Source organism: Cornus florida, unplaced genomic scaffold (assembly GCF_030987335.1).
Source record: "Cornus florida cultivar Cherokee Brave unplaced genomic scaffold, ASM3098733v1 CherokeeBrave_3.0.0_Hap2_Chr09, whole genome shotgun sequence".
Lineage (NCBI taxonomy): Eukaryota > Viridiplantae > Streptophyta > Magnoliopsida > Cornales > Cornaceae > Cornus > Cornus florida.
Window position 1 is genome coordinate 15262979 of NW_026775579.1, and position 110260 is coordinate 15373238.

A 110260-nucleotide genomic window follows, 5' to 3' on the forward strand; every position below is an offset into this window, starting at 1 on the left:
TCTTTAGGCTTTGAGGTATTCTTGCTTTCTTTCTTTCTTTCAGTTATGGTGTGGCTCGGGGCGTCAACCCAAACCCACAGTTTGTGCACCAAAAGATAATGGTGTAGAGCTATGATGAATGTGGCCAAGTTTTACATTTAGAAATTGCCACTACTACCTTTCACTAAAAATATAGTTAGGGCAAGTAGGGAAAATCCCAAGGGATTGGTGGGTAGTACAAGGTTGTGGAATCGAGATTAGAATTAGTAGGTCGAGTGATCAAAAGATTGGTTAGTGGTTGAATTACAGTAAGATGCTATGTAAACTAAAGTAGGCAATTAAATATAATGGAGAGAAAATAAGAGAGAGAGATCTTGGGGTTTAGAGATCACCTCTAAGAATAGCTTTTATACACCCTTAATGAATGACTAATGAGGGGAAAACATGTATTGCAATATAGTGTGTGTGTGTGTGGTTGTTTCAACAAGCATGGATGACAAATTAAGCATATATTGTCTAAGCAACATGGTGGATAACACAATATATCAAACTAAGCCATTAATCCTTTCTTTAAGCTCACAATCCAAACACATCACAAGGTTAGAGATATGTGCTACTTGCTTTCAGAAGTATGGAACATCAAACAACAAGCATGGATTGTCCACCCATTTAACATCTAAACTACAACTAAACTACAATTAAACTAATGACATGAAATTAAACTAATTAAACTAAGGGAGAGGCACAATCCATCAAGAAATGAGTATGAACCATCAAATAAATCACAAGAGCATTCCATTAAGCACTATGTCTTGACAATCTCTAGATCTATAGCATTAATATACATAGACATGCATCAATAACACAAGAAATAGAGATAAACACATGAACATCTATTCTAGCATACATAGACATATGGATAGAATGAAATGATCAATTGGAAGCATTAAACCACACAAATCATTGAATAAACAAGATCTATATACATAAAAGCGTCAAAACATGTATCACAATACAACTCCCCTCAAAAATACATAAATCAAGATGTAGAAAGCATGCTTAGGGCTAACTCTAGCCCCAAGAGGATGTCTAGCCACTCATGGATGGTGTCCTCCAACCCTCAAGGGCTAACTCCATGGTAGAGATTGCTCTTCTTCTTAGTTGATGGAAGAACTTCAAGCTTGTATCTCTAACCTCCTCCTTTCTTTTCTTCTTCACTGAGAAAATCAAAATTATGCCTCCATCTATTCTCAAGCATATCAAGTATATCCTCTCAAAAAGTGGCTCATATTCCTTATATAGGTAGGTTAAATATCACCCCAAAATGAGCTAGGCTCGTACACTAATATTCCTCCCAATGATTGGATATGAGACAATTTTTAATAAGCTGGAATTTGGATTTTCTCGGGATTTGGGGAGTTCGATTGATCGAACTTATGGTGAGATCGATCGAACATGGCTGAGATCTATCGAATTTAAGCTAGATCGATCCTCTATGGCGATGCCCTTTTGGATAAAAATAAATCTAAGATATTTTGAACATATTTTTGGGAAAGAGACAAATGTGGTAGGTAGGGTGGTACAAGTGAATAAGATGGAATCTTTTCGATCGATCAGAAGAAAGTTGGATCGATTGAACTTTGTGGGATCTTTAGATAAAAACAAAAGAGCTTGGATCCATCTTGGAATGCTGAGATCGATAAACTTTCGATCGATCAAATATTTGCTGAGATTGATCGAACTTGCTGAATTTCCACCACTTGCTTCCTTTTGCTCCCACTTTACTCCTTTCTTTAATTCATCTCAAGATTGCTTCAATTATTTTCTTATTTAGCTGAGTTAGCTTATTTTGGAGATAAGTACCTGAAAATGGAAATAATATAAAATTAATCTAAAGTGGGAAAAAAAGAAAGATAAAGGTTCTATAATACCTAAGCTTAAGGGGTTTAAATGCGCACTTTTCAGCGCTCAGCAAGTTACTTTCTTACTCATTGTAGTCCAGACTATCTTTGGATGGATATTGCATTTTGTTCCTTACAACATCAACTCTTCTTTATATCCATTTCTTTCATTGATATGATCTTAAATAATGGAATACTTGGAATGATCTTTATAGCTTCACTGAGGTCATTCTTTGAATGTGAATAATCTATATAACACTCAATGTAAACATTAGTCCTTAAACACCATTAATGGTTTGTTATCATCAAAACGCTTAGATTGTCATTAGATGAAATCCTTAAAGCCAACAATCTCCTATTTTTTTATGATAACAAAACATTGATGTCTTCATAAGCAAGTGGAGTGGCATTTGAAAAATGCTCACTCTATCAAAGTGCATTCATTGAACATAATGTTATAAAACAACATACTTTCTATATCATAAATCATTTAAGACATAAACATGTATTTAAGATCATTTCACACGTCACATATCTCTCCCCCTTTGTCATCTCAAAAAGGTGGGAGGTTGAGACAACTTCATTAAGCATTTATCGTTTAGCATAGTGAAGTAATTAAAATGAAGAATTGGCAATAGTATTAATGACTATAATATGCTTTGGAATTAAACATGTAAGCAATTATATCATAAGAAACCAATTCCATTGATAGTAAGAGTTCAATAGATCATTAAGATTCATGGCATGTACAAAAGTATACATAAGACATAAACCAAGAATGAAATATAAACTCAAAAGAAAGAAGTATACAAAAGTATACATAATAAAGCATAAAAGAAAATAAACATGAAGTATGGATTAGAGTAAGCCAAAAGGCAACAACCTTTGTAGAGACAAATTTAAGAAATTAAGTGGGCTTCAATCCTAATATTGTTTTCCTATTTGAAATTATCATGAAGGAAGGGAAAAATCATCAAAATCATGAGGGGTAGAAAGAATGAATGTAATGACCAACAAGTCATTTTGTAGCATGCATGACAATTTTCAAAATAAATCAATTAGGCATAACTAGTCATGCAATAAACATTCATAAGAGATTGTCAATAATCTTCCCCTATCAACATGCTTCCATTTACATCATATATCCAACTAATGGAATGTTGTTGGTTTCCTTGATGGAGTCGCCACAACCAACAAAGCTTGAGAGTTGTGTGTGTTTAGGAGGTGGCCAAGTTTTACAATAATAAAAAGCCACTACTACCTTTCTCTATATAAAATATAGATAGGGCGAGTAGGGATCGTCCCAAGGGATTTGATGGTGTATCGAATTGTGAACTATGGTAATTAGGGTTAGTAGGTCGAGTGATCACACAATTGGTTGGTTGGTTGATTAAGCTAAATTGAATTCAACTAAATAAAATAATATGAGGTAAACAAGAGAGAGAGAGGTCTTGGGGTGTAGAGATCACCACCAAGCAATACTTTTCTGTACTACTAACAAGTGATCAATTGAGGATAATGGATGTGTTGCAATATGATAAGGGTGTGTGTGTGCATTAGGTTGATTCAATTGGCAAGGATGACAAATCAAGCAAGTATTGTCTAAACATCATGTGAAGAGCACAATATATCTAAATAATAGAGCATATATTGTCTAGACAACATGGGGATAACACAATAGATCAAAACAAGTCATTAATCCTTCATTAAGCTCACAATCTACATACAACACAATATTAGAGGAATATGCCATTTGGACTCACAAACATGGAACATCAAACATCAAGAGTAGATTGTCCTCCCATCTAACATTATACTACCACTACACTAAATCTACACTACTAGCATGAAAATAAAGCTATCTAAACTAGGGGAGAGGCACAAACCATCAAGAATAGGCATAAACCATCAAATGAACCAAAATAGCATTCATTAAGCATATCATCTTGATAATCTCTAGATCTATAGCATCAATACACATAGACATGCATCAAAAACACTAAATCTAGATATAAGCACATGAATATCCTACTTTAGCATACATAGACATATGGGTAGCATAGAATAGTCAATTGGAAGCATTAAACCATACAAACCATGAAATAATCAAGATTTATATATACATGAATATCAAGATGTATCATACAACACTAATCCCTCAATAATACACAAGATTAGAGTATAGAAAGCATGCTTGGGGCTAACTCTAGCCCCAAGAAGATGTCTAGCCACTCATGGTAGTGATGATCCAACCCTCAAGGGCTAACTCCATGGCTGCTCCTTGTAGATGAAGATCTCCTCCAATGGTTGCTCTAGCTTCCTCCCTTCTTCCTCTCCAAGAATAGCCTCCAAGGTGATTTTCAATGTGTGACAAGAGACTCTAGACCCCCCTCCAAAAAGTGTATCATATTCCTTATATAGGTAGGTCAAATATACCCTATGATGAGCTGTGGTCGTGCAAGGCATATTCTCTAATGATTGGGTGAAGGACGGAATAAATGAGCTGGACTTTAACTTTTTCTCGCTGGAGGAAGTTCGATCGATCGAACCTTAACTTGGATCGATCGAAGATGGGTTCGATCGATCGAACTGCATCTTGGATCGATCGAAGTGGTCTGACTCCTCCGGATAAGGACAAGGCTGAGATATTTCGAAGATATTTATGGGGAAAAGGACAAAAGTGGTTGGTAGGCGTATAGCTGTGGATAAGATCAATCATTTGAATAGGACAAAACAGGGTTCGATCGATCGAAGGTGATGTTGGATCGATCGAACTTGGAATTTCAGCAAAGGCCAAGGTTGGATCTATCGAGAAGTACTGTGATCGATCATAGATGTTCGATCGATCGAACTCTAAGTTGGATCGATCGAACTTTTCAGCTGCACAACTTTGATTCCTTTTTGCTCCTTTCTTTCTCCACTTTGCTCCCTCCTTTGGTTTATCTCAGGATTGCTTCAATTAAGCTCTTATTTGGCTGAGTTAGCTCAATTTTGGAATTAGTGCCTGAAAATATAAATAACACGTAATAAGTCTAAAACGGCAAAGTAAGATAGATAAAGGTACTAGAATGCTTAAGCTTAACGGGTTTAAATGCGCACTTTTCAGTGCTCATCATGGAACAATGAAGCAATGATAGGTAAAGTATGGTTTAATATATATCATGAAGTAAGTCATACTTAAAAACCCTTAATTCATTAATGGAAATGATAAGATAGATCATTTGAAGTTCATGGGTTTTCCAAAGCTAACAAATCATGGAAACAAGTGGGACATGTTACAACCAAGATTTGCAAATGCAAGTATGTGCATAATATATCTCATGATACTAACATATCTCATTTTTCTCAGAAGACCTTTTAGATATAAAGTCAATAAGTTATACATTTGATAAAAATCATTTCATATAAAACATGTAGCATTCTTATTGCTTTGATTCAAAGTTATATTCACAAAGATATATATTCAATTTCTTCTTCTTAGTGTAACCTTTGGGAGTAGTCTATCTTAGTTACCAATGATAACCCAAGATACGTATCATAATGAGATTACACGGTAAAGGAACATGGTTAAAAGTATATAAACTTTTTAAGAAAGAATTAGTTCCTTTAATTAGCACAACAGAGTGTTCACCATTGAATGATCAAATGGATAGTTGTGAACATTATTCAACTCTCGGGAAGGCAATATCAATTCTTATTCTTCATTGTGAAGTCCCAGAATTAATTAGAATAGTTCAAACCCTCAAACAGTGTCAAACAGTGCGTCAAAACAATTCTAGAAAGTGTGAACTTGAGAGAGCCTGCTCCATAAACTTAGGAGCAGGCTCTTTTGTGCATGGAGCCGGCTCTATGCATCTTGGAGCCGGCTCTAAGGGTGTCGGAGCCAGCTCCCACTTCCATGGAGCCGGCTCTCTCCCCCCTCTAAGAGCCTCCAGTCCAGTTTCGCTCCGTTCCAGCTCATCTGCTTCGTCTCCAGCCTTTCCAACCCCTCTGTTCCTCTTTAATACTAAACCTAAGAGTCTTATATAATCCCAGTAGCATTCTAATGGTTTGTTTACAATAGTTGAAAGCAATTACAGTGATTACAACCATACTGATTTAACATGTTTAAAGAACAAAATTGAAACTCAGACATGCAAGAATTGTAACAGAATTGATTGAACCCATACAGATCATCAATATAACATATAATAAACATGTAAGTTTCAGCTAATGATCAATTAAACCCTAGAGACTATCTAGGTGCATAGAACACAGGCCAACGGGAGAGAGGAAGAAAAGAACTTGCCTGTGATTTCAGTTATGAAATCTCGGCGTCGTCTCTAAGTTTCCGGCAGTACTGATTACCGTCGAGCCTCTTACTACTTCGGCATTTAACCCACAATCAACCTCCTCGGTCCTCTCTGTTTTCCTCCTTGACAGCCCTTATGATGCCTCTGTTATCTCAACCCTCTCTTACGTGAACGCAGTCATGTTTATGTTTTAAAACCCTAAATCACCGTAATGATATATTTATAGGCTTCGAACAATAAAACCCTAGGCCATGTATAATTAGAGACAGAACCCTAATTTAAATCCTAGTCGGCCACAACGTGAATTCTAAGAATTAAACTATAACTTAAAACAGTAAAAGGAACCCAATAATTAGACTAAAATAGTTAATTCAAATAAATAAACAAATAAGACATTTAATTCAATTAAAACACCCAGTTAAACCAATTAAGCAAACAATTAAATTAAATAGCATTTAATCCATTAATTAAAACAACAGTTAAATACCAAATAAAAATAAACCATTCAAAACGCAATAAAATACATATTAAAAATGCCGAGACTATCCTTTTAAAATTAGGGGTATTACAACTACCAATGTCGGTTTTAAATCCCCTAAGCCCAATTGAACATACACTGAATATGGAAAAAGGTTCACACTTGCCCCTAAATCAAGAAGAGCCCAGTTAATGACATGATCACCAACGATGCAAGAAGTAGTAGGTGAATTGGGTCTTTGAATTTTGGGAGAGTGTTGTGTTGCAAAATGGAGTTTGCTTGCTCGGTCAAAACAACTCTTTTTGGTGCTTGACTCTTGTTTTTCCTCTTAAGGATGTAGAGATCTTTCAAAAATTTGGCATAAGCCATAATTTGTCTAATTGCATCCAAGAGAGGAAGATTAATCTTCACTTGCCTAAACACTTCAATTATCTCATTGGCTTTGCTTTGTTGTTTTTCAAGAGAATTAGATCCTTTCAAGGCATCCGAAAATGGAGCCTTGGGCTCAAAAACTTTTGCAAAGTCCTTTATAGACACATTTTCAACACAAGAATTTTTCAAATCTTTCTCAACAAAAGGGTCTTTCACGTGCAATGAAGGAGGAATAGGATTTGAGACGGGATGGGTGTCAACTTTTGGTTACACCAGTTCACTCTCTTCAGTTTGAACACCAACTTGATTGTCCACAATTCTTTCACTTCTCAAGGTTGTCACCGCATTGACATGTTCAATTGTGTGACCTTCCAAAGAAGAATTGGTCTCCACAACGAATTGTTGCTTGGGTGGTGGATTCAAAGGCAACTTCCCTTTTTCCCGAGCATTCAAGGTACTAGCTATTTGCCCGACTTGGGTTTCTAGCTTTGTAATGGATTGGAAATGAGAATAAAGTAATTGGGCATTTGTCTCCAAAGTACCCAAAGCTGTCAAGACTTTCTCTTCAAATGCGGGACTCCTTGAATTCCCTTGAGAGTATGAGATTGATTTGGAAAGTGAGTGTTTGAAAATTGGTTTCCATGTGGTGCTTGATATAATGATCTATAACCTTGGGAACCTTAGCTTTGCATTGGGGGCGGAACATACTTGCCTTAAAAACCACTTTGGGGAGGGTTTGACCCTTCCCCTTGGCTTTTCCAAGAGAAATTTGGATGGTTTCTCCACCCGGCATTGTAATGAGTGCCATAGGGATTATTCCCTTGGTTAACAAATACGGCATTCACTTGTTCATGATGCTCACTTTGCACATGTTTATGGGGACAATTGAAAGTAGAATGTAAAACACTAGAACAATTCATGCAAGATTCATTTGAATTATGGTGAGTATGACTAGGGGAGGAAGACACTTGATTCGCAGAATTTTGGTTGATCAAAAATTGATCAAACCTTTGGGATAAAGATTTCACTTCGGCGGCAATGTCATTGGAATGGTCAACTTAATACAAGCCGACATTCTTCCGTCCACCTAGATTTCTATCATTTTTGGAAGACAATGATCGATGCATTGAATTCTCACTCATGCTCTCATATAGACGCCATACATCGTCCTTATGCCTATCAAGATATGAACCACCCATGGAAGTATCTACCATTCCTTTATGATTATCCAACAAACTATCAAAGAAAATTGCACCAATTGCCATTTAGGAATGTCGTGGTGTGGACACTTCCTAAACAAGTCATTTAGGTACTCTCATTCCTCATGAAACATTTCCCCTTCCCTTTGAGAAAACTCTCGAATTAAGGTTCTCATTGCATTGGTCTTTGAAACCGAATAATACTTTTTCAAGAACTCTTGTTGCATTTCTGTCCAAAAAGTTATCGAGAAAGGCCTTAGATTGTTGAACCAATATTTTCCCTTATCTTTAAGGGTAAAAGGGAAGAGTTTTAATCGTAAAACCTCTTCCGGCATGTCCATGTATTTCACGGTGGAACACATTTCAAGAAACTCATTTAAATACTTGCAAGGTTCTTCACTTAGAAGTCAATGATAATTGGGAAGCATTTGGATAGTTTACGATTTGATTTCATAATGGTGTGCTCTAAATGGAGGTAATTGTATGCATGTCGGTGCATTGTACTCATTTGGCACATAGTGATCTCTCAAAGCAAGGGGAGAATTCACAACCGATGGTACTACATGAGCACCATGATTTTTTTGAACTATGGGAGGTTGAGGTGGAACAAAAACTGGCCGAGACATTCCCAATGGAACGTGGCCTTGTTGTTGTGGAATGAAAGGCTTTGGCATGCCTATGGTACTTGAATGTTGTCATGATGCACATTAGGATGAAGGATGCCTTGTGGGTTTATGTAACCAAGGTTCTCCTCATGGTCCTCATTATGTTCCTCCATTGACGAAATTGAGTCACTAGATTTGCCTCTTCCCCTAGGATTACAAACAATGGATTCAAGATTCAAATTAAGTGGGACAAGAGTTGCATTCAATGATATACGACCAGGTATGCACTATCAAAACAATCAACAAGTTAACAACAAGAATGTAACAAACACTTCCCCTCCGCAACAAATCAATCAATAAACCTCCACAAATATTAATCCCATAATCCCATGCTTTGAACAATATGCAAGAAAAGTAAATTGTCTCCACGCGGGCTCACGATTTATGAACATGCACGCAAGTGCAAAATGGTATTCTAAGCATGTTATAATGGCCTATGGCCTTATTACAATTCATTTACAACATTTGACATGTCAAACCTCCAAGTTAGAAAAATGACATTTCATAGGCAAAATTTAGACATGCTAACACTTGCATATGAACAACAATGTTTTTAAAGAAACTTTCATTCTGCAATTCACCCAAAGTAAGTGCAAATCTCCAATCTTATATCATGTACCTAAAATATGCCCTAATAACTTTGGGGTGAGCAACATAAAGCTACTCGTAGGAAATAAGCATGCATCGACCTAACGTTTTACAACTTTATCACCTTAAGGTGAAACATGTTAAAGACTCATGCCACATAACGTCTATGTCAAGGGTGAGACTCAAGGAGCATCCTAAGCTACCCTAAATCATTTTTAGTATAACTCACATCATTCATGCAATTCAGACGACATAGAAGCAAGCTATATACAAGGCAACAAGATATAGATTCTCAAAGTAATCAACTTGAAATCTGAAAGTGTGTAAACGACTAAAGTGGGTCATGCCACCTAACGTTTATGTTCCAAATGAATCTATAGGATCATTCCTAAGTCACATTTGAACAATATAGCATATGTACTTAGCAACATCAAAATTTATAATGATTCATTAAAAATCATAAAACATGAATGTACTTAACAATATTAAAGCATGCTATGATTCATTCAAGATCATAATGCATAAATATACTTAACAACATTAAATCGCCAATAACCAAAACCACAAGTCACAATTAAGCATTGGTTGTCAACTTGAAATTGAATGCGAAAACAATAGTGGAAGACTTGGACATCACGTCTCGGACTAAACCAAGAACAAAATGGTTATTCTGGGTATTAACCCGCTGGGAAGACCACCCTAGTGCGCACTATCTCAATGGGGAGAACTCATACCTCCCGCACTAGAACCAAACTCTAGCCATATCACAGTAACAATGTCCCAAGACTCCAAAATAAATAAGTTAATAACTTATATACGAAAAATATATATACAGCACAAAACTACATTCCATGCACAAGTAGGTTGAAACCACACAATACATGCTCTAAATCTACAACTACTATAGGGTGACAATGTCGAATCTTCAGAGCGCGATTTGTTACGCGCTATAATAACATCACATGTCGAATCTTCAGTGTGCGATTCGTTACACGCTATAACAATATAATTCAATATTGAAACATAATCGCATAAATCCATTACAAGTCTAAAATCATGCTTCAAACATAATATCAATGTTAAACACATGATTTAATCAATAATGCAATAAAAATAAAAATTAATTATATAACCTAATTAATTTTTCTAAGTTTCATATCTCAATCAAATGAACCCTAATTAATACATGTTAAACAAAATAACTTATTCATTACATGAATCAAATCAAAGCTTATTTAGGTCATTGGATCAATATGATAGAATTTAATTAAAACATGATAATTAAATCCCTAAATTCTAAAACAATATCGAATGGTCCCAAATTAATATATGCTAGTATACAAGTCTAGTCCTCACAATTATCAAGTCGAAAACTTAATTAAACCAATGGAACTTTTAAATAGATTTTAATTAATCATTTTAATTAAAATCTCTAGATTTTCATACTTATCCAAATGCTCTCAAATTAAAGTATGTTAAGGAACATGCCAAGACATAATTTAAAAGTATATTACAAGTTCATTTCATGCAAGGTACGACCATGGAAATTAATCTTTCACAAAAGAAAAATATTAAATAAAAAGTGCAATTCTTATTCAAATAATCCCAATTTAATATATGTTAACAAACATATTAAAGCCTAATTTATCATCATGCCATAATTCAATCTAAACTATATACATCTTTGTAATTTAAATCTCATACAAAGAAATAAATATTACTAATTTTCTAGATTTGATATAAGGCATGCAACCAAGTTGTATAATCATGGGAAACACTCAATACAATACATACATAATCCTAAAACATCTCCTATCTCAATTTAAGATGAAAATCTCAATTCCCCACCGAAAGAAAAGTGCTCCGAATCCGACGATACCGCGGGGTTTTGTCGGGGACAACACGATGAACAAAAAGCCCCATGAAAATCATAACTTGACTTCTAACCCAAACTCGAAAAATGGTCAGAAATGAGTTCTAATGAGGGTGAAAGACAGAGCACGACGAAGGAAATAATAAATGTTAAGGCCGAAGACTTTTCACTTAGGAAAAGTGGATCAAAGGAGGAGAGAGAAAGTGGAAGCTCCAGGGGCATCCATGGCTGCCGGCCAAGACAGGTTAAAGAAGAGAAAAATCTGATTTTTCTTCTTTAAGTTCCCTATTTATAGAAAATCTCAAAAAGTGCCCCGAAAGTGCCCCACCGGGTCTGGAAAAGTGAAATTTGAGCAGACGCGCTCAAACGACAAAACTTTGTGAACGAAAAAGATTCAAAATGAGAAAACATTAACAACGGAAGAAATGGCGTCAAAAACTGAGTCCCGAGTAGAGAGATATGTCCCGAACAAGTTTGGCGCAAACCGGGTTCAGAAATTCTGAAACTGGAGAAAAATGACCAGAAGGAAATTCTAAGAGTGCACGACTCGACGAAATGTGAAAATGAATCCCGTATGAGGATCCAAACCCCAGACGAGTTATTTTTGTAATAACTTTCTTTAATTGCACAATGGCCCCTCCAAAAAGTGAAAACTACACTAATAGCCCAGAATGAAAATATCTTCCAAAAATATTTTCTTAAAACCCTCTAAAATAAAATATCTTCAAAAGATATTTACGAAAAACACCCCAAGAAAAGAAAAAGTTCTGAAAAACTATGCATCCATGCCCCTATGGACACTAAGAGCAACCAGAGTACTTCCTTACAAAAGTAAAGATACGTATTTCGTGGAAACCACTTAGAATAAAGATATGCGAAGTCAAAAACCAACTTCGAACACAAGAAGTGAGGTTATGCCAACAAAGTGACAAACGGGGAAAAGACAAAATAAGGAAAAGGACGAAATAGTGAAAAAGACGAAAAGTGAATAGTGTCCAAAAAGTGAAAAATATGGAAATGAATCAGTCCTCAAAGGAAGTTGTCAATCCAAAGAAAAGAGTCTCATAAACCATTTTCGAGCACTCAAGATGACACTAAGTGACGAGGAACTGACCTCAGAAAGGAAAAGATCAACGGAAAAAAAAAAAATATCCGCGAAAATCTGAGAAAAAAAAAAAAGAAAGGAAGGAAAAAGATCGGATCATAACAACCTTCCCACCTTAAAGGGATTTCGTCCTCGAAATCCTACCCCAACAAAACAAAAGGCGAAACCGGGATAACTACGGAGTACATCTCCGAGTATCCCACACAACATGCTACACCAGCGATCTCAAAACTGAAAGGAAATCCACAAGCCGGTGTCATTTGCACCCACGTGCTCATGACAAGACAACCTCTCAGAGGAAAAGTGACCACATGGCCACACGACAAGTCAGAACTCACACACAGAACCCAAGGTCAGACAAAAGAACGGAAAATAATAACCGTAAGCATCCCTCCAGATGAACCATCATACCGATCCAAAAATAATAACCAAAAGAACTCCAAGATAACCACGTATCAAATCAAGGTACCGAACAAAGACGACATGGCAGTACGAATAGCGACCAGGACCCACCCACGACGTACTCAAATGTGTGGTAGCAATGACAATACCTAGTGCCCGCCCACACTTACTCGTCAGTAAGGTAACATCGACGGCAACTAGCACTCGCCCACAACACACAACTTTATACGATAGCATGACAGTATAAGGCACTAATTCATAACCTGCCCCTCACCAAGTCTACCCATGAAACTCTCGATACAACTGACATCAATGTCACAAACGATCATAGCCAAAAACAATGTGGAAACCAGGCATCTATGAGAGTTGGAATATGGTATAAAGACGTTCTAGACCATCCTGGCCAATCCCAAGCTCTGACAACAATGTCATAGACACCATTATGCTTAAGGCCTCAAATCCTCAATACAACAAAACCAACAACTCTAATGTCTCAAAATACTCCTATTAACAATATCAATCAAGAATCCAAAGCCCGATAAGCAAATCAACACCTACAAAAATCAAAACGAACCTCACAACAAAACATTTCATCGAAAGTCCTTCATTTCTCCTTGAAACAGATCAACTACAAGACTACACTATAATCAGACATCAGATCCACATCTCTATCATGGATAACTAAATCCTCGAAATACAAGTCCACCAAGTGGCACACATATCATGATCTCGACGAACGAGGTCGCAAAACGAGTCTCTCAAAATCGTGCTTAGCAACACCAAGCTAAATCAAAATTCCTCAATTTCGATCCACAACCAATCATCGGAACTATGATTCTTCAAAACTACGCCTAGCCATAGCTAGGATGAGAAAACTCCTCAAACAAGCCATATCTAACAGCGATCCTCCAAAACTTCTCCTAAGAGTCAACCACATCTAGATCTCCAAAACCAAAGCAAGTCTCCAAAAGACATCCTCAAAAGAGCATCGAGCTCACCTCACGAATCAAACAATTCAATGATATGGACATAAGTCCCCGTACAAATGATCTCACACCAATCAACTCACTCTAAGCACCACAACTCAGTCAACAACCACGGCAAAACTCCCCAAGGGAAGACACGAAAGAAAAGGAACCGTCAGTCTTAAGAAGGACAATAACTCGACTCTATCTCTGAAACGAAAGACAATAAGGTCAAAGACTTTGCCCCCTACATGGAAGTAAGTCGGCCAAAATCAACCAAATCATCACCAACGACTCAAGACAACAATGGTGATCCTCATGGACCAGCCACCCCAAAACCGTGCACAACGCAACGAAGATAAAAGACTTACTCCTTGTGAAGTCCCTAACACGAATCAAGAAGAAGAGGAGAAACCCTATTCCCCCCACAATTGTCACCACAACAAACGAGAAAAGGGAGCATTCTTCCCACCTTAAAGAAGTGGATAGCTCAAGACAAAACAAATTTGACAACTCCTCTACAAGGAATTTCACAACGAAACCATCGTGGAAACCCGCATGCACACTACGTGCGACTAAAGGAAACAAAAGGGAAAACTGGACATGGAAGTCATGCATATGACAAGGAATGCAACTACCAAGAAGGTAAATCTACTCATATAGACAAAATCAAGGGTACATGCAGCACGTCTCCACGTAAGCACAAAATCATGTCACTAAATTACAGTAACAACATGGCATCTCTAAGCATATAAAGAAGGCATGCTAATGCCACACAACAAGAAGGCAAATGTGGACATACCTCCACCTACTCATGCATCGCAATATCATAAATCAAACTACTAACATGGTAGTAAATGAGACTGCAGAAGATAAAAATGATGCAACAATGAACCCTATGGACATCGTGTCCTAGAGTGTCTAGGTGCAAGGAAAGACCAGTTCTAGCCATAAACTGACTCCAAAAACCAACGCGACAATAACTTGTCTCAAAGCAAATGTGAGCCCTTACCACAATGGTAAGACTCTAACAATCCATCTTCGAATCTAAAGGTGACACTACAAGTGACACTAATAGTGCAATGCTTACTCTACCCGAATCACCAATCAATCGACTTGATCCCAAAAGCGTCATCACGCAAGAGAACTCCAGGAAAATGGCAACTATAACCATATCAACAACACCCAAATCAATCACTATGACTGATCCCCAAAACAACCATCACCATCATCGATCAAAAGGACAATGCCTATCAAAACAAGACCAACATCGATTCCATCCGAACTGCACTTGTAGCTAGCCAATACGGTAGCATGACAGTGCCATATACCCGCCCACAACATACCCGCCCACGAAAATTACAATTCCAGAGGAATCATCCCGATCAACTAAGGATCCTAAGAGATCCATAACCTCATCATGGCTCAAAACCAACAAATCCAGCACTACGGCAGCGCTAAATGACTCACCTCACGAGAGCCGAAACAAAAAGTGTCTCACCACCTACCTCAAAACCAATGCTAAGTCGACAACAATTTACACGACCACAAAACTGTGACTACAATCACTATCAACCTCAACTCATGCTTTAATAACCAATCCTGTGTCATGCCAAATATGCAACTCAGCCATGCATATACAAATCAAATCTATCATACATCATATGTCATGCTCTTTACATTAGAATAAAGCCATGCTAAATAAATGACATGCTACATATAGCACATAAGCACATAAACATGTTATCAGGCCAAAACATGTTATCATGAAACATATAAATACATAGAGCATGGCAACACAAGCATGATATGCACCAAAAACCCATCGTCCTAAGGTTTTCGAACCTAGGGGCTCTGATATCACTTGTGACAGCCCAAGTTTTTCAACCCCGATGTATCAGTGATGAACCAAAAGTTGATCCGATAACGGATCTGAATTGCAGAAGCGAAAGATAAACCAAAGTCTCTAGAAATACAGATCATCTCTAAGACACAAGAGTGACCTTCCATGAAGTCATGGAACTCAAGGAATAACCGAAAGCAAAAACTAACATGAAAATGGTCAAATGGTACCCTATGGCACCAATGACAACCAAAGGAACAAGATCTAGTTCAAACTAGACCAGGTACACCACTAAATGGTTTAAACAAGATCAACAAGGTTAAATGGGAATGAACGAAGCAAGGTTAACTTGTCTAGGCGACAACCCAACCAAAACTCGCAAGGCAGCTCCATTTCAGTCAACCGAAATGGAGCATCGGTCTGCCGAAATGAGCCTGGAAAAGAAGAGAAAAGAGCTCTCAGTTCGGTCGACCGAAGTGACAAACGGTCAACCGATTTAAGGCTCGAGATAAAAAAATGAGTTTTCGGTCGACCGATGTAGAGAACCGGTCGACCAAAATAAGCCTCGATGGTGAAAATGGCTACTGAAGTTGGGATTTTTGCTGAACAATGAAATCCAAGAGAGGTTCGGTCGACCGAAACAGGCCACCGGTCGACCAAAACTGGTCAAAAACGTGAAAATGAACCTGCTATGCACCAAAACTGAAAAAGAGACTTTAAGCCTCACTTGAATCCCCCATTACATGATCAAACTTAATTATATGCTAACGTGTGATGATGTGAACATGCACGCAAGTGCAAAATGGTATTCTAAGCATGTTATAATGGCCTATGGCCTTATTATAATTCATTCACAACATTTGACAAGTCAAATCTCTAAGTTAGAAAAATGACATTTCATAGGCAAAATTCAGACATGCTAACACTTGTATGTGAACAAGAATGTTTCTAAAGAAACTTCCATTCTGCAATTCATCCAAAGCAAGTGCAAATCTCCAATCTTGTATCCTGTACCTAAAATATGCCCCAGTAACTTTGGGGTGAGCAACATAAAGCTACTCGTAGGAAATGAGCATGCATCGACCTAATGTTTTATAACTTTATCACCTTAAGGTGAAACACGTTAAAGGCTTATGCCACCTAACGTCTATGTCAAGGGTGAGACTCAAGAAGCATCCTAAGCTACCCTAGATCATTTTTAGCATAAATCACGTCATTCATGCAATTCAGACGGCATAGAAGCATGCCATATACAAGGCAACAAGATATAGATTCTAATCAACTTGAAATCTGAAAGTGTGTAAACGACTAAAGTGGGTCATGCCACCTAACGTTTATGTTCCAAATGAATCTATAGGATCACTCCTAAGTCACATTTGAACAATATAGCATAGATGTACTTAGCAACATCAAAATTTATAATGATTCATTAAAAATCATAAAACATGAATGTACTTAACAACATTAAAGCATGCTATGATTCATTCAAGATCATAATGCATAAATATACGTAACAACATTAAATCGCCAATAACCAAAATCACAAGTCACAATTAAGCATTGGTTGTCAACTTGGAATTGAAGGCGAAAACAATAGTGAAAGACTTGGACATCACGTCTCGGACTAAACCAATAACAAAATGGTTATTCCGGGCATTAACCCGTTGGAAGACCACCCTAGTGCGCACTATCTCAATGGGAAGAACTCATACCTCCCGCACTAGAACCAAACTCTAGCCATATCACAGTAACAATGTCCTAAGACTCCAAAATAAATAAGTTAACAACTTATAAACGAAAAATATATATATAGCACGAAACTACATTCCATGCACAAGTAGGTTGAAACCACACAATACATGCTCTAAATCTACAACTACTATAGGGTGACAATGTCGAATCTTCAGAGCGCGATTCGTTACGCGCTATATTAACATCACATGTCGAATCTTCAGTGTGCGATTCGTTACACGCTATAACAATATAATTCAATATTGAAACATAATCGCATAAATCCATTACAAGTCTAAAATCATGCTTCAAACATAATATCAATATTAAACATATGAGTTAATTAATAATGCAATAGAAACGAAAATTAATTATATAACATAATTAATTTCTCTGTGTTTCATATCTCAATCAAATGAACCCTAATTAATACATGTTAAACAAAATAACTTATTCATTACATGAATCAAATCAAAGCTTATTTAGGTCATTGGATCAATATGATAGAATTTAATTAAAACATGATAATTAAATCCCTAAATTCTAAAACAACATCGAATGGTCCTAAATTAATATATGCTAGTATACAAGTCATAGTCCTCACAATTATCAAGTCGAAAACTTAATTAAACCAATGGAACCTTTAAATAGATTTTAATTAATCATTTTAATTAAAATCTCTAGATTTTCATACTTATCCAAATGCTCTCAAATTAAAGTATGTTAAGGAATATGTCAAGACTTAATTTAAAAGCATATTACAAGTTCATTTCATGCAAGGTACGACCATGAAAATTAATCTTTCACAAAAGAAAAATATTAAATAAAAAGTGCAATTCTTATTCAAATAATCCCTATTTAATATATGTTAACAAACATATTAAAGCCTAATTTATCATCATGCCACAATTTAATCTAAACTATATACATCCTTGTAATTTAAATCTCATACAAAGAACTAAATATTACTAACTTTCTAGATTTGCATAAACAATAATTTTTACTTATCGAAAAAAACTTTCTAGATTTGATATCAGGCATGCAACCAAGTTGTATAATCATGGGAAATACTCAATACAACACATACATAATCATAAAACATCTCCTACCTCAATTTGAGATGAAAATCTCAATTCCCCACCAAAAGAAAAGTGCTCCGAATCCAACGATATCGCGGGGTTTTGTCGGGGACAACACGATGAACAAGAATCCCTAAGAAGCCCCATGAAAATCACTACTTGACTTCAAACCTAATCGAAAAATGGTCAGAAATGATTTATAATAAGGGTGAAAGATAGAGCACGACGAGGGAAACAATAAATATTAAGGCCGAAGACTTTTCACTTAGGAAAAGTGGATCAAAGGAGGAAAGAGAAAGTGGCAGCTCCATGGGCATCCATGGCTGCCGGCCAAGAGAGGAAGAAGAAGAGAAAAATCTGAGTTTTTCTTCTTTAAGTTCCCTATTTATAGAAAATCTCAAAAAGTGCCCCGAAAGGGCCCCGCCGGGTCTGAAAAAGTGGAATTTGAGCAAACGCGCTCAAACGGCAAAACTCCGTGAACGAAAAAGATTCAAAATGAGAAAACATGAACAACGAAAAAAACGATGTCAAAAACTGAGTCTCGAGCAGAGATATATGCCCCGAACAAGTTTGGCGCAAACCGGGTTCAAAAACTCTAAAACTAGAGAAAAATGACCAGAAGGAAATTCTAAGAGTGCACGACTTGACAAAATGTGAAAATGAATCCCATACGAGGATCCAAGCCCCAGACGAGGTATTTTTGCAATAACTTTCGTTAATTGCACAATGGCCCTTCCAAAAAGTGAAAACTGCACTAATGGCTCAGAATGAAAATATCTTCCAAAAATATTTTCTTAAAAACCCCTGAAATAAAATATCTTCAAAAAATATTTATGGAAAACACCCCAAGAAAAGAAAAAGATTTTGAAAAACTATGCATCCATGCCCTTATGGACACTAGGAGCAACCAGAGTACTTCCTTACAAAAGTAAAGATACGTATTTCGTGGAAACTACTTAGAATGAAGATATGTGAAGTCAAAAACCAACTCCGAACACAAGGATTGAGGTTATGCCAACAAAGTGACAAACAGGAAAAAAGACAAAATAGGGAAAATGACGAAATAGGGAAAAAGACGACAAGTGAATAGTGTCCAAAAAGTGAAAAATATGAAAATGACTCGGTCCTCAAAGGAAATTGTCAATTCAACGAAAAGAGTCTCAGAAACCATTTCCGAGCACTCAAGACGACACTAAGTGATGAGAAACTGAACTCAGAAAGGAAAAGATCAACGGAAAAAAAAAAAATATCCGTGAAAATTTGAGAAAAAAAAGAAAGGAAGGAAAAAGACCGAGTCATTACAGTACTAATTCCTAATTGATTTCCAAAATAAGACGGTGCAAAAATCCCCTGCAACGGCACCAAAAACTTGGTGTGGTGTCACGGGTGCACCAAATTTACGAAAAGTGTGTAGTGTGGCCAAGTTTTAAATTTAGAGAATGCCATTGCGACTACTAACTATTAATGTAGCTAGAGTAAGTAGGGATCGTCCCAAGGGATATGAAGTGTATTTTTGCTTAGAAATCAATATTGGATTAGTAGGTCGAATGATCAAAAGATGGTTGGTGGTTGAATTATACTATAATTTAAACTAAACAATTGCAATATAAACAACTAAAGTAAATATGAGGTGTAGAGAATATGAGAGAGGGGTCTTGGGATATAGAGTTCACCACTAAGCATCACCTTTCTAAATATATAATATTTGATAGATTAGGGGGATTATATGTTGTAATGAAAGTGTGTACCATTAATTGAATTATCAATCATAGATGGCCAAGTAAGCATACATTGTCTAGCCAAACTAGTGAATAACACAACATATCAAATTAAGCAATTATTCATTCATTTAAGTCCACAATTAATGCACACTCATTAAATTAGAGAAATATACTACTTGTATTCATAAGCATGGAACATCAAACAACAAGCATGGATTGTCCATCGATCTAAGAAAGTAAGGCAATTACACTACAACTGAGCTAGTAACATGAAAATTAAACTAAGGAGGTGGCACAATCCATTAAGAAATAAGCATGAACTATCAAACAAACCACAAGAGTAATCTATTTAAGCACCATGGCTTGACCATCACTAGATTCATAATATCAACACACATAGACATGCATCAATGTCACAAAATCTAGAAATAAACACATGAACATTCATCCTAGTATACATAGATATATGGATAGAATTAAATGATCAATTGGAAGTATTAAACTACATAAATCATTGTAGAAACAAGATTTATATAAACAAGATGTCAAGACAATAATTACAACACAAATCTTCTTTAATTACAAAACATCAAAGTCTAGGAGGCATGCTTAGGGCTATCTCTAGCCCCAAAAGAATGGTTTAGCCACTTATTGATGTTGTTATCTAACCCTCAAGGGCTATCTCCATGGTAGAAATCATCTTCCTCTTCTTGATAGAAACCCTAGATGAGTGGAAGAACTTTCCCAAAATATGTATTTCTCCCTCTAATCTCTAGCCTCCTCAATGTTGTATATTGTATCTTTACTAAAAAAAATAGCCAAAATCTTTATATAGGTAGCTCAAATGTCACACCGAATGGTCAAATCTTGTGCACTAGGACCTTAAAATGATTGCACCATGAGCACACCTTCAAGTTGACTGGAATTATGTTTTTCACGCACTTGAGGCAGTTCGATCAATTACAAGGGTGTTTGGATCGATCGAACTATGGCGATGCCTTTTTAAATAATGACAAATTGAGATATTTTTGTGATATTTTTTGGGAAAGGACAAAAGTGGTAGGTGAGGATAAAATCAAAAACGTTCGATCGATCGAAGGAGAGGTTGGATCGATCGAAAGGGAATTTTTCCTGTAGATAAGGACAAAGGGCTTAATCCATCATGGCATGGTTGGAACAATCACAGTGTGATCGATTGGGGATTGGTTCGATCGATCGAAGAGGTCTTCTTTTCACTACTTTGCTTCCACTTTGCTCCTTTTTTTCATTAAGCTTGAGATTGCTTCTTTTATGCTCTAATTCAGCTGAATTGACTTATTTTGGGGATAAGTGCCTGAAAAGGGACATACACATGAAATAAAGTGGGAAAATAAGATAGAATAAGATCCTAGAACACTCAAGTTTAAGGGGTTTAAATGCGCACTTTTCAGCGCTTATAAAAAATTTACTGCAACAATCTTATTTTATTTTATTTTTTATGAAATATTTGGGTTATTTGTAAGAAAAATTTAAGAATTATTCATTTTAATATGGAACATAGTATATAAAAAAATTAGCCCCAATAGAGACCTAATATTCATTTTTACTTTCTTTTTTTTAAAAAAAAAAAAAATTTGCGAGTCTATAAAAGAATGAAAATATTTTGATGCAAAGTATGATATTTGATAAAATCGATCTCTGTTAGGGCTAATTTTTTTTTATTTTTATTTTTTATTATATATATATATATATATATATATATATATATATATATTTGGCTCTATATGTAAATGAATAATTCTGAAAAATTGTCTTGCAAATATCTATAGTATTTTTTAAAAATAAAATAAGATTGTTGGAGTAAATTTTTAGATTGTCCATTTCTCTCCGATTATGAAGGTTTGTTGTACAAATCTTATATTTTTGGAATCCTTATTTTATAAGCTTTCTTTGCATATATCATTTATAATTTTTAAATGTACAGTTTGTGAGATATGAATTTTTGAAATTCGGAAGAATTAAGATAGTTGAGGGGTTCTTTGGTAAAAAATTAGACAAAGGAGATTTATTATAAAAAGGTTACAAGTCGAGAGGGGTTCTCTAGTAAAAAAAATAGATAAGGGGTTTATTCAAAAAGGCTACGAGTTTAGGGGGTTTTTGGTACTTTGCCCAAATTAAAATGATATATTTAAGTTAATTTAGGTTAATATTTGTGTCCAAATTAAAATGACTTAAATCAGGGAAAGGTAGTTTTGGCATTATATTTTTGTAATTAATTGACTTTTTGACTTTTCTAAAGAACAACTAACGAAGAAGGTGTTGGACAAAGTTAACCAATAACAAAGATAAACCTGACGAGTGGCTTTATTTTAAAAGTAATAATAGGCAACGCGAAAGAGAAAATACGAAAACTCCCCATTTAGCCGAGCCACAAAAAAAAAAAAATGGTGCTTTCTCTTTCCCTCAAAAACATAAAACTAAAAACTCTCTAAATTTGGATATATACAATACTTCTCCTCAAACGTCATCTCTTATAAAATTACACTCGACCCCTACTTTCAAATACATTTTGTAAAACTTTAATAAGATGAATAAATTATAGATTAAAAATTCATTAATATAAATTTTAAAACAAAACAATAAATATTTGGTTATATAAATTTTAAAATAATAAATATTTAATTTATACAGAGTATAAATAATACTGTATTTGTATACTTTTATTAATTTTTACTTTGTAAATTTAAATTTATGGAATAGGGAACAAGTAATATCAGGTTTATGATTATTTTCTTTTGCTCCCTCCATGGAGAGTTTTTGTGAGAAAGTACCATATATATATATATATATTTTTTTTTAACATTTTTTTCTTTCCTTTTTCCCATTTTCATTTATACCATATCAAAGATACTCTTTCTTTTTTTTAATTCTAACGGAATTAGCCGAATCAGATTTGGAAGTTTCGGCCTTTTTCTTTTTCGGGTTGCCTATCATTATTGATATTTTATTTTAATTGATATTTTATTTATAAATTAATAATTTGAAACACCTTAAAACAATATAAATATAATTTAATATAAGCCGATGAACTCCGACAACCTCCTACCACCGGATTGTAAATTAAAATACCATTTTTACCCTTACTATAAAATGCCCTAATCGAGTAATTCACTTCAACCGTCTCACTCTATCGACACTTCAAAGCCAGTACCTGCGCCTCTACCCCTCATCATCGTCGCCGGCCACCGTTGCGTCCTTCTTCAGCCTCACCATCACCGGCCGATCTGTGCTAGCCGACAGGTGCGTCTCTCTCTCAACAGTATCTCTTTCTCTCTCTACGACATCTGTCCCTCTTTTCTCTTTGTATACTGGGTATAGATTTACATGGATAGGACTTTCAGTTTACTTTTGTGATCGTTCGAGTCTAGATGTAAGTACATATTTATGTTTTAGTTGAATAAAATCGATGATACACTTGTATCCTATTGGGCTGCGGTGGTTGAACCTCCTCAGTGAACTTTGAACAATTAATCAAAATTGAAAAATAAGAGAGACCCATTTCAGAACTCGAAATATTAATCAAAATTGAAAAATAAGAGAGACCCTTTTAGTGTGGGAGAAATCGTTACGTGGGTTTGGAACAAGAGCGGTATAAATCTGTCTGTCGCTGAGAGAGAGAGAAAAAGTGGGGGTGGTCGTCGTTAATACATCTGTTATGGCACTCCAGGCAAAGGAAATTTGGTTTCGTCTCTGAGTCGATGACTATTGGTATAAGTGTTAGTTGCATGAGTTTGTGTAACATTTAAGAAATGCATAAATTTTGTTTCTGCAAACTTTGAATAATTGTACAGGATAATGAGATTACTTCCTGTTGCAGCTTACATATTTTCCATCGAATCTTGGTTCACAATTGGGACTGATCCTGGTAAGTTTTTGTCACTGTTCTCTATATCTTTTATCCTTTTAGTATTTGTTGTAAATTATCTCTGATCCAGAGTGTTTATTTTCTATTTGGATATCAGCACACCTTTTTTTTTTTTGGCAAGTAAAATCTATACTATCTACTAAAAGTGTAAGCAACTTTTATTTTTTATATACATATTTTACTAGTTTGATTATTAACACCTTGGTCAAAAATAATAATAATAATTGTTAACTCCTATTCAATTTGGGATTTTAAGAGACAAAATTAATCACACCAAAAGTCACCTACAACAAGTACAAATAATTTCTATTTTTTATATACATTTTTATTTAATTATTTTTTTGAAACCCTTTTCTTTTTCAGTTGGTTTGTTATGCAAACACGTTATGTGGTGTGGAGATATGTTCCAAGGCTTTCGATGTAAGTTCCCCAGCAAAAGGTTTGTAGGTTGACAAGCTTTTATTGCAGCCGGGGCTTCAGAGTTATTAGTAATGTGGACGAATGTTTTCAAAATTGTATGTATCTGCCCTTTGCCCAAATTATGTAGATTTCTTTTTTGTTTTTCTGAAGCATCAATTTTGAACTTATTGCTTCTTATTACTTGTGGTTTTTCATATGCTTACTTGTTGAATTTCCAAGTACTGTTATGAAATGATTTACTTTTAAGTTGTTCTAGTTTTGTTTGTGGTCACTTTATCTGGTTATTATTGAGATGTTTGGCTTATGTTTGGAGCCTTAGACAATAATTCCTCTCCACTGCATGGTGAGGGATATTATAGCTGGAAATGTGAATTCAGGAATTTCATACAATCCTCGAGCTTCATAAGTTGATGCAACCAATATTTCAAGTGAGTATGAATAACACTTTCTGATTAACAATGGTTACATGAAAAAAATGTACATCTCAATGAGAGATTCAGCAGAAGAGCCTGATGGCGTCCTTGAGAGGCTACCTTCACATTGATTTATAAACCTAGAAAACCATTTCTAAAACTCTAATGTTGCTTTGAATGCGAGGGTTATTTAACGATGACGTGCAGTTGTATATGGGATGCACTCCCCTTTTAGCGCTAATGATAATGTACTTGTAAAAAAGAGGTCTGTTGATGGCTGAAATTCTTAAAGGCACCGTGAATATTATACAAATTACTAGTACTGTTTTTGTTTTAATCAACATGTAGATATTAAAACAATGTCAGATCGGGTGTGACCAAGTACACGCAAAATATACGAGACTGCATATGCTTTGCATATAAAAAAAAAGAAGCAGCAGCTAAAAACATAGTCATCTGTAGTAAATTTTATCTCTTGCAAGAAAACAAAAATGCTTAGGATTCCTCCCATTGCTTCAAATTTGGAACCCAAAACTCCTCTTCAAACGAGTTCCTTTCTTCTTACCACCAGGTGCAGCAAAATAGTCCAGGAGGAACCCTATTCCATATTGTGGAAACTCTTGTGGACCAACAAGCAAGGGGTTCCTAACTTAATCTAGACCCACGAGATCCCTAACAGTGCAAAAACTAGAGTCAGTGAATCCATTGCGACATAGACAATTGATCATCTCTTCAGTTCTGCTGCACATGCAAGTTCCAGTTAAATCAGAAATTTCCCCACTTAACTAGATTATCAATTTCTAGGATTATATTCTATGAGGCCATTAAGCAAAGATGGCGATGTAGATGGCCCTTTGGATCTTATAATTCCTCTCTACGAACCGAGGAGGCAGTCCGTTTTGAATGCAACTTTCTCAGGAAGACCTGCCTATCCTTGGTCAAAGAGACTACATTGGGAGTATCAAAAAGATTATCTGCAGAGACTAACTTCTAGCCCTGCACTGCCTGACAAAGCTGGGATCCCGTGGTATCCCACTCCCTGTCCTTGCAGATAGTCTGCCAGAAGAGCATCCTTCTTCACACTACCATCAATTCTTTGCCCATTACGACCCCATGCCCACGATTTTTGGAGGTTGGCACCCTTTTGTGTTTGGTGGTGCATTTGGAAGGAGCGGAATAAAAGATTGTTTGATGGAGATGAATCTTTTGTTGGGGCCTTAAAGTTTCTTATTGTTAGGTCTCTCTTTGTTGGGTTATGGGGAGAAATTGTAAATCTTTAGAGCAGAATGGAGATAGTTGATTTTTTGGGTTCTTTGAGCTCTTACGCCTTTTTTTTGGCTTCGGCCGCTATGTAGTTTTGGGGATGCATTCCACTTTTGAACACTTTCTAATACATTTTTACTTACCAAAAAAAAAAAAAAAAGAATAAGTAAAAGAAAAAAAAAAAAAGAAATCAGAAAGCTTTTAGTACTTGAAAATGGTGAATGCTTGAAAATAGTGAATACCTGGTACTGCCACTCAAAGTTCATGGATTTAATATCAGGCTACACTTTCATTTTAGATCTAGGTTTAAAATATGTTGAGAACTTACCAATTAGTTGAAAGCTTGGAGTTGTTTGATCCAAGATCTAAGCCAAGATTCGAAATGGGGTTTTGGAATCAGAAGAATGGGGCCTTTTAATGAGGCTCTTTTGGGTAAGTGGCTTTGGATATTTGGGGTGGAGAGGCATTGGCTTTGGGGAGGCTAGAGGAGGTTGGTGCTCGTCGGAGGTGAGATTACCTTGCGGAGTTGGGGGCCTGGGCTTGGAAATTCATTCGGAAGGGGTGGGATGAATTCTCCAAACATATTAGATTTCGAGTTAGAGATGGTAGGAGAATCTAATTTTGGGAGGATGTCTGTTGTGGTGACCATTCTCTTGCTCTCACGTTTCCTAGACTTTTCCGCATTGCTATAGATAGACATGCCTTGGTGGTTGACTGCTATTGCCTCGAAAGTGTAAATACGGTCTGGGATGTACGCTTTTCTAGACACTTTTAGGATTGGGAAATTGAGGATGCTATTGGCTTTTTGGAGTTGCTGTATAGTCGGGAGATTAAGGGAGACATTTCTAACCTTTGGGTGTGGGCTCCATCCTCCCAAGGTCGCTTCGATGTAAGATCTTATTATAGGTGTCTTTTGGATGCCCTAGGGTCGCCCTTCCCTTGGAGGGCTATTTGGCAATCGAAGGCTCCTCTCAAAGTGGCTTTTTTTTGCTTGGACGTCCATTTTGGGGAAGATCTTGACACAAGATAAACTTAGAAGGAGGAGACAGATTGTGGTCAATTGGTGTTGCATATGCAAGAATGAGGAGGAAACGGTTGATCATTTCCTTATGCATTGTTAAGTGGCTCGGGATTGCTGGACTTTGTTGTTGGGTTTGTTTGGGGTTCAGTGGGTTATCCCAAGTCTTCAAGAGGCTTGGTTGAGGCTTGGAGAGGTTGTATAGTGGGGCCCAAGTTCGCTACTTCTGGAGGGTTACGCTTTTGTGCGTCTGGTGGTGTCTTTGGCTTGAAAGAAATGGGAGATCCTTTGAAGGAAAGGTGAATCCTATTGGGTTTTGTTAGGTTCTAGGGAGAGGAGGAACTTGTTGATTTTTTGGGACTCTTTGAGGGTCTAAGGGCCCTATTTGACCTTGTATAGCTTTTGAGGGACATGTTCCCCTTTTGAACGCTTTCAATACAATATTTAATTATCAAAAAAAAAAAAAAATAATAATAGCTAAAGTTCTAACACTAAGGTTGAGGGGTGTTCTGGATGATATCATTTTGGAGTCTTAGAACGCCTTTATAGGTGGGCGTCAGATTCTTGACTCAGCTCTTATCGCTAGTGAATGTGTGGACGCGAGGTTGAGGAGTGGTGTCCCAGGGGTCTTTGTAAACTTGATGTTGAGAAAGCTTATGATCATGTGAGTTGGAAGTTCTTGCTGTGCTTGATGGAGAGAATGGGTTTTGGGGATAAGTGGAGGAGTTGGATTGAGGCCTGCATATCTTCAGCCAGATTTTCGGTGATGGTTAATGGGTCTTTGATTGGTTTTTTTGGTAGCTCGCGAGGTTTGCGCCAGGGGGATCCTTTGTCTCCTTTCTTGTTCATTATTGTTATGGAGGCTCTTAGTAGGTTGATGGGGAGGGCGGTGGAGTTGGGTTTTATTAAGGGGCTCATGGTGGGTAGGGGTGATGCTCATCATATGGATATATCTCATTTATTGTTTGCGGATGACACATTGGTATTTTGTGAGGCTGAGGTGTCCTAGATGAGGTACCTAAGATCAGGGCTGATTTGTTTTTAGGCGGTTTCAGGCTTGAAAGTGAATGTAGGGAAGAGTGCCTTGATTCCAGTGGCGGAAGTGCAGAATATTGGTGAGTTAGCCTCTGTGCTTGGATGTGGAATTAGTAGCTTTCCGATTACATACTTGGGGTTACCTTTGGGAGTTTCTTCGAGGACTGTGGGTGTTTGGGATTCGGTGGTTGAGAGGGTTCAAAGGAGACTTGTAGGATGGAAGAAGCAGTACTTATCGAAAGGTGGGAAGGTCACTCTTTTGAAAAGCACGCTATCAAGTCTCCCTACTTATTTTTTATCTCTATTCCAGATTCCATATGTGGTTGCTAGTTCAATTGAGAGGCTTCAGAGGAATTTTCTATGGGGTAGATTACAAGGAGAATTTAAGTATTATCTTGTTCGTTGGGAGCAAGTTTGTAGGCCGATTCAGGCCGGAGGTCTAGGGATAAGGAGGTTGGTGCCATTTAACAGGGCTCTCCTTGGTAAGTGGTTGTGGAGATTTGGAGTGGAATGTCAGAGATTGTGGAGGAGGGTTATTTTGTGCCGGTTTGGGGAAGAAACGTGAGAGGGGGGGGGGGGGGGGGGGGGGGGGGGCTCGTGTTTGGTAAGGATTCCTGCTGGTGTTGGAGTTTGGAAATCCATTAGGAAAGGATGGAATGAGTTTTCCAAACACATCAGATTCAGTGAGAAGAGAAGGGGGGGGGGGGGGGGGGGGCTCGTGTTTGGTAAGGATTCCTGCTGGTGTTGGAGTTTGGAAATCCATTAGGAAAGGATGGAATGAGTTTTCCAAACACATCAGATTCAGAGTTCAGGATGGTAGGGACGTGAGGTTTTGGGAGGACCTTTGGTGTGGTGATTGTACCCTTGCTTGTTCATTTCCCAGATTGTTTAGGATTGTTGCTGATAGATATGCCTCGGTTGCTGATTGCTATCGGCTTGATAGCGGGAGGTTGACTTGGGATGTGCAGTTTGTGCGAGCATTTCAGGATTGGGAGTTGGACGACATTTGCGGGTTGTTAGATTGTTTATATCGGCATGAGATTCATGGCGGAGATAGAGATTCGCTTGTTTGGGTGCCTGTTTCTTGGGGATGTTTGAAGTGAGATCATTTTTCCGATGCTTCTTAGATACTACAGGGATTACGTTTCCGTGGAAAACAGTGTGGAGATCTAAGGTGCCACTCAAAGTGGCGTTCTTTACTTGGATAGTGGTGTGGGGCAAGATCTTGACGCATAATAATTTGATAAGGTGAAGACAAATCACAGTTAACTGGTGTTGTATGTGTAAGTGCAATGGGGAATCGGTGGATCATCTTCTTATGCATTGTCCAGTGGCTTTGGATTGTTGGTGTCTTTTGCTAGGACTGTTTGGGGTTTCGTGGGTTATGCCTCGATCTACGAGAGGATTGATGGAGGCTTGGAGAGGGTGCTATGTGGGAGGCCATGCTCGTGGGTTTTGGAGGATGGTGCCCTTGTGTTTATGGTGGTGTTTGTGAAGGGAGCGGAATAATAGATCCTTTGAAGGAAAAGAATCCTCAATTGCTGTTCTTAAGTCAGCTTTTTTTACATCTTTATGTTTTTGGCGTTCGGGTAGGCTTTGTTCCTCCCCGGAGGAGATGATTGATTTTATTTCTTCTCTGGGACCATAGGATCCCATTGTTGTTTTTGGGACACGTTCCCCTTTTGAATGTTTTTTTGAATGAATTTGCTTAATTATCAAAAAAAAAAAAAAAAAAAAAAAAGAAGAAGAAGAAGAAAAGATCTAAGCCAAGATATTATGTTTTATGAGGTTTAATTCATATAGATTTAGGGTTTAGGATAAGTTTAGAGATGAAATAGGCTGTTAAGGGAGAGAGAATGAGAAAAATAGGCAAAATTGAGTTTGTTAGTTTAAAAAAGCCAACTCAGCCAATTCTCTCGAGTCAGCCCAATCCCATACCAAGTCCCTTATGATTTTCATTCCAACGATATATTGAGCAGTAAGGGGGACAATTTCGGCTGAGTTAACCCGTCTCAGCTGATATATCAAACCATGATTAAAGTACATATTTACAAATTAGCTTGCCAATATTCAGGTTGCTGAAGTTTGGTTAGAAGTTGGTAAAACAGTTTTTTTATCGGTGATTGTTTTACATGGTTGACAAATTTGGTTGTTTGAGTGTTGAAATTCTCATTGCATTGGTTAATTTTGTTTTTGTGGTCTAATTTTGTATTCCTTAATGAATGTTGCGACATATTGTTGATTTACCCACTGGGACATACATTTTTTTTTAATATCTATAATGTATACATCATTCTCTCACTTTTGCATCATCTACCATTCCTGCAGGGAGGGCTTCATCAGATATCATGGTTTCAGTTCCTCCCTCATGAATCTGATCTGAATCCCATGCCTGATAAAAGGTATTTTTGGATAATTTGATACCTTAATTCTTATTAGCAGAAAGTATTTCTGTTACATGTTTTGAATCAATAATGAAATTATGTTTTTGTTGATATTTGGGCAGTGTGAAAGTGGAGCAGAAAGATGCTGCTACATTGCTGGTGCTTTCATCCCATCTGCAGTTGCAGAAGGGAGGATTTCTCAGCACATGGACCAATTCTTTTGTTGGACCCTGGGACCCATCTCAGGGCTTACACAACCCTGGTAAAGATTGTATGCAGTAGTTAATTACACATTCTACCATAATTAGTTATCTAACTACTATCTGCCTGTGCAGATGAGAAGATCAAGCTCTGGCTTTTTCTCCCTGGGCGTCATTCTACTGTTACTGAGGGCGCTCAGCATGCAGTTTCTAAATTACGAAGTATATTTAATTTGTCCTCTAGTTGAATTCTGGATTGCTGTTAATTTTTCTGGTTTACAATGAACTAGTTTTACTGTTCCAATCCTGTCATCTCTGCATAGGGGTTGAAGGTATTCAATTTTACTGGATCTCCTTTCATTAAAAAGAGCGCGCCCAAAAGAACAACTGCACAAAAGGCCTACAACGGTTGTCCTAAACTCTCAAACTATCCAAATATCTACAAAGTTCTCCAAAGATCTACAATGCCACTCCTTGACCCAACAAGATAGAGAACTTAAAATTAGCATGTTTTAACACACAAATAGAGGCTCTTCCTTCATCAAAGGACCTTCTATATTGCTCCTGCAACAGACCCCACCACAAGCAAATGGAAACTACTTTCTAAACCTCTAGGACTTGACTACTTACTATACAACATCTCCAAGCCTCAAGCATGATCAATGTGGAACCCAGCTCAGAATTATTTCATGTCATCTGTCCACTCTTGGAAACAAGGGGCTGCTTTCGGATTGAAACAAATTTGTCTTCCCCATATTACTGAATCTCTGGAGTTGATAATTTTATACTAGGAACTACTGAACTCAAATCACTTGCTGCTGTTACTCTCTAGTTTTATGCTGAGATCTATCTTGTAGATAGCCACTCAAATTCGATTAGTGGGTTTTGTCATAAGCGTAATTTTTTTTTTTTTTTAAAATAAATTTTTTATTTAATTTTATAAATTTTTTATTTTATCCAGTTATGTAAATCAATTGGTCAAACTGCACTCAAAGGTAGGACATGTTCCATTTTTATAGGAACTTCTGTTCCAAGAACAGTGGTATTTCCAATAGTCCAATTGTAGCCCCCTGGGATATAAAAAATCTCTCTCCTCACCATCCCCGTATTAGCTTCATGTTATTTAGTTACAAGGTTTTACTGTTCAACTCAACTAGAAAATCTTTATGTCTCTTGAAAAATCCTTTTCCACATTCAGAGCTATCCACCCCCCCTCCCTAATGAATATCATCTAAAGCATATAACTAATGGTTTTATTTGTTTGTTTGTTTGTATGTTTGTTTTTTTTTTTTTTTTTTTTTTAATTGGTGTTGGAAGTTCTTGCATCTGGGCTCTGGTTGGCTCCTGGGGATTCAGAAGAGATAGCAACTGCTCTATCTCAGGCCTTAAGGAATCGTATAGAAAGGTTAACTTTGTGCTGCCCTAATTTTTGTAAATTTACTATCCCTTAACTTTAGTGAACATAACTTGACCTAGACTTTGTTGGAATTGACAGAGCACTCACAGGACTTTCCTATGTTAGATTTGGAGACGTGTTTTCAAGATACCATCCATTTTCACAAAGTGAAGAACTTTTCAGGTTTATTGCAGTTAATATCTTATGGTTTGTAGTAAGAGTTGTGGTAGCAATGTTGATGATGTTTTTAAATGTTAAGATTTTTTTTTTTTTTTTACTTTTCATATTGTTTTTCTATGTTACGTGCTTGCAACATGCCAACATCTGTATTGATATAAATATACATGTCGTCTTGAAAAACTTTCGAGGTTTGAAATTCATATGCATAACCTACGTGATTCAAATATGGAGGTGAATAGTGACACTTTTCTAGATCATAATCCGAGAATAATAATGTCGATTTGCCATTTAAGGCTGACTTCTTTGTCCTTTACTTGAAATTTTTTAAAAAGTTTTTTTTTTTTTTAATAAGCAAGATAAGATTAGAAAGCTAGTGAAACCTCCTAGAAAGACAGGGAGTATGAGATGTTATTAGAATTGCAATTACAAAAAAAATTGACCTCTCTGCTCGATCAAATCAATAGGGGGGAAGACTGAAAGTCATCCTGCATAACATGTAAAGCAAAAGTTTCCACTTTACAAGGCAGTATACCTTTTGGTTCACATAAAATATATTTTTTTGATAAGTAAATATGTATTAAAAAACTTTCAAAAGGAGAACGCATCACATGGAAACAACAAGACCTAATAGGGCCATTAAACTCTCAAAGAGTCCAAAAAATCAACAATCTCATCCATGGAATTACAATTTCTCCCAAGAACCGAACAAAAAAAAGTACTAATAATGGAGAATTTTAGCGCACCAATAGGGGTCTCCTTTCCTTCAAAAAATTGCCTATTTCTTTCAAGTCATAAGTGACGAGCTTGCGCCCTCACCATACAACATGTCCAAGCCTCGACCAAACCTTTGGAAGAATTGGGCATAACCCATTGAACGGCGAACAAAGTTAACATCAAAGCCCAACAGTCCCAAACAACTGGGCAATGCAAAAGAAGATGATCAACTGATTCCTCATTTCTCAACCACATGCAACAACAATTGACCACAACCTATCTCCTCCTCTTAAGATTATCTTGGGCCGAGATCTTCCCCAAAACTGATGTCCAAGCAAAGAAGGCAACTTTGAGAGGAGCCTTAGAACGCCAAAAAGCCTTCCACAGGAATACTTCCCCTGGAGCCTCTGTAAGACACCAAAAGAAAGATCAAACCTCAAAGCGACCCTGGGGAGATGGAATCCACACCACAGAATCAGGAACTCCGTCCACAATCCCCTGGTGATAGCCTCAATCTCCGAATCTTGAAAGTTCCTCACAAAATGCACATCCTAGGATGTTCTCCCACTATCAAGGTGATAGCAGTTAAACACCAAAGCATGTTTGTCCGTGGCAATCTTGAAGAGTGGGAAATAACAAGGCAAGAGGACGCTCACCACATCAAATATCCTCCAAAAAATGAATCCTGCTGCCATCCCTAACTCGAAATCTGATTTGTTTAGAAATTTTTTTTTTTTGATAAATAAGCAATTCATTAAAAGCGTTCAAAAGGGGAACGCGTCCCTACAAAACAGCAAGAAACTTGGGTACCCTAAGGCCCTAGGGAAGACAGAAACTCAATCCCAACCCTTCCGAATGAATTTCTAAACCCCAACACCACTAAGATTCTCACCTTAAGAGAACACCATCCGTCAAAATCCTCCCCAAATCTACTTGCTATCACCCTTCTCCATAAACAATGTCTCTCCACCCTAAATATCCATAGCCTTTTCTCCAAGAGAGCCTTATTGAAAGGCACTAGTCTTCTGATACCCAATCCACCCTTTCGAATCGGACTACACACCTGCTCCCAGACCAAATGATATTTAAACTCCTCCCCGTTCCCTCCCCATAGAAAGTTCCACTGCAACTTATCAATCCTCTTAACCACAATAGAAGGAATCTGAAAAAGGGTGAGGAAATAAGTAGGGAGACTCGATAATGTGCTCTTCATCAAAGTAACCCTTCCCCCCTTCGAAAGATACTGTTTTTCCAGCCTGCCAGCCTCCTCTTGAACCTCTCCTCCACGGGATCCTAATTTCCCACTCTCCTTGATGGCACCCCAAGAGGCAGGCCGAGATAAGAAATGGGAAATGAACCAGTGCAATAGCCCAAATTGTTGGCAAGAGTTTCAATCTTGAGAACCTCCCTAACTGGAACCAAAACACTCCTTCCCAAATTCACCATTAACCCGGAAACAAGTTGAAACCATATTAGAACGCATCTCAAAAATCTCATATGAGACACATCAGCATTACAAAAAATCAACGTGTCATCGGCAAACATCAAATGGGAGATCTCAAGCTGAGAAGGATCATCTCTCCCCACCCAGAAGCCACGCAAAAAACCTAGATCCACCGCCCTCTTCATCATCTGACTAAGAACCTCCATAACAATGAGAGAGGGGAAAGGGGATCTCCCTGTGTCAAACCCCTTGAGCTACAAAAGAAACCCATTGGAGCTCCGTTCATGAGGATCGAGAATCTAACATTTGAAATACATAACTCAATCCATCTCCTCCATTTCTATCCAAAGTCCATCCGCTCCACCAAATAAAGAAGGAAACTCTAACTGACATGATCATAGGCCTTCTCAATGTTCAACTTGCATAAAACCCCAGGAACCCCACTGCACACTGATTACAAGGTTGAATTGATGTCTCTAGAATACATACACTAATTAGGACTTGGCTTTTTGTTAAATACCTTTCCTTTATTGGCATCTTGTTTTTTGCACCTCGAGAAATTAATTCTTTGTTAGAGATTTGGTTGTTGAATCAAGGTGTGGGAACTAAAATCCTTGGCGTGTTGTGTTGGCTTGGCTAATTTGGTCAGATATGAATGTCTGGAATTTTGATAATGAAGAATCTTCAGAATAAAAGCTTTGTGGTATGATCCTTTTGTGATCTTTTTGATAATGAAGAACCCTCGGCGTGTTGGCTTGGCTATACTTTTTAACTGTTACCGTTCCTTTTGACTTGAAGGATTTCAAATTATTCTGTCTCGTACCATTGTGTCCATCCTTCGTAGTTATCTTACAAAAAGTCCTTGTTGAAAGAGAGAGAGAGAAAGAGAATATATGAAAACGTATAAGTTATTGAGTGAGTAATATAATGGTGTTTATATAGAAGAAGCTACAAGAGTATGTGAGTGGAGAACAAGTAAACCCTATACATGGTAATTCTATATATGGTAATGAGGGGTAGGTGACAACTCATACAATACTAACTGTATACGTGTGACAACTCATACAATACTAACTGTACACGTGTGACAACTCATACTATACTGTACAACACTCCACCTCAAGCTGGAGAGTAAATGTCAGTAACTCCCAGTTTGCTACATATGGAATCAGTAGAGTTCTTGGGAAGTGCCTTAGTAAAGATGTCTGCTAGCTGTCTACCAGAACGAACAAAAGGCGTAACAATCTTATTTGATTCAACTTTAGATCGAATGAAATGGCAATCTACTTCAATGTGTTTAGTCCTCTCATGGTAGACTAGATTGCTAGCAATATGAATAGCTGCCTAATTGTCACAATGGAGAGGAATTGGGTACTGGACTGAAATCCCAAGTTCCTGTAAAAGAGTTTTCAACCAAGTAAGTTCACAGGCAATGTGTGCCATGGCACGGTACTCTGCTTCAGTACTGGAACGAGCCACAACTTACTGTTTCTTACTCCTCCAAGTTTCTGGATTTCCTCCTATGAAGGTGTAGTAACCCGTGGTGGACCATCGATCAGAAGGAGAACCGCCCAATATGCATCTGTGTATCCATTAATCCGAAGAAGTCTAAAAGATCGATAAAGCAGACCATGTCCCGGAGCACCCTTAAGATACTTCAAGATGCGTACAACTGCTTCTATGTGAGGTACCCGAGGATTGGTCATGAACTGGCTCACAACACTGATTGCATAGGAGATGTCTGGACGAGTGATTGTGAGGTAAATAAGTTTACCTACAAGTCTCTTATACATCTTTGGATCATTGAGTGGGTCACCATTATCCACCTTAAGTTTTACATTAGTCTCCATGGGTGTAGCTACAGGTTTCGAACCAATGTAAGAGATCAAGAGTATATTTCCGTTGAGAAAGACTGATGCCTTGCTTTAACCGAGCCACCTCAATTCCTAGAAAATACCGAAGTTTACCCAAATCCTTAGTAAGGAAGCTAGAACTCAAGTAATGGATTAGAACTTGTATCCCATCTTTGTCACTGCCGGTGATAACGATGTCATCTACATACACCACAAGAATCACAATACCACGTTTCGTTTTCTTAAAAAAGAGAGAATGGTCAGCCTGGCTTCTGGTCATTCCATGTGCTACCACTGCTTTACTCAACTTATCAAACCATGCACGAGGGGATTCTTTAAGGCCATAGATAGACTTTTTGAGATGACACACACACTCCCCCTTATACTCAAACCTAGGTGGTTGAGTCATATAGACTGTCTCAGTAAGGTCACCGTGTAGAAAGATATTTTTAACATCAAGTTGTTGAATTGACCAGTTTAGATTAGCTGCAAGAGAGATTATCACACGAACATAATTCAGTTTGGCCACAGGAGAGAATGTCTTAGTATAATCAAGGCCATAAGTCTAAGTGTAGCCTTTAGCAACAAGGTGAGCTTTGAGACGGTCAACAGTACCATCAGGCTTATGTTTCATAGTAAAAACCCAACGACAACCAACAACCTAAGTATTAGCAGGCTTAGGAACAAGGTCCCAAGTATGATTCAATTTTAAAGCATTTATTTCTTCTTCTATAGTTTTCCTCCACCCTGGATGAGAAAATGCCTCCCTGTAGGACTTAGGAAGAGCAATAGAAGATACTGACAAACTTGAAAGGAGGAGGATGATTTGTTATACGATATAAAAGTAGAGATAGGGTGATTGTTACATGACCGTTTACCTTTCCGAACATCAATAGGTTGATTAAGATCAGAGTCGGCAGAGGTGGAAGAATCTCCAGGCGGTGAAGCGACTGGTGGAACTGGCAAGACTGGGTTTACTACTTCAGTTGTTGGAACATGATTAACTACTCCTTTTCGGCGACGAGCATAGACACGAAGAGCTGGTGGGATGTCAGAATAACAAATTGGAGTTGGAAGAACAGACTCTTGAAGAACAGAGTCCTCCAGATGACTGCCTTCCTGGGAATAATAAGGATCATCCTCAAAGAAAGTTACATTTGCACAAAAAAATTGTTTACGAAGAGTTGGACTGTAACATTTATATCCCTTTTGAGTGCGAGAATAACCTAAGAAAATGCATTTGTGAGCACGAGGATCAAGTTTGTCTTGTCCCGGACTTTTTATGAACTAAACAGACACACCCAAACACCTTTGGAGGAATGGAAAAAGAGTTTTTGTCAGAAAACATCATTTGGAAGGGTGATTTTCCTTGAAGGACCTAGAAGGCATGTGGTTTAAAAGATAAGCAGCATCCAGAACTGCATCTGCCCAAAAATGTTTTGGAACATGCATTTGAATTATTAAGGCACAAGCGATAGCTAGGAGTGGGTCATTCTTCCATTCAACAACTCCATTTTGTTGTGGGGTATCAACACAAGATGTTTGATGGATAATGCCCCTCGACTCAAGAAATTTTTGAAAAACATTTAAGTTTATATTCAAGGGCATTGTCAGTTCTAAGAACAAGTAATTTTGCATCAAACTGATTTTGAATTTCAGCATAAAAGGATTGAAAAACAGAGAATACTTGAGATCTATCTTTAAGAATATAAACCCAAGTTAATTTATATAAAAATAAAAAAAAAGGAATATAAAAGTTAAACGTGAATAATCATCAATAAATGACACAAAATAACGAGCACCAAATAAACCAGTAGTATGAGCTGGTCCCCAAACATCTGAATGTACTAACTCAAAAGGTTTTAAACTTTTATTATCAAAACGAGACTTAAAAGTAGCCCGATGATGTTTACTAAGTTCGCAAGTAGTACAATTAAACTTAGAAAAATCAACTAAAGAAGGACCAAGGCTCGAAGACTATTTCAAGAGGGATGTCCAAGGCGGCAATGCCATTGGTAAGCCTAAGAGGAGGTGGAATGTATAGCTGTCGGAGTAGTAGTTGGCTGGAAGTAGTAAAGGCCATCCTTCTCAAACCCCCCACCAATCGTCTTCTTCGTCTTGAGATCCTGAAAGACAACGGGAAGGGGAAAAAATAATTAAGCAATTTAAATCTGATATGATTTTGCGAACTGGCAATAAATTGAATGAAAATTGAGGGATATATAAAACTGATGAAAAAGTGAGACCTGAAGTGCAGAAGGTACCAATTCCATGAACAGGTGATTTGACACCATTCGCTATAGTAACAACCGATGGTGAGAAAAAATGAGAAATACCAGAAAGAAGAGATGGGTTACCTGTCATGTGATCGGATACCCCTGAATCAATGATCCAAGTTGTAGAAGCTAAAGCATGGAGATACGTATTACCTTAAGTAACGATAGTAAGCTGATTTGCACGCTCACGCTTTACTAGAGAATCATATTCGGCTTTGGAAAGAACGACTTAATCATCCGCAGGAGTGGGAGTAGTCTCCTCCGAAACCGAAGCTTGATTAGCCCAAGCTGGCTTGCCATGAAGAGCCCAGCAGAAGTCAACAGAGTGATTGTTTCGGCCACAATGAGTACACTTCTTGCTGCCGCGACCCCCTGTGCCGCCACGAGTACCATAGTCTGGGTTGGAAGGACCTCTACCCCCTCGTCCTCTAGGGAAAGTATCATGTCGCTCAGTAGGAACAACAAGAGCCGTGTGGTTGTCCTTCTTAATCACAGGTCATGAATAGATGCTCTTCGAACTCGAGCAAAAGTCTCACTTGCTGTGGGTGTCTCCTTGGCAGGCAAAATCTGCGAATTGATCGGAGCGAGTTCGGGTTTAAGTCCAGATAAAAATTTTGCCACCCGAAACTCCTCCCTGTGCTATTTTTGTTGTTCTATGTCTGTAGTCAATGGTTGGTATACATTCAATTCTTCCCACAAGCCCTTCAGTTCTAAGTAATAATCTTCAACAGAATGATCTTCCCTGCTGGAGATTAAAAATATCCTAATACAATTGATAAATACGAAAAATATTCTTCTCTGAAGAATACACGACCCTGAGATTTTCCCAAATATCTTTGGCAGATTCTAGGAATGATACGTTGTTGAAGATCTCAGGCTCGAAGCTATTCCATAACAAAGTCATAATCTGAGCATCTTCTTTTGCCAAAGCCTTAATAATCTTTTCATCACTGGTGGGTTTGGTTGATTCAAGATAGGACAGTTTTCCTCGAGCCTGTAAGAACACCTCTACGGCTCGAGACCATTGAAGGTAGTTCGAACCTTTCAGTTTGGTGCTGGTGATTGACCCAAGAAGATGGGGTTCCTTAGTATCCATCACAAGAGCTGCCGAACAAATGAGATATAGTAGCAAGTGGGAGCCGAGATAAGAGAACCAAAATCTAGCCGAGATGAACCTGAGAGAAATTATCGAGAGAGCCGAGGAGGGATTTGAGAGAGATTGACGAGACGAGAATTGAGATCACCGAGGAGAGATTGCCGAGAAGAGATTGCTGAGAGAAAGCCGAGATGGAATCAAGATTGGAGAGTCTGAATAAGACTAAAAAAAAATTTAAAGAGGGATCGATTTCCGCTCTGATACCATGTTGAAAGAGAGAGAGAGAGAGAGAGAGAGAGAGAATATAAGAAAACGTATATGTTATTGAGTGAGTAATACAATAATACAATGGGGTTTATATAGGAGGAGTTACGGGAGTAGGTGAGTGGAGAACAAGTAAACCCTATACATGATAATTCTATATATGGTAATGAGGGGTAGGTGACAACTCATACAATACTAACTGTATACGTGTGACAACTCATACAATACTGTACAACGTGACAACTTATACAATACTGTACAACAGTCCTTAAATGCAAAGTCATTTGGTACAGAAGTGGGCTCTACAGGCTTGGAGAACACTTATGATTATGAATGCATAGAATAAAAGCAGAATAATGGGAAAAATAACCTTCATCACTTTCATACCAAAAATGAGAGTCCATGGTTATTGCAGATTACTTTTTTGTTTTTTTGTTGTTGTTGTTGTTTTTTTTGTTTGTTTTTGTTTTGTTTTGTTTTTTGTTTTTCTGCCAAGTAAGATAATTATATTGATTGGAAAAGTATAGTACAAAACCAAAGGGGGAAACCACATAACAAAGAGACGCAGCCAAATACTGCTAGAAGTTGGACACTCAGAAGTGTGAATGGGTTTCGGGCAGCTGCTGACAAAACAGAAAAGCAGAAATTTGATAAAATCCTATAGCCCTCATCCCATCCATTGTGTTGTATAATATCCCTTTAACTGAAAACTCGAGTATGAAGGAGAATTTAGGAACATTTCCTTTATGCCATACAATTTTAGACCAAGAAATGGTTGGACTGGATGGTGTAATAGCTTCATAAGACATTTTGACATTAAAACCCTTATTACCTTGATTCCAAAAAACACAATCCACCAAACCAAAAGCAATCTGGATAGATTGAATTTCCCTCCTCAGATCAATTTTCTGCCAGGGGCCATTGGAGAGAACCATTGACTATGATATTAGCAACAGTGGCATATTTCCCAAGCCCAAAATCATGTATTACTCTGCCCCCTTTAGATTCAAAGATAGCTTCTGATTCTAAAGATCTATGTTTCTTCCATTCCCTATGTTGCATCTGACGTGCTTCCTTATGATTTACCTTTGTTTCAACAATTTTTTCCATGTCCAAGAACACTCACTTGGAGTCTTCAATATCCATAACTTTCTACCTTTAAGCAAGTATGTTTTGGACCATAGTAAGGAGACTATTGAGTTTTTGGCTACCTTGGGGCCTTAGGGCACCCAGGTTTTTTGTGTTTTGTTAGGGATGCGTTCCCCGGTTGAACGTTTTTTTAATGAATTTATTATTTATAAAAAAAAGTATGTTTTGGACCATAAAGATTCAGAAGAAATTTGAAGCAATGGCCACAGGAAACCCATTTTGACTATTAAACCCACTATCTCATTATTTCTTCTCAAATGGGAAAGTTAATGTAAGTTCACATTGTCTTGCAGTCTTGGTGATTCAGTGACAAAGATAGCCCAAGGTCTATCTTTCACCATGGTATGCTGCAACTTTCGAGTTTCTTCTTTAAAGTAAAATTAGTGTGATTTCAAAATCCTAAGGAGTGTTTGTGTGGATCATTTTCTAAGCTTTTGTGTTATTAATTAATCAATTCACTCCCAGTGGTCATGTTTTAATTCATTTCCTTCACCTTTTTCCCATTCGTGCTCCAGATTCATAACCCGGGGAACTACAATTTTGAAGTATTTCATTGTTCATTTCACATATAAACTTAAAAAATTGTGGCTTTCATGTTTTATCTAATTCTAGAGATTATTTTTAACCTTTAATTGTTTTTAATACAGTACTATTGTCAAATCCTGTTCATTTTTTGCATATTTCGATTTTTATTGATGAGCGGCTTTATCTGTTGAAGATATAAAATTATGGTGGGTGCTCATTGCTTTATATTTACTTAATTGTTTAGTATAATTGAGTAACGAGCCTTGTTTTTCCCTCTTAATTTTGACAGAAAAGTTATTCCTGTGATGGTAATTATGGCCTTTATTGGATGTTTGGTAGTAGTATCCCATGCCTGATTCTGTCTAAATCCTAGTTGGTGTTTTTGTAGGAGGGGTCAGCCTGTGGTTGAGTTCATTTTTGCTGCCACTGAAGAGGCAGTTTTTGTGCACGTTGTAATATCTGCAAAGTTTGTGAAGTTCTCACCTTTTTTAATTTACTGGTCATAGTGTTATAGCATGTAACTATCCTTGTGACTGACATTTATACAGGATATATATGGAAAATTGATTTGCACTTTGTCCACTTGTTTCAGGCATATTCGGGCACTTTCTGGTTGCGACGTAGAAAGGACATTAAAGCGTTCTTCTAGTTGTTCTGTTGATAGGCTTCCAGGTTAGTCACTGTATATTGCTTAGTTGATATTTCCAATTTTGTCTTGCGTGCAAGATTCTGAGCATGTGGAATGATTATGAGAGGGATAGCAACGGGGTGGGGTGGCGCAAGGCGTGAGCCTGATCGAAGGCGTGTGTATATAATAATGCATATTTAAACATATATTATTATATATATTCATAATCAAGCAGTAATTGCAGTTAATGTAAATTGTGAAACATAAATTTTTGAACTTTGTCAAATATTTCATAAGGTTAAAAAATACGATATATGATATAGAACCTTTTAATTTACTAGTCATCAAGTAAAAAAGAAAATGATATGAATAAATGATTAAAAATACAAGGCGCGCCCTTTTTTAAGCCTGGAGCCTACTAAAAAGTGTGAGTCTCAGGGCTTTATGTAAGCCTGATTGAAGGGGCTTGGCCCGTAGTAGGTTGAGGCGCTCTAGCTGAGTCTTGACGAGCTTGGGGCTTTTTTGGAGCCTAGGCGCGCCTTTAACAACACTATCACCAACCATTTGTTACTCTGCTGAAAAATAATTAAAAGTTCTAAACTCACACAATTCAGGCGCATAAAATCTAAAAAAATTATGCACAAACTCTTGTTGGATTCAATAAGAATATTTTTTTTTTTTTTTTTTTTTTTCTCCCTTAGTTGATACTCACACATTCCCCCTCAAGGAATTGTTTGCACCTAAGAGGAGTCAAACAGTCTCGAACCTTAGACCTGATGCTTCCTGAGGCACCAGGGCTAAGTGACTTACCCACTTGAGCCAACCCTTTGGTTGGATTCACTAAGATAAACAAATATAGGGCAACTCTAAGTTAAGGTTATGTTTCAAAAAGTTGTGAAGATGAGTTTTAACATGTAGATCTACAAATTTGTAGTGAAATTTTAAGAAATCTAGAGAAGAGAAGGCAAGAGAAAACTAGAGAAAAAAGTGGTCTCTTACTAGAGTGAGAACTTCGCTGATTGTGGGAGAAGAAGAGGGCTTCACCGGAGTACAAGACGGAGCTAGCAGATTTTGTCTATGCCGTTGAGAGTAATTTTCATCTAGGCCACTGAAAAGTTTGCCGTTCGCGGTACTGATCGGAGATGCCTAGATGGGTCACGACAAGAAGTGGCTAGATGGTCACAATGAGAAGCACTCATCGGAGATATGTAGACGATGATAACCACTAATAAGACAGATGGAGACGGCAAGAACCACTGATAGCTCAATGAGGGTTTCTTGCGACTGAACTAGTTAAGGAAACGAGGCATATGAAATGTTTTAGGGTTTTGTTAATCTACATATATTTTACGGTATTTTTGTATATAATATAAATTATAAGGTTAAAATGATAAATTCACAATATAAATGGGGCAGGGCGACCTCCTTCCTTCCTCGCCCTGCACCTGCATGGGTTTTCACTACTAAAACCTGTCCCTGCCCAAAATGCTTAAATGGTCCCTCGAATTGTTTTAAACGGATGGGCAGGGTGTTTTGCTATCCCTATACGAGAGCATGCCAACTAAGACTTCTATTGAGTCTGCATGTACAATATGAATAAATATTTTTTGCCTGCCTAAATTGATGGAATATACATTAAATAGTCAGGTCTATTCTTTGTGTGCTAGCACAAAATAAATGGATGTTGGAAATGAAGTTTTTCAATAAAAATTGGAGAAGGAAGAAGGGGAGTAATATGACATATTTGCATTCATTCCCTACCTCCACGTCGTTGTTCCATGTTGCCTATGGTTGCATTCACTCACTCAAGCCCATCATTGCCCACCTATGTCCTAGCTTTTGTTGATAAAATATTCAAATGCTGGTTAAAAATGACTTCTTTTACAGCTTGTATGGTAGGGAGGAAAAGTACATTAGGGAAACAGAGAACATAAAGGAGGGATGAAAAGCTTTCCTTCTATGTTACATGGGCTTGGATATGTGTTGGGCACGCCCGATGAATCAAATTCCAAATAGAAGGATGCGAGGATTCTGCTAAATATTCATATTGTTTATTATTATTCTTTTATATATAAAGTTAAATAATGTGATTATTTATTTATTTATTTATAACATAAATGCTCTGAGTATGCATTTGAGTTGTTTTGAAGTAACAATATAATAGAATTGAATTATTGAATATACTTTTTAGGCGCATATCCAACCAAATGCGTGAGATGCATATTCCATACCCTTGTCCTTTTGTCATGCGTCCCAGACGGGATTTCACGTACTTTTGAAGAGTCCAACAAACGAAGAGCCTAATAGGGCCCCTAATCGCTTAATATGTTCAAAAAATCAACTATCTCCTCCAAGGATATACAATTTCTCCCAACCACCCAAAAGAAATGAGAACTAAGGATAGAAGATTTCAGCACCCCAATAGGAGTCTCCTAACCGTCAAAGGATTTCCTATTGCTTTCTCTCCATAAGCCCCACGAAAGACACACGGGTGCCACCCGCCAAAAGGCATGGGCTTGAGAACCCACTATACAACCTCGCCAAGCCTCAATCAAACCTAATGGAGTCCGAGGCATAACTCAGTGAACCCCGAACATAGACAAAATCAAAAGGTGATCAACCGTCTCTTTATCTCCCTAACACATACAATAGAAAATAAAAATATAAAAAGTTATATATATTTTTTTTTCCTCAGCTTTCGCTAGGGGTACTTATTTCATACTTCTACCTTTGGTTCTTTCCATTTTTCCATACCAAAAAGAGCATCAATGCACAAATTGGAGAAGGAAAAAGGGAAAGTATGATGACAGATTTACTTAAGACTCCCTACCGTCACCTTTATCTTGCACATTGCCGCTGGTTGCATTCACTTGCATATGAAGCCCTTCCCTGAACCACTTATGTCTCCACTTTCATAGATTTGAACCATTCTCCCTCTAATTTAGTCTCCTTGAAACTATTTTGGGAATGTTTTCTCTCACATAAATATTTGAAACTCTCTTCTTGACTGTTCAAACACATCACAAAGATGAAAGAATATGGCTTGGTAAGTTCTTTGACTAAATTGTGCACTATTGATATAGGAAGAAAACTTGCCAAAAATCTCTATCTCCAGTGTACTTGAAGGTGATATGTAGATGGGCGACCACAGGCACAATGCTTCTTAGTAGAGATGCGGTCTGAGCCTACTGCTCCTTCTGGTCACCGAAATTCTTACATTCCGGTGAAATCCTCTGTTACCGTTGATTTTTCTTCCTTTTTCGCTTGTGTTTGCTTATGGATTCTCTGGATAGTCAAGGATTGTCGTTTCTTGAGGTCGCAAGGCTTCCTCGTTTGGATCTAAAAGTGGATGTGGAATGTGATTTTACAAAGAGAGGGCCTGTTCTTAGGGTGGATAGCCACTACACTAACAGTTTTGAATCCATGCTCAAGTCTTGTCTTGTTGGGCGATTTGACACAAAAGTCAAATCTATGTATGAAATTGAGTAGTGGGCTTCAAAGACATGGAAAATCTCGTGTGGGGTTAGGGTTTCTGCTCTGGCAGATGGGTTGCTTTTGTTTAGATTCCCATCGGTTTTGGAAGCTTAGAAGGTTTTGAAGAGGGGTCAGAAAGTCTGGGGCAAAGCACGGTTGTTTATTGATTTGTGGTGTTTTCACTTTCCAGGCCGGGTGCTTTGGGTTGAGAAAGAAGACCTTGCACTGACGAGTTATTCTGTATGGTTTTCCTCTACATTGTTGGTGTCAGAAGCTGAAGCTGTTTGTTGCCTTTGGTGATCTTTGTGGAGGGTTTTGGGATGTTGAGGCTTATGAATTGAGTGATACGGAGAGAATCATCTTTACTGTGCGCGAAGGAGGTGAGATCCCAGAGTTTATCACCGTGGAAGACAGGTGGTGGGCTTTCAGAATTTCGTTGACTGAAGAGATTTGCCTTTCTCTTGTACCGATTTCTAATTCTTATGGTGGGAGTGATAAGAGGAGACCCCAAGTGACTTCGGATAGGAAGACTTGAGTGTTTGGATGGCCTGAAGGTGGTCTTGGTGCTTCGCCGAAGGAACAGATTGGTGATTGTCTTGGTGGTCTAACCCAAGGACAGGGATGTAGGGGGATACATGCGCCAAAGGGGAGAGGGGTGAGCAGAGTTAGGTGTGATACATGTGGTTGGTCTTTATGCGCCTCCCGTTGTCTGTGCAAGACAACTGTTGGTGCACGTGCTTTTGCATCTGAGCGTGTGGGTCATTTGAATTCTGATAAGGATGGGCCTGGATTTGGGCCACATTACGGGTGTCATGGACTAAATGATAAATCCAAGTCCAAGTCTGTTGGGCCATCCTCCTTAGCAGGTTCGCACCAGGCCAAGCCCAACTCAATTGGGTTAAGATCGTCGATTGGGCTACCTCATTCTAAGCCCACATCCAGGTTGGGTATGTCAAAAGGGGATAGGGTGGTGGTTTGGGGCCCGAATAAGGGGCTTGTTTCTATTAAGGGGAAGTAGTCCATCCCACTGGTTGATAAGGAATCTAGCTTATTTCAGCATGCCCAATCCATAGCTTCATCTTCTTCGCATATCAGAGCTCCGTTTGTCGGTGGCTATCTATGGTCTAGGGTGGAGAAAGATAAATGGGTAAAGGTGAGTGATGTTTTTCATGGTGATGGGTTGCCAACTAAGAGTTTCCGTCACGACGAGTGCTACAAAAATCTGATGTCCGGGAACAGATTTGGTTCGTTGTTTATCGGAAGTTGCAATGATGTTTCTGATGATAGGGGTTCGTCGGATTGTCAAAGGAATTCATTTACGAAACAACACCCTGGCAAATGATGGACTAAGACGCAAAAACAAAAATGGATGGCTCACAAGGACGAGGACAAAGATCTCGAACCTGGTATGTATCTTGTTTCCCATTCTTGGAGTTCTCTCTGCTCCTTCTTCTACTCCTTCTTTTGGGGTGTTGAGGAGTGAGAGAGAGAGAGAGAGAGAGAGAGGGGGGGGGGGGGGGGGGGGGGTTAGTGAAGTCTCGGTTGCTTTCACCTGTGGTGGAGGTGGGGTCTGGATGAGGTGTTTGACTCGGATTCGAATGAATGTGGGTTTGTTGGGCTGTCAGAAAGGGATGGGATGGCCAGTGTTGATCTTTTTGGGCTATCAGAAAGGGATTTGATGGCTAGTGTGGATTGTTGTACTAATTTGGATTTCTTGGGGAATGATGGGTTCCTTTCTGACTAATCTTCATTGGCTCAGCCTTCTTCGGATGGGGAGGAGCTGGATTGGATTTTCGAGCAGGGTTGAAGGTTTGGGTGGTTCTAGGATGGATGAAGACAGAATGTTGAGATCATAGATGGACCCTTTGACTGGGGTCTCCGAAAGGATGGTAGTTTGTGTTAGGAAGGATCTTCGATTTACCCTTAGCGATGAGGCAGTTGCTCTGTTGGTTTTGGAACTGATGAAACATAGGACTTTGTCTGTGAATCATAATGTGAGTCCGAACACTCAGGTTGATGGAATGGAAGGTGGGGAGGACAGTGTTGTTGATTGTATTTTGTGTGTAGGGGAGGAGGAGGAGATGGAGGACAGGGTAGGAGAGGTGTTGAGGGATAAGCAGAGTGGGGCTTTTGACATGATTGTGTGGGCTGAAGAGGGACATCCAAATTTAGGGGTGGTGGAGCCTTTGACTGTTGTGAGACCGGAAGGCTTAGAGACTGATGATGTTAGACAGGATCGTGTTGATGTTGGTAACAAGTGGGTGAATGATCACATTGTTGTTGTGTGAATAGTTGGGTGTTTCCTTCAATGGTAATCGGAACCACGCATTGGCAATACTACATGCAACGATGGAGGGGAGAGAAGGGGAGATGAAGAAGAAGTCTAGGGGAGAGAGGGGTTTGAAGGAAGAGGACTGCCCCCCCCCCCCCCCCCCCCCCCCCCCCGGAAAGGGGAGAGGGAGTTGAGAAATCTTTTCTCTGAAGCGAATTATGATTTTAATGATGGAGGGGTAGTAGGGTGAGTTGTGGGGTGTTGGGGGGGGAGGGGGGGGGGGTTGATGGATACTGTTTCCTCATGAAGCTACGACTCATTTCGTGGAATGTCTGGGGCCTTAATGTCCCGGACAAGAGGAAGGTTGTGAAGTTGGCAGTGAGAAAATGGGGTGCTCATGTGGTTTGCTTGCAAGAAACGAAGATTGCTTTGATGACGGATAAGGCGGTTTGGAGTCTTTGGGGCAGTAGGTTTGTTGAATGGGAGGTGTTGGATTCTTTAGGGGCTTTTGGAGGTATCCTTATCACATGGGATAGGAGATGGATGGCAAGGGTGGAGGTGTGGAGAGGGAGAAATTTTTTTTTTTGTTAAGTCAAAAATATACCCAAATTCGTGGAGAGGGAGATTCTCCTTCTCACGTGCCTTTGTGAGGGAGGAGGATGGTTTTAAATTGGCATTATCCGACGTTTATGGGCTGCTGGAGGATAATGAGAGAGTTGTGATGTGGGAAGAGCTTGGTGCTGGAAAGACATGTGGTCTTTTCCTTGGTGTGTTGCCGAGGATTTCAATGTGGTTAGGTCGCCATCTAAGAGGTCTATACGTGGTAGATGGTCTTCAACTATGTTACAGTTTTCGAAGTTCATTGACGGACATTATCTTATTGATCTTCCTTTAGAGGGCGCTGCTTTTACTTGGTCCAGCGGGATGGACTCGCCCACTTTTTCCTGCTTGGATAGATTCTTGATCTCTGGTGAATGAGAGGAGAAGCTCCCGGATGTGGTTTAGGTTGCTTTGGCTAGGGTGACTTCTGATCATATTCCGTTGGTTTTGGATTGTGGAGGTTTGAGGCCTCAGTGTACTCCTTTCAGATTTGAGAATATATGGCATTTTCAAGGAAAAGTGCGGGGTTGGTGGGAGGAAGCCTCGGTGGTGGGTACTCAGAGCTTCACTTCTGTTGGTAAGCTTCGTTTTCTTAAGACGGAGCTTAAAAGATAGAATAAGGAGGTTTTTGGGAACTTGGAGTGGAGAAAAAATAGGAGGTTTTTTGGGAACTTCGGTTTCTTTCACAGACTTGGCAATGCTCACAGAAGGGGCAATCACATTGGGAGGATTCGAGTGGACGGAATGGAGTTGTGTACGGAGGAGGGGGTGTGTAGGGGATAGCTTCTTTTTACTAGAGGCTTTACAATGGAGACCCCATCTTAATGGCCTTCATTTTGACTCAATTTCTATAATTGATAGGGATGGTTTGGAAAATTTCTTTTTAGAGGAGGAGGTGTTGAGGGCGCTGAAGAGTTGCAACGGTGATAAGGCTCCGGGTCCAGATGGATTTACTATGAGATTTTTGTTGGAAAGCTGGGAGGTGGCGAGACATGTGGTGATGGGTACCTTTTATGAGTTTCATTCTAATAGGAGGTTCGAAAAGTCGTTGAATGCATTTTTCATTGCTCTCATCCCTAAGAAAGGAGTTGTGTTCGATGTTCAAGACTTTAGACCAATAAGTTTGTTGGGTTGCATTTATAAGCTTATTAAAGTTCTCACCTTGAGATTGAGGGAGGTTCTGGACGGTGTCATCTCAGAGTCTCAAAATGCATTTATTGGGCAAGCAGATTCTGATTTCCGCTCTCATTGCTAGCACATGTGTGGATTTTAGGTTAAGGAGAGGTGTTCTAGGAGTTCTGTGCAAGCTTGACATTGAGAAAGCATATGATCGTGTTAGTTGGAATTTCCAATTATTTCTTCTGGGGAGGATGGGTTTTGGGGAGAGATGGAGGAAGTGGATCGAGACTTGTATTTATTTTGTTAGATTCTCTGTACTGGTGAATGGGTCCCCATTTGGCTTTTTTGTAAGCTCTCGAGGTTTGAGACAAGGGGATCCCCATTCTCCCTTTTTATTTATTATTGTTATGGAGGCCCATAGCATATTGATGAGCAGGGCAGTGGATTTGGGTTTTATCAGGGGATTCAGGATGGGCCCGGATTCAGGGCAGATGGATATCTCTCATTTACTTTTTGTGGACGATACTTTAGTTGAGATGTCCCAACTCAGATATTTAAGGAATGTGCTGGTCTTTTTTCAGGCAGTGTCAGGGTTGAAAGTTAATGTGGGTAAAAGTGTGCTTGTTCCTGTGGGGGAGGAGGTTCAGGAGGTGACTTAGCTTGCTACAGTTCTAAGATGTGGTTCCTTTCTGATTGTTTATCTGGGGTTGCCTTTGGGTGCTTCGGCCAGGAGGGTGGATGTTTGGGATTTAGTGATTCAGCGGTTCGAGAATAGATTAGTTGGATTGAAGAAGCAATAGCTCTCGAAGGGTGGGAAAGTCACTCTTATGAAGGGCACCTTGTCTGGTCTCCTAACTTACTTCCTATCCCTCTTTTAGATCTCGTGTTCTATTGCTGAAAGACTTGAGAATCTCCAATGGAATTTTCTCTGGGTGGTTGGGGTGAGGAGTTCAAGTACTATCTTGTCACGTGGGATCATGTTTGCAGGCCTCTTCAGATGGGCGGTCTTGGTATTAGGAGGTTGATCCCCTTTAATAGGGGGCTCCTTGGGAAGTGTTTATGGAGATTTGGTTGTGAGAGACATCGATTATGGAGGAGGGTTATAGCGTGTCGTTTTGGGGAGGAGAGAGGGGGTTGGTCTTCCTGGCCGGTTAGATTTGCTGTTGGCGTGGGAGTGTGGAAGTTTATTCGAAAGGGCTTGGGTTAAGATTCTTACTCTGGACAATTTGAGAAAGAGAAGACAGATCACAGTGAACCAGTGTTGCATGTGTAAAAATGATGGAGAGTCCGTGGATCACCTTCTTTTGCATTGTTCAGTGGCTTATGATTGTTGGAGTCTTATTTTTGGTCTCTTTGGCATCCATTGGGTTATGCCTTGGTCTTCAAGGGAGTTGATTGATGTTTGGAGGGGCCAGAGGGTGGGGGGCCATGCTCATGTCTATTGGAGGGTGACCTCCCTTTATGTTTGGTGGAGCATTTGGAAAGAGCGAAAAAAAGGTTTTTTGATGGGGAGGAAACCTCTATTGGGGCGCTGAAATTTTCTATTATTAGTTCTCTTTTTAGTTGGATGAAGGGGAGAAATTGCATATCTTTAGATGAGATTGTGGACTTTTTGGGTTCTTTGGGTCCATAGGGTTTTATTTTGGTTTGGTTCCTTGTATTTCTATTGGGATGCGTTCCCCTTTTGAATGCTTTCTAATTCATTTTATTTATCAAAAAAAAAAAAAAAAAAATTACAAAGAACAAAAAAGGAAAAAAAAAAAAAAAAAGGACAATGTTAGTGTGTGCTTTTATGTTCTAACTCTTAGGTTATTCTTGTATTTTTTTTTTTTTTTCCTTTTCCAGTTATTATGTTCGATTAACACAGAAAATTTGAGTCAACTATTCTTTCTCTCCATCTCTCTAATTATAATTTGCTTGGGTTTTGGTACCCACAGCACATACTTTACGTGTTTCTCAGCATGCAAGGAGTTATTTGACTAATAATTTCCTTAGATTGTGTTTTTAGAAAAGCATTGTTGTAATATAATGTTATTCATGTGTTGGACTAATAATTTTTTTGGCAAGAAACAAGTCCATGAAATGAGAATGTGGAGTGGGATGTTGGGTCTTATTTGTAGTTATTAGTAGTGAGATGATATTGCTAGAAATTGTTAAGAGTTGGAGGAATCATCAACTGAGAGAAGGCGAGGCTCATTGGACACTAATGAGTTTTCGAATGAGTGATATTGTTCAAGTTGAACAAGGGAAGGCTTAGATGATAATCAGGTTAAGTTTTTGAGAGGAGATGATTCCTACAATCTAATAGAATATATGGTTTTAGTTTAGATGGCTAGAAAGGATATTTACTGCCAGCCAAAGTAGGCGAGATAGATTATGTTGTTGCTGTTCTTGGAGTTATAGTAGTCACTTGGGTGGGTTCTTAAGGATCTCCCTGGTTAGGTCGATTGAAGTGTCATATGTGTTGAACCCCGCCTAGGAAACATCAGTAGAGTACTTGTAACGTCCAAATCACTAATATATACATTGAGAAGGGGGACACACGCAAACACACACAATTGATCCTTATGGGAAATCCTTATATATATAATCGTTATGAACTTGGTGCACTTAAAATTTTTCAACTTGTTATGTGTTTTATGCGGTAATCTTAAATCTTGTATTGCAACAAATTGAATTGATTAGGTTTTTGCCCCTTCGCCCCTTGTAAGAAGTAAATACTACATTACTACATGTACAGATCATGATACTATGATTAAAAACTTTTGTTGTGCAAGCTTTCCTTGTCTTGGCAGCTGTAGTGAATTCGTTCTCTGTTGTATGTTTCTGTAGTAATAGTCTCACCTCATGGAATGCGTGGTAGGCTTTCAGGATGTTGTCCTGGTGACCTTGTGAGGCAAGCGTATCTCAGGTATCTGAAGGACAGACAAATTACTCTGAGATTTTTTTGACAAGTTAAATTACTCATATTTAATCTTAATGCTTGTACTCTCGCCCTTACCTACTTTGACATGCTTGAACAGTTCTGGCAAGTATAGTACTTCCAATGGAATCGTTGGCCTACCGAACCGTATTTCTCAAGGTTCTGGTTGCCAGTTGAGGGGTCAAAATTGCTATATTGAAGTTACACTTGGCTACCCTAGTTCCGAAAATAGCAAGGCACTGCAACTTGGCTCGAATTCGAATAAGAATTTTGTCAAGCATCATATTGCTGAATCCCCTGCAGTGCCAAGAGGGGTTCAGAAGGGATCGTCAGATCTGCTTTCAGTTTGTGAAAAAGCATTTATTTATCCAGCTGAGGCAGTGCTTGTCCCAGTCCTGCATACGTCATTTGCTAGATCTTCTTTGAAAAGGTATATTATATTATTCTATGTTAATTATTTTTGCAAATTATGCCAAATATATACAGCAACGACAACGACCAAACCTTTTCCCAATTAGTTCGGGTTGGCTACATGAATCCCATGTTTCTGTTCCGCTCTATTTAAGGCCATAGCCTCAGTCAATCCTCATACGATCATATCTTTCTTTACTAACTCTACTGACGTTAACTTTGGTCTTCCTCTTCCCCTATTATTGCCCTCAATGTGGACTATGTCACTTATTCTAACCAGTGCACTTAAGGTTTTCCTTGCACATGTCTGAACCATCTTAACCTATTTTCTATCATTTTATCTCCAATTGGTGCTACTCCGACCATCTCCCGAATGTGATCATTACTAATTCTATCCTTTTCATTCTTATTGCACATCTATCTCAAACACAAATATTGCACATCGATCTCAACATTTGTGTTTATGCCAAACTCACTTTATGCCAATGTTGTTTCCTAGCTGCCCAACATTCGGTACCATAAAGTATGACTGGTCTAATAGTTGTTCTATAGAACTCCACTTTCAATCTTAAGTGACTATGCCTATCATACAATATACTAGATGCAGTTGCCCATTTAACCCACCCTGCCTTGATTCTGTGATTAACGTCATCTCCAATTTCTCCCTCATTATGAATAATTGAGCCTAAATAATGAAAATGTTCACTTTTTTTTTTTTTTTTTAATCTCTTGATTCTCAATCCTCAGAACATCCTCATTTGTGTTTCTAGATTTACTAAAGTTACACTTCATATATGTAGTTTTATTTCGGCTTATCTTAAACTTAAACCCATTTAGTTCTAAAGCTTCTCCCAAACCTCCAATATGGCATTAACCCCTTCTCTAGTCACGTCAACTAAAACAATATCATCGGCAAATAACATACAGCATGGAATTTCATCTTGGACGTGTCTTGTCAGCTCATTCATAACCAAGGCAAAAAGGCATGGACTTAATGCTGACACTAGTGTAAGCCTACAGTAATTAGGAATTCACTTGCTCTCCTACAGGCATTCTAACTATGGCCACACAGCCATCGTACATGTCCTTTATTGTTTCAATTTCTCCCTTTGTGACTCCTTTCTTTTCTGAAACCCTCAATATTAGGTCTCTAGGTAACCCTATCATAGGCTTTCTCCAAAGCAATAAAAAGCTTACGGAGACGCCACTTTTTTCTTGGCAATAACCGGTTAAGTAACTTCTGTCAAGTCCTGAACCTTGGTTTTGGATATGACCTCTGTGTAACTTTTCCATCTGACCAGCTGGATATTTGATATGTAAACCAGCAAATTAAATAATCTGATGCTTTTAGTACCCTAAGGTGAAAAAGCCTTTTCTTGTGTGTGAAACAATGCTTTTATCTTATGTGAACTTACAGTGATTGATCAACTTGCAGATTCTGGCTACAAAATTGGATAGGGCCATCCTTTTCTGCTTCATCCTTCTATATGCATTGGTTAGTTCCAGTTATCTGTCAGTGTTCTTTCATGGACCATTAATCTTTCCTTCTCTTACTTGCATGTCGAAGTTATATTATATATCAGTTACGTGAGGTGATCCTAAAATGTCATGTTTACTTCTCTCGTAATATTTTTGTTTTCAGCAGTGCTGGTGAGATAGATTTTGTGGATGGATCTTGGATTGAATCAAATGAAATTCGCGTTCAAAATGATAATCACAGTAGTAGCAATAGTAATAGTAGTAGCATCAGCAGCATAAGTAGCACGTCTAGTGATAGTGATTACAAGATGACCACCGGAGGTGGCGATCTGGAAGCAGATGTTGATTCTTTGGATTGCAGACACTCTGGTCTATCTTCTAATGATCAGTTGCAGAATGATGGTCCCAAATCGGTACTTTAATTTGTTTACATTAAAAGAGGAGCTTGTGGTATTTTATTTATTCAAACACTGATTCTTATTTGTTGTCATATATATGTCAAGATTTCCTAACTTGTGTTCTATGATAAATTTGATCTTTGATCATTTAAATGCTTTGGGCGTATGACGCTAGTAACTCTATAATGTTCTACGCTTTTGAGGTGTTAGTTTTGAGTTTGTTCTTTTTCTTTTTTTGGCTAGGACTGAGTTTGTTCTTTTAATTAAGAAGAAACGTGTTTCTTGATTTGTGGTCACTTTTTCTTTACCATTTGATATTCTTCATATTCAATTTATGCATGGATCTTGTACATTTATTTCCAAGGATTCCGATCCAGTGTTAACTGTTCTCTGTTTAGGATTTTCAAAAATGCTTTTCATTTTAGGTTACAGAGGGAGAAAATAATTTTTATCTTAAATGATTGAAGTTCTGAGCAATGATGACTAGCTAGGGTGTTTGGGTTTTCATGTGGAAATATTGAAGAATTCCATTTACTTTTTTTCAGAAATGCAGGTTTTCTCTGTAATGAACTACGAATCAGTTTCTTGAAATGTTAAGGAGATCGAATTGTCTCATCTACAATTGGGATTTAAGAGTGCTGTAAATTAGTTGGACTTAGTTTTAGCTCATTGGACTTCAGATGAGAATGAGTATTGAAATGCTGGGAGAAGGGTGCTTTTTTTGACCTTGCTACATCAGTTTCAGTACTCGTGGCACTTGCAGTCACCAGAGATTCAGAAAGGGAATTTAATTGTCATATTTTGTGCAGCATATTGTTCATTGCTAATTTATGCATTCTGCTTTGCATTGTACCAGGCACATCACATTTTATGTCCAAGTAGGTTATTTTGCGGTTCAGTACTCAAAGTTAGCTTAGTAGTTCTCTCTCTCTCTCTCTCTTGCCCCCTATCGTCGTTCTCATTTCTCTCACGTTAAAAATTTGATGCATTTGTGCTAAATTTATATTTTTAGTCTGCTATATTTTGAGCGATTGTGATTGAAAGGCTACATATTCACTCCCCTCTAGGTCGGTTTCTTTATCAATAATCCTACTGGGTTTTCTACTCTGCAACCCTTTACATCATCTATTTTATATGGTCCATCCTTGCTTTTTTCATTATTATTATTATTATTATTATTATTATTACTATTTTGATTAGTACAATACACACACTCATGTCCCTAGTGGGAGTTGATCACTTGTATCTCCGCCTGGAGTTGTAGGAGAAAATACTCAAGCTAACTGCTGATTATTTTATATTTAATGCTTAGTGGTTTTTAATTACGTTGTGAATATGCTTGCTTTGGTTTTGAGGCAGAACGTAAAAGATGTTGATCTGAGTAGTTAGTTATGATATTTTACATGGTTAAAAGCAACATATATTATGAATGAGATACCTTCCTGAATATTTTAACGGTTGTTCTAAACAAGAATATTTCTTGTGGGCATGCTATTAATACTTGATGGTGATATTTAATAATGGGGATGTCATTACAATCTTTGCAGGGTTCTAAGCGTCCTCGAACAGGGATGACAGAATCTTTTAGCCAGTTGGGTACAGTTTCAAATGCTCCTATGCAAGATGCATGCAAATCTGATTATGTCTCCATTGAAGTTAACAATTCAGCCATTACGGCAGTTGCAAATGAGGTAGGATCTCATTGGGATTGGGATGATGATGACAGAGGTGCGGGCATGGATATTGAAGCACTTCTTTCTGAGTTTGGAGATTTTGGTGACTTCTTCGAAAATGATGCTTTGCCTTTTGGGGAGGTAATATATATTGTTCAAAAATGCAATGATGACATAGTGCAATTATTTAATAATTGTATATAGTATCGTGGTTTTGAATTCCAATTTTTTGGTGTTATTTCCTGAAGTCAACCGACCATGATAACACACACAAAATATCTAGTAGTTGGGTTGTGTGACCCTAAGGTCGTGTTATGTCATGTACTACTGGTGAATTGAATTTACTGCATTGTCTTAATACGACTGAAACAACATTATATTTTCTTACCTTTGTTGGAACACACAAATTACAGTTTTTATTAAATAACTTGGTGGGCCATGCTGAAACAACCATAAGGGCGAACAGTGGTCCTTTTTCAATTTATTACTGAGGAAACCTTACATGGTTTGAACCTTGGAATTGAGGTCTTCTTTGCCAAGTCAATGGCCCTCGAGGCATGATCTAAATCCAATTATTCACATCTATATATACATTTACACATATATATATTCTGCTAGAACTTATTACGCTTTGGTTTCTGTGGCTTCCCCCCTCCCTCCCTAGATAACATGATTAAAGTACTTCAATTTGAAACTAATCATGACCCATCATTTGCTGAAGCCCCCTGGAACAGCAGAGTCGCAGGCTCTTATGTTTTCTGTGCCGGATTGTGGAGATGTTGGTAGCAGTCCTTGTACTGGGATAATGGATGTTTCAGATCATATGCTTCTGACTGGAGGTTTTCCTTCCTTTGAGAGTTTGAATCCACTCCTTTCAGTAGCCACAGAGGAGTCTCTTAGCAAAAATCAAGAATTCACAAAGAATGCTGTCTCTTCTGTCCCAGTAAACTCCACTCCCGCATCTTCTATGGGAGAATTTGTCCATTTAATGAAAGCTGAAGCATTAATGACATTTGCTCTGGAATATGGGGCTGTTGAAACTACCACAAGTGAGTTCTCATCATTGATTTTTAGAAGTCCATATATTCCTAAAAATCGAAAAGCGGAGAGTGCAAATTCAAGCCCGACAAATTATGTATATTGTGCAACACCACCTTCATCTCCTTGCTTTGATGGATCTGATGAGAAGCCTGGTGTGGCTGCAAGTCTGAAATCATGTCCAGGGAGGCGTGATGCAAGCACCATTATCCACTCAAAGAAATATTATACTAATGTTGAAAGTGGGAAAGAGCAAAATGATAAAAGAATATTTACTAGTAAAAACAGTGTTTCTTCATGTGAGGGAGCGACACCAACTCCGTTCTCTGGTTTCAATTCTACAAATGCTGTTAAATCTATCCAGAGGAAAATGACTGAAGGCACCTTTGGATTGGAGCATTTTATCATCTCTACGAAAACAGTGCTTGCAACCGAAGTTGAATGCGTTATGTTCCAAGCTTTTATGTGCAGGATTCGACATACATTGCTATCTTCTGTCTGCCCTCCATCTGTCGGTTTGAGTAGGTTGAGTGGAAGTACTGTTTTAACTCAGCTGCATGGTGACCCGAGTACCACGACTGACAATATTTCGAGCAAGTATGAGATGAGGAAGAAAGAATCCATACCAGTTAGGATAGCTGGAGATATTGATGGAGGAATGCTAGATGGGTCCTTTAGTGCACCTGTTGGTGTTTGGCGTTCTGTCGGAGTTTCTAAAGGTGGAAAACTTACTTCTTTACCTAGTACAGAAATTTGCCCATCCTTGCCGCATAATTCATTCAATGAGGAAGGTATGCTTTCTTATGGGCAGAGGCAACCACTTCAGGAGTTTCTTGATGGCATGACATTACTTGTCCAGCAAGCTACTTCATTTGTTGATTTGGCACTAGATGCTGATTGTGGCGATGGTCCTTTTGGTTGGCTTGCATTACTAGAGCAATGGAGACGTGGATTTTCTTGTGGACCTTCTATGGTCCATGCAGGTTGTGGGGGAAGTTTGGCTTCTTGTCATTCACTAGACATTGCTGGTGTGGAGCTGGTGGATCCACTTTCAGCTGATGTAAGCTTCTTTTATACATAAATAGGGTACTTGTTATGTGTTCCTTCCCTCTTCACTCCCCATATCTTTCTTACTAATGCTTGTTTTTCTTTTGCGGTGAAATGTTGAATTAGGGAGATGAGTACTTGTGCTAAATCAAGTCAATGTTGATCTAGTCACATTTCACTATTAAAGCACTTAAATTACTACCTCTCACAAGTATCTCCAACAGCCCTACTATGAAAGATGGAAAATGCCTCCCTAACAATACATCTTAATGAAAAATAAAAAAATTGTTCTTTACCATGTACTTATATTAAAAACTCCTTTGAAGAGGATCTTTGTCTAGGCAGGATTCAACAGAAATCAATCACTCCTAAGCATTGAGTTGGACACGTCCTTGATGTGTCCAATATTATAATTAAGTTAATTGAAATTTAAAAAACATGTGAGAATACTTTCCTCTCCATCCCCCAAAACCTTAGGGATTTGTTAGATAAAAAATAGTGGAAAGTAAAGAATGGAAAGTTTTTAACCTTTTAGGAGTTTGGATAAATTTAAATGAAATTTTTGAGGGAATTTGATTTTCCATAATCACACAATTTTTTGTTTTTTTTTTGGTTTTGTTTTCCTGGGAAAGTTACGTGAACTTACAATCATGCCCTTTCCTTTTATATCTCTAAAAAATATATCTTTGCTCTTAACTTTTTATAAGAATGGTATAATGATTCGTATCTCTCTATGAATGTCCTAAAACAATATTTAAGGCCCCTCTCGGAAAATGGAAGGCTATTTGGAGATCCAAGGCCTCTCTCAAAGCGGGTTTTTTTTTTTTTTTTTGCTTGGACTTGGTGTTGGGGAAGATCGTAACCCAGGATAACATAAGAAGGAGAAGACAGGTAGTGGTCAATTGGCGGTACATGTGTAAGAGAGATCTAGGGATTGCTGGGTCTTACTTTTGAGTTTGTTTGGTGTTCAATGGGTTATGCCCAGATCCCCCAGAATTTTGATTGAGGCTTCGCAAGGATGTATAGTGGGGGCCTAAGTCCGTGATTTTTGGAGGGTTACGCCTCTTTCCATTTGGCGGTGCTTATGGCTTGAAAGAAATAGGAATTCTTTCGAAGGAAAGGAGACTTCTATGGGGGAGTCAAAGTTCTCTATCATTAACACTCTTTTTGTTGGCTTTTAGGGAGATATTGTAAATTCATGGAGGAGATAGTTGATCTTTTGGACTCTATGAGAGTTTAGAGGCCCTATTAGGCCTTGTCTATCTTCCAAGGGATGCGTTCCCATTTTGAACGCTTCTTTTATGCAATCTTTAGTTATAAAAAAAAAAAGAAAAAAAGAAAAAAAATAAAAAAGACTATTTAGGTAAAAGATAATATTTTCTTGTATGCTTCTGAAGATGCAAGAAATTCATTCTTCTTTCTCTCTCTTGAATTCTTACACTTCAATAGAATCAAAATCCCCCTTCTTATCCACCCGTAATGGTTTATTTATAGACCATTACAAATATTCTCACTAACTGATTATATTGGGCCTCTATTCAAGGGTTTTCTTCCTTTTGGGCCTGACCTTCCAATGGGCTTGATCTTCCTCAGTGGATCCTCCAAGCTTGGCCCATTCCGTGGTGCTTTTGCATGGGCCATACTTCAATTGTTCGACCCGATCTCATGCCAGCGAGCTATAACCGGCCCATGCCACTTACTGCATCCTCAACTGCCCCCATAATTACTCCCTATTGATTAGGGGGTAATTATTAGAGGCTGCTAATCATGACCTGACGGCTCGAGAAGATCGCGTGGGAGAATGGACGATTAGCTTTGGGGGTCGGCGTTTCGAGATTCAAAAAACTCTTCGCTTTCCTGACTCTTCGGCCCTCGGGCCCACCTTGTCTTTATAAGCCTCATAGATGTTCCATCGATTCTCTTTACCGTCTCCATCTCACTTTCTGGTGTTTTGACTTTGGACATTCTTCCTCTGTCCACCGTGACTCCATCTGTTACTACTGCTGAAGATAACCCTCAGCGGAATGATTCTTCTAACGCTATTGAGGGTAGGACTCAATAGAACGATTCTGTCATTCACCTCGACTCTCCTCCTCGTGAGGATGGTGATACCAACAATAATGAGGAGACCGTCCAGCACCATCAAGAAGCTGACGAGGCAAACGATTCTGAGTTAGAACCTTTTTGATGTATTGACTTTCCTTCTTTTGTATTTTTACCATCTGTATACCTCATCGTTTTTGTAACTCTTTAAACTTTATTATTAATGAGATGGCCGACTTCTTTTCAAACTCTTTCTGTAAATTCTTTGTTTTAACGATCTGATCTAGTTCTTCCCTATATGTCAGTGGTTGGCTTTCAGCTAATTTTTTGACGTTCGGCTTATAGTGCCAGCTGCCACTTCTTTTGCTGAGTGGTTGGCGCTCGGGTAGAACGCCGCTTGCCACTTTCATTCTTTTATTTCTTTTGGCAAGTTTTTGGCGTTCGGCTCATAGTGTCAGCTGCCACTTACTTTGCTTAGGTGCCTGGCACTCGGCTAGAATGCCACTTGCCACTTGGCCTTTTATTTCCTAGCAAGTGTTTGGCGTTCGGCTCATAGTGCCAGCTGCCACTTACTTTGCTTAGGTGCCTGGCGCTCGGCTAGAATGCCACTTGCCACTTGGCTTTGCTATTTTTACTTACTCAACCTCTTAATGAGGAATATTATTTTTATAAATCTCAGAAACTTGTACATTTGCCTGTATTCAATTGAAAATGAACAAAATTCAATATTGAAATTCAACTTTTTATTGATAATACCTCTTCAGAGAAGTAGCATTCCAAGGCTTGTTAACCAGCCTTTCGGCCATGGTCTCTAAGGTATATGCCCCCTTTCCTATGGCTTCTGCAATTCTGTATGGATCTTCCTATGGTGGCATCATCTTTTTGACTATCCCCACCTTCTTTTTCAGAACCAGATCACCCGGTCTAAAGTCTCTGTGCTTTACTTTTTTGTTATGGCTATTTGCAAGCGTCTGCTGGTAGGATGCGAGCCTTACCGCCGCTGCATATCTTTTTTCCTCCAACAAATTGAGGTTAAACCTCAACATACTGTCATTATGCTCTCGGTTCCATGCCAAGCTTCGAACAGTTGGAGCCAAGTGCTCAACTGGTATAACTGCCTCGGTACCATACGCCATGGTGAATGGGTTTTCTCCGGTCGGTCGCCTTGGGGTCGTTCTGTAAGCCCATAGGACGTTCGGCAGTTCATCTAACCATTTTCCTTTCTTTTCTTCAAGCTTCTTCTTGATACAAGCAAAGATTGTTCTATTTGTGATTTCCGCCTGTCCATTGGCCTGGGGGTGACTTACTGCCGCCAGCTTTTGATTAACTCCATATTCCTCCAACAACCCTCTTACTTGCTTACTGTCAAGGTTGGTCCATTATCCATGACGATTGACCTCGGAACACCAAACCGGCAAATAATATTACTCCAAATGAATCGTCTCACATGAGCTTGAGTAACGCTCGGGTATGGCTCTGCTTTCACCCACTTAGTAAAGTAATTTGTAGCTAGCAGCACATACTTGTTCTGAGCTCTTGCAGTTGGTAGAGGACCAACCACATCTATCCCCCACTGTGCGAAAGGCCATGGTGTGGCCATTACGTGCAAGTCCTCAGGTGGTTGGTGAATCAGTGGTCCGAACCTTTGGCACTTATCGCACCTTCTGGACAATTCTTCCGCATCTCGCGACATGTTTGGCCAAAAGCTAAAGATCTCCCCCCTGAGTGGTTTCCACATACACCTTCATGAATAGCTCGTAGTATCTGCCGAGCCTCTGTGGGGGTGACGCACTTTAAGTACGGTCCGGAAAAAGATCTTCTGTACAACTGGTTATGCACTACGGCGTACTTCGTAGCATTCGATTTGATTTTCCTAGCCTCATCTCTTTGCTCAGGCAGAGCACCATTCCGGATGTAAGTTATGATCGGATCAATCCAACTTGGCTCATATGGAATAACATTCACTTGCTAAGGATCTGAGCCCGAAGGTTCTTCGAAAATGGATGGCTGGTTTAATATTCCTACTGGAATCACCCTTGCCAATGTTTCTCCCGAACCCGAGGCACTACATGCTAGCCGATCGGCATCCTCGTTATGCTCCCTCGGAATTTGAATGAATTCAATTTTTTCAAAGTTTTTGGCCTCCCGCATAACAGCAGAATGATATGCTTCTATCATTTAATCCTTGGTTTCATACTCGCCATTCACCTGCCGAACGATTAATTGCGAGTTACTAAAAACAGTCAAATTCCTGACCTTCAGCTCCTTGGCAAGCTTAATTCCTGCCAGCAATGCTTCATACTCCGCCTCATTGTTCGTGGGTCCGAATTCAAGCCGAAGCGCTTGACTTGAGGATGTACCTTCTGGCGTCTGCAGTTTGATCCCAATGCCTGCACCCATCTGATTTGAGGATCCATCGACAAAGAGTTTCCATAAGCAACCACGAAAGTCTTCCTCCATGTCCTCTGAATCACATTCTAGTAAAAAATCTGCCACCGCTTGCCCTTTGACTGCTGTTCTGGGTTCGTATATGATATCAAATGAGCTTAACTCTATGGCCCACTTCGTCATTCTTCCTGAGGGATCTGGTTTGTGCAGGGTTATTCTGATAGGGAAAGTGGTTAGAACGATGATAGGATGGGATTCAAAATAATGCCTGAGCTTTCTTTTCACATGCACTAGCGAGAGTATCACCCGCTCTGCCTTTGAATAACGTCTTTCGGCCTCAGTCATTGTCTTGCTAACGTAGAACACTGGATATTGCTTCCCTTCTGCATAGCGGATCAAAACACCACTTGTCGCGATGCTGGATACTCCGAGATATAAAAATAGCTTTTTGCCTGGTTTTGGAGCTGACAGGACCGGAAGGTTTTACATATACTTTTTCAGAGCAGTTAACGCTAGGCGCTGTTCATCCCCCCAAACTTGCCTGCCGTGGCTTCGTATTGTGTCAAAAAATGGTTTGCAGCGATCTGACAATTTGGAAATGAACCGGCTCAGTGCAGCGATCCGTCCCGTAAGTGTTTGCACTTCTTTGACTGTCGTCGGCTGGGCATTCTTAGTCAGAGCTTCTGCTTGGGCAGGGCTTGCCTCGATGCCTCTGAGATTAACCACGTGCCCCAGGAATTGGCCAGAACTTACACCGAATGAGCACTTGGTTGGGTTGAGCTTCATTCCATATTGCCTCAACACATCAAATACGTCTTGTAGATGTTTCACATGGTCAACTTTCTTCTTACTTTTTACCACCATGTCATCAATGTAAGCTTCCACTGTCTTCCCTATTTGTCCCTTAAAATTTTTGCTAATAAGTCTTTGGTAAGTTGTTCCGGCGTTTTTCAGTCCGAATGGCATGACTTTGTAGCAATACGTCCCGCGTTCAGTAACGAAAGAAGTTTTTTCTTCATCAGCAGGGTCCATGGGGATCTGATTATAACCTGAATAAGCATCTAAAAAGGTCAAACGTTCATATCCAGTAGTTGCATCCACCATTTGATCAATCTTTGGCAGCGGGAAGCTATCCTTCAGGCAGGCTTTGTTTAAATTGGTGAAATCAATGCACACTCGCCATTTCCCATTTTTCTTCTGCACAACGACAACATTTGATAACCAGTCAGGGTAGTACACTTCTCTTACAAACCTCGCATTAAGCAGCTTGTCAACCTCCTCGGCAATGATCCGGTTGCGCTCGAGAGCAAACCGTCGCTGCTTCTGCTTTACAGGTTTTGCATTGGGATTAACGTTCAAGGAGTGACAAGATACAGAAGGATCGATCCCTGGCATGTCTAGATGACTCCATGCAAACACATCTGCGTTTTGAGACAAGAAATTAACTAACTCCTGCTTCTCCTCCTCAGCGAGTCGTTCCCCCACTCTGGTTGTTCGTTCCCGGTCGGAACTGATCGATCTGCACATCAACCAGGGGTTCTTCAGTCAAGTCCATTGGCTCCTCCTCCCCATTCTGCTTGGAGGGAGGCTCCTGTAATTGCTATCTCGGATTTGCTGAACGAATGGGAGCTTTCCCCTTTCCGGCATGTTTCAGCGTTACTGAATAACATTCTTTAGCTGCAATCTGGTCCCCATGAATGTCAATCACTTTGGTCCCGTCTGGCCCCAGGCATCTCATTACCTGATGCAGAGTGGAAGGAACACCTTGAACTCTGTGGATCCACCCTTTGCCCATCAGAAGATTGTAAGAGGGATAAATTTCAACAACCACAAAGGTTTCCATCAGAACCCTCTCGGCAGCATGTACCGCTACCTCCACCGTACCGACGGGCTCCACTCGTTTTCCATCAAACCCTAGTAGAGGATTCCCGGTGGATTTCAGCCGATCCCGTTTGATCTCGAGCCGATCAAATGTGTCCCTTGGCATGATGTTCGCACTACTTCCAGAATCAATCAGAACTCTGTGCACCAAGCATTTGGCCACTGTCAAACTTACGACCAACGGGTTCTTATGAGGGATCTGAACATGCAATAGATCTGTTCCGTCAAACTTTATCTGCATTGATGCGCTCTGTTGGTGCAGAGTGTTTACACTGCCTATCCTTCTCTTCATCTGTGCCTGGCGAAGGCGTGTTCGAAGCAGTTCATCTGACTCTTCAGCAGGCTCAGGCCGACCGTGAATTGCATTGATTATTCGAACTGGTTGCGTGTTGTGAGAATTCGACTTCTGATTCCTCTTCACGTGCTCCATTGGTCGGTTCTGTTCCACCGCTGGGCCTTGAATATAACTTGCGAACTCCCCTCTGGCTATCAGCATCTCTACGTGTCTCCTTAGGTTCCTGCATTCGTTAGTCTGATGGCCAAAGCCAGAATGAAATGCACAGTGCTTAGACTGATCCCTCTGTTTGAGGGGTTGTCTGATTGGTAAAGGAGGTTGGAACTTATCTTAATTTTCTTGGTACAGTCTTGCTAAGGTAACTTTCAATGAAGTAACCAGCTCTTCCTCTCTGGGTCTCTTCTCAGATTTCCACGAGGAGCGCTGCGGCTGAACCTGTTTTTGCCTGATCTTTGCTTTGGTCTTTTCTTCCGTGGATATGACAGATGTCTTCTGAGCATTTGTCGTCTCTTCTTCTTCCAATTGTACAAATCTATCGGCTCTTTCATTAAGTTCATCCATAGTTTTCGGCGTGTTCACCACCAAGCTTGTGTGGAATGGGGTGCCACGGGTCATGGCCAGTATAAATGCTTGAACTGCCATTGAAGGGTGACATTCAATCACCATGCTCTTGGTAAGGTTAAACCTGGTTAGGAAAGCCTGGAGACGCTCATCAGCATGCTGCTTCATTGTGAATAGGCTCGAAATATCCTTCGCTGGACGCTTATTTGCATAATATTGACTTATGACCGATCACACAAGCTTCGGAAACTATCCACTGAGCCCCTCGGCAGGTTCTTGAACCAATTTAGAGCTGGTCCAGCTAGACTCGTAGGAAAGCACTTGCACATCAAAGAGTCATTCTCAGTGTTCAGAGCCATTTTCAACTGGACGTGATACACATGATCGATCGGATCGGTTGTTCCGTCGAACAGAATGAAAACGGGCATGGAAAATTTCCTCGGACTCGGAGCATTCAGAATCTCATCGGTGAACGGTGAATCAACCGTTTGAGCTGCTGAACGGAGTGCTTCATTTTCCCTCTGGAACCCCGCGGTTGCTCTCTGGTCTACAGACCTCCTCTCTGAGTCGTGTTAGTCGAACGTCGTCATGGAAGGCCGATAAGTCGGATCGAATGATCTATCCTCAACAAAGTCTCTGCGCCATGGAGGTAGCTTTGTGACGATCCAACTCTATTGCTTCACCTCGGCTGAGCGTTTCTTGATGTGGATCAAAAGTCATTGCTTCGTTTCGCCTGATCTGCTCACGCCGTGGATCCACGTGAGTCGATCCTTCATGATCATCAATACGACGAAGATTTGGCGGCAAACCGTCTCGCCGGATTTCCTCGCGGTGAGGATCTATCAGATTGTTTCCGACCTCCTCGCCGTGATGTGCCGCGCCGTGATGTGCCGCTTCGGTACGTGCACCTTCTTCTCCTACCGGGAGCGGTCGCGGAATTACTGGAGCTTCTTGACGCTGCATTTCAGTCCTTAGATCCGCATTTTCTCTCCGGAGAGCTTCGATCATGCTCATCAACTCATCAAGTTTCACCTGCTGGACGTTCTCTACCGTATTGGAGTTCTCACCCCCTATCATGATTCCGGATCGAAGCAAAGGCATGAATTACGAACTCCGAAACAGATTTGAGCGTCACCGATGCAAATTCCATTAGATCTGGGCTTAACTTCACCGAATCGTGGTCACCGTTTGCTAGATCTGAACTTTTCTAGCTTTGAACTCACCGGATCTGACTGCAATTGTGCAAATCACAGTTGTGTCATTCCGAAGCAAATGCCTCAGAATCCACAATAAGCAAGAATTCTCTCTGAACAAACTACAATCTCACTGATCTGGATTCAACTTCCAGAAATCAAACTGTGTGCTCACAAACTTGATTGAACTAACATGGTACTGATCAGGCTCGAATCGATCTTCTTCGTCGTTCCCACAGACGGCGCCAATTGAAGATGCAAGAAATTCATTCTTCTTTCTCTCTCTAGAATTCTTACACTTCAATAGAATCAAAATCTCCCTTCTTATCCACCCGTAATGGTCTATTTATAGACCATTACAAATATTCTCACTAACTGATTACATTGGGCCTCTATTCAAGGGTTTTCTTCCTTTTGGGCCTGACTTTCCAATGGGCTTGATCTTCCTCAATGGATCCTCCAAGCTTGGCCCATTCCGTGGTGCTTTTGCATGGGCCATACTTCAATTGTTCGACCCGATCCCATGCCAGCGAGCTATAACCGGCACATGCCACTTACTGCATCCTCAGCTTCATGCTATCCAAACCATGAAATGACATTTTTACACAACTTTCTTGAAATTTTTTATTCTAATCAGTTGGATTTTCATTTCATTCACTTCACTTTTTTTATACCTAAATTCACTTCCTTTTTTTTATACCTAAATTGACTTTCTTTTTTTTTTTATACCTAAATTCACTTCTTTTTTTTATACCTAAATTCACTTCCTTATACTTTCACTTTCCACTATTAGTTTATACCTAGCCAAACGGAACCTAGGAGTAGAGCATTGAATAGGGGAGGGGGATTCAGGTATTCGCTTGATTATGTAACACATTTATTTTCAACAATTATGCTGCTGGTCAAATTTGTTTATGCTTCTTATGTTTAAACTTCTAAGAGTCAACGTTGTTTGGGTAATTTAAAGATTGCTGTACGTGGGTTGTGTTAGTGGTCCATGGGAAGTCATGTGATTGGATCTTTGTATGTGGTTCCTGGAAATTTACGTTGTGTCAAAGTTTAGAGTTTCTACTTTTGTATTTGTTAGAGACGATGATTTAGATATCTTATCCATAGAGTTCTGTTAATTAAAGATAAAGATGAGATAAGGATCGTAAAACTTATCTCTATATATCAAGAATCAAATACACTTGTAAATATATGCCTTGTCATCATATAAAAAGCTGAAAATCACAGTTTTGTGGATGTAGTTCTTCAGCCCCAACCACAAATCTTATTTGCTCTCTCTCCCTCTCTCTACTTTTTATTTTTTATTTTTTTTATTTTTTATTTTTTATTTTTTCTTTCCTCCGTCTCTCTCATTGTTCTTCATTTTGACAGTGTCCAAAATTTATAACCATATCTGAGTTTGTCAATTGGACCTTGCCCAAAATTGCACTTTCGCTAGATCATTTCATACATTACTGTTAAAAGAAAAAAAAAGTTGAAGAGAGAAACTATAACATGATGAACACACAAATATAACGTAATTCAGTCATTGGGGCTTACATCCACGACACACAAAGCCCAAAGGGTTACATCTCTTTCATTACATTCTCTCTTGATTTTGTTTACAATAACCACCTCTATTTATTGGTGAATTGGGGAAGACTTGTAGCTAGAGAATAGAAATTTCTTGCTTTACAAGTATTTTATAATAAAGGAATAAAATAGAAACTCAAATACAAATCTGGCGACAACTTGTTGTCCAAGTATAGCTTAAATCACTCATATCCCCCCCCCCCCCCCCCCCCCCCCCCCCCCTCTTCAAGTTGGTACACGGAGATTTAACTCAAGTGTCCAATTTGAAACTAAATATGAAGTTATCTAGAGTCTAAGAACTCAAGTGTCCAACTTGAAACTAATTATGAAGTTATCTAGAGTCTAAGATGACTTGATCTAGAGATCCGAGCTGAGTTGATCTGTAGATTCGAGATGAGTTGATCTGAAAATCTGAGATGAGACGAGTTGATTCAAAAATCTAAGACGAGACGAGTTGATTCGAAGATTCGAGACGAGTTGATCCGAAGATCCGAGACGAGTAGAGTATAGAGTAGGGTATCATAAACCTTATCTGATACTATATTGGAAGAAAAATAAAAGTTGAAAAGAGAAATTAAAACATGAAGAACACACAAATACAACGTGGTTCAACCACTAGGGTTTACATCCATGTCACACAAAGCCCAAAGGGCTACATCTCTTTCATTACATTCTGTCTTGATTTATTTTTACAATAACCACCTCTATTTATAGGTGAATTGGGGAAGACTTGGTAGTTAGAGAATAGAAATTTCTTGCTCTATAAGTATTTTATAATAAAGGAATTACACAAAAAGTCAAATACAAATTTGGCAACAACTTGTTGCCCAAGTATAGCAACGTTTCTGTCAAGGAGTTATTTAAGGGCTTAAATCACTCATATAATTATTCTCCAACAATTACTTTCCATATGTTTTCGTTCTTTTCTTTCTTTAAGAAAAAAGAGAGAGGGCGAGAGATCAGTTGTGTTTGAGACTGTTTGCGGTAAAACGTCTCATTCGCTAAAATTTTCTCCACCAAATCTTGTTTTTTTATTTTATTTTTTATTTTATTTTTATTTTTTTGGTGCGGAGTTACCTTCTTTTTTATGCTATACAAAGCACATTTTAGTGGCCACAAGTGTTGAATCACATTCTCAACTTAATGATTCACTTAAATTGAAGAAGTTAAATGAAAATTTATTTGCTATGATTCATTTGAATTAAAGAAGATTTATTTGCAGGCTCAAAAGGAAGTTACTTTAGTTATTATTTTTGTATTACACACACACGAGAAAAAGAAGAAGGTAAAGTCAATCTGGCAAACAAGATAGAGCATTTCAGTGTTCCATTCTCATCTTGAGGGAGATTATTACAGATATTGATTTCTTATCGCTAGACTTTGTTAATTAAAAATGAGATAAGGATACAAAATCTTATCTATCTCAAGAATCAAATATGCCTTTAAATACAAGCATTGTCATTGTATTGTTTGAGCTGAGAAAAAATAGTGAAAATTAGAGCTCTCTAGTGGATGTAGGCCTCTAAGGTCAAACCATGCAAATCTTATTATCCCTCTTACCTATTCTTCATTATTTGTTCAAAATTTGTCAATGGTATTGGTATCAGCGTCAACCTTTTTTCTAATAAATGCATATCTTTTTGACATCAAGTTATGTTTCATGTATTAGCTTTAGAACTATAAAGTGATTCATGAGGGCGAGTCTTGGCGCAACGGTAAGATTGCTCCATTGGGACCTAGAGGTCACAACTTCGAAACAAGGAAACAACCTCTCCTCATGTGGAGTTAAGGCTGCATACATCTAACCCTCCCCAGACCTTGCAATGGTGGGAGACTTGTGGACTGGGGTTGCCAACTATAAAGTGATTCATTGGATAACCTAAAAACATGATTTTTCTTCTTTTAAACCGTGCAATCAGATGTTGTCTACCAGCGGTTATTTTTTCTTAGTTTTACATCCTAATGCTTTTGTTTCATTACTCTTAACCCTGTTTATATTTTTGGCCTTCAATTAAAGACCTCAAAACCCTAATTAGTCGTCTCAATTTTAAACAACCAATTCTTCGTAATTACAAGAAGTAATCACTTTTAACAGAAAAATCTGATCCAATCTAGTTTTCAGAGCCTACAAGCTTGTAAATGCTAAACCTATAAATTTCCTTTTTGTAACCTTTGCGTACCATAAGTCTAATTTTAGGCAGTGTCATTTTGGAACTTTTAGTGGTTTGCTACAGCTTCTCTCCCCTCTTTCTCCATATTTGTTATTATTTTAATTGTTGATTGTACATGTTATACTTAATGACACATATTGTCTAGAATGACAAAAAAGTGCTACGCTGTTATTAGATTAATGTTGATCTTAGTCATATTACGCTAACAAAACACTTAGTTAACGTATAGCAGCACTGCTATTGAAATGAAATATAAATCCTTTTGATTGATTTTGATGTTGATTTAAGTTTTGTATGAATATAGTTAGAGTATAAAATACTACGAAGATTTAGGTGAGAAGTAAGAGGAGAGATGAAGAGAAAGTTATTAGAGAAAAGGTTTAGGGCAGACGGCTGATCATAAATCTGTCCCTTCACCTTGCCGCATATTTATATTAGAATAGAGACAAATACAATAATACCCTTAGGGTAAAATAACCAAAGAAAATAACAACTAACTATAAAAAAAAATTACTCTAACACTCCCCCTCAAGCTGGAGCATATAAATCAAACATGCCCAGCTTGAAAGACAAACGTTGAAAGGAAGCATGAGGTAATGGTTTCGTGAGAATATCTCCCAGTTGATCATCCGAGCGAATATAAGGAATGACAATCTGTTTCTTCATCAGCAAGTCCCAAATAAAGTGACAATCAACCTCTATATGTTTAGTACGCTTGTGGAACACAGGATCACTAGCAATAAATATAGCGGCCTGATTGTCACAATGCATATGCATAGGAGTAGGAACTTTGACACCAAGATCTTGAAGGAGAGAACGAACCCCCAGAACATCTCGGAGGCAGTATGAGCCATAGCACAATACTTGACTTCAGCACTAGAACGGGCAACAACATTTTGCTTTTTACTACGCCAAGTAATCCCACCGACAAAGGTACAATAGCCAAAAGTGGACCGTTGATCAGAACGACTACCAGCCTAGTCAGCATCACTAAAACCAATCACAGATAGGGAAGCTGAAGGCTTATGAAACAAACCTTTCCCAGGTGCTCTCTTCAGATATCGTAAATACAACAAACAACATTAAAATGGGGTTGACGAGGAGCATGCATGTACTGACTCACCACACCAACGGCATAAGTAATATCAGGCTGTGTTATTGTAAGATAAATCAACTTTCCAACCAATCTCCGATATCTACCCACATCAGCACAAGAGGGGTGAGCTGAAAAGGTGAGAGACTAAGGGTATAAAAGAGAAAAAGGATATTGCTGATTTAAAGCAACAGAGGGCATACGATTAATGAGATGAGATGTAGTAAGAATAGTATCACCCCAAAAATGTTTTGGTACCTGTAAAGTAAATATCAAGGTGCGCGTAACATCCAACGCATGGCGATGCTTTCGTTCAGCAACGCCATTTTGTTGAGAGGTGTGAGCACAACTCGTTTGATGAATAATTCCATGATTATTACAAAAAGAACCCATGACAGACCGAGTGTATTCTAATGCATTATCAGATCGAAGGACTTTAATGCGCTTACCAAATTGGACAAAAATCTGATTATGGAATTTAGAAACAATGTTCGGTAGCTCAGACCTTTTTTTCATAAAAAATAACCATGTCATACGAGAATAATCATCCACAAATATAACAAAATAACAAAATCCATTTAAACTAGAAATGCGGGAAGGTCTCCATATATCCGTGTGGACTACAACAAAGGACTCAGGCTGACGATCATGACTACTACTAGGAAAAGAGCTACAGTGATACTTGCCTAACTGGCAAGCTTCACATTATAAACTCGATACATGACTAAAACCAGGAATAGCCAACTTGAGTTTAGCCAATGATGGATGATCCAAACGAAAGTGCCACTCTAGCACGCAAAGTAGATGAAATGAATGAAGAGCCACCAGGATCCAAATAATATAGGCTGTCCTTCTCATGTCCCGAACCAATCATCTTCTTCGTCTTGAGGTCCTGGAAAACACAAGAATTGGGAAAAAAGGTTACGGAACAATGTAATGATTTAGTCAACTGACTAATAGAAAGCAAGTTAAAGGGAAAGTTAAGAACGTAGAGACCAGAGGGTAAAGATAAGGAATTTGTGGGATACCAGACATATGGGAGCTTGCTCCAGTGTTAATAAACCAGGATGAAGGAGAATGGGCCACACATACAATATCACCTGAATCAACCAATGTAGCAGTGGGGGCAGATGGAAGCGCGGTGCGCAATGTCTGAACCAACTTGCTGAGCTGAGCAGTGACTGCATCATGTGAACCAGAACCAAGAGTTCCAGATAGGACAGTAGTCGGCTGTGGCGGTGTAGTACCATCAATGACCTGATGTGCATAGTACGGCTTGCCATACTTAGCCCAACAGTAAGGTTCAGTATGATTAGTGCCACCACAATGATCACACTTCCTGTCACCATGGCCACCGATACGACCACCCCTCTAGAACCACCACGGCCTCCACGACCACCATGAAAACTACCACGAGAACCAGACCCACGACCTACGCTACTGGAGACTAAAGCAGAGGACTCTAAAGAAGTGACAGTGGAGCTTGTCACGGTGGAGCTCTGTCCCAAATATGAGCGCAATAATCGAGAATAAGCATTAGCAGCAATAGGCAGGGTCTCACTCACAAGATTCTGATCTTTAAGCCACGGAGGTCTGAGTCTAAACCAGATAACAAAGAAGCAAGCCATAAATTCTTCCCAATGTTGTTTCTGTTGATCCAAGTCAGTAGTGACAGGCCCATGTTGTAGTAATTGACCCCACAGAATTTTCAATATGCTGTAGTATTCAGACAATGATTTTCCAAACTGCTTAGTAGTGAAAATGTTCTCATATAACTCATAAACCTGAGAAACATTTCTCGTTTGCGAATAAGATTCTGCAATCAAGTCCCAAATCTTCTTAAAGGAGTCACAAATTCAACCGTAGTAGCAACATTGGGTTCCATGCTATGCCAGAGCCGTCCCATAACAGTTGAATCCTCACACATCCAGTCCTCATATTTTGGTTCCGTCATAGCGGGTGGATAAATATTTCAATTTGCGTTTCCTACGCAGAAATTTTTTCACAGCATGTGACCAAGCTAGGTAATTCAAACCATTCAACTTCTTCGAGGTAATAGATTTGGGCATATCATCATACTTGACCAGTGGTGGTTTTTCACCAGCCATGGCTAATCAAACACAACCAATCCAGGCCAAAACTCAAACTCAATGGAAGTCAAGGAAAAATCCCAACCAAGAAAGAGGAGAAACACACTGCCAAATGCAATTTAGTGAAGGAAAAAGACCAAACAACACTGCTGGGAACTATTCAGTGAAGAGAACAACCAAAAATAATTAAAACAACCATCTACTCCAAAAGATTAAGCTTTTAGAGAGGGTGTAACTTAAATATTTAAATCCTTCAACACGCCCCCATCACATGTGCCCTTCTTCCAACACGTGTTTCTATTTTAAATTATTAGGGTGACGGTGAGGTTTGAACTCAAGACCTTTGGCTCTGATACCAAGTTATAGTATAAAATACTAAGAAGATTTTGGTGAGAAGTAAGAGGAGAGATGAAGAGAAAGTGATTAGAGAAAAGGTTTAGGGCAGATGGGCTGATCATCATTCTGTCCCTTCACCTTGCCACATATTTATATTAGAATAGAGACAAATTCAATAATACCCTTAGCGTAAAATAACCAAAGAAAATAACAATTAACTATAAAATATAATAACTCTTAACAAATATCATAATGCAAAGTTGCTTTATTGTCTATGCACCAGCGCGAACAAGCCCTATGATACTTAGAGGACCTTTTTCTACTTGTTGTATCATGCTGGACAACAACAAGAATTTGTCGGGCATAGGCATTGTGTTGGGCATGTTTTCAATGTGTCAAAAATTTGTTTAATGGTTTCTGTAACTCTTGCCATTCCGCCGACATATGACTCCCATCAAGGCTCATCTTAGTTAGGTCTTGATATTATAATCTTATTCAAAATTTCTATTGCTATGACAAAGAGGTAGGCGGACAACGGATACCCCTGCCTGTTATGTATATGTTTGTAGGTTTTAATTTTGCAGAAAGTGGCTATTTTAGACAAAAACCCACGCTTTCTTGTTTGTTAGCCTGAACTTTGAACATTACACAAAGCAATGAATGATGATTTTGATCTCAGGTATATATATTAAAAAAAAGATTATTCCTTACTATGCACTAGTTGAAAGAAGAAAATTGACTTTACATTAGTTTATTCTGTAGAGCTCCTCTATATCCATGTCATACCTTGTTGGATGCCAAAACAGATCCATTATTTAGGCATTGTGTTAGACGTTCCCTTTGTTTTTAAACTAATTTCCAAATCTTAGGATATGTCAAAATGTGGGCTACATGGGTGTGTCACATTAGAACACAGTTCCCATAGTATAAAAAAATAGTAAACCTTGTAATAGGACATCTTTATGTAGAAATAATTTTAAAGAACATATTTCAAAAAGATGAATAGAATGAGGATCAGCTACATGAGGAATATGCATGTACAAAATTACAAATCTATGTTCTTCTTAATGATACATTCATGTGAGAGAAAATATAAACTCTCATCTCCTTTTGTTGTCATGTTATCTTTAAAATAGTGGGGCTTAGTTCATACCACACGCATTGATTGAACAGTCATTTCCATAGGTAAAACAACATCACGACCATGAGTTAGGCGGAAAGGGGTAGTACCAGTGCTTGTTCTCTTGGAAGTCCGAAATGCCCCCACTGCCATGCTCCACCCCACTTTTCCCATTTTGTCTCACTAAAAAGACTACTGTTTCGTGCTTTCCAAAGAAACCACAAGATGTAGGCAATTAAACCTTTGGGTATTACCTATAGGTGACTGATATTCTTTTTGCATCCTTCTTCTAATTTCTTTCCCCTCAAAGAAGTAAAGAAATTTTGCTTCTCTTTCCTTGTAAGTGTTCCAGTTCCACGGAAGCAGCCTCTCTGCATGCGGAGGTAAATTTGTGTACTTCTGACCCTCCCCTTTCCCAACCTTTGGTAGTTTATTTATTTATTATTATTATTATGGGTACACAGTGGCTACTCTTAGACTTGAACCCACGCCCACGCCCTTATGCTTGGTTGCCAGAGCTAAACAAACAACATGCAATGGACCTTGATAAGTACTTCCATAGATGTGTTAAACTGTATCCTTAGAGGATCTTGCTTCTATGTACGTCACAATCATTTGACGAATACTCAGTTTCCATTATGAGGGTTTTTTTTTTTTTTTTTGATAAGTAAGATTTCATTAAACGCGCTCAAGAGGGTAGCGCTCCCAAAGGAATACAAAGAAGCCTAAAACGGCACTGTAAATTCAAGCTATCCACAAAATCCAAAAGATTGCCCAAAGATTTACAATTTGCCCCATTGACACAACCACCACCCCCCCAAAAAAAAAAAAAAAAAAAAAAAAATAAAGTAGAAAGGATATTGTATTTGGTAGATCAAATAGGGGACTCCTCTCCATCAAAGGATCTCCTATTTCTCTCATGCCACAGACCCCACCATAAACAAAGGGGTGTTGCTCTCCATGCATCTCTGGCTCGGCTCTCCACTATACACCCTCTCTAAGCCTCTATATATCAACTGTGGACTCATTGTGGCTTGATGTGGAAAATAAGACTTAATACTTGGGTATAGTTCCTCATTGTGAATCTAGGTTTGTAGCTAGGTTATGAATTTTAAATGCGGTTTCAAGATCACTCAGTAGTCATGATTTGATTGAAATAAGGACTGCAATTTTGTTTACTTATTACTTGTTGGAATTATATTTACAAAGGTCGACTCTGAAATGGATACAATTTATAACTTACGAGTTTTTTTTTTTTTTTTTTTTAATTATAAGATTGGGGATAAATTACTTTGATAAAATAGTCTTTGTATATCTTTTACTGTAGTATACGATTGTAGTTTGATGAATTTAAAAAATAGGCCTTATCGACCCTCAGATCTTCCTTATGGTAGTGCAAATGCAAACTAACATCTAAAATCAATAGCTCCTTGTGGTTGAAAACTATAATTATGATAAGGCAGATAAGGGGTTTCTTCAAATTAATTGTTAGTGAGATGGGGAAATACCTCCATTTAAAATTTCATAATAAATTACTTTACTGGAGCAGGTGCTCCTGCCACTTTTTCTCTCTGCCTGAGCTGTAGAAGATTTTGTTGACAATCATCTATGCTAAAAGCTTAAAGCTTTTAGAGAGGGCGTAACTTAAATATTTAAATCCTTCACAACCGAATTTACCACAAGCCTGCTCCACCCATTGGTTGTCTTTTCTGCTGACTTTGATAGCTTCAACCGGTTGTCTTGCATTTCACTTTAATTATTATTTTTAATTAAGACGTAACTCTTTGCTTAATAGAATGATTCTTAGTAAAAGTGTAATTCCAACATATCTTCCTAGTGTTAATATTGAAACAAGAAATGGTAAGATTTTTAGTTTCTGACATTCAATATGAACAGATTTGAAAGTTTAAGGGTGAACTAAAGCATTTCCATTGATGAAGGAATTTATGATTTGACATAAATTATTACTCTATGATTAGGGTAAATAAATCATTTTTTATTCTAAATGGAGGTTTTATGATGTTGTGTTCTCTCATTATTGTATGCTTGTTGCTCAAGAAGCAACATCCTTGTTGGGTTCCATCTTCTTAAAAATTGAGAATGAGATATTAAAGCTTTCTTCTTGTCATTTATTGTTTATATGTGAATGAATTTCACTTTAATGAAAATTTGCATGGATACGGTTAAAATGGTAATATCTGTTTTACATCATGTTATATTATTTTTTTCATATATAGTGATTCTTATGCGGAGAGTTCATTTCAGGTTCGTGCATCATCTGTGATTAGTTTGCTGCAGTCTGACATGAAAACTGCCTTAAAGACTGCATTTGGCAATTTGGATGGTCCATTGTCTGTCATGGAGTGGTGCAGAGGCCGAAATCAATCAGGTGACGCAGGAAGCGAGGTTGACGGATTTTCTGCTGAATCTGCTGTAGGTGAATGTAGAGATTCTTCAAGTACAGCAAGTCTATCTGTTGGAGAACCAATAAGCCCATCTCATTCCGCTGGTGGATCATCTTGCCTGAAAGGTATGGCTTTGTTTTTGTATGTAATTGAATTACAATTTTGGATATTGAGTGTACCAACAGTTGGACCATTGGCGCTTAGTGTCTAGTACCACGGATGGAGCTAGGGTGGATGAGATAAGCCAAAGGAGATCAAATCAAGAAATCTGTATGTCAGAGTCAGAGCAGCAATTAAGCACCCGGCTGAGGCCAACATTGTTTGTACTTCCACTACCTGCTATACTTGTGGGGTATGTATCCTGATTGCAAGATTTTCACTTTGATTATTGAAAAAATAAACATACTAGTTGTTGTTTTGCATATAGTTTAATTGCCAATCATGAGCGATAAGTCGTGTAAGAAAATAGATATATCGGTGGTGAAGTAGTGTCATTGTAAATTCCTGTATCTGGGAACAAGTAAAAGAATTTCTGTAAGCTCTGATGGATATGTAGAAAATTCGTGAAAATTCACCAAGACTTTTCCCCTCCCCTGATAAGGTAAGAGAAGAAATACAGGTGAAATGAGTGAAGACTTGAAATGAGTATTAATCACTCATTCACATCTCTAGTATTTATATACAAAAAGAGCACATGTTAATATTACAAGAAAAGAAACTAAATAAAGTCACTGCAAATTTTATGCCTAGACATGTGCGTAAATAAACTCAAATTCCATGATTCTAGTCTATCTTATCTCGGCTAATATGGCAAGTCACATCACATGATCCTAGGCTATCATATCTTGGGCTAACAGTAAGTAAAAAAATGCCAAGAATTGATTAAAGCAATTTAATTCTCACAATAGTGGAAGAGAATCTGTTTTGCAACCAGTGCATAATGTTTAGATGGCAAAAGTGGTTGCTAATTTGCATTCGAATACATCCACAAAAAAAAGTAAATTGAACGTGAGTTTAATATATCGAAAAATAGTTTTGTTACATCTTCAATAGGATAGATGAAATCTCCTCCTTTATTTTTAAATCTAAATGCAATTTTCTTCTTTTGTAGTGAGTTGATTCTTGCTATAATTCATATTTGCAATAGGCACACCCATAGACAATTATAATGAGAAATTATTATTATTATTATTTATTTATTTTTTTGTGTCAGTTTCTCCAATTCTATGATTCTATAAATTTAAAGAAAAATTATTAAAACAAGAAAGAAACAGCAAAGATTGAAGGAGAAATTTTATTTCATGCCCAAGTAATGTTGTTGTTTTTGAACTTAACATGGGTTAGTGAAGTAGTCAAAAGATAATATATATTTTTTTTAATGCATATGTTAGTTCTTAATGTACTGTCAATTATTGGCACTCCATAAGAAATTTCAAACAATGGTTAATATAATATTGCTCATGGATGGTTGGCTAGATTACAAGAAAAAATGTCAGTCAAGTATTAGTTTATTTTTGGTGTGTCGATATAAATTTCAATAGTATCTTTTGTATGTCAATGTTGGTTAGACTGTTAATGATATATTGATAAATTTCTTGATATGTTTATAGTTATCTGAATTATTTGATACATTATTTACTGGTCTCTAAATAATCCTAAATAATGGATATGTTGAAATGGGGAATTGACATTTATATTATGTTACATGGACTCTTCAAAACACGTGAAGGATCTATGTCGGATACATGATTCTCAAACATGGTATGGAATTTGTATACTACACATTTAGTTGAGCATGCACCCAATAATTCAATTCTATCATGTTTTTGCTCAAAAAAGAGTGAAATGCCAATTTTGAACACTGTTACATAAAATAATATTTTACTCTAATTTTTTTTTTTTTTTGATAAGTAATATTTTACTCAAAAAATAAAGAAAGATATTAATAATATGAATACCCCGTGTCCTGTTTTGGAATTTGATACATCCGACTCTTGGGCACATACCCAAGTCTATATCTATATTTTGGTGTTCGCCGGAGGGGCTCCTAGATATGCTCTTTCTCAAATTTCATTGCTTGGTTGCAGAACCGATAAAGATATTTGGCTGATCCTTGCAGTTGAATATTAGGCGTTGTGGAGTCAATTAAATTGGTGTTGGTAATTTGGTTACTTTCTGGGTGACCTTTTCACCAACTGATCAAACTTTTGCAATAATCACTCTGACTTCTGTCATTGCAATAAAATCAAATTACAAAACGGGCCCTTTATCTTTCTCTAACTTCTCTTCTCCATCTGATCATACCTCCTCCTTCACCACCACCACCGCCACCGCCATCTCTCTCTAACGAGCCAACCATCTTACATACACTGTTAAATTTATGTATTTGGATATACACACACATATATTATACATGTTTTATATATACAAAGATCTGAGAACCAGAGCAAACTGTTGAGCGATATATAAGCATGTAATCACATTCACTAGCTGTGCAAAAGAGTGTGATCAATACGGCATTCCATAAATCGTGGCTATCATATATGCTAATATATACATAAATAAATCTCTGCTATTATAGTAAGTCATTCCATAAATCGTAGCTATCATATATGCTAACAATTATCCTGTTCGCGAGTCAATGAAGTTGTATTGTGACAACAAGGCTGCTATTAGCATTGCCGATAATCCAGTTCGATATGACAGGACAAAGCAAATTGAAGTCGATCTACACTTCATCAAGGAAAAGCTTCATCTGGCTGATTTGTACTCCATACGTCAACGCACATGATCAGGTTGCTGATATTTTGCAAGACTTGCTTGCAAAATATAGTCAAGTTGGGCATGATAGATATCTTTGCACTAGCTTGAGGGGAGGAGTGTTGTCGGGGGCTTATTTGTAATTACTTATATAATGTTGGGGCTTATATGTAATTTCTAAAACTTGTTATTATAAATAGAATGTGGTTGAAGGTTGAAAGGAATTCTTTCATTCTTTCTCTCTTTCCCCATCTCTCTCTCTCTCTCTCTCTCTCATCCGCTTTCTTCTCTTTTTCTTCTTTTTTATCACTTACTCTTGATTTGATTATATCTTAAAGTCGACAAATACTTGAGATCTATCTTTAAAAATATATACCCAAGTTAAACGTGAATAATCATCAATAAATGACGCAAAATAACGAGCACTAAATAAACCAGTAGTACGAGCTGGTCCCCAAACATTTGAATGTACTAACTCAAAAGGTTTTAAACTTTTATTATCAAAACGAGACTTAAAAGTAGCCCGATGTTTACTAAGTTCGCAAGTAGTACAATTAAACTTACAAAAATCAACTAGAGAAGGGACCAAGGCTAGAAGTCTATTTGAAGAGGGATGTCCTAGGTGGCAATGCCATTGGATAGTTGAAAAGGAGGTGGAATGTAGAGCTGTCGAAGTAGTAGTTGGCTAGAAGTAGTAAAGACCATCCTTCTCAAACCCCCCACCAATCGTTGTCTTCTTTTTGAGATCCTGAAAGACACAACGGGAAGGAGAAAAAGTAACTGAGCAATTTAAATCTGATATGATTTTGCGAACTAACAATAAATTGAATGAAAATTGAGGGATATATAAAATTGATGAAAAAGTGAGACCTGAAGTGCGGAAGGTACCAATTCTAGGAACAGGTGATTTGGCATCATTTGCTATAGTAATAACCGATGGTGAGAAAACATGAGATATATCAGAAAGAAGAGATGGGTTACCTATCATGTGATCGGATGCTCTTGAATCAATAATCCAAGGTGTAGAAGATGAAGCATGGAGACACGTATTACCTGAAGTAACGATAGTAGCGGTGGAGGAGGGTTGATTTGCACGCTTACGCTTTACCAAAGAATCATATTCGGCTTTGGAGAGAACAATTTGTTCATTCGCAGGAGTGGGAGTAGTCTCCTTCGAAACCGAAGCTTGATTAGCCCAAGCTGGCTTGCCATGAAGAGCCCAGTAGAAGTCAACATAGTGATTGTTTCGGCCACAATGCGTACACTTCTTGCTGCCGCGACCCCTTCTTCCCCCTCGTCCTCCACGAAAAGTATCATGTCACTCAGTAGGAATAACAAGAGTAGAGTGGTTGTCCTATCAATCACAGGGGATGAGTGGATGCTCTTCGAACTCGAGCAGAAGTCTCACTTGCTGTGGATATCTCTTTGCTAGACAAATTCTATGAACTGATTGGAGCGAGTTCGGGTTTAAGTCCAGATAAAAATTTTGCCACCCGAAACTCCTCCCTGTGCCATTTTGTTGTTCTATGTCTGTAGTCAATGGTTGGTAGACATTCAATTCTTCCCACATGCCTTTCAATTCTGAGTAATAATCCTCAACAGAACGATCTCCCTGCTGGAGATTAAAAATATCCTGACACTATTGATAAATACGAGAAATATTCTTCTCTGAAGAGTACATGTCCTTGAGATCTTCCCAAATATATTTGGCAGATTCTAGGAATAAAATGTTGTTGTAGATCTAAGTCTCCAAGCTGTTCCATAAACAAGTCATAATCTGATCTTCTTTCTCCCAAGCCTCAATCATCTTTTCATCACTGGTGGGTTTGGTTGATTTAAGATAGAACATTTTTCCTCGAGCACGTAAGAACACCTTTACGGCTTGAGACCATTGAAGGTAGTTCGAGCCTTTTAGTTTGGTGCTGGTGATTGACCCAAGAAGATGGGATTCCTTAGTGTGGAAATTCCAATATAATTAGTTAGCAGCTTTAGTTAGCAGATTTTGTTAGTTTCGAATAAAGATATGAAGATAATTAGTATCCAGATCTCCAAGATTTCTGTTAGTTAGTTTCCTATTTTACTTCCTAGAATCAAGGAGCTGGTGAACCTAATTGTGAAGGTTTCCTCTTCTATTTATTCTGGTAATTGACTTATTCCAAAGATAACAATAAGAAAAATATCAGAGAAGTTTTTTCTCCCATATATTTCTTTATGGTAACAGAGCAGCCTCTGAATCTCAAAAATTTCCATTGATGGTCAAGTATGGAATGGCCACTGATAAAAGCAGCACGTCTGATGCCTCTTCCAGCCCAGGACAAATATCTCAAGGCAGCCATGGCAGATTTGAAAGTCTCGCAGTGCCAATAACTGGGCACAAGCTGAACGGACATAATTACCTTCAATGGGCTCAATCGGTGATGATGTTCATATCAGGAAAAGGAAAAGACGGCTATCTCACCGGCGCTGCCATACCTCCTAAAAAGGAAGACCCAAAATTTTGAACTTGGAGATCAGAGAATAACATGATGATGTCGAGGTTGATTAATACCATGGACAATGAAACTGGGCAGAATTTCATGTTCTATGGAACTGCAAAAGAAATTTGGGATGCGGCAAAGGAAACGTACTCCGACAACGACAATACAGCAGAATTATTAGAGATTAAAAGCAGCCTTCATGACTTGCGACAAGGTGATCTTACTGTCACTCAATACTATAACACCCTTACCCGTTTTTGGCAACAATTGGATGTCTTTGAAGAACTTGACTGGGATTGCCTTGGAGATGTGGCCAAATACAGGAAAATAGTTGAGAAGGAGAGAGTCTCGAAACTCTTACTTGGGCTAAACAAAAACCTTGATGAAGTCAGGGGGAGAGTGTTCGGGATGAGGCCCCTGCCCTCAATTCGCGAAGCGTTTTCTGAGGTGCGTCGAGAAGAAAGTAGGAAGAAGATTATGATGGGAAATCAAAACATCCCAAGCGTTCCTACTGTTCCAGAAAGCTTGGCTCTTGCAACCCGTGGAATGAATCCAACCAATGACAATCGAACCCGCAAAGGCAAACCTTGGTGTGATCACTGTCGCAAGCCTGGACATACCAAAGAAACATGCTGGAAAATTCATGGGAAGCCAGCCGACTGGAAGCCAAACAGACCATTTCAGGGCAGAGAAGGCTGTGGCTTTGCAGCCACCACAGATGAGCAACCAACAACCGAAACTTCACCCTTCAGCCACCACAGATGAGCAACCAACAACCGAAACTTCACCCTTCAGCAAGGAACAAATTGAGATGCTGCAGAAGATGTTAAGCTAACTTCAGTCAAGTCCTGCAACACCAGTCATTAGCATAGGTTCAGTAGCACAAAAACGTACATTTCTAAGTGCTCTTGGAGTCAAAACCAAGAATAAAAAATCTTGGATTATTGACTCTGGAGCTGATCACACGACTGGGGATGCTTCCTTATTCTACAAGTACGTCCCTTGTTCTGAAAATTACAAAGTGAGAATAGCGGATGGTTCTCTATCCACTGTAGCTAGTATTGGGTCAATTATCATCTCAAAGACCCTGGTTCTAAATTTGGTTTTGTTGGTTCCTAATCTGACCTGTAACTTGCTATCCATTAGCAAAATTACTAGAGATATGAATTGTGTTGCTAAATTCTTTCCCACTCATTGTGAATTTCAGGATTTGGATTCGGGAAGGACGATTGGCAATGCTAAGGAAAGTGAAGGGCTCTACCTCTTCAGGAGCGATAATCAACTTGAAAAACAATCTCTAAGTGTTCATTGTGTAGAGACTCAATCTGTTCAGAATTCCAATTCGGTTCCAGTTTCCAATAATGAAAGTGCAGTTATGTTGTGGCACTTTCGATTAGGTCACCCAAGTTTCATATACCTTGAAAAGTTGTTTCCTACTTTATTCATTAATAAAAATTCAAAGTCTTTCTAGTGTGAAATATGTCAATTGTCCAAACATACTCGAAATTCTTATTTGATTCAACCATATAAGGAGTCACATCCTTCTTCAGTTATACATAGCGATATTTGGGGACCTTCTCGAGTAAATAATATCACAGGAACCTGATGGTTTATCTCCTTTGTTGATGATCATTCTAGAATTACCTGGATATTTCTTATGAAAGAAAAATTTGAGGCAGGACCAATTTTTAAAAAATTTCACTCAATGATCCAAACACAATTCCAAGCCAAAGTTTAGATTTTCAGAATTGACAATGCCAAGGAATACTTTCATTATATTCTTGGGAATTACCTTCTTGATCATGGGATAGTTCATCAAAGTTCTTGTATAGACACCCCACAGCAACATGGGATAGCCGAAAGGAAAAACCGACACCTTTTAGAAGTTGCTCGTTCTATTATGTTCACAAGTCATGTCCCTAAACACTTCTGGGGGGAAGCTATCCTTACCGCTACCTATCTCATTAATCGGATGCCTTCAAGAGTCTTGAAATTCCAAACTCCATGCCAAGTACTCACACAAGTCTACCTACAATCCAGACTCATCTCATCCTTGCCACTAAAAGTCTTCGATTGCTCAACATTTGTCCACATACCACCTCATCAGAGGAGCAAAATAGATCCCAAAGCCTTAAAATGTCTATTCCTCGGATACTCCTCTCACCAAAAAGGTTACAAATGCTACTCTCCCACTACTTGGAAGTTCTATAACACCATGGATGTAACTTTCTTTGAGAATCAGCCTTTCTACTCCAAAACTCACATTTAGGGGGAGAATTCTATCGTGCTAGAAGAATATCAGTTTTGGCAAGATGTGGATATCTCCGTGCCTTCCATCACCTCAAGTTCACCTACTCAGAGTAACACCACCACACCTCCAATTGCGCCTATCCTACTTGAGTCAACATCCAAACCTGTTCATTCCGAACCCACTCCAAACAGTCCTTAGATTCTGACTCAACAAGAAAAATAAAAAATATTTAAAAGGATTGTTTACTCAAGAAAGCAGACAGCTCCAAAGGAGGTGGATCAACTCACTTTTCCTGAACAGAACCAAGCGTCCGCTTCAAATCCAATCACTTCTACTCAAGGTAACACAGATTCTTATCCTAGTAATGATCTTGATATTCCTATTGCTTAAAGGAAAGGTGTTAGGTCATGCACTCGGCACCCGATCTCAATTTTTGTGACATATGAGAGATTGTCTCCCTGTTACCGTGCTTTTACCTTGAATCTATCCAGTATAGACATTCCAAGCTACATACAAGAGGCTCTAAAGCACCCTAAATGGAAGGAAGTAGTTAGTGAAGAAATTCAGGTTCTTATGAAGAATGGTACTTGGGAACTCACAGAACTTCCCAAAGACAAACAACTTGTGGGATGCAAGTGGATATTCAATGTTAAGTACAAGGCAGATGGAAGTGTAGACCGATATAAGGCGGGACTTGTAGCCAAGGGATTCACTCAAATCTACGGGATTGATTATCAAGAAACATTTGCTCCGGTTGCTAAGTTAAACATAGTCCGGGTTCTTCTATCCTTGGCGGTCAAGGCCTCCTCATCAACTTGACGTCAAAAATGCATTCCTTAATGGAGACTTTGAAGATGAAGTCTATATGGAGATTCCTCCTGGTTTTGAGAACCCAAGCATTATCAACCGTGCTTGCAAACTTAGGAAATCTCTTTATGACCTAGCAATCACCAAGGGCCTGGTTTGAGAGATTTACTATAGTGGTCAAGAAGCATGGATACACTCAAGGCCAGTCAGATCACACCTTATTTATCAAGAAGTCGCCTGAAAGGAAAATTACCATCCTTATTGTATATGTGGATGATATTATCTTGACAGGTGATAATGAAGAAGAGGTAAGTTGGTTAAAGAGTACTCTTGCCAAAGAGTTTGAAATCAAGGATCTCGGTACATTGAGATATTTTCTTGGCGTGGAAGTGGCTCGATCCAGCCAAGGTATTTCTGTCTCTCAACGGAAGTATACGCTTGATTTGCTTAAAGAAACAGGTATGCTCGGTTGTAAGCCCTCAGCAACACCTATGGACCCTTCCAACAAACTTGACATGAAGGAGAGTTCTACTTTGGTTGACAAAGGGAGGTACCAAAGATTGGTGGGAAAACTCATTTACTTATCTCACACAAGACCGGATATCAATTTTCCTGTCAGTGTGGTTAGTCAGTTTATGAACAATCCAACTAATGAACACCTTGAAGCAGTTTACAGGATTCTCAGATATCTCAAAAAGACTCCAAGGAAAGGGCTGTTCTTCAAAAAGGGGATAGATAGTAGCATGAAAATTTTCTCAGATGCTGACTGGGCAGGATCCCTAACTGACCGAAGATCTACCTCAAGCTGTTGTTCCTATGTGTGGGGAAACCATGTTACATGGAGAAGCAAGAAGCAGTCTGTAGTTGCTCAAAGCAGTGCTGAGGCTGAATTCAGGGCTATGGCACATGGAATATGTGAAGGAATGTGGCTCACACGACTCCTAGAAGAACTGAAAATCTCTACTAAAAGTCCAATAAAGATGTTTTGTGACAACCAAGCTGCTATCAGTATTGCTAAAAATCCAGTTCACCATGACAGAACTAAACATGTTGAGATTGATCGGCACTTCATCAAAGAAAAGATTGATCAGGGAGTCATCAAGATGATCTATACTCCTTTAAGTCTTCAAACCGCAGACATCCTCACCAAGGCTCTTAATCGAGATCACTTTGAAATCCTTCTTTTCAAGTTGGGAATGATTGCTATATATTGTCTAGCTTGAGGGGGAGTGTGGAAATTCCAAGATAATTAGTTAGCAGATTTTGTTAGTTTCAAATAAAGAGATGAAGATAATTAGTATCCAAATCTCCAAAATTTCTGTTAGTTTCCTATTTTACTTCCTAGAATCAAGGAGTTGGTTAACATAATTGTGAAGGTTTCCTCTCCTATTCATTCTGGGAATTCACTTATTCCAAAGATAACAATAAGAAAAATATCAGAGAAGTTTTTTCTCCCATATATTTCTTTACTTAGTAACCATCACAAGCACTGTCGAACAATTGAGATATAGTAGCGAGAGGTAGCCGAGATAAGAGAACCAAGATCTAGCCTAGATGAACCCCAGAGAAATTATCGAGGAGAGAGCCGATTAGGGATCCGAGAGAGATTGCCCAAATGAGAACTAAGATCACTGAGGAGTGATCGCTGAGAAGAGATTGAGAGAGAGCCGAGATGGAATCAAGATCGGAGTCTGAATGAGACTAAAATAAAAAATAATTTTTTTTTTTTAACGAGAGATTGATTTCCGCTCTGATACCATGTTGAAAGAGAGTGAGAATATATGAAAATGTATATGTTATTAAGTTTGTAATACAATAATACAATGGTGTTTATATAGGAATATAGGAGAAGCTACGAGTGTAGGTGAGTGGAGAACATGTAAACCCTATACATGGTAATTCTATATATTGTAATGAGGGGTAGGTGACAACTCATACAATACTAATGGTACATGTCTAACAACTCATACAATACTAATGGTACACATGCGACAACTCATACAATACTGCACAACAAATACTAAAGTTACATAAGTTAGAAGGTGAAGCTATTTGAATATAACGAAGAATATATTATATTATATATGATATTACTATTATATCTTGTCATTTTAGTTATGTTTTTGTTCATATTACATACCATGACATGTGTTTGATGTCACTTTTTTTAGAAAAAGAGGATGGATACATTGCTATATGTTCATAATGTTACTTATAAATATATATATATTTATATATATATATATGTGTTCGTAATGTTGTTTCTAAGACTGCCATATGTTCGTTTTTATATAAGATAAGAGTGTGGGATATGTTATCAAGTGTCCGGAATGTGTTGAACAAGTGCCTGAGATGTGTCGGCTCAGTATCCAAGATGTGTCGACCAAGTGTCCAAAATAATAAAAATTATTTTTAAATTATGAACGTGGTCATGAAGTGTCGGATACGTGTCCAGGAGTGTACATGAAGTGTCGGTGTCCGACACGGACATGACACCACATAGAAGTGTCCGTGCTTCTTAGATTGCATCTGTGACCTGATGGAGTTGTCTCTAAATACAACTCCAAATTTCTGATACATCAGAAGGAAAATGGTCACAATTTATGTAATAGATTACTTATTTTCTGAAAATAATAATAATAGTTGATAATATTACTTGTGAGGCGTATTAAATGATTGTTTGTGCTTGCTTGTGCATTATTTATACTGGCACTGTAACATGACTTCCGTTGTGTAGCTTTAATGTGTCATTGTAAATGTATATAGAATAATTAAAAATAGTGGTTTGTGCAATAGGTACCAGGATGATTGGCTCAAGACGTCGGCGAGTTCTCTACAACTTTGGGAAAAAGCTCCTTTCGAGCCATATGCTCAGCAAAAACCAGTAAGATTCATAAAACCTGTCACAACAAACGTTTTTGTTACCCAATTTATTTTTGCACATTCCTCTGTATTAGCTCAAGAAATCCTGCAATCGGATTTTATTAATTTTTTCATTGCCCATGTAATTCTAAAACATTTTCTTATTCTTCATTAAATGTTGCAGATGACTTATTATGTTGTATGTCCAGACATTGATCCCCTTACTACTGCTGCTGCTGATTTTTTCCAACAACTTGGAACTGGTTAGTGTAATGATGAATCATATTCATTCTTTCTATCCATATGTTTGTTTTGGTGGTTGCACGTTTGTTAAAACTGGAATAACACTTTGGTCTTCTATTAATTCTTTTTAAGTGACACAATGGAACATGTCAGACTGGTTGTAGTATTTTGTGTAGGGGTTCAAACGTGGCTGAGAGAGGCTCCCTCTTGATAGGATATTTTCATTCTGTTTTTGAGGGAAAGGAAACTACAGAACTTTCTCCTTCACGAAAAAGCAGGATGAATGAAATAACGGTGTAACTTTTTTATTTTTTTTTATTTTTTTTGTAAGTGCTCATTTTATACTGAAAGTATGTCCTTTATCCTATTTCAATTGAGTGAAAACCAGGGAACACTTATCCCATATGGAAAGAGAGTGCTCGACATAAAATTTTTGGACTTTTGTATGAGTATAAATGTGTTGATTATGGAGAGCCTTTTGTACCTTCATAGAATATTCTTGCCCTCTCGGACAGAATGTTTTCTGGGATTCACTGTGAAACATCTCCTGGCTGTCCTTATTGTTTTGCACCTGTAACTCCACTTGCACTTCTAATGCACATCAGATATATGCTTTGATAGCATCATACTTGCTGATACAATATGCATTGCACCTTACTGGTTGCATGCACACTCATGTATGCTTTTCTTTGTGATGCGTGGTTTAACTTGTGTTAGCTTTCCTGCATGTTATATTACATGCAACTTGTGTTATGAACATCAGTTGTGTGGCCTCAAATATTCAGTCTTCCAGCTTAATTATAAAATCTGTATATATATATATATATATATATATATATATATATATATATATATATATCAATCGTATTTGTCTACACAGCATTTTACATATGAATTGTGCCCTAAATTCGATGATGTTCTTTCCCTTCCAGTTTATGAGACGTGCAAACTCGGTACTCATTCACCACAAAGTTTGGGAAACCAAATGGAGATAGGCTCTGGGAAATGTTCGTCTTCTGGTTTTGTTCTACTTGATTGCCCTCAATCAATGAAGATTGAAAGCAGTACTGCTTCTCTAGTGGGTTCAATCAGTGATTATTTTCTTTCTCTGTCCAATGGTTGGGATTTGACGAGCTTTCTTAAGTCTCTGTCAAAGGTTCTTAGAGCTTTAAAACTTGGTTCATGCTTGAACGCAAACCCAAAAGAGGGAAACAGCGGTCCTTGTACGGTAGGTTGCAAGTTTTTTTTACCCTCATTTTCTGTTGTAGAATAAAAGATGTGATTCATTACTAAATTGTTATCAATCCTATTATGCATCAAATTACATTGTTCTGAATACTTGATGTATATCATTATGGTATTGGTGTCTTTTATTTATTTATTTTTATTTCTGTTCTTACACTGTTTAAAAAGTGAGTTCCTTGACTTCAGTTGTTGTTGTACAGTTGAATTTCTTTTTATTTGTTAGCTTGAGTAATATGGGAGCACTTTCTGTTCAAAGAGCTTTTGTGATTTTAGTTCTAATGGCTAAAGTTCCTATTGTCTGTCATTCTACCTACAGTCGGACAGTTTCTATCTTATTTGATCTCGTTAAGTATACTGAAATTTTACTTTAATATATAAAATATTTTATTTTTTTCAGAATGATTGAATTTAACTTAGGTTCCAGATAGGTGTATAAATAAATGTGTTAGAAGCCATCAATTTGTTCTGTTTTCTTTTTCATCAGGCCAGCCACAAAAGATTCCAGATGCATATTGGTCTCTACATTCATTGAATCTGGAAAATAAATAAAAATTAAAATTCTTGGTGATTGCAGAAGATCAAGTTCAGGAAATGAAAAACAGAAAAAGAAAATAATAGAAATATGAAAAGCAAGAACAACGAATAAGGCTTCTTACTCAGTTTATAGGGCAGTTCTGCTGGCAAGTGGATTGTAGGAATGATAAAGGAGTTTTTAGGTGGGAGCTGGGAACTATAGTTTGGCTCTTGGAATCAGGTAATCTATGTGGCGAACAGCTTGTTTTCTTATCACATCTGTAATGAAAATTGCAAAACTGTCAAATCTGGCAATTAAATTTTCTGGTATTAAACTGATTTCACCATAATTTATACAGTATTATTATTTTGGATTAGTAATATATAATCTGATTATCATATCTATGAAACGTGGTTTCCTTTGCATAGTGGCTTTTGCATCATGCTTTAGAATTTTTACTAGTTTGGTAAAGCCAGACTGATATGATGTCTCCTAAATTGTTGGCTCTTGGAATCAGGTAATTTATGTGGTGTGCCCATTCCCTGAACCTATTGCAGTTCTACAGACTGTACTTGAGTCTTCGGTTGCTGTTGGATCAATCATACTTTCATCAGATAAAGAAAGGAGATCCATAATGCTGAATCAGGTTGGGAAGGCATTAAGTTGCTCAGCAGCTGTGGATGAAGCATCAATAGCAAATGTTTTAACACTTTCAGGGTTTAGTATTCCTAAATTAGTATTGCAGATCGTTACTGTTGATGCCATTTTTAGGGTTACAAGTCCGGCCCTCAGTGAGCTTGTCATTCTCAAGGAGATTGCTTTCACTGTTTACAATAAAGCCCGGAGATTTTCGCGAGGATCCTCCAATGATGTGGTCCAGTCATCGTCCATGTCAGGTAGATCTCATTCAGTTTTGATGCAAATGAGTTCTCCAATTCAAGGGATGTGGAAGGATTGTGTTGGTCCTCGAATTGCAGGACCTTCCGTTTCAAGAGAAGGTGAACTTGATACTAGCTTGAGGTCTGGTGCCTGGGATAATTCTTGGCAAACATCAAGGACAGGAGGATTAGGCTGTGATCCAAATGGAATTGGAGATTTTTTTCTTCAAGATGAAATCCATTATATGTTTGAGCCGCAGTTCATTCTTGCGGAACCTGGTTCTCTGGAGAATGGAGTTTTAGCACCAGAGTCTTCTAAGCCTTTGCATGATGATTCTAGTAGTGGAAGCTTTATGCAGAGTACAGTTTCATCAGGAAGCACAGATGCTGGACCAAGCTCTCAACTTGATGGATCAGAACCTGATAGCTTTATATCTGGCCTTTCGAAGACACTTCCAAGCCTTCATTGTTGCTATGGATGGACGGAGGATTGGCGTTGGCTAGTATGCATATGGACGGATTCTAGGGGAGAATTGCTTGACAGCCACATATTCCCCTTTGGTGGAATTAGTAGTAGGCAGGACACGAAGGGTCTGCAATCCCTTTTTGTCCAAATACTGCAGCAAGGCTGTCAGATACTTCAGACATGCTCTTCCTCTGATACAGGATTTGCCAGGCCTAGAGATTTTGTGATTACACGAATTGGATGTTTCTATGAGCTTGAGTGCCAGGGTATGTGATTTGCTTCTATCATCTTAAGTTCCAAACCTCGTACATTCAGTTGTTTTATATTTGAGAAATATACTTTTAATTCCTTGTATCATTTTGTTTGCGAGGTTTAGTTCTACTGTGTGATTTGCCAGTTGTGAGAGGCTGAGGGCTTTAATATAAAAGACTATTATGCATGCTAGTACCACCAAAATGGGTTGCTGGGAGTGGTAGAGCGTTTCACCAATTTATAAAATGTGATATGAGAGTTTAGTTTGCAATTTGGAAGAGACATAATTATCATGGACATTTGAGTAGTTTTCTATAAAACCTGTTGGTGCGCTTTTGGAAATTATGCAACCACTGGTAGTCATCAATTTTGTTTCCATTGGCAATAAACACACTCACATACCCACTCGCACACACTTTTTGCCCACACCCGGGTTCGGAACCCTCCCCTCTTTGAGGATGGGGAGGTTATACCATTAGGCTAGATGCCCTCTGGCAGTCATCATTGTTTTGGTCAATAACTTGGAAACCATTTTTAATGAGGCAATGGTTTGTATTTTATGTATATCATTTAACCCCTTGTCAATTTGTCATTGATGGTGCATTTTCTGAACTTTGAATATGATTGTAAACAGAATGGCAAAAAGCACTCTATTCAGTTGGGGGTTCTGAGGTGAGAAAGTGGCCACTGCAACTACGGCGCTCTTTACCCGATGGGATTCCTACAAGCAGTAATGGGACTTCCTTGCAACAACAGGAGATGAGTTTAATTCAAGAGAGAACCCTTCCTTCCTCACCTAGTCCTTTGTATAGCCCGCACTCAAAAACTTCTGGATATATGAAAGGTGTTTTGGGACATCCTTCTGCAAGGAAGCAACTAATGGGTGGACATGCCGCAGTAGACCAGACAAGGGGGTTGCTTCAGTTGGTGCAAAGCATCAGTTTTGTTTCAATTTCAGTTGATCATTCCCTACATCTAGTATTTCAGGCAGATTCAACATCACCTGGTAGCTATCTATTCCCGTTTTACATCATTGTGCATCATCTTTGTAGCATTAATTGCTATGTATTCCTGTTTTACGTCATTGTGCATCATCTGTGTTGCATTAATTGAAGTGTAAATCCACTACAAGTTTCATCATCTGTTTTAGTTGCATCTCTTCTCGAACATTTTGCGTACGAATGCCCAGAAATGGCTGAACTTCCTCTGTCATAGTTAGTCCCATTTCTTCTCACTCCCCTTTTGAGCACCTTCAATGAAACCCATCTTGTCAAAAAAAAAAAAAAAAAAAAAAGGTGTAAGCTAAATCTTAGAGAGAGATGGGAATATATAATGTTCTCAAGAACGTACAAGGAAATCAACAATCTTTGGAAAGCGGTAATTATGCCCCTAATTAAGGAATAACTAATCATGTCCCTAATTAAGGAATAGTTGACTATGAGTTGATTTCACGACACATATATATGTCCAGTTGTAGTATTAACAATGAGCATTTTCAGGGGGAACTCAAGGTGGTGGCTTTGTGGGCCCGTCAGGTTATCTCGAAGGGTTTACTCCTGTAAAGTCCCTTGGTTCTGCATCTGCATCCTATTTACTAATACCGTCACCCAGCATGCGCTTCCTCCCTCCAACACCTCTGCAGCTCCCCACATGCCTCACTGCTGAATCGCCGCCTCTGGCCCATCTCCTACACAGTAAAGGCTCAGCGATTCCCCTTTCCACTGGTTTTGTGGTTTCAAAGGCTGTATCTTCTATGAGGAAAGACTCAAGAAGCAGTTCAAAAGAAGAATGGCCTTCTGTTCTCTCTGTCAGTCTTGTGGATTACTATGGAGGTAATAACACGGTCCAAGAAAAAATGATTAGATCAATTGTCAAGCAGGGAGGAAGAGGATTAAGTTCAGAAGCTAGAGATTTTGAAATTGAGACCCATTTGATTCTTGAGTGCGTTGCAGCAGAACTTCATGCTCTGTCATGGATGACTGTAAGCCCAGCATATTTGGAAAGGCGAACTGCACTGCCTTTTCACTGTGACATGGTTTTGAGACTCAGAAGGCTCCTCCATTTTGCTGATAAAGAACTCTCACGGCAACCGGAAAAGTGAAGGTATAGGTTAAATAAATCTCACAAAAGTTGTATGCTCCATAGGGAAATACAAGGAGCACCCATTATAGAGGCTCTGCTGTATGCGGTGTTCCCTGTGTGCTCATGTGTAAAATTAATTGTAACATTTGATTTGCATATATCATTTAAGCCTGCTGATTGGTAGCACCCTTTTTTCGAGTTCCTGGGGAACTGAACAGTTCAAGAAAGAAATATATAGATCTAGGGGTGGGTTTAGTAATAGGAAAGTAGATTTCACAGTGTATATGGACGTAAAAAGTCCATCTTTGCTGAAAATCAGCATAATTGGCTGGTCTGATCAGTGTGGGATGTGCTCTCATTGTAGAGTGAAAGTACACCCGAGGAAAACAGATGTAAATGTGTTAGTTGGTCGGTTGGTTGATTTTGTTTTATCAGGGAATGACGCATACAGAAATGAGTATTTATGTATTTTTCTTCTTAAAGGTTAACAAAAATTCTTAACTGAACAATTTTGGTTGAATAATTATATTTTTCTCGGTTAAATAATTATATTTTTCTTGGTTACTAGGATAAATGATACATCTTCAAAATTCGGGAGGGCAGCGTTGTGCGAGTGGATTGTGATATTTATAACAAGACGTCATGTGGTGGGGTCCATCCCCTCGCCTCACATATTTCCTATTGCATCTTGGGGAGGATGTATCATTGCTCAAAGAGTGCTGGACAAGTAGACCCAAGGCTTACATTCAGTAAAGTCAATTAGGAACACATTAATAGTTCTGTTGGTACTATTGATATAATGATGAGCTTCAAATGCAGGAATAGGCAGCTGTGGAGTGCCATTCTATATGCTAATCTCACTATCCCTGAGTAGTCTGTTTAATTGTGTCTTCATTTGGTTGGAGGAAAAAGATTGTTGGGACAAATATTATCCAAATTAATTTAGTGTGAGACATAACCAGATGGATTGGATTGCTCCCGACAGATACCCTAGAAAAAGAGAAAATGAACCGTTTAGGTAAAAATCTATAAAGACATGCACAAACACACACACACACATATATATATATTCATAAAATAAGCAGTAAAATACATGGAAGAATAATTACAGATGAACGGAGGACATACCCTCAGAATAAGGAAATCAGGTTATAAGCCCATGTCCAATACATAAAAAACACCAAATTAAAACTGCTCAGTGTATCAAGTTTTGTAGTGCAACATTAGTGACATCAATAACTTCAAATAAAATGTGTCTAGCCACCTCTTGTGGAGTTCTTGAAGTTGTACCATATGAAGTGTTACCATTTTTCTCCTGCCATATACCCCTCAAGGCAGCCACAAACAGGCATTTGAGACGCTTGTTAGAATGTTGTGTGAACCACCCCACCAGGTCCCTAAAATTGAAAATGTTAGAGAACTGAACTTCCCAACCCAGAACCTCTCCCAACCAACCCCACAGGGCCTAGCAAACTGGCAGGTAACAAATATATGATCCCTAAAATCACAATCTGTGTGACAATTAGTACACCTAGCAGCCAATTGGATCCTTCTCTTCTACAAGTTAACCATGGTAGGAGGCCTGTCTTGAAATACAATAACCCCATGTACAGGCCACCTAGGTCTAGCCTTTCCCCAGCACACACAATGCCAGTCCATTTCTTCAACAGGCCCTTTGCGGCTAGACCAAGCCTTCTTGAAAGAAAAGTTACCCCCATCCTATAAGAACCTGTCTTCTCTAACATGCACAAGTATATCAGTAACATATTGTTTGAGAGGTTCAAAGATTTCATCCTGCATCAACTCAACATTCCAACTCCCATTAGTTACAGGACTTCCGAGAGCTGAATCCCAAGACAACCCCAATCTTTGAACCAATCTATGGCCAAATTTCTGAGCCATTGTAAGTCCATCATACCAAGGATCAGTTAAAGCTTTGATGATCTCCCCAGTTCCAACAGAGAAGCTGACATGTTGCTGCATTAGCTCTCTAATATTAACCATAGACTTCCAAATAACTGAATGAGAAGTCCTAGGTCCCACATTCCAATAAGATGCATGACTTAAGTACCTGTTTTTAAACCAGGAGACCCACAACCTGTCTTTGCTGAGCAGAAAGTCTCTGGCCAAAACACATTGAGATGCAGTGCAGGTCCCTCAATTTCCTTATACCAAGCCCACCTTCAGCTTTTGTTCTAGTGATTACATCCCAACTCAAGAGGTGTAACTTCTTAGCATTATCTGCACTTCCCCAAAGAAAATTCCTACACTGTTTTTGAATCTGGTTTAGGACAGCAATAGGTATGTTGAAGACACTACACCAACACCAGCAAATAGGAGTGATCACAGTTCTAATCAATTCAGCTTTCCCTGCAATTGAAAGAAGGTTTGTACTCCAATTAAAAAGTCTTTTAGTAACCTTATCAATGAGAACAGAACAATGAGACCTCTTCAATCCTGTTGAACAGAGAGGAATCCCCAAATAGGAAAGCATAAACAGAGCTTAAAAGCACACTTTTGAAAAATAGGAAAGTATAAACAGAAAATGGCCATTTCAAACACATAAAAGAGAAGAGGCACCAGGAACCATATAATCCCTTCAATCCAAAACTTGCTTCCCTTTCCTCCCAAAGTAAAGAAAATATAAGAGGGGCTAGAAATTGTTCTCAACTTAGGTTATCTTTCTATTCAAGAGTGCACGTATATATAGAGTATTAAAATCAGTAAATTTGTTGCAAAAAAGCATTCTACATATCTTGGATGCTACAAAAAAATATTCTACATATCTCTGATATTTCAACTTATCCATTCTGCATATCTCTGATATTTCAACGTATCGATATTACTAGTTCTAGATATCTCTAGATATTAACATCATATCTAAAGAATATCTATATATTAACAACATATCATGGTTTACTCCCCATCAAACTTGACGTGGGGTTAACCCGAAGTCCAAGTTTGGCCATCAAAGAGTGCTCGAGAGAGAGGAAGATATCAGCGAGTTGTCGTGAGGAGGGAACAATTCTCCTTATAAGGGTGCCAAGAGCAACTTTCTCACGAATTATGTGATAATCAATGGCGATGTGTTTTGTTCTGGAACACTGGATTTACCAACATGTGAATAGCGGAGAGAGAATCACATAAAGAGAATTTTTGGCGCTTGTCTTGATAAATACCAATGTCTCGAAGAATACATAAAATTCATGTTAATTTGGCCGTCATCGATGCCATAGCTCTTATTCAGCTTCAGCATTTGATCTAGAAATAGTATGCTGCTTTTTAGCACTCCAAAAGATACAACTAGAACTTAAAAATGTGCAGTAGTCACCGGTGGATTGTCTCCTAGTTGGGCAGCCAGCCCAATCGGCATCAGAAAATTCATATAAGTCTAAACTGCTGCTTTTAAGCATGCGAAGACCCATGGAAATGGTGCCGTGTACATATTTGAGAAATCTTTTGCCATTTGGATATGGGCATTTGTAGGAGCATTCGTCTGTTGATAAACAATATTAACCGCATAACATCCGTCAGGCCGATGAGGGTTAAATACTGAAGAGTGCCGACAATCTTTCGGTCTTTTGTGGCATCAGGGTAAGGGGCATAACCATTGGCAATAATGGCTTGTTTGGATGCCATCGGGGTAGTAATGGGTTTACAGTAAGCCATGTGTGTACTTTGAAGTAAATTGGTTATATATTTAGACTGAGATAGAAAAATCCCACCATCAAATGACAGAAATTGCATACCCAAAAAATAGTTCAGTTCACCAAGATCTTTTATGGAGAACTCAACACCCAATTGTGTGATGAATTCATCCAATAAATTGGATGTGCTTCCCGTGAGAATGATATAAAAAATATAAACTAATAAGATCATGAGATTATAACCGTTGTTAAACACAAAAAGAGATGAATCAGTTGGGCTGCATCGAAAACCATAATTAATAATAAAAAGCTAAACTGATCAAACCAAGCCCGTGGAGCTTGTTTCAAGTCATATAAGGCATGGTGTAATTGACAAACGTGGTGTGGCATATAAATCTCTTCAAAACCCGGTGGTTGTTTCATAAAGATTGTGTGACGTCCCGAATTTTTTTTCGGATTTTTTGGATTTTGGATTTTGGATTTTTATTTTTTTTGACACTCGTTTTGCATGTTGGGCGCCGATTAGCATGGCGTGTGGGCCCCAAGAGTTATTTAGAGCATTTCTTTGAGTTTAGAACTCTTAAAAATGCATTCTGACCCATTTCAGACATTTTCGAGTTTTGGACCGGGGGGATCTCATGTGGGTCTGGGGTGACTTAAGTGCACAGGATGGTGAGGGCCTAAGTGAAAGATCATTGGAGGGCACTATTATTTTATTTTTAATGGATTGTTGCCTTGGGCTAATTTCGTGGAAGTTGCTTGGAGGAAGGGAGTAATTAGTTTTAAGCATTTGGGTTAAGTGATGTATTTAGGGGAAAGATGAGAGGGAGCTATATATATATGAGGGGTTTGGCAAACTAACCCCACCATTCATTATCTTCTTCCCCTTATATTCTCTCTCTATATCTATATGTATGTCACCTCCATGTATAAGCCCTGAAAAGCTTTATTTTGAGGGTCTTAACCTTTGACTTTGAATGCACCCAAGGAGAGAAAGTTCTTCTCCTTCTTCTCCTCCACACAACCATAGTGAGAGATTAGAGATTTGACCACATTGGAGTTTTCAAAATCCCTAGAGCTTGTATTTGGGGTGGTAGCTAGTTAGAGAAGTTGTAGAGCATCTCTTGATCTACAGGGTGATGTGATTTTGGAGGCTATTCAAGCATTCTTGAGATTTCGGCCAAGGCAAGTTGGTGGCTTTTGGGGTAGCTCCAAGATGAAATGTTGTTCCCCTTCTCTTCCTCTTCATTTTGATGGTTCAAGCTTTTGATTTGGCGGAGTTTCAAGCTTGGAGCAAGCTAGGACCTTGCATATTTGAGGTAGGGGGATACTGTGTAGTCCTAGATGGTTGTAATCAACTTCTTGTTTTGCCCTTAAAAGCATGCTTATTGTGGTGGAATTTGAGTAATTCATGTTTGAGGGTTTCAAGCATGATCTTCAATTGCTTAATTATTGCTTGAATTGAAATCAATGCCATTTTATGGGTTGTAAAGCATGATCATTATGTTGCTAAGTGTGCCAATTTGGAAGATTGTATTAACAATATGTATGATCGTGTATTACATGCGGTTTAATTGAGGTAAATTCTAAGTATTATGAGTTAAACCATGTCTACCATGCTTATTATATGACAACTTCCTTACATGAGACTATCTCTTGCATTGAAGTTAAATGCTATGTGGTTTAGTTGCCAATATGAACTTCTTGATGATTTATGAGCAAAAACATGCCTATTATTCTAATTGTAATTATGTGTTGATGATGGAATGTATGGTTGTCCTAAATTTGTTGTAATGCATCTTCATGACATTACCATGGCATGGTGTTGGTGTGGATAGAGTGGTGTGTCGAAAGTCATGGGTGGAAACAAGTTTTTGCAAAGTTTGTAGAGTAAAATGGTTTTTTTTTTTCTTTTTTTTTTTTTTTTTTTTTTTTTTTTTCCTTAAAACCAGTATTAGGGAGGTATCCCTTTAACGGCGGTACTAATTGGCTATCAAGACAGAAGGAGGTACCCGAAGTCCGGCTATTTAGTACACTTTTTGTGTGAGTGCGTATGAGTCGGTTGTGTGTGTGGTGTAGACACATAATGCATGACATTCATTTGATATTTGGATCTTAGGTCTGTGTTTGATGGTTGATTGGTGATTAAAGTCCCGACCCCTATCCATCTTACTATGCTTTTACGTAGTTGTTTCTATGCTTACTCGACTTGAGGAAACACCATTTAGGCATCCTCTACTGAGTAGTGGTGCTCACCCCTTATCTTAAACATTTCAGGACTCAAAAGGAATAAAGTGGATGATACATCTTCACAATTGTAGGCACTGATAGAAAGTGAAATTTGAGGTCATTTGTAGTCCACATTATTTTTGTAAAATTTTAGGCTTAAGCATGTAATATTTGTATTCATTTGAATAGCAATGTAAACTTACTATTTTAGGGTATGTAATTGGTAACAATGGTATTGTATCCTTACGTTATTGACATGGTAACCGTATTCATTTGGACCATTTTTGAGCATTTGGGGCACATTGATAGTGGTACAAGTACCACTTGGTATTTTGGGTATTTGACTTATAATTGTAATTATATTTGATATGTGAAGATTCAAGTGAAAAGGAATAGACCACGCGTATATTTGACCCCAAAATTGTCAATTTTCGTGTGTGTGTATATATATATATATATATATATATATATATATGGGCTAGGCGATCGGTCGTCCTTTCTTACGATTGGCCGTCCATTAATTAAATTAGAATCGTTTGGCTTTTTACTGTAGACCAATGACTTGGACGACTGGTCATCTAGTGCCCACGATCGGTCGTCATCCCTGATGCGACTTTAGTGTGTACACAAAATAATGTACTTACGTATAGATTTAGAACTATGTCAAATGGGCATCATCTTTTAAAATTTATAAAAGCCACTTAACACTAATACAATGAAGTATAGTGAGAAGGGATCGTCCTCAGGGATTGAACACGTGCTAGAATCAAATTCAACTTTAATGCTAATGAGATTGAAAAGCGAGTTTGGCTTGGTTTGATTAAACTAGAATTTAACTTAAAACATGCAATGTAAATTAAGCTAAATGGAGTAGAGTTTAAGAGATATGACAGGATTCTTAAGGCATATGAATCACCACTAAGCTCATTCACTAAACCACATGCCTTCAACTAATTGGGGAAAAATCATGTTGTAATCCAAATGTAGCAACTAATTGCAATAATAAGCATGGATATCAAATTCAAGCATGAATTGTCTACCTAACAACAAGTAAACTAAGGTGTAGTGCAATTCATCAAGTCTAAACATAAACCATCAAATTAATCAACAATTGTAGCACACATCAATCTAGAGAAGAAAACAATTTGCAATAATAAGCATGGATTATCAAATTCAAGCATAGATTGTCTACCTAACTCCAATTAAAATGCAATTAAACTACAATTGAACAACAATTAAACTAGAGGTGTAGTGCAATCCATCAAGCATAAACATAATCCATTAAATTAATTAACAAATGTATCTAATAAAAACCTTGCATAGCCATCACTAAATACAAGTACAACAAGTATCTAGTATAGAGATTAATTCCAAAATAATCACACATAAGATAACATGTAATCACATAGAGAATTAATAAGAAGAATTAAACTATAGAAATCCTTGGTACAACCAAGTTTTGCATATACATAAGACTATAGCATCAATTACAACATTTAATTCCCCAAAAAAAATGAAAGACAAAGGTTTAGATTACAAGCTTAGGGCTCATCCAAGCCCTAAGGAGAAGTTTAGCCACTCATGGAGGGTGTATATATGGTCAATGAGCCTTCAAGATCCATCACCATGGCTTGCTTCTTCTTCTTCTTGCTTAAAACCCTAGAGAAATGGTTCTTCTAGAGATTTCCTTGCCTCCACTTCAAAACCCTAATCTCTATCTCTAACTTTCTCTCCCAAAAAATATCTCTAATTAGCTAAACCTTTACAAAATGGTCCAAAATTCCTTTTATACAAGACCCTTGGAGCCCAAAACAGGTCAGAAAAAATCCCCAAAATGATGCAATCCCATAGCCATTTGGTAGGTGAAGTTCGGGCGAAACTGGGAATAAAACAGCTACTGCCAGGCAATTTACGATCAATCATGAACAAGTGCGATCAATCGTAAGTTCCCTACGATCGATTTTGATGCTGACTGTGCTTGATCTTATTCGCTGAGCTGTCTGCTTAATCTGCTGTCTAGGATTTGCGATCAATTGCAATGATGATGTGGCACTTCGAACGATCCTGAAGACTTGGCCCTTTTCATTGCTGGCGTGGCCTTGCAATCGATCGTGCCTTGGTTGTGACCGATCGTAGGCCCCTATTTAGCATTTTTCTAGACTTTTTGCGAACTTTTCTCAGTGCATTTGCTTGACTCCAAAAAGGCTTTAATGAACTGTTTTTAGCCGTTTGAACCTTATTGACCTAAAATCTACAAAAACACAAATTAGAACTAAAACGGGAAAATAAAGATAGATGCAATGTCTAAAATACCCTAGATTAGGGCTGAAATGTGCAATATTTCAACACTTATCATAGCCCAAAACTTAGATATTGCTAGTCCCTAGCAATGAACTACGAAGTAAAAAGGAAAAGAACAATTATACAGCTACGAACTAGAAAGCATTAAAGGAATAACACCATTTTCGTAGGGATCACGGTTGCATTTAGCATATGCAACAAGCCTTTTGAACCCCTAGGTTACCCCTAGTGGACGAGTGAAGTCTCATGTGGGTTTCCAGAAACGAAACTCATAAATATCAAGCTCTTTCTCACATAAGAGGCACCAAACTTTCCAAACAAGTATTGAAAGAAAACTACCTCAAGCATGTCATTTTTCAACTATCTCTAAGTAATTTCCAAAATTCCAACATCAAGCATACAAATATGGTCCAAATCAAATCAAATCTAACATCCTTTGAGTGAACCGGCACCAAATATGTTGCTATCTTAGCATAATAAATGAAATGGGCATAACTGACCTCAAACTAGCACACACAAATCAAGTACCAATCATTAAGACAAAGAAATGAACCTTTTATTCAATTAAAAGAACTTTATTATTATTATTATTATTATTATTATTTTCAATGGGATCAAAGATAAGAGTATGGTGCAATGTAAAGATCTTTTAAGCTCTCTAGAATATTCATGTAATAAGCGTTAGGTCAATGACTCCCAAACCGGACGGCTTTAGGGCATTAGGTGTAAAGACACCCCTAAGGACTTACAAGCTCTAATCAACTATGTTACAAATCAAAACAACTCTCATCTATCATTTCCCAACTCCCCACCTTTGGTGAGAGTGCTCAATTTTTTTTTTTTCTTTTTTTTTCTTTTTTTTGGGTCCTTCACTTTTCGACGCGATAATTCAATGCTTAATGAGGTCAGAATCCCAGCTACTCGGTAAAAGGGTTTGTTATTAAGCATACAAGGTCATTTTGTTAAGAATGAGAGTTTTCAAAGCCTACTAGCTCAATTGGGATATAATCATAACAATAATTAACTAAGTATGTACCCCACAAATGAATATTAGTGTGCGCATGTGCAAATGTAGTACTTTAGAATCAATCTTTAAAGCATTCTTACAAACAAAATGATATGGACCACAAAAGCAAGTATGAAATTAAACTTTTGAAAAAATTTCTCCTAAATGGCATTCAAAGGCATACAAGGAGTATTGAACTCTCAAAACTTGAAAATTTTCAATTCAATGGAACATAGGCTTCAAAAGATCAAAATCATTAGTTAAAATGAACTTCAAATCTCAATCATGTAATTAAAGCTCAAAACTATAAGTAGAATGCAACAAAACCATCTTACCCCTAAACTTAAACTGCACATTTTCCTCAATGTACAATGAGAATAATGGAAAAGATGGAAAGAGTATACCATAGTGGCAAAAGCCTATAAAGCCCGCCAATGATCCATTTTGAAAGACGTCTCCCCCAAATTTGGAATAGAAAACCTATTTGAATAACCACACTAGCATACTTTCACCAAATTTTAAAATGGGATAAGAATAGGCAAATCATACACTCTAAGGCAATATAGAACAATATAAAAGAGATATATTAGAACAAGTCACCATTTCTTTTTTCTTTTTTTTGAAATCAACAAAGTACGTACACAATGAAAATAAAAGGCAAGTAAATAAACATGCAAGTAAATAAAAATGCATGAAAAAATAAAGAATGGAAAGAATTTTTTTTTTTTTTTAATAGGAACAGGTATGATTGATTGTGAAAAACCACGATCGATCGCACTTGAGAGTGGAATTGAAGGCCATATTTTGGTGCAGGTACGATCGATCGTAACAATCTAAAATCGATCATACAGGTTTACGAACAATGGCCTGGGAGTTAGATTTTTGGGCCCTGAATTTTGGCCAGGTACAATCGATCGCACTTTACGTGCGATCGATCATAAGAACTTACGAACGATTAACTGGGAGAAGTGCCTCGGTATGATCGTTCTCACCTAAGGTGCGATCGATCGCACCTGGTGCGAACGATGGGCTGAGAGCAGAAATTTAGGCCAATTTTGAACTTGCGCAAGTGCGATCGATCGCACCTGCTTTATAATCAATCGCAAGTGGCTGCGATTGATCGCCCCTACTACTGGCAGGGCACTAAATGCTAAAATTTTCAACTTTGAAATTTTTGGGCTCAATGGAACATATTTAGGCGCTGCAAGAAAGCAAAATAATAAAATAGGTTTAACGCCTATGAAACTAGGTTTAACGTCGAAATGCTCTCAATCTTCAAAATAGATGAGATCCACCAAGAAGGGGGCTTCCACATCTCTTTGAATAGCTTGTCCATCGATGTAAGGCTTCAACCTTTGGCCATTCACCTTTAGGATTCTCTCATCTTTTAAGCACTTGATTTTAACCGCCCCATGAGGTGAGACGGAAATGATCTCATAAGGGCCATCCCATTTAGTACGTAGCTTTCCGGGAAAGAATTTGAGCCTAGAGTTAAAGAGCCATGCTTTTTGCCCAGGCTCAAATGACTTCTTCACAATATGTTTATCATGAAAAGCTTTTGTCCATGCCTTATAGATTTTAGCATTGTCATAGGCATCATTCCTCAATTCCTTTAACTCATTCTTATAGATTTTAGAGTGGATGATAATCATCCCACTACAAAAATGTACCGATGCAGGAATTTGTGTACTAGATGATGTTGACGCATTAATAGGGAATTCATATATTATTCTCAATCTCTATAATAAGTGTGTTCACATGTGGTACATCTGGTACTCACACCATATTCTCTAACATTATACTACTAGGTATGTGATTCATAATATGATCCTCCTATAGATAAACAGTGAGGGTAATAATCAAATTTTATCATTGAGATCATAAAATAATCCATCTTAGTGCCTTTATAGTAGCCATCAAATCAAGCATGCCTATAATCTGCTTCCAACTTACTTGTCCATATTAAGCGTACATGTGCAAGACTACCCCATATGCGCATGTTATTCAAACTAAAATTTAGTCAAAAACACAGATCAAACGGTATCCTTGAGACAGACTAAGATGGAATGCAGTCCATAATACGCATCGATATCATTAACTCTAAACTCTTAAATAAAAGACATAATGTAGCATATCAAATCATACATCTAACCATGTTAAGCAGAATTCTGTTATTCCTATTTGACACCTCAATTCATTGAGCATCAATTGCGAAAAAATTAGTACACAACACCCTCATTGACCATTTAGTCTTTGTATTATCGTAAGAAATACTCATATCTACGATTAGATCGAAGTGTTTTGATAATTTTACCTAATCTGTGCTCCACATCAGTCTTGACACTTTCGGAATATACCAAAAATTTAAGACTTGTGTTACATCAGGTAAATTTATCCAAAACGTGAGTAATCTTGCTTGGATGTTTATAAGACCACACGTGTCAGTGTGTACCGACTCCAATTGTTCTTTATGTCTATTTCATTTGGCTGATTAAAGCCCTTAGGGGTATCTATCATTCAATACAGGATTCAGAAGTTGGTTTAGACTCCCCTGTCTCACTAGGTTATAAACCTTCTTTGACCAATCTTTGAATCTCATTTTGACTGATCACAACCCAAAAATAGATATTAAAAAATACAATGAGTCAGGAATAACAAATTTTCTCTTAACATTCAATCTAGAAGATGCAACATTCGTTTCTACATCCTGTAAATATTAAGAGCTTGTGATTATAGTATATTAACCATCTTTCAATGCACCAGAAGCAATCGCACATCTATTCAATTTTATAAAACCAATTTTACAAAATAAAAGTGAAACAAGAATAAGATTGCGTCTAACATCTGTGTATAAAGATAATTATCTAATACTAATATTCTCATACTCTCTAATTTCAGATGTAATACTCCTACTGACTTAACTACAACCTTGGCATAAGGTCAAAAGACAAATATATATCCATATCATCGAGGCTTCTGGATTCCTGAAATCCTTGCAACGAATTGCAAACATGTTTAGTGACTCTAGAATCTATCCATCAAGGATTAATAGATACAACCACATAACAATGCTCAATGATTAAATATACATTTTCCTATGCCATGTTATTGCTTAGACGGTTCGTCCTTAAATGTCATAGTTAGCGGCAAAATAAACAATTTCCTTCGCCCTCAATATACACTGCCTTATTCCCTTTAACCTTTTGGATATTCATGTTTTATGCTAGCCTAGTCCTATTATCATCCTTTTCTTTTCCTTTGCCCTTCCACTTAGGCCTAGAAGAAGATGGTATAGACTAGGTTAGATTGATAGGAACAACCATACTTTTGATTATCCCTTTATATGTTACCAATAAGAATATCAGTGAGTGTGAACTCAAACTAGTTCCTTATTTAGTTTACTCTAAAAGAGTCAAACCAATTTGGTAACAAGGCAATAATCATGTCAACTTGAAACTTACCACACAAGTCAACCCTATTGACTTCCAGTTAAATTTTTAAATAATAAACAATCATTTTAAAAATACGATCTCTCTCATACTGGAGTTCCTTAGGCTATCTTGATGGTGTTCAAGTCTGACAAAGTACTTAGGCATAGGCTCTATTTAATCTCATTAAAATATCTCATTGGGTATCTTAAAGTAAATAAATTAGGTATAGGAGTAATTAATACATTTTGTACCTTTATGTTGTGAATAAAATATCTAAGTTCCTTTTCCAGTCAATATAAATGAGATCCAATTACATTGAATATGATAGCAAGCGGATTAAATGTATTAGACATAAATAATCTGAATATGAATGCAATCATAAAATATGCAAGGTGAATTATTAATACCATCATGCATATTTTAAATTAAAATGAGTTTGTCAACCACATAATATAATAAAACTCAATAGAATAAGAGTTCATTATCATTATTGGTGAACAATCCCTTTTAATTAATGCGGGTCGTTCAACTTCGTAGTATAATAAATCATACAATCAATATGTCAATAACTTATCCTAATGGAGGAGTTCATTATTACTATTATTGAGATTCATTTGCTGTTAGGTGAGTACTTCCATTAAAATAATAATATGTGGGTCCCTTACCCACTGCATGAAAAATCGGATAACCAATATGCCAATAACTTATTCGGTTGGCGAAGTTCATTATTGCTATATGGCAAATCCCATCATTTCCATATCTCTTAAGACAATATCTTGTCTATCTATATGAAATGATATCCGATTATGTTTAGCTTTTCTAAAATCACCTAGTGTAGACTACTCCGTTGGGGAACTAACACTATTGATTTTAGATTGAGTGTATAACGTTATTAATGCTTTAACAAAAAATAAAACATTAAATATCTTGTTATTATAATCTAAACTCTTTAAATCATGCGTAGGGCCTTATTTTTAAAGATCTAATTATAATGAATATTTAATATTTTTATTTTCATGAGACAATCATTCTTATAATATTAAGACTCTTCAAATCATGCGTGGGGCCTTATTTTTAAAGATCTAATTACAATGGTTATAATAACGTAAGCCATGGGATAATGTATAAAAATCCCCGCTCCCACTCAATTTTTAATTATTCGTAATTAGGGTTTTTCATTTATTCATATCCATGATATAATGCATGCAAAACGCCTTAATTTTAATCCAATTAAATTTAGAAAATAACTAGACTTTTAAATGATTCACTAATATTTAATTTGAGCACACACTTTAAAATAATTTACAAAAATAATTTTTCGTTTCCCAATAAATGTCCTCAAATTAATTAGTAATCAAATCTAATTTATTTTCATAATTTAATTAATATAAATCAAGCCATTTAGATAAAAAATCATGGATCCAATGCATGAACAATAATTATCAGCAATTAATTATTCCATGGATCAAATAAATAAATAAACAACAGACAAAAACAAATTAAATGGCCAATGGAATCAGTTTTTAACATTAAAATACTATTTTTGCTATACGGGCTTCCACCAACGGCTTGTAAACACCTGTAGGGAGCTGGTATGCGCTAAGAGAAGCAAAACGACGCTTGGAACGCACTTAGGGGGTGTAGCAGCACGTGGCACACGCCCTCACTGCGCCTCCACGCGCTCGCACGCTCCTGGAAGGCATTGTAGTTCGTGGCACACGCATGGACGCGCCTTCACGCGCCTACACGCGCGTGGAGATTGATGCTTGGCCTGGCACATGTGGAATACGCGCCAACAATGTACTAATGTCCGGCGTGTGCTCCTCACGCGCCGAATTGCTTCTTTGGTGTGCCGCACCTGATTAATCCCTATGATACAAGGGATTTGGATCCGGCTGCACCAAATCATGATGCGCCGCGAAGCACTACATTTGCCGTCCCCCTTTCCGGCGCCGCCCTCGCCGCCGGTGACTCTCCGGTTGCCGGAAATTGCAGAAAAAATATTTTAAAAAAAATCCAGAAAATTAAATTTGGCCTTAAAAAATTCCAGATAAATTATAAAAATTCCTAGAAAATTTCTTAAGCCTAATTTAACCCTCTTGGACCTTCTTGAAGCTTCATAGTATCATTTGATGAAGATTACATGACTTTAAATAAATTTATAATTTGAAATACAATGGAAAAAATTAAATTACATCATTGAACTTTCAAACGGCTAAATCAAAGCCTTAATTACATTCATCTAAAGATAAAATTACATTCAAATAACCTATAAGCTTCATCCATGGCCCAAACATACATCAACATCATCGAATCACAAATATACATACATCATGATCATATAATAATATATACATATGCATATATAAATTTGGATCCATGATGATGATTTTCATAAAATCTTGATCTCTAGTAATGAACCAAACCATGCTCTGATACCACTGTTGGGAAACGTGCTAGTTTTAAAAACTTTTCGAGAGATTTTCATTCACAGATCTTGATTCATCACATAGAAACAAGTTTTATGCAAAAATAAAATATGATGTATCATTCAATTAATAGATTGAATACTTACATCAAAGGTTTGAGTAAACCTTAGATCTCTCCTCTAAAGTGAATGTTCTCACTTATTGTAAATCCCTTTACTAGATCCCTTCTCCTTAAATCTGTATGAGAAAGCAACTCCTAAAATCTAGAGAGAGAAAAAAATATATATTCCTTTTCTTTTCTTCCAAAAGTCTCTCCTAAAATATACATGAACCCATGTATATATAGGCAACATAAAATTAAGAAAAGGAAACAATAAATCATTTTCCATTTCTAATTCACATATCTCAAATCTAATAGAATTCCAATATCAAGT

General features: G+C 38.0%; 1 protein-coding gene across 5 annotated transcripts; it reads left to right on the top strand.

The window, feature by feature from the left end:
* The first annotated feature begins 23337 nt into the window (after nucleotides 1-23337).
* On the top strand, nucleotides 23338-95746 carry LOC132273552 (mediator of RNA polymerase II transcription subunit 13). 5 transcript variants are annotated; one of them, XM_059774515.1, is made up of 25 exons: nucleotides 23338-23472; nucleotides 24050-24097; nucleotides 24461-24612; nucleotides 30575-30648; nucleotides 30753-30892; nucleotides 30966-31052; nucleotides 32148-32235; nucleotides 32326-32409; nucleotides 42116-42193; nucleotides 42320-42399; nucleotides 52653-52731; nucleotides 52844-53173; nucleotides 54590-54649; nucleotides 54797-55046; nucleotides 56579-56845; nucleotides 57426-58802; nucleotides 77807-78071; nucleotides 78151-78298; nucleotides 89038-89125; nucleotides 89288-89366; nucleotides 90279-90574; nucleotides 91623-92715; nucleotides 93336-93707; nucleotides 94201-94804; nucleotides 95352-95746. In XM_059774515.1, exons 3-24 carry the CDS (start codon nucleotides 24589-24591, stop codon nucleotides 94800-94802), a joined length of 5961 nt encoding a protein of 1986 aa, XP_059630498.1. In that variant the 5' UTR covers nucleotides 23338-23472; nucleotides 24050-24097; nucleotides 24461-24588; the 3' UTR covers nucleotides 94803-94804; nucleotides 95352-95746. The 5 variants fall into 5 exon arrangements, with proteins under 5 accessions (XP_059630498.1, XP_059630497.1, XP_059630499.1 ...); XM_059774514.1 differs by having other exon boundaries at nucleotides 23340-23472; nucleotides 24024-24097; XM_059774516.1 differs by having other exon boundaries at nucleotides 23340-23472; nucleotides 24024-24097; nucleotides 54800-55046.
* The last annotated feature ends 14514 nt before the right edge of the window (nucleotides 95747-110260 follow it).

Bases quoted from the DNA above. Each gene is read 5' to 3' on its own strand.
- LOC132273552 (XM_059774515.1), top strand. From the start codon at position 24,589: ATGTGGACGAATGTTTTCAAAATT. The intron at 30,893-30,965 runs GTAAAGATTGTA...CTGCCTGTGCAG, and splicing joins TCAGGGCTTACACAACCCTG to ATGAGAAGATCAAGCTCTGG. The intron at 78,299-89,037 runs GTATGTATCCTG...TTTGTGCAATAG, and splicing joins CTACCTGCTATACTTGTGGG to GTACCAGGATGATTGGCTCA.